At 54.5% G+C, this 128,213-nt stretch overlaps 1 protein-coding gene and 1 long non-coding RNA gene across 2 annotated transcripts; both read left to right on the forward strand.

Annotated features, from left to right (window-relative positions):
* Nucleotides 1-31,997: 31,997 nt before the first annotated feature.
* On the forward strand, nucleotides 31,998-110,559 carry PARD6G (par-6 family cell polarity regulator gamma). Its single transcript, XM_082700005.1, has 3 exons — nucleotides 31,998-32,273; nucleotides 53,180-53,402; nucleotides 108,145-110,559. Exons 1-3 carry the CDS (start codon nucleotides 32,202-32,204, stop codon nucleotides 108,939-108,941), a joined length of 1,092 nt encoding a protein of 363 aa, XP_082556131.1. The 5' UTR covers nucleotides 31,998-32,201; the 3' UTR covers nucleotides 108,942-110,559.
* On the forward strand, nucleotides 81,821-82,629 carry LOC309848435. The gene is made up of 2 exons (XR_014303044.1): nucleotides 81,821-82,052; nucleotides 82,097-82,629. It is a non-coding gene; the product is annotated as an uncharacterized lncRNA (long non-coding RNA).
* Nucleotides 110,560-128,213: the final 17,654 nt, after the last annotated feature.

Raw genomic sequence — 128,213 nt, forward strand, 5'->3', positions numbered from 1 at the left:
ATGAAAAAGTGCTCCACATCACTAGCCATCAGGGAAATTCAAGTAAAAACCACAATGAGGTGCCACCACATTCTAACACCAGTTAGAATGGCAAAAATTAACAAGACAGGAAACAACAAATGTTGGCAAGAATGTGGAGAAAGGGGAACCCTCTTACACTCCTGGTGGGAGTGTCAGCTGGTACAGCCACCTTGGAAAACAGTTTGGAGGTATCTAAGACATTAAAAATAGAGCTACCCTACAACCAACCAATTGCACTACTGGGTATTTACCTGAAACATACAGATGTAGTGAAAAGAAGGGACATGTGCACCCCAGTGTTCATAGCAGCGATGTCCACAATAGCCAAACTGTGGAAGGAGTCGAGATGCCCTTCAACAGATGAACGGATAAAGAATATATGGTCCATGGGGCGCCTGGGTGGCTCAGTGGGTTAAGCTGCTGCCTTCAGCTCAGGTCATGATCTCAGGGTCCTGGGATTGAGTCCCGCATCAGGCTCTCTGCTCAGCAGGGAGCTTGCTTCCCCCTCTCTCTCTGCCTGCCTCTCTGCCTACTTGTGATCTCTGTCTGTCAAATAAATAAAATCTTTAAAAAAAAAAAAAAAAGAATATATGGTCCATATATACGATGGAATATCACCCAGCCATCAGAAAGGATGAATACCCACCATTTGCATCAACATGGGTAGAACTGGAGGGGATTAAGTCACAGAACTGGAGTGAAGTAAGTCAACCAGAGAAAGACAACTATCATACAGTTTTACTCATACGAGTAACGTAAGGAATAACATGGAGGACCATAGGGGAAGGGAGGGAAAACTGAGTGGGAAGAAAACAGAGAGGGAGACAAACCATGAGAGACTCTGGATTCTGGAAACCAAACTGAGGCTTACAGAAGGGAGGGGAATGGGGTACCACAGTGATGGGTATTAAGAAGGGCACGTGTTGTGATGAGCTCTGGGTGTTATACACAACTAATGAACCATTGAACACTACATTGAAATCTAATGTACTACATGTGGCTAAATAAATGTGCTTTCTACGTGAAAAACAACAATGGGAACAGAAGTTCAGATTTGTAAGATGTAATGTTCGGATTATAAGATGAAACGTTTTCAAGATCTGTTTCACAGCAGTGTAAACACACTTAACACTGCCAACTTTATACTGAAAATGGTAAAAATGGCAAAATCAATGTTCAATTCTTTATAATTTTTTAAAAGTACATTCTGTACGATTCCATTTTTATATTTTACTCATTTATTTCGGAGAGAGAGTGTGGGGCATGAGACTGGTGGGAGAGGCAGGAGGGGGAAGAACTACACTGAACACAGACCCTGCACTGGGCTCGATCCCACATCCTGAGCCAAAATCAAGACTCCGTGGCTTAACTGAGCCACCATCCACCTCCACAGGCACTAGCATTGTTTACTCCGCTGCTATCTCCACCACCGCTGTGTTGAACTCTGTTGAAAATACATCTATGAGGGGCACGTGGGTGGCTCAGTGGGTTAAAGCCTCTGCCTTCAGCTCAGGTCATGGTCCCAGAGTCCTGGGATCAAGCCCCATATCGGGCTCTCTGCTCAGCAGGAAGCCTACTTCTCCCCACCCCCCCCAACTGCCTCTCTACCTACTAGTGATCTGTCTGTCAAATAAATTAATTAATCTTTTAAAAAAATACATCTATGAAAAACTGTGCCAGAGCTTCCAGGGGTGAGTCGGAGTATAAGCACTGCCAGGTGACAGGAGCACCTGTGGCCTAGGAAGGGTGCTGCTCACCATTCTCCCAGACAGGGGTGTCTGTCACCCTTCTCTCCAGGGGAACTGCAGGAGACCCCCTGTCCTCAGGCACCTGAGGTCCACCTGACCCAGGAATTCACCTTCTCTAGCAGAGGACAGATGGGACTTCCTTCTCTGGCTAAGAATATGAACCTTGGGGGCGCCTGGGTGGCTCAGTGGGTTAAAGCCTCTGCCTTCAGCTTGGGTCATGATCTCAGGGCCCTGGGATCGAGCCCTACATCGGGATCTCTGCTCAGCAGGGAGCCTGCTTCCTCCTCTCTCTCTGCCTGCCTCTCTGCCTACTTGTGATCTCTCTCTGTCAAATAAATAAAAATATTAAAAAAAAAAAAAGAATATGAACCTTGATCCTGCGAAAGGAGAGCTCTGCTGGGACTCCTGGCCTAGTAAGGAAGCTGTGCCCACTGTGTATGTGACAGAGCCAGAGCAGCTGGGCATGGAGGGAATGAATGCCTTAAGTCAGCCTTGTGTGCGGCAGTGTGGGAGCAGCAGCCCCTGCTTCCTGGGTAGCAGTGATGTGTGCAAAAGGAGGGAGGCAGGGGCACCTGGGTGGCTCAGTGGGTTGAGGCCTCTGCCTTCGGCTCAGGTCGTGATCTCAGGGGCCTGGGATTGAGCCCCGAGTCCGGCTCTCTGCTCGCCGGGGAGCCTGCTTCCCCCTCTCTCTCTGCCTGCCTCTCTGCCTGCTTGTGATCTCTCTCTGTCAAATAAATAAATAAATAAAATATTTAAAAAAAAAAAAGGAGGGAGGCAAGGGTGGAGGCTTCTAAGCCACACCAGTCTCACCCTTGGTCCTGAAACCAGCAAGAAGAGAACGCTGAAGACAGAGACTCCAGGGGGATTCCCATCCAGGGAAAGGGGGTCCGCTGGAGGGCACTGAAGCTGCCAGCCCCGCCAACCACAGGCCATTGGCACAGGATCACCTCTGGCACTTCTTTAGCATGTTGTCCGTGTTCATGTGTGGATAGTGATTGACCCACTGGTGCACTTCCAGAGTCAGACTGGAAAACTTCCAGTGCCTGCTCATGGGTCAGAGGACCCCACGCCCAGAGAAGCAGAGGATGTCCCTCTTTCTCCAGAGCTGGAGAAGGCCGCCACCACCCTGGGGCAGGACCTGGTCCAGGCATATGTTCTTCCTGAAACCCCCACGTTCAGTGGGCATTGCTGCACCTGAGAAAGACCTCCTCAGCCCCAGAGTCAGGAGCTGTAAGGGGCTGTCTCCCATTCTGGCCCAGGATCATGACTAGAAACAATCCTGTCTTTGAGATGACGGGTCTTCTTCAGGAGCCAGAGAGAGGACTGGCCCCTCCCCCTTCCCAAATCCAGGACGCCCAGGACCCTGCGAGAGCTCTTCATTCAAAGAGGAGTCATGGAGAGCATGTGTGTCTTGTCAGCCCAGCAAGTGAAAGAACCAAACCCCAGTTCTCAGTTTCTAACAGAAGCAGAATTTCAATGTACTGCTTGGGGGCAGCCACCTCCCCTCTTACATGGCCTTGGGGGACCCCAGGGGAAGTCTTCCTTGCTCTCCTGCCCTCAGAGTGAGGAGATGACCCCGTGTTCCAGGGTTCCACCCTGTCCCACTGCTGAGGAAGAGCCACACATAGGGACCTGGTGTCAGGAACGTGGTCTCTCAGGGGCCTGACAGCTGCGTGGAAGGGCTGAATGGCTTTGGGAGGAGGGGTGCTCACTGGCAACACTGTGCACCATCCCCCGCAGCACTCTGCAATCCAGACTCTGTGCCCACAACAGGTCAATCACCAGCATCCCATATGTTCCTGCCACGGGAGTGATTGATCATTCGGGATCACTGCATTGCACAGAGGCAGAGAGTGAGGCCCAGAGAGGGGAGGCAAATGACTCCAGTCAGAGGACTGCTCAGCAGAGGGGCTGGAAGGCCAGCCCTCCCGAGCCACCGTTAGCCCAGCCAGGGATTCCCTGAGCCCAGGGCGAGCTCTCCCCTGCCTGCCCAGCCACACACTGGCCCCTGAGCTGGATGATGGGCTGTTCTTGGCTCTGAGGGTGTTGCTGACCAACTAGGAGAGGGAGTCCAACTGGCAGGACAGGCTGTAGCTATAGGACAGAGTGACAGTCTGAGCTAGCACAAGCCACACTCTGGTTTCCCTCCCAGAGCCTGCCTGGGAGCTGGAGTATGGGTGCCCTAGGGGCCAGCACACAACAGGGTCTGTGCAGACCAGGGAGCCATGGCCCCCAGGGAGAGTCCATTCTGCCCTCTCCCTGCTCCTGTGCCACATAACCTCTCCTCACTGTGGGACTCCAGGACCTAAAATCAGGCCCCATAGGGCTGGCGCGGCGCCAGCTTGTAATGAGTTTCAAGCCTCCTGGAGCAGCAGATTTCCTGGGGCTGGAGGGAGGTCTGGCTGCAGATGAGGACTGGGCTGGGGGAAATGCGGCCTCATGGAAGGTGAAGGAGGGGGCAGGGGCCGAGTCCTGGGGCCACAGCTCATGTCTAAAAAGAGCTGAAATCCATGCGTGTCCACAGGGCCCTCATTACGGTAACAACACCCTCACACTTGGGCATCCTGGTGGTGACCCCCTCCTGCCTGCCCTCCTTCCCACCACTCTGACTCTAGCCAGGGCTGAATCCAGGGACAGGCTAGAGCTCTGTCCCAGGACACAGCCGGGAAGACAAGCAGAAGGAGGAGAGGAGAACTGAAAGGAGCGGACTGATCTCCCTGCCCTGACTTGGCCTCCACTGAAGTCGCCAAGTCCTCTGGCTCAACCCCGCATTCAGCTGGACCCTGTAATGGAGTCTGAATTCCAGACCAGCTGGGTGGGGGGAATTCAGTGACTTTTGCATCCCCAGATGTCCAACCCATCTGGCCTTGCACCCTAAGCCTTGCTTCCCAGGATAGGCACGGTTCTGGTGCTCAGCAGACTTCAGGGCCACAAAGCACCTGACAGTGATGAGGGAACATGGGGGACCAGTCGGGGACAGCGCCATGGTGGGTCCGCATCCACCACAAGGCTGGGTCAGGGGACAGGTGCTGTGTGCAGGTCTACTGGGCACACCCGGCCCTCTCGGAATGGAGGTCTGTGTGCCTGGTGCACCTTTCCTCCACCTCCACATACCCCTGGAGGATCGGCCAGGTTCAAGCATTTCCATGTCCAACCCTCAGGGACAGTTGGGAACCTGGGCTCAAGAGAGGCAGCGACTGGCCCAGGACAAAAATTGGGTACAGAGTCCAAGGAGCAGAGCTTCCCTCCAGGTCTAGGCAATTCCTGACCCTCCCATGAGGTTTGCTTGGAGGGTGAGAGCTCCTCAGATCCTTGGGGAGAGCTACCCACCCCATCCCATGCGGGGACATGACCTCCGGCATCCCCAGACAGCTAGAGACATATGCGCACACACACACACATGCACACACACCCGACTCTGCCCAGCTAGGGGTCAGAGGGGGAGACACCCTGGGACAATGGTGGGTAACAAGGGGGAAAGAAGAAAGAAGTTGGAGACAGCTGGGCCATGGGGTCAGGGGCATCAGGACTCCTGGCAAGGACCGAGATCCAAAGCATGGGGAGGGGAGACAGGACAGGCTGATGGCCAAGGGGTCCCGAAGGGGCCCAGGGGCTTTGCCAGAGCACTGGGTGGGGACAGGGTCTGGGGCCTGGTGTCCATCACCACCCTGGACTACTGGAAGTAGGAAGAGGTACCCCGCAGTGTGGACAGGGCTACAACACCGAGGCCTCCCCTTCCTCTTCTACCAGTGGGGCCATAGAGACAGGGTGTCCCTAGTCTCCCTCAGGCTTGTAGAAGAGCCTGTTGGCCTTGAATCTCTGTCCCTGACCCACTGTGCTCCCAGTCGTGGGAAAATGCTTTGGACTCCCTCAAGGTCCTTCTGAGCAGAAGACAGCCTGAGGACTCGGGGGCTGACCTTGTGGGCTTGCAGAATGTGGCAGAGCACTGGACCCCTGGTCTGGGGACCCAGGGCAGGACCCTCCTTGTTGCAGCCTCAGGGTCCCCACTGGGAAGAGGTTCCAGAGTCAGAGCTCTGCTCAGGGTGAGAAGGCTTTACTTAGCAAGGAACCAAGCACCAGCCCAGGAGAGGGAAACAGGGACAAGGCAGACTTCAGAGGTTTCTCCCCTCAGCCCTGGAGCCCACAGATGCTGCTCCTGGGAGACACCCATGAACAGAGACAGACACAGGCACAGAGACAAAGACAGAGACATACACTGAACCCAGGAGAGAGGGAACCAGGAGAAGTCCCAGACTTTCCTCCAACGGCTGGGAAATGGCAGCCAAACATTGTGTCCCCTTCTCAGTCCCACGCGCCATCCACCCTGGGAGGACGGATTCGGGAATGCCCGGGGTCCCCTGTGGCGGCTGGCCAGCACATGGGTGCAGACGAGGCCCTTGGACCTCAACCTAATGGGAGCCCCGGGAAGTCTGTGTCACCAAGGTCAGAAGCCATGCACTGCAACCTTGCCACGGGGGATGGGACACAGGCAGGAGGATGGTGGCTTTGCCTGGATCCCAGAGCAGATCCAGGCCCCTCTGGGCCGTGTTCCATGCCCCCGCCCAGCCCCTGGCTCACCCGTGCCCGGCCAAGTGTGTGCACCAGCCTCCTGGGAGAGCGGGCATGGAACGTATGCAGGGGTCCTACCCCTGTTGGCATCCCGAGAAGGAGAAGCCAGGACACCCCCAGTGTGCAGACGGGGAGACTGGGGAGGCCCTGAGAGCCACAGGGTGTGTGCGGGCACACAGTCCGGGGCAGGAGCAGGAGCCCGGTCTGAACCCAGCTCTGGCCCTCCCAGCAGGGACATCAGCTGCACCCAGGCCTCCCAGGGGCTGTGGGGAGGCTGTGTGGGGGTCACTGGATGGACAGGGCACAGGGTGGAGGGGGAGCCTTGAGCAGCTGGGGGAGGGGCGCCCTCAGGGAGCTCTGGTGGGAGCAGGAAGTCCGCTAAGGAGCCCCCAGGCAGTGGTGACCTCACTTCCCTGACGACAGAGCCCAACGGACTTGGAACCCACGTATCCAGGCACCCACATTCCAGAGAAAACACCCCAGCCCAGCTCATTTCTGGGCAGATCCTGAAGGAAGCGACATGTTCTGCTGCTGCCTACCGAAGCCCAGAGGATGCAGGCAGAGGAGAGCTGGCCCGCCAAACACGTCCCCCCACTGGGCAGGTCGTGTCAGGCTTCCCCGACGACTCTGGCCCTTTGGCAAAAAGAATCAAAAGGTGACACCGGGAGGCTCAGAGTCAGACAGCCCCACACCTTCTGAGCGACCCGTGTAGGCCTACGTCTCCTCCCCGTGTGTGTGTGTGTGTGTGTGTGTGTGTGTGTGTGTGTGTGTACAGAGAGCTCATCGGGGATAGAGATGCCCCGAGCAGGAGCAGGCTGATGAAGGGTCAGATGCCTGGTGGGCAGGTCATGTTCACACCCCAGGTGAAGGCTGGCTAGGTGGGACGGAGTGTGGGGGCTGCACCCTTCTGCCCAGGGTTGATCCTGAGACCCTTCAGGGACGGGTCACTGACCCAGGTGCGTGGAATCTGGGAGAAGCAGGGGCACTGGGCAGGAGCACGGTGGGTACGGCCGGGCAGGGCTCTGACGCCTCTTGCACACTCCCCGTCTCTGCCTTGGCAGGCCACGGATGGACTAGGAAGGAGGCGGGAAGACACGCAGCCCTCCCCGACCCCGGAGTCCCCGGTCCTGGGAAGGCCCTCGCTACCTCCCAGACCACTGCCCGCGGTACTCCACTGCACTGCGGTCCTGGACACGGAGCCCACGGAGGCCAAGTCCGAGGGTGAGAAGGCTGGGGTGGGGTGCCTGTGGCTGTGCGGGGAGGGGTCGGTGCTGGGCCCCACAGGGAGAAGCCCCCACAGGCTGGTGTGGGGCCAGGAGCCACGACTTGGCTCGGAGCACCCAGGGGGTGGACTGCAGTCGGGGAGACGTCCCAGGGAGGGTTCCTTCGTGGCTGCGGCTTCTCCGGGAGGCCCCGGGCTGGGCTCTGTCTCTGCAAAGCCACAGGGAGAGGCAGGCCCGCGGGTGACCTTCTCTCCTCTCCCAGCTTCTCCAGCGGAGGAGCTAGACCCACTCCCAACTTCAGCAACTCCGGAGGGACACATGGTGTCTGGAGTCACTTCGGCGGGAGACCTGGAGCCCACAGGTGTCCGGGCGCCTGCCCACGGAGATGCTGATGCTGTCCGGGGAGAGCTGGCTCCTGCTCCTGCCCCCACCCCTGCTCCTACCACTCCCCCTGCCCCTGCCCCTGCCAGAGCGACTCCCACTTCCCCTGCCCCTGCCTGTGCTCCTGTTCTGGGCCTTGACCCAGATCCTCCCTTGGTCCCTCCCCTTCCCCTCCCCTTCCTCCTCCCTGGGCCCCTGTTCCTGCCCCAGACCCAGCTCCAGCCCTTGACCTCGCCCAGGCCATCACCCCTGCCCTTGCCCCAGCTCCTGCCCCTGCCCCTTCCCCAGCCCCTATCCCTTGTCCTTTCCCTGCCAGGCCCACTGCCCAGGCACCTGCCCCTGCACGGGCCCCAGACCCAGGTCCTAACCCTGTTCCTGCCCTTTTCCTTGCCCCTTCCTGTGCCCCTGCCTGGAAGGCCTCCGCTTTCCCTGCCAGTGCCCCTGTTCCTGCCCCAGACCCAGCTCCTGCCCTTGACCCTGCACCGGCCGTCTCCCCTGCACTTGCCCCAGCTCCTGCTCCTGCCCCTTCCCCTGCTCCTATCCCTTGTCCTTTCCCTGACATGGCCACTGCCCCTGCACCTGCCCCTGCACCTGCCACAGACCCAGGTCCTACCCATGCACCTGCCCATATACCTGCCCCAGACCCAAGTCCTAACCCTATTCTTGCCCCTGCCCCTGACCCTGACACTGACCCTGTCCCTGACCCTGCCCCTGCCAGGAAGGCCTCCACTTTCCCTGCCTGTGCCCCTGTTCCTGCCCCAGACCCACGCCCTGTCCCTACGTCTTCCCCTTCAACTGCCGCCATCCCTTCCCCTGGCCCTGCCAGGACCACTGCCCCTTCCCCTGGCCCTGCCTAGGCCCCTGTTCCCGCCCCAGACCCAGTCCCTCTCATTTGCTCCTGCTCCTTTCCCTGACCTTGCCTGGGCTCCTGTTCCTGCCTCTGACCCAGCTCCTGCTCTGGATCCTGCACTGGCCACTACTGCTGACCCTGTCCCCGCCGCCTTCCCAACCCCTGCCCCAACACCTTCTCCTGCGGGACTCCCAGACCCGCATCCAGAGCCCACAACTCTGCGGGGAGATCTCCCCAGAAAAATACCGTCAGTTCCATCCCCTGACCCCGACATTCCCCCAGAATGTTTCATCCCCTCCCCTTGTGTCCTTCCTCTCCTGTATGGAGTCAGCGTTCTCGTCGCCGTCCATCTCCTCTATGCCGTGTATTATTTATTTTAAATAAAAGTTCTTGTTTTCCCTTGAACACGTCATGAGCATGAAGTAGATTCCCAACGCTGTGCCACCACGCCCCAGAACATCGTTGCAGGATACGTCCTTTCCCAAACGAGACCCTGAGCCCAAGCCCTCTGCCCATTTTTCCCCCAGCCTGGACCCTGGCAAGCCCTAAGCTGTTCCTGCACGTGTTCTGGAAGTTTCTGGAAGTGGAATCCCTCAATAGGTGCCTTTGTGTCTGCACCTATTTTCAAATGGCCCTTGTTTGGGGTTGGGTTGGGTTTGGTTTGGTTTGGTTTTTGTTTCTTCTGTTTGACATAGAATTTCCCTTCTTGGTTGTTGAGACGCCCAATGGATTACAGAGGAGATGTCATGCTAGGGACCCCTTTAGGAGTTCTGGGCACAATCTCGGGGCCAAAGCCCCTGTTCCTGCTGGACACCACAGTCGGTCCCCAGACAGGACACGGCTGTTTCCTCCTGTAGCCCACACAGAAACCAGGGAAATGCAGAAAGCTGGAAGACACACCGCGGAGCGCAAAAGCATCGCTCACAACCCTAGGCCAGAGAAAGGTCTCCCATGGGTCTACTCCAATCCATGCTCCAAGTCACTGGGTCCCACAGGGACAGAGACTAGACACGTGCAAGTTCAAGGGGAAGGAGAGGCACACAGGCACTATGTGTCAGGAGATGCAGGAGCTCCCGGGGAAGGACTCGGGCAAAGGAAACCCTGGGGAGGCAGTGCTGGTCACCCTCAGACTGGCAGGTGTCTGGTCTGGGGACCAGCAGCCCTGGGGAGAACGTGAGGAAGCCGAGGTCCAATGCAGGGCCCCTGGAGAGAAGGCGGACAGGCACCCCTGTCTGAGACAACCGTGAGCGGCACCCATCCCAGGCCACAGGTGCACCTGTCACCTAGCAGGGCTCAGCCTGGGACTCACCCCCAGAAACTCTGGCTCGGTTGGGCCACGGATGTGTTTTCAGTAGGATTGGGCACAGCAGTGGTGAGACAGCAGGGAATGGAACAGTGTTCATGCCCAAGGAGTTGGAGGGGATCCTCATCCCAGTCCTCATGACACAATGTCCTGGGGCTCCTTTCTCAGTGTTGTCTGAGGCACAGGATCGAGGCAGCCCCTCTGAGACCCCACTCCTGCCACCCCGCTCCTGGGGACATTCATAATAGTTTAAGGAGGACGTAGAGAGGATCCAGGATGACAGAGGGCCAAGTAGAAGGAAGGTCAGCACTGGGAGGACAGATGGACCAGCCTCGAGCCACCATTCAGGGCCTAATCTTAACCCGAACCAGAACCCTAATACTAAGCCGAATCTGAACCGGAACCCTAACCCATAACCCTAACACCGAACCTCACCACGAACCCAAACCCTACCCTCAAATCCTAAACCTGAACCCAAACCAGAACCCGAACCCTAATCCTAACCCTAACCCTAACCCTGACCCTGACCCGGACCGTGACTGAAGCCTGACCCTAACCCTAACCATACGCTGATGCTGACCCTGACCCTAACCCAGACACACACGCTGACCCTAACCCTGACCCTGACCCGATCCCTGACCCCGACTCTAAACCTAACCCTGACCTTGACGGTGAGCCTGACCCAAACCCTGACCGTAACACCGACAACGCCGACCCTAAACCTAACCCTGATTTTAAGCCAAACCCTAACCCCTACCCTAACCCAAACCCTGAACCTAACCCTGTCTCACCCTACGCAAACCCCAACCTTACCACTAACACTAACCATAACCCCAAACCCTAACCCTGACCCTGAACCTAAACGGGAACCGGAACTGAACTGTGACTCGGACTGAACACCTAACCCTGGCCCTGACCAGAACTCGGACCCTGACCCTGACCCAGTCCCTAAACCTAACCAGGAGCGTAACCATAACTCTGGTCCTAACCCTGAACCTGACCCTAACCCTGACCCTAACCCTAAAACGTACCATAACCCTGCCCTGACCCTGACCCTAACACTAACCCGGACCCTGACCCTGACCCTAACCCTGACCGTAACATTGACCAGGACCCTGACCCTAACCCTAACCCTGACCCTAACACGGACCCTGACCCTAAACCTAACCCTGATTCTAAGCCGAACCCTAACCCCAACCCTAACCCTAACCCTGACCCTAACCCTGTCTAACCCTACCCTAACCCCAACCCTAACACTAACCCTAACCCGAACCCCAAACCCTAAGCCTGACCCGGAACCAGACCCTAACCCTGATCATGACCCTAAACGGGAACCTGAACTGAATCCTGACCCTGGCCCTCAGGCTAACGCTGGCCGTGACATAAACCCTGACCCTGACCAAGTCCCTAAACCTAACACTGACCCTAACCCTGGCCCTGGCCCTGACCCTAACCCTAACCCTGACCCTAAACCTGTCTAACCCTATCCTAACCACAACCCTAACCCTAACCCTGACCATAACACAAAACCCTAACCCTGACCATACCCTGACCCTGAACCTAACCCTAACCCTACCCTAAATTGGCACCTAAACTGAACCCTGACTTTGACCCTAAACCTAACCCTGGTCCTGACCTGAACCCTGACCCGGACCTTGACGCAATCACTAAACCTAACCCTGACGCTAACCCTAACCCTGGCCCTGACCCTGACCCTGACCCTGACCCTAACCCTAAAACTTACCCTAACCCTGACCCTGAGCCTGACCCTGACCCTGACCCTAACCCTAACCTTAACCCTAACCCAAACCCCTAACTCAAACCCTAACCTTCCCCGTCCTTCTTCCCACCCACCGACTCAAGCCAGGGCTCTATCCAAGGACAGGCTGGACCTCTGTCCCAGGGAACAACCAGGAAGACCCAGCAGAGGGAGAGAGAAGTGGAAGGGGCCCACTGATCTCCCTGTCCTGACTTGGCCTCCACTGACGTCTCCAAGTCCTCTGGCTCAAGCCCGCATTGAGCAGGACCCTGGGAGGGATCCTGAATTCCAGGCCAGCTGGGTGGGGGGTGCTCGATGACATTTGCATCCCCAGATGTCCAACCCGCCTGGCCTTGCACCCTGAGCCTTGCTTCCCAGGATAGGCACGGTTCCGGTGCTCAGCAGACTTCAGGGCCACAAAGCACCTGACAGTGATGAGGGAACATGGGGGACCAGTCGGGGACAGCGCCATGGTGGGTCCGCATCCACCACAAGGCTGGGTCAGGGGACAGGTGCTGTGTGCAGGTCTCCCGGGCACACCCGGCCCTCTCGGAATGGAGGTCTGTGTGCCTGGTGCACCTTTCCTCCACCTCCACCTACCCCTGGAGGAACAGCCAGGTTCAAGCATTTCCATGTCCAACCCTCAGGGACAGTTGGGAACCTGGGCTCAAGAGAGGCAGCGACTGGCCCAGGACAAAAATTGGGTACAGAGTCCAAGGAGCAGAGCTTCCCTCCAGGTCTAGGCAATTCCTGACCCTCCCATGAGGTTTGCTTGGAGGGTGAGAGCTCCTCAGATCCTTGGGGAGAGCTACCCACCCCATCCCATGCGGGGACATGACCTCCGGCATCCCCAGACAGCTAGAGACATATGCGCACACACACACACATGCACACACACCCGACTCTGCCCAGCTAGGGGTCAGAGGGGGAGACACCCTGGGACAATGGTGGGTAACAAGGGGAAAAGAAGAAAGAAGTTGGAGACAGCTGGGCCATGGGGTCAGGGGCATCAGGACTCCTGGCAAGGACCGAGATCCAAAGCATGGGGAGGGGAGACAGGACAGGCTGATGGCCAAGGGGTCCCGAAGGGGCCCAGGGGCTTTGCCAGAGCACTGGGTGGGGACAGGGTCTGGGGCCTGGTGTCCATCACCACCCTGGACTACTGGAAGTAGGAAGAGGTACCCCGCAGTGTGGACAGGGCTACAACACCGAGGCCTCCCCTTCCTCTTCTACCAGTGGGGCCATAGAGACAGGGTGTCCCTAGTCTCCCTCAGGCTTGTAGAAGAGCCTGTTGGCCTTGAATCTCTGTCCCTGACCCACTGTGCTCCCAGTCGTGGGAAAATGCTTTGGACTCCCTCAAGGTCCTTCTGAGCAGAAGACAGCCTGGGGACTCGGGGGCTGACCTTGTGGGCTTGCAGAATGTGGCAGAGCACTGGACCCCTGGTCTGGGGACCCAGGGCAGGACCCTCCTTGTTGCAGCCTCAGGGTCCCCACTGGGAAGAGGTTCCAGAGTCAGAGCTCTGCTCAGGGTGAGAAGGCTTTACTTAGCAAGGAACCGAGCACCAGCCCAGGAGAGGGAAACAGGGACAAGGCAGACTTCAGAGGTTTCTCCCCTCAGCCCTGGAGCCCACAGATGCTGCTCCTGGGAGACACCCATGAACAGAGACAGACACAGGCACAGAGACAAAGACAGAGACATACACTGAACCCAGGAGAGAGGGAACCAGGAGAAGTCCCAGACTTTCCTCCAACGGCTGGGAAATGGCAGCCAAACATTGTGTCCCCTTCTCAGTCCCACGCGCCATCCACCCTGGGAGGACGGATTCGGGAATGCCCGGGGTCCCCTGTGGCGGCTGGCCAGCACATGGGTGCAGACGAGGCCCTTGGACCTCAACCTAATGGGAGCCCCGGGAAGTCTGTGTCACCAAGGTCAGAAGCCATGCACTGCAACCTTGCCACGGGGGATGGGACACAGGCAGGAGGATGGTGGCTTTGCCTGGATCCCAGAGCAGATCCAGGCCCCTCTGGGCCGTGTTCCATGCCCCCGCCCAGCCCCTGGCTCACCCGTGCCCGGCCAAGTGTGTGCACCAGCCTCCTGGGAGAGCGGGCATGGAACGTATGCAGGGGTCCTACCCCTGTTGGCATCCCGAGAAGGAGAAGCCGGACACCCCCAGTGTGCAGACGGGGAGACTGGGGAGGCCCTGAGAGCCACAGGGTGTGTGCGGGCACACAGTCCGGGGCAGGAGCAGGAGCCCGGTCTGAACCCAGCTCTGGCCCTCCCAGCAGGGACATCAGCTGCACCCAGGCCTCCCAGGGGCTGTGGGGAGGCTGTGTGGGGGTCACTGGATGGACAGGGCACGGGGTGGAGGGGGAGCCTTGAGCAGCTGGGGGAGGGGCGCCCTCAGGGAGCTCTGGCGGGAGCAGGAAGTCCGGTAAGGAGCCCCCAGGCAATGGTGACCTCACTTCCCTGACGACAGAGCCCAACGGACTTGGAACCCACGTATCCAGGCACCCACATTCCAGAGAAAACACCCCGGCCCAGCTCATTTCTGGGCAGATCCTGAAGGAAGCGACATGTTCTGCTGCTGCCTACCGAAGCCCAGAGGATGCAGGCAGAGGAGAGCTGGCCCGCCAAACACGTCCCCCCACTGGGCAGGTCGTGTCAGGCTTCCCCGACGACTCTGGCCCTTTGGCAAAAAGAATCAAAAGGTGACACCGGGAGGCTCAGAGTCAGACAGCCCCACACCTTCTGACCGACCCGTGTAGGCCTAGGTCTCCTCCCCATGTGTGTGTGTGTGTGTGTGTGTGTGTGTGTGTGTGTGTGTGTGTGTACAGAGAGCTCATCGGGGATAGAGATGCCCCGAGCAGGAGCAGGCTGATGAAGGGTCAGATGCCTGGTGGGCAGGTCATGTTCACACCCCAGGTGAAGGCTGGCTAGGTGGGACGGAGTGTGGGGGCTGCACCCTTCTGCCCAGGGTTGATCCTGAGACCCTTCAGGGACGGGTCACTGACCCAGGTGCGTGGAATCTGGGAGAAGCAGGGGCACTGGGCAGGAGCACGGTGGGTACGGCCGGGCAGGGCTCTGACGCCTCTTGCACACTCCCCGTCTCTGCCTTGGCAGGCCACGGATGGACTAGGAAGGAGGCGGGAAGACACGCAGCCCTCCCCGACCCCGGAGTCCCCGGTCCTGGGAAGGCCCTCGCTACCTCCCAGACCACTGCCCGTGGTACTCCACTGCACTGCGGTCCTGGACACGGAGCCCACGGAGGCCAAGTCCGAGGGTGAGAAGGCTGGGGTGGGGTGCCTGTGGCTGTGCGGGGAGGGGTCGGTGCTGGGCCCCACAGGGAGAAGCCCCCACAGGCTGGTGTGGGGCCAGGAGCCACGACTTGGCTCGGAGCACCCAGGGGGTGGACTGCAGTCGGGGAGACGTCCCAGGGAGGGTTCCTTCGTGGCTGCGGCTTCTCCGGGAGGCCCCGGGCTGGGCTCTGTCTCTGCAAAGCCACAGGGAGAGGCAGGCCCGCGGGTGACCTTCTCTCCTCTCCCAGCTTCTCCAGCGGAGGAGCTAGACCCACTCCCAACTTCAGCAACTCCGGAGGGACACATGGTGTCTGGAGTCACTTCGGCGGGAGACCTGGAGCCCACAGGTGTCCGGGCGCCTGCCCACGGAGATGCTGATGCTGTCCGGGGAGAGCTGGCTCCTGCTCCTGCCCCCACCCCTGCTCCTACCACTCCCCCTGCCCCTGCCCCTGCCAGAGCGACTCCCACTTCCCCTGCCCCTGCCTGTGCTCCTGTTCTGGGCCTTGACCCAGATCCTCCCTTGGTCCCTCCCCTTCCCCTCCCCTTCCTCCTCCCTGGGCCCCTGTTCCTGCCCCAGACCCAGCTCCAGCCCTTGACCTCGCCCAGGCCATCACCCCTGCCCTTGCCCCAGCTCCTGCCCCTGCCCCTTCCCCAGCCCCTATCCCTTGTCCTTTCCCTGCCAGGCCCACTGCCCAGGCACCTGCCCCTGCACGGGCCCCAGACCCAGGTCCTAACCCTGTTCCTGCCCTTTTCCTTGCTCCTTCCTGTGCCCCTGCCTGGAAGGCCTCCGCTTTCCCTGCCAGTGCCCCTGTTCCTGCCCCAGACCCAGCTCCTGCCCTTGACCCTGCACCGGCCGTCTCCCCTGCACTTGCCCCAGCTCCTGCTCCTGCCCCTTCCCCTGCTCCTATCCCTTGTCCTTTCCCTGACATGGCCACTGCCCCTGCACCTGCCCCTGCACCTGCCACAGACCCAGGTCCTACCCATGCACCTGCCCATATACCTGCCCCAGACCCAAGTCCTAACCCTATTCTTGCCCCTGCCCCTGACCCTGACACTGACCCTGTCCCTGACCCTGCCCCTGCCAGGAAGGCCTCCACTTTCCCTGCCTGTGCCCCTGTTCCTGCCCCAGACCCACGCCCTGTCCCTACGTCTTCCCCTTCAACTGCCGCCATCCCTTCCCCTGGCCCTGCCAGGACCACTGCCCCTTCCCCTGGCCCTGCCTAGGCCCCTGTTCCCGCCCCAGACCCAGTCCCTCTCATTTGCTCCTGCTCCTTTCCCTGACCTTGCCTGGGCTCCTGTTCCTGCCTCTGACCCAGCTCCTGCTCTGGATCCTGCACTGGCCACTACTGCTGACCCTGTCCCCGCCGCCTTCCCAACCCCTGCCCCAACACCTTCTCCTGCGGGACTCCCAGACCCGCACCCAGAGCCCACAACTCTGCGGGGAGATCTCCCCAGAAAAATACCGTCAGTTCCATCCCCTGACCCCGACATTCCCCCAGAATGTTTCATCCCCTCCCCTTGTGTCCTTCCTCTCCTGTATGGAGTCAGCGTTCTCGTCGCCGTCCATCTCCTCTATGCTGTGTATTATTTATTTTAAATAAAAGTTCTTGTTTTCCCTTGAACACGTCATGAGCATGAAGAGCATTCCCAACGCTGTGCCACCACGCCCCAGAACATCGTTGCAGGCTATCTCCTTCCCCAATGGAGGAGACCCTGAGCCCAAGCCCTCCTGCCCATTGTGCCCCCAGCCTGGCCCCTTGCAAGCCCTAAGCTGTTCCTGCACGTGTTCTGGAGGTTTCTGGAAGTGGAATCCCTCAATAGGTGACTTTGTGTCTGCACCTATTTTCAAGGGCACTCGTTTTGTTTTTTTCTCTGTGTGACATAGAATTTCCCTTGTTGGTTGTTGAGACGCCCAGTGGATTACAGAGGAGATGTCATGCTAGGGACCCCTTGATGAATTCTGGGCACAATCTCGGGGCCAACGCCCCTGCTCCTGCTGGGACACCACAGTCGGTCCCCAGACAGGACACGGCTGTTTCCTCCTGTGGCCCACACAGAAACCAGGGAAATGCAGAAAGCTGGATGACACACCGCGGAGCGCAAAAGCATCGCTCACCACCCTAGGCCAGCATGCTCCGATCCATGCTCCAAGTCACTGGGTCCCGCAGGGACAGAGACTAGACACGTGCAAGTTCAAGCGGGAGGAGAGGCACACAGGGAGTATGTGTCAGGAGATGCAGGAGCTCCCGGGGAAGGACTCAGGCAAAGGAAACCCTGGGGAGGCAGTGCTGGTCACCCTCAGACTGGCAGGTGTCTGGTCTGGGGACCAGCAGCCCTGGGGAGAACGTGAGGAAGCAGAGGTCCGATGCAGGGCCCCTGGAGAGAAGGCGGACAGGCACCCCTGTCTGAGACAACCGTGAGCGGCACCCATCCCAGGCCACAGGTGCACCTGTCACCTAGCAGGGCTCTGCCTGGGACTCATCCCCAGAAACTCTGGCTCGGTTGGCCACGGATGTGTTTTCAGTAGGATTGGGCACAGCAGTGGTGAGACAGCAGGGAATGGAACAGTGTTCATGCCCAAGGAGTTGGAGGGGATCCTCATCCCAGTCCTCATGACACAATGTCCTGGGGCTCCTTTCTCAGTGTTGTCTGAGGCACAGGATCGCGGCAGGCCCTCCTGAACCCCACTCCTGCCACCCTGCTCCTGGGGACATTCATAATAGTTTAAGGAGGACGTAGAGAAGATCCAGGATGACAGAGGGCCAAGGACAAGGAAGGTCAGCACTGGGAGGACAGATGGACCAGCCTCGAGCCACCATCCAGAGCCTGAGCTGTGGTTCCCTCAAGTCTCACCCAAAATACCGGCTCCTGATGTGTGACCAGCTTCCGTGGATTCACTCCCTCCCTCCCTACTCATTTATTCGCTCTGTCACTCATTCCCCCAAATTCCCTGCCATCAACCCTTCCCTCCCTCAGCCCATCCCCCTCCCTCCCTGCCCCCGTCTGCCTCCCCCTCCCCTCTCCTCCTCCTCCTTCCCTGTCTCGCCCTCCTCCCCCTGCATCCTCCCTCCCACCCTTCCCCCTCCCCCCTCCCTCTCTCTTAGCCTCACTCCCATCTTCCCTCATTCAGCGGAGGACCTGGGGTCCCTGCTCTGTCCTGAGCACTGGGGCTTCATCAGTGCGCCCCCCTCACCCATGGGGTCACCTCCACTGTGGGAGGGGACAGGGGCAGTCCTCAGGGCTCACAGCGGTGATGAGCACCAGGAATCTGCTCCTGAAAACGAGGCCCATTTCACAAAGAAAAGAATGGAAATACACATGCTTAGCATTTCCTCAAGAATAATCTGGTCCTGAGAAATGATGAAAAGTCAATATATCCCAGACTTCATGCAGTGTGAGTTCTACTGGCTCATACACACTGATTCCTAGAAGCAACAAGGAGTAACTCATTCATTATTGACTGGGGGTTTGTGACACAACTTTTCTGCCCAAATGACAGCATTTCAGCCCACATCTCCAGGGCCTCTGAGTTTTCCCAAGAGTCTCTGTGATCCTCTGACTCTTCCTTTGACCTCCGGGGAAGCTCCGTCCTGTCATCTTCCTTGTCTCCTGCCTCTTCTGGGACCCTTCCATGTCCTCCCCCACCCCCCGCCAGGGCCTCCCCTGCCAAGACTCCCAATGCCCTGTGGCCAGATGCCTGAATCCCGTGCTGGGTGCCATGAGCCTGGTGCTTTGCACAAGGCCTGTGTGCTCCCTCTGGGTCACTTGGCATTTCCCTTGCAGTGCCCTGCATCTTTCTGCACTGGGTCTCCTCAGACAAGTCTGTGAGGCCAGCCTGTGCCCGTGCCTCTGACGTGGAAGCTCGAATCTGGAAGGTCCAGACGACCTGCTCCCAGTCCCAGCCTGTGGAGCCCAGGACAACAATGGTCCCCAAGCAGAGGAGAACTTGGGTCCAGGGACCCTGAGGGAGGACAGTGAGCACGGTGAGGGCCTGGTGCTCGAGCCAGCTGGGAGACCATGTTCCACCCGCACCGGCTCTGTCCCCTGGGCTGGAGGTCATCGGGGTATCTACCCTCCCAGGCTGCAGGTCAGCAGTGACCGGCAAGGGAGGAGGCACCACTGGAGCAGGAGAGAGCCCTCCGCAGAGAGCAGGGGTCAGGGGCTCTCCCAGCAGCAGGTGCACTGGGGTGGGCTGAGGGGGCATCAGGGGACAGCAGTGTCTGCAGCTGGGGTCTCCACACAGACCCCCTCCTCAGGCTCGGCACAAGCTTGTCTGGATGGCCTTTGTGCCCCATACGCCAAGTCTGGCCCAGGACCTCCCCCTCAAGCTCCCACTCCCAATCCTTTGTACTCAGCTCAAGTGACAAGAAAGGGCCAATAGTTTAGGTGGTGTTGGGTGCACAGAGACATGTGTTTTTCTGGCCCGTGTTCTAACGCTGCTGGCATTTGAAAGATCTCAGGGCTTTGATTCAAACACGGTAGGATGCTGGGGACCCCAGACACCTTTCGGGAAACCTGCCTCATGCCTTGAAGTCCCCCCAGCTCTGCTCAGAATCCCTCAGACCACAGTCCCACAGTCTTGGGTCCGCAGATGGCCCAGATGATGCGCCTCCTAAAAGCGATCCAGGTGGGGCAGCAGGACACGCTGCAGACTCCAGCAACTCCACCTCCCAGGAAGTGCGGGTACCGCTGGATGAGACATCCCAAAACAGCCAGGTCAGGGTTCCAGGAAGACACCACAGGCTCAGGAGGCACTGAAATTGAGGCAGGGACAGTCAGAGCTTCCAGGCCCTTCTTCCCTAAAGTTCCTCATCACTCAGCCTTTCTTCCAGTGATTCTATTTGCCCCAGCTGGTATCCATGGCCCTAGGCAGCAGAGACTCACATATGCCTTTAAATGCTTTGGTTATTGGATGCCCTCCAGTAGCCACCTGACTACCGGGAGAGTTGGTGGCAAGCAAGAAGTCACAGAGGACTCCAAGGGTCTGGACTTGGTGTTTCCCTCCCCCGAAATGGGGACACCTGTGGGAGGAGCGGGGTGGCCAGCTGGTGGGGGGTGCAGGCACCTGACATGGACAGATGGGGTAGGTGAGGCCCGAGACCACCCACATCTGGACTGAACAGGTCTTCAAAGCTCAGATTGGTTGGGATCACCTTCAGGCTGAGGAGGAAGAAGAGAGGAGCAGAGGGAACTGAGGAGGCTCGGCATAGACAGGAAAGGGCTGTCTATGTCCCCCCAGCCTTTGGGGGAAAGTGGGTCAGCTCCAGGCTCATGGGACAGACCTTGAGGCCACTGTGCTATGTGAAATAAGCCAGTCCCTAAAGGATGATACTGGAGAAAGCCACTTGTGAGGGACGGAGAACACTGATTCACAGAGGTGGAAGGACCTGCTGGGTGCTGGGGTTGGGAGCGGGGAATGGAGGGTTAGGGTCTCACGGGTAGAGGCTCCGTTTGGGGTGATGACAGAGTTGTGGCCACGGATGGAGGTGGCAGGTGCAGAAGAGTGGACGTACTTACTGCCACTGAACCGCCCCTGAAACACGCTTAATGGTATCAGTTGTATGTCTGTTTTGCCACAACAGGAGAGAAGTAAGTCAGGAGGTTGGGCCTGTTGCAAGTCCCAGGAGGGCCTGGAACAGGGATCCTGTATCTTAGTTCTTGTTCTCAAGCTCTGCCCCGTGTTGGTGACTGAGCTCCCGGCAGGCACCCAGTGAATGCTTGCTAAGACACAATGCAGGCAGATGAGGGCATGAGTATAAACCCACTAGTAGGAACTGAGGAATTCCAACAGGATGCACATCCAGACAGAGCCACTGCCCACATTTCATAAACACAAGCACAGAAATAGCCATTTAAAGCCAAGGCAGCCACCGCATATAACCCAGAGGGCTCCATGCTCCTGGAGGCCAAGCTAGTGGCCCCAGTCAAGGCGTCTGGTGGTAAAGGGACTGGAGGTCTGACAGGTGGCTCGACACACCCCTGACCCTGAAAACCCATGGCTGCGGTGAGGTGCAGGGACAGAGGGAAGACCTGGCCAGGGCCCATTCTGGCTTCAGGGCTGCTGCAGGGCTGCTTCCAGCCCCATCAGCCAGTGTCTGTTTAGTTCCAGGAAGAACACCTTTCCCCTCAATTGTTCTTTTTCAAGATGGTTGCTCAGCATTGACACAGAAAAACATCTGGCATAAAACTAGAGCCGTTCACAGCTACAAATGACCCAGAAGTTATCAAAATGTAGTTACCACAAAAAGAAGCACTTCCCCAGGCGTCCTCCTATGTGCAGGTATGGCTGGGGGCCCTGCATGTCTGGGCTTCAGTGTCCCTTGAGGGGACAGAAGTAGGAACCTGCTCTGATGGCTCTGTTCAAGATAGCACCCCCTAATGGATATGGGGGCAGCCCCTCATGCATTCCAGGTGTCCTGATGATCCTTGGGCACGGCCATGAATCTCAGCATCTTTATGAAGGGGAGGGGGAAGCCCAGCAGCCACAGGTCCCACAGGTCCTCATGGGACAGCCCATCATGAGTTCCAGGTATCCAGATGTTCTTGGGCATGGCCCAAATCTCAGCTTCCTCATGACCCAGGGCCAGCCCAACAACCATGGGTCTCACAGGTCCTGTCACAGCACCAGCAGATTGGGCCTGCCATGCCCCTAGACCCCAACCCTAACCCTAGGTTGGGCCTTAAGGATTCTGTCCCCAGAAGTCTGGCACCCAAGCCCTACAGATGGGGGACACCTGAGCCATACGACAGGACTCTGTCTGCCACCCAGAAGGCAACCATGCCATTTGGAACTTCAGAAAGGATTCAGAGCAGGAGAAATCTGCATTCTCACCTGAGGTCACCCCCACTTTCAGAAGCCCCCTGGACACAAACACAGATCCTTTCAATGACCCTATCTTATGCCCTAAGGCCAGACTCCTAGGAAGCTAACCACAGCACCTTAAAATCTGGCCTGCCATACCCCTAGACCCTAACAGTAACCCTAGTTTGGGTTCTGTAATGTCCATCCCCAAGGATCTGGCTCCAAAGCCCCAGATATCAGGGATACCAGAGGACTCAGCCTGACATCCAGAAGCAAACCATGTCATTTGGAACACTGGGAAGGATTCAGAGCACAGGAAATCTGCATGCCCACCTGAACCACCCCCCCCCCATGCATTCTTTGGGCCCCTGGACACAGACCAGGAACCTGACCCATGCCCTCAACTCAGCCCCCTGGGGAGCTTATCTCAGGGCCTTGAGGTCAGGTCTATCATGCTCCTAGGCCCTAACCCTAACCCTAGGTTGGGTTCTGAGGGATCCATCCCCAAGTGCCTGGCTCCAAAACCTCAGGGATTTGGGACCCCTGAGAAACACCAGACGACTTACTGGAATGAGAAAGAAATGGTATCATTTGGAACTCCAGAAAGGATTTAAAGCAGGAGAAATATGAATGAAAACAGGAGCCAATCCTAGCGAACCCACACTTTCAGTGACACCCTGAACACATTACTCTGAATGTATATGGACTAAATATTCCAATCATAAGACACACGGTATCAGATTGGATAAAAATAAAACTACAAGGCCCAATGACATGCTGTCTTCAGGAGACTCATTTTAGATTCAACATCACCTCTAGATTGAAAGTGAGGGTGTAGAAAACCATGTATCATGTTAATGGGCATCAAAAGAAAGCTGGGGTAGCAATCCTTATATCAAACAAGTCAGATTTTAAACCTAAGACTGTAATAAGAAATGAAGAGGGGCACTATATCATAATAAAAGTGTCTATCCAACAAGAAGATCTATCAATTGTAAAAATTTATGTCCCTAACTTGGGATCAGTCAATTATATAAACCATTTAATAACAAAACTGATAAAACAATAACAACCTATGAATAATAACAACACTGATAATAAAACAATAATAATAGGGGACTTTAACTCTCCATCACAGCAACGGACAGATCATCTAAGCAGAAGGCCAATAAGGAAACAAGGGCTTGAAATGACTCACTGGGCCCAATGGACTTCGCAGATACATTCACAGCATTTCACTCTAAAGCAACAGAATACTCATTCTTCCTAGTGCACATGGAACATTCTCCAGAATAGATCATACACTGGGTCTCAACCATTACCAACAGTTCGGGATTATTCTGTACATATTCTCCAACCATAATGTTTTAAAATTTGAACTCAATCACAAGAGATAATTTGGAAGGAAGCCAAATACATGGAGGTTAAAGAGTATCCTACTAAAGAATGAATGGGTCAACCAGGATTTTAAAGAATTTTTTAAAATTCATGAAAAAATGAGAATGAAAACACAACACTTCAGAACCTTTGGGATGCAACAAAGATGTTCCTAAGAGGTAAGTACATAGCAATATAGCAAGAAACAAGAAAGGTCTCAAATACACAACCTAATCCTATACCTAAAGGAGCTAGAGAAAAACAGAAAATAAAGCACAAGCCCAAGAGAAGAGAAATAATAAAGAGTAAAGCAGAAACCAATAAAATAGAAACTAAAAGAACAGTAGAACAGATCAATGAAACCAGGAGTTGGTTTTCTGAAAGAATTAATAAGCTCTATAAACCCTTAGCCAAACTTATCAAATAGAAAAGAGAAAGGACCCAAATAAATAAAATCATAAATGAAAGAGGAGAGATCACAACCAACAATGAAGAAATACAAAACATTGTAAGAACATATCATGAGCAACTATACACCAGAAAATTTGACAGTCTGGAAGAAAGGGATACATTCCTAGAGACATATAAACTACCCAAACTTAACCAGAAAGAAATAGAAAACCTGAACAGACCCATAACCAGCAAAGAAATTGAGGGAGTAATCAAGAATCTCCCAGTAAACAAGAGTCTAGGACCAGATGGCTTCCCAGGGGAATTTTACCCAACAGTTAAAGAAGAATTAATACCTATTCTTCTGTAGCTGTTTCAAAAATAAAAGTGGAAGGACACTAAACAAAACATCCAAACTCTTTCTATGCTGCCAGCATTACCTTGATCCCAAAACCAAAGACTCCACCAAAAAGGAGAATTACAGACCAATATCCCTGTTGAACACGGATGCAAAAATTCTTACCCAGATACTAACTAATAGGATCCAACAATACATTAAAAGGAATATTCGCCACATTGTGCTGCAAGAGTGGTTCAACATCTGCAAATCAATCAATGTGACACATCATATTAATAAAAGACAAGAACCGCATGGTCCTCTCAATTGAGGCAGAAAAAGCACTTGAATAATACAGCATCCTTTCTTTTTTTTTTTTTTAAAGATTTTATTTATTTATTTGACAGAGAGAGAGAGAGAGAGATCACAAGTAGGCAGAGAGGCAGGCGGGGGCAGGGGGAAGCAGACTCCCCACTCAGCAGAGAGCCCGATGCAGGGCTCGATCCTAGGACCCTGAGATCATGACCTGAGCCGAAGGCAGAGGCTTAACCCACTGAGCCACCCAGGCGACCCTACACCATCCTTTCTTAATTAAAACTTTCCACAGTGTAGGGATAGAGGACACATACCTCAATATCAAAAAAACCATATATGAAAAGCCCACAGTGAATAACATTCTCAGTGGGGGAAAACAGAGAGCTTTTCCCCTAAGGTCAGGAACACTACAGGGACATCCACTATTGCCACTGCTGTTCAACATAGTACTAGAAGTCTTAGCCTCAGCAATCAGACAACAAAAAGAAATAAAAGGATTCAAAATTGGCAAAGAAGTCAAACTACCACTCTTCACAGATGACATGATACTCTATATGGAAAACCCAAAAGACTCCACCCAAAAATTGCTATAACTTATACAGGAATTCAGCAATGTGGCAGGATATAAAATCAATACACAGAAATCAGTTGCATTTTTATTTACTAGCAATAAGACAGAAGAAAGAGAAATTAAGGAATTGGTCCCATTTACAATTATACCCCCAACCATAAGATCCCAAGGAATAAACTAACCAAAGAGGTAAAGGATCTGTACCCTGAAAACTATAGAACACTTATGAAAGAAATTGAGGAAGGAACAAAGAAATGGAAAAATGTTCCATGCTCATGGACTGGAAGAATAAATATTGATAAAATGTCTATACTACCCAGAGCATTCTACATATTCAATGCAATCCCTATCAAAATACCATCAACATTTTTCACAGAGATGGAACAAATAATCCTAAAATTGTATGTAACCAGAAAAGACCCTAAATTGCCACAGGAATGCTGAGAAAGAAAACCAAAGTTGGCGGCATCACAATTCTGGACTTCAAGCTCTATTACAAAGCTGTGATCATCAAGAGAAATCAGAGAAAGACAATATCATATGATCTCACTGATATGAGGAATTTAGAAACAAAACAGGATCATAGGGGAAGAGAAGGAAAAATAAAACAAAATAAAATCAGAGAGGAGAGAAATCGTAAGAGACTGTTAACTCTAGGAAACAAGCTGAGGGTTGCTAGAGGGGAGGGGGATGGGGGAATGGGGTAACTGAAGGGCAGGCATTAAGGAGGGCATGTGATGTAACAAGCTCTGGGTGTTATACATAACTGATGAATACGCATTCATCTACCTCTGAAACTCATAATATACATTATGTTAATTAATTGAATTTAGATAAAACACAATTTAAATATTTAAAAAAACAAGCCAGCTCACATATTCCTCCCCCACTCCCAACACAAATCTAAACCTGAACTTTGCCTTAATCGTCGCCCTCAAACCGTGGCCCTCTGGGGAGGTTGCCACACTGCTGGCAGATAGGACATTCCAAGCTTCTGGGCTAACCCTAACATTAGTCATGGCTCTGGCACTAACCAGGCCCTAAGCCTAGGTCAGAAAAACAGAGGACTGAGGACACCAACCCAACACCAGAAGACTCAGCCAGCAATGCATAAAGAAGTCCTGTCATTGGAAGACTGGAATGGAGGTGGCACACGAGTGTCCTGAATGAAAACCCAAGCCAGCCAACCCGTCCACCCACGGTACCTTCACACAACCCCTAACCGTACCCTATTCCCTAACCACTAACCCTAACCCTAACCCCTGACCCTGACCCTAACTCCTAGCCCTGACCCTGCTGCCCCAGCCCACGACTGTCAGCCTTCCTCTCAGGCCCAGCCGTGCCTTCTCTGGCCCTCTGTCCTCCCTGCACCCCCGTCTACCACGTCAGGTCAACGTTAGGTCAAGGCAAACTGTGTCCTCACACAGCCCCACCTTCCCACCTCCCGTCTCACCCACCTCTGGTCTTGCTGGGCCCAAAGCCCCAGGGGAGACCCCCGACCAAAGACTATAACTGGCTCCCAGCTTTTCAGCCCTCCGGGGTCCCCCCAACACACCCCGACAGTGGAGATGGAGATGCAGCTGGGATGTGAGCTACGCCGTCTGCTCATCTCACCTTCGCTGAGAAGGAAGGAACTCGACCCATGAAACATACTGTGCATTTACGCTCTCTAAAAAAAGAACCAAAAACATTTTCTTGGGAACTTTTATCCCAAAGTGTCTTCTCTAAGGCCAAAGTTCAGTAATGAACTTTCAGCACATTTTCCTTTTACGCGAGTCCTTACATAAGTCAGCTTGTGCATGAAATGAGGTGTGCAGCTGGCCATTTCTCTGAAGTTCGGGCCGCCGGGGGCAGAGCACACCTGACGTTCAGCATTGTTCATTTCGCACCAGGTTGAGTTTTCCCGCCGTTATCTCAGACCCAAGGACAGTGAACAAAGGCAAGATGAATCTACACACTTTGAAGCCTCTGCAGCAATCTTAAACCAGGTTCCCACGGAAGTGAGCTGCAGGTTAGAGACCTGAGTGACGAATATGGGGGGAAGATAGCAAGTATCCAAAAGAAGGTGTCACGGTGTCTGTGACCTTCCCCACCTGCTGAGAGCCAGCCACGCCCGACAGAAGGGAGCCACACCTGGGCCTCCCCCTCTGTCTGGGCGGCACGCAGTTGTCGCAGCGGCTGCACGGAGCCAAGGCTGGAGGGAGCCAAGGCTGGAGGGAGCAGCTGGCCATGGAGGCCACCTATGGGACCAACTCCCAGTCCGCAGCTGAGGTTTGACAATACTTGTAATTATTTGTGTATTTACTGTGACCGGAAATGTGCTCAGTGTTTTGACTACATTCTCTCCTATTTTATCTTTTGAAACCACTTTATGAAGGTATAACTGACATTAAAGAAAACCTGTAGATAGTTAATGTATGCACTGATGAGGTTGGAGGTGGGTTCTACCTGTGGAACCGTCAGCACAGTCTATCCCATTAACACACCCATCACCTCCAGAAGCGCCCTCCTGCCCTGTTCATCTTCACCGGCACCGTCACCTTCATCATTGTGTGCGTGGTAGAACTCTCAACACAAGAGTCATCCTGTTAGAAAACTTTAGCTTTGCAGCCCAGCATCATTACCTGGAGACGCCCTGTGGTACGGATCTCTCAGGACTTACTCATCTAGCCCTTGCAGGCTTGGCCGGCTGGCTCCTCTCCATTTCTGCGGGACCTGGGGTGGAGGAGGGGCTGCTTCTCCCTGTCCTCACAGCCGGGACGTAGCCGAGGGCTGTGTCCTCCTGGTCTGCGCAGAGTTACACGCCGGTTGGGAGCTGCTCTTCTCCTGCCCCTGTTCCCTCAATCACACACCCGACCTCAGCCTGCCACGTAGGACCGCCCGTGGGTTGCAGAAACCTCTGTCCACTCTCTTCTCCCTCGTTCCAGTGCCCCTCCTTACCTTCCCGCTGAAGAAAGAGTCGGGCGGCAGGAGTAACGACACGCCTGCAGGTCCCTCTGGCTGCAAGGGGGCTGCTCAGAGTGCTGACTGCTCCACACATTCAAGCCTCCTAACAACCTTGGGTGGGCAAGTACCACTATTATACAGCCTTCACTTCACAAATGAGGACACTGAGGCAGAGCGGGAGGCAAGCGTCCAGCTGCACACACGATGAGTGGTCGGAGCCGCAAACAACCCAGGTATTCTTAACCCATGCGTCACCTACAAGGAAGGTTCTGGTTCCAGCCACCCCCCCCCCCCAGGAAACGCAGCCACATCCCACCTCAGGTCCTAGGAGACCCTGCTGGATCCTTACCATAATTCCACTCAAGGCTTTAAGTCCTCTACACAGCTGAGTTACTCCAACCTAAGACAGCAGGTCTGCGAAACACCGCGAACAGACTGGGAGAGCCCGCGGGAAGGAAGAGGAAGGAGCCGCTGCCTAGCACAACAGGGGGAGAACTCGGGAAGGGAGGAGATGTGTGGCTGGGTCGGGAGAGCTTGCGGACCCTCGCCTGCCCCTTCTGCGCTCAAGCACAGACTCTCACCTAGTCCAAAGCAGCACCAGGACTCTCCTCAACCAACGTCTGCCAAAGGAAAGGAACGGAATGGCTGGTGTGTTTGAATCACCGAGGCTGAGCTGTCAGAGGCAGACACCTGCACCCTCTGCTCTTTTCCCCAGCAGGTGTGTGCTCCGGGAGCCATTCTGGACACTTGTAGACGTTATCTGCCCTTTCTCTCCACAGAGGAGGGAACTGAGAATCCCAGACCTCAAGTCCCCCGACGAGGATCACGCCCAGTCTACAGTCAGAAGTTCGGAATGTCAGCGTCCTAGGGGGTCACCACTGCCGATGAAGCCATGGCTGAATGTCCTGGTCAAGAGCCAGACAGGACCCTTTGGCAAAGCTGGGAACCTGCAGTGAGCTGCCTCATTAGTAGGTTAGTCACTGCAGAGATGCATACTCAGGACAGGCACTGCAGAGTGCAAAAGGCTATGGGAACGGCAACCCCCCCACCCTGAGACTCCACCCCAAGAGGTGCCCCCGGCTCACCTATGGACAGGTCTCCTTCAGCCTCGGGCTGGGCTACTCTGACCAGGAGCTGCCTCTGGAGTGGACACCAGGCCACACACTGCGTGTGTCTGGACCTCCTGGGACACAGCTGCACAACATGCTGACAGCCCAAGGGGAGGTGTCTGTAGCAGGGTGGGGGGTGCTTCTGGGGATGCGGACGGGGCTTGGAGGAGTGCGAGGCTGTGTCTTCACCAGCCTCGGCCGTGCATCAGCTCCACCGCTCAGGGACGGGCACAGAGCCGCCGCTGCCTCGTTGGTAATTGCTCTGCTTCGTCTCTTTCTAACCCAAACACCACAGCCTACACCACCCGTGAGACCGACGCCAAACCTGCTATAGCATGAAAGTATTAAAGGCAGCGGCCACTTGACAAGTTCTTCAGACCCCGCTGCACAGCTGAGGGGGGAGGGGTGGGGGTGCCTGCAGACCTGGCCTGGCCACTTGGCTTTGTCTACACCCAACCCAAAGAATCACCTTCAGGTTCAACCTGGAGACTCGGGCTCCTTCCACATGCATGTCCTCCTGCTGATCATCCCAGTCAAGTTTGTAGAAGACTACAAAGTAGGGGCACCCACAGACCATGGTGGGGAGGGTGCTTTTTCAGGTGCAGATGCCGCTTCAGTGGGTCTGAGTGGGGTATTAGTAACAAGCGCTGGGCCTTGGCCTGCACTGGGCCCCAGGCATGAGGGCAATGGTCTCACTTCCACCAAGGACAGAATTTTGTAGCTTCCCACCCTCCCTTCTCCCCATCTCCAAGCCCTGAGCTGGCCAGTGGTGCCCTAACCTGCCCCATTAACTACCATGCTGTTCACCTCCATCAGCCCCTTGTCCCTGCTTCTTAATAAACCCTGGGGGCTCTCCCACTACATGACTGTTCTCAGCGACGGGCAACAGCCACAGACCTCCGTGTGGTTTAGGGGACTTCTCTTTGAAAGAAAGTCAGCACCTCTGTGCACAGTGTGTATCTCTCTGACATTTAAAAAAAAATTCTACTTGAGGGGCACCTGGGTGGCTCAGTGGATTAAAGCCACTGCCTTCAGCTCAGGTCATGATCTCAGGGTCCTGGGATGGAGCCCTGCATCGGGCTCCCTACTCAGCCGGGAGGGGAGCCTGCTTCCTCCTCTCTCTCTCTGCCTGCCTCTCTGCCTGCTTGTGATCTCTATCTGTCAAATAAAGAAATAAAATCTTTAAAAGAAATTCTCCTTAAAATTTATTAAAATTTGCATTGATAATAAACCACTATACCACGTCTTTTGGAGCTTTCAGACCAGAGGACATCCTAAACCTTTGGTCTGGAATGGCTTTTTTACTGACTTTCTGTGGAAATGTCTTGGCATTTCCGCCTTAATTTGGAATTTGGTCTATATGTCTGGCCCTCTGGCCAGACTGGTGTTCCTCCTATGGGCAGGGCTGTAACTGTGTGTCTCTGTGGTTGTAGTCCCGGGCAGGTATGTAACAGGATATTTAATGAAATGAAGTAAAAATCAGATTCAGAGTGTCATGGTTTGGCAATCTGTCATGTTAATGTCATGTTAAAGGCTGTGTGTGCTCCATGGCATAGCAATTCCATTTTTTGGCGTCAGTGCTAATGAAATAATTAGAAATAAGTGAATTCAAGAAACACAATATTTTATAAAAGCCAAACATCAGAAATATCTTGTTTATCCAAAATGGAATGATTAAAAGTCCATACATGCAGCTCTTAAAAACCGTATTTCTTGAGAACACTCAATGAATATGTTCCTTAAATAACAAGAGATGAAAACAGCAGGTCACAGAACTGGTTAAAGAGCATGATCACAATTTTGTAAAATATATGAATATATACACAGAAAACGGAACAGAGAGATATATACCGAAAGTTTAACAGAATTGATTGCTGACTAGTATGATTATAGGTGACTAACGTTTGTCTTTCAATCTTGGTATTCTCCAGATCTCTTACAATGAATGTGTAACAACTTTACGATTATATAACGTACTTACAGTAAACTTTGTAATACTTTTAGGTACCTAATGGTCCTGTCTTCTTAGCTTCATCCCAAATTCCTGAAGGAGTTTCAGAACCCTCTAGGAAAGAGGTTCTCCGTGACGTTGCTGACAACCGACCCCATCTTTCTCCGGAGACACTCTTTCCAGCGGCCTTGCGGAAGGCTTCCCTGGGCATCAGCTCGGCCTAGAGGTGCTTCCGACGGGCTCCGCATCCTACCTGTGCGGAAGCGCGCCCGAGCCGTTCGCCTCTCCGCAGAACCTTCGTCGGGGACCATCTACCGTCCGGCGGCGGGCACGGAGGGTGGCCCGAAGGAGTCCGTCAAGCCTACACTGGCTCCCGCATCATCCAAGAAAACAGCAACGATCCGCCCAAGTCAGCCTCCGGCCCCGGCCGCTCCGGGCAGGTGAACAAAATCAGGGCGGAGGCGAGCAGGAGAGAGAAGTTTTCAACACCCGGGGGGGAGTGAGACGCCCGGGGTTGGTCCAGGCTGCTTTCCCCTGCTCGGGACCGCGCAGACCGGAGCGCGTACCCCACGGGGCCTCAGCCGCTTCGGGGGCGGGGCGCGGGGCGGGACCAGGGTCCTCCGGACTCGGGAGGCGGGTCCTCGGGGAATGGGGCGGGGATGGGGGGGCGGGTCCTTGAGGCGCGGGGCAGGACCGGGTCCCTGAGACTCGTGGGGCGGGTCCTTAGGGCTCGGGGCGGAGATTGGGGGGGGCCGGGCCCTCGGGGGCGGGTCCTCGGGGCGCGTGGCGGGACGTGGGTTCTTAGGACTCGTGGAGCAGGTCCTCGGGGGCGGGTCCTCTAGGCGCGGGAGGGACAGGGTCCCTTGGAGCTTTGGGGGCGGGTCCTGGGGGGCGTGGAATGGGGGGGGTTGGGCGGCCGGTCCTTGGGACGCGGGGCGGGACCTGGGTCCTTGGGGCTCGTGGGGCGGGTCCTCGGGGCGCGGGGCGGAGACTGGGGGCGGGTCCTCGGGGCGGCGCGCGCGGCGTCCCCAGCTCCTCCCGCGCGCGGCCCCTGGAGTCCCGAGGCGCGCGGCCAGCCCAGCTCGGGCCGCCGCACTCGGAGCGGCGGGGCGGCCGAGCGAGCGCGGCTTCTGGCTGGGTCGGGGCCTGGGCCGGGGCCCGGGCCGGGGCGGGGGGCGCCGCCCCCAGCGTCCTCCTGCAGCCCCCGGAGCGAGGAGCCGGGGCGAAGGCGAGGCTGCGCGGGGCCGGAACCATGAACCGGAGTTTCCACAAGTCTCAGACCCTGCGCTTCTACGACTGCAGCGCGGTGGAAGTCAAGAGCAAGGTGAGCCGGCGCCGGCGCTCTGCACCCCCGCGAATGAATGGGCGCCCCGCGGGGGGCGGCTGGGAGCTGCAGGGGGTACGCGGGCTGGCGGCAACTTTGGAGCGCGGGCGCCGCGGCGGGATGCGCTGGGGTCCCGCCGCCCTTCCCGTCCCCGCACGGACACAAAGCCCGGCGGCACGATGGGTGCCGCTGGAGCCCGGCGCTGGGAGGGCCGCGCGGGCTCCGGACCCCCGCGGGAGCGGCTCTTTTGTTCCACGGGCGGGAGACGACCCGGCGCGCCGCACGGTGGAGGGGCGGCGTTTCCGGGGCGACCCGCGGGCTGCTCCGAGCGGGGCCGTTGGGGATCCTGGGGGGCCCGGGCCGGGGGGAGGGCCGGGCCGCGCCTCCTCCTTCGCCGCGGAGGAGCCTCGGAACCCGCGAGGGGTGAGCGGCAGCCGGCTGGGACCCCCAGCCCCGCCGGCGCGCCCCAGGCCCAGGCTCTCCCGGCGCGCCCGGCCGGCGGCCCCTCCCGCTGCCCGCGCCCCGGCCCGAGCGTGCCCCAACTTGCGGTGTCTGTGCGCGTTCGGCTAATTGGCTGATAGGATCTGGCGCTTCTGCCCTTTGCGGGGGCGGCTTCTTAGAGGCTGACGCTTTTGTCTGCGAGGGTCTTGGTTGTAGTTGTTCAGGGTCCCGGAGGAGGGGGCTCCTCGGGCCGTTCGCTGCTGCTGCCTGGGAGTCGGCCCTCTCGCCCTTTCTCTGTGCCTCCCGCCTCCTGAAGACGAGGCGGAGCAGCCTGAGGGCTTGGAGGGGGCTGGGCCGGAGGGTGGGCTCAGAGCCCCCACTCCGTGCGGGGCGATTGTGCCTAAGGAGCTGAGTCGAGCTACCCCCTGCGCAGGCCTACTCTGCGGGTCAAGGGCCGTAGGGTTCCTTTGGTAAGGGGTTTACAGGGCCTCCGAGGACCGGGGCCGGTTTCTCCGCAATGAACCAGTGAGTTGGATTTCATTCCCATCTTGGGGAGAAGGTCTTTCTATGAACTCCTCCTCACAGCCTTCTCCCTACGCTAATTCTGTGACCCTTGCCCAGGACTCATCCCCTCTGCAGCCCGAGAGTGCCCCCGCCCTCCCGCATCGCATGTGTCGGCTGTGAGTTTGGGGAGGAAAGAACCACAGGCATGAGTGGGAGCTCCAGACAATTGTTGGTGTCTTCAGCTGGGCTGGGCACGTGGCTGATCAGAGTTCCTTGACGGCTCTCATAGGCACTGAGCACATGTGGTGGGTCTTTTTAACTTGTTGAAATCATCATGACGTCACAGGCAGTTGTAGGAAACAATGTAGAGTGTCCCAGGAGGGTCTGTTTTTATACTGGGGACGTGGTCACACGCCTTGTTGGGTGTGCATTCCTGCCATTTCCAGCAAGCACAGTGGACACACAGAGCACTTACAGCAAGGGGCCCTCCTGCTGCCCCTCCAGTGGCCCTTTGATTCTAAGTGTAGATTGGCTGACATTAAGCACTTTTCCTGAGTCACACAAGCCACATTCCTAGTACTCCAAAGCCACATGCACCTTGCGGCTGTCTGATGACAACAAGCTCCAGACCATCTGTCTAGAAGGGTCCCTCTGGAGGCTGGGCCCGCAGCAGGGCTTATGCCCCATTCTGGGCTGGTGGCCTCCCATGCAGGCTGCTGGGAGAGGGAGGGGAAGAGCCTTTGCGTCCCCTCCAGGAGGGCAGTGGGGGGCTGTGGATGTCCTGGCTGGCCCGTGGGCTGCCCCAGACTACCCTACCCCTCTAGCTCCCCAGTGAAGAAGGGTGCTTGGGCTCAGGTTCAGATGTATTGACTGTTCCCCTGGAGGTGAGGGCAGAGCTGGAGTTTTGGTTGAACTTTGGGGCACCCCTAGGAGAGCCACACCACCCTGGGTGGGCCCTGCTGAGCTGGCTGGTTCAACACACACAGACACACACCATTTTGGGTGCTGGGACTTGCCTTGTTTGTTCCGAGAGTCCACTTGGCTCTTCCCTCCGTACACAGCCTCCCACTGGCCCCCTTAAAAATTAATATTTGCTACCATGAACCCATTTCTGCCAGGAGCCTTTACTGCAGCTGCTGTTGTCAAAATACAGGAAGCAAAACTTGATGACAATGAGGTCTCTGTTCATGTTCAGTGAAGCACCAGAACACCGGGGTTTTCAGGTGGCGAAAATGGTGCTGGGGGCTGAGTGCAGCCAGGTCTGCCGCCTCCTACTCTTTGGAGCCTTCAGGAAAGTTATTTGACCCTTCAGAGCCTCTGTTATTCTATCTGTAAAATGGGCACTGTTCCTGTTCCTCTCACCTCCCAGGACAGAATGAAGTGATGACTACAAGAGCGTGTGGAAGGCCGCAGGCTGCCCACAGGCGGAACGGTCCGTCCCCACAGTTCAGGGTTCTGTGGCGTTTCAGAATATTGGGTGTGAAACTCACCTCTCCTGCTCCCAGAATTTCTGGCCATGTGCCACAGCCACTTAACTTCCAAAGCCTCAGGGACATCGTCTTTACCCGGTGGTTCTCCCCCATCACACAGGCCCTTACGTTCCCCAAACATTTCTGCTTTAATACTTGTGAGTCATCTACTCCTCCCCAAACCGGCGGAATGCACTCTGCCTTCTCAGTTCTGGCACCGGGGCTGCCATTTGCTTGACTTTTGCCTCTCCTCCCATTAGAACTGCCGTGGGGAAGGAGGGGCTGTGCATAGGTCTCGGGGAGCATGCCTCAGGCCCAGGGGAGCAAGTCTTGGCCCCTTGTAGGGTTAGCAGGAGGACTAGTGCTAGGGGAGGCGTCTACGAGGGGCGGAGTCAACACAGGTCTCCAGCTCTGTGAATGAGCACGCTACCCCCTGTCCGCAGGGTGTCCCCTCCGAGCCTCTGCCTTCTGGCTGGGCCTCACTCACGTTCCCTTAACCTGGTGGTCTGTTGGCCCTGGTTATGTGGCTTTCCCCCACCTGAAATGCTCTCTGAGAATCCGCCCTGGGCGCCGACCCTCTCCTACCCAGCCCGTCAGAGGCTGTCACTGGGCCGAGCTCACGCCGTCCTCCAGCCCCTGCTCATCTCGTGGCCCTTCCCAGCACTGGCACAGGGTGACTGCTCAGGGCAGAGACCGAGGACCATGTGTGCAGCCCAGGTGTGCCATGTCCATTGTGTCTGGGGACAAGGTACTACTGAGGGTTTTAGACTAGTGTGCTGCTTTGTTGAAATCATGTTGGAGGCTCTTCTGTACTCTTAAGAAACACTGTCATTGCTGAAAATTTAGAAACCACATCAGGCACAAAACGGGGTAATTCTCCCATCCGAAACTGAGCCTCTCTTGAGTGTGGCAGCCTGCCCTCTGGACCCTCTAGGTGCACCCTTTTGTCTTCTGTAGAATCAGAGTCCTATTCTACAGGCATGTGACGGTCTAGCCTGAGTCCCCCTTCAAGTGTTTTGTCATGTCGTTAGTGTTGCTAAAGAACGTATTTTTTAAAATTACTACCTGTGTTCTATCTTGTGTGTAAACCATAATTAATTTAACCAGTATCCTATTGGGTTCATCTCCAGTGTTTTCTATAATAAGCAATGCTGTGAAAAACATCTCTGTACTTACACGTCTACACAAACACACACAGAGTGGAGGTTTGTTACGTACAGGATGCGAAGAGCTCGCCTTTCGGGACGGATCCCAGAAGCGCACTGTCTGTGCTGGCGGAGCTCACGCTCTGAAGACTTGGACTACATGTTGCTGAATTTTCCTGCAGAAGGGCTCTTGCACAAGTTTACCTACCGTCTCCTGTCTGTCCGTCCTCCTGTCTCCTGTCTGTCCGTCCTCTCTCTGCCCTCCTGCCCTCTAGCCCTGGGTGTTTTCTTATTCTTTCCCAGTCAGGTAAGTGGAACCCTGTCCCGTGGTTTTACTTCGATCCTCAAGTTATCAATGAATTGAAGATTTTTGTATTTGTGGACCACTCATCTGTTTCTGGCTGCCTCTCTCTTCCCTGCAGTGTTACTGTTCTTACTTTTTATGGAGTTATGGGACCTGCTTGACAACAGGTTTTCCAAGCAGTGATTTATGCCTGCGTGTTTCCCCGGGTCCTCAGACCCTGTGTCTGGCTGAGGCTCTCTGCTGCTGGGTGCTGCAGGGACACGTCTCTCCATCTGGTGGGCTGGGGCCTGGGCCAGGCCCTCCCCACGGGGTGGTTGAGCACTTTCCTCCCGTGGGCCGTTGAGAACCGCCTCACGAGGCTTGACTCACCTGTGCGTGTCAGCTACACCCTTTTAAGATTCTGGTTTGTACGTGTGCATATCTGTTCAAACAGGTTGGGTGACTTGAGGGTGGCTGCTGCTGGAGGAGACTCTCACCAGGGACCCCAGAAGCAGTTGGCAGGCTGGTGGATGCCAGTGGGGTTGATGTGGACCCCTGGCCTGGGAGCAGCAGAAAGCCCGATGAACTCTCCCGGGACAACTAGCCAGGAGTTCAAGCTCGTTCCTGGGACTCATGGCACTGAGCTAGAGTTCTCCCACCTTGAGGAAAGGGGGGTCAAGATTGGAAGGTGGAACCATTCACAGCATCAGAGGCTCTCACGTTTGTGAACCATGTCTAGAATCAGCCTGACCCTTTCCCAGTAAAGGGGCTTCCCACACTTTTAGAGACAAGCAGGGAGCTTAGCATAGCAGCCACAGAAGCCGCCATGACCCCAGTGGTGAAAGGGAGCATCGGGGTGGTGTCCGACCTGTCCAGCTGGCTGTGGACATGCTGACTGGCCCACCCCTTCCTCTGGACACATTTCTACTCTTCTGTGAACCTGGGGACCAATGGCAGGGACCGTGACCTTTTTTAGCCCCAACACACAGCCTGCAGCCTTCCTCTGAGGCTGCCCCGGTCATGCTGGGGGGATACAGATGGTCCGGGCTGAATGCTGCCTCTGTCTACAGGTTGTGCTCAGAAATATTTAGGATTATTTAACCGTTCTTCCCAGTGTATAAGCGTGTACACCTGCAGACGCTGCTCTAATACATTGCACTTGCAAATTTCAGTCATTAACCTCCGTCACGGCCCTGCAAGATGGGTTCTCTTACCATCACAGTTATACAAGAGGAGCACTGAGGTCCAGGGAGCTCTGTGAAGCCGCCCGAGGTCAGAGAGCCTGAGCAGTCTGGCTCCAGAGTGTGTGCTCTTGGCCATGAACTCTCAGTGGCCGCTGGGGAAGGAGGGATCCTGGTTCCTCCTCCAAGGACAGGTCCCGAGGTGCAGGTCCCGAGGTGCAGGTGCCGGTGTTGGTGCTGGTGCCGGTGTTGGTGCAGGTGTCCTTAGCTTGCCCCAAGTACAGTGAGACAGACCCCTCGGCTGCCTGCAGCTAGCGCTGCTAAAGGCAGCTCCTGTGTGTTGTGGGGGAAAGTTCTAGTCTTACGTCACCACAGCGGGTTCTGTGGCTTGGTCTCAAGGGACATCCTCTATTCGGTAGGTGTCCTTAAAAGTCGGATTCTGCCTTGGGCTCCGCCGTTCCTTTATTCACTTATGAAGCAACCATTCTGCCGGGTGTAGGGCTTGTGCTGGGGGATGAAGATAGGTAAGATAGGTAGAGACGTAGGGTCCAGTGGTTTGCTCTGGCAAGTGAGAAGACTGGTGTCCATAGTGTCCATAGTGTCCATAGTGTCACCAAACCCTGCTTCACATTTCCTGGAGCCCAGAGGTTTCCCCTGCCTCCCAGCCGGCCTGCTCGCCCAGCAAGGGCCCTCATGATGTCAGCCTCCAGGAACCGTTCCTGTCTGTTTCCCAGCATCAGCAATGTTGAAGTTGGCCATGATTCCTCTGAGATAAGTCAGAGCACCTTCTCCCCTCATTGCCTGCACTTTTCTAGTCTGGGGGCTCTCCGCTGTGCTAGACTGGGAAGTCAGCTCAGAACACTAGCTGCATTTCTCAATAGCATGGTTCAAGGAAACCCTTGGCACCTACAGTGTGAAGAGCGGTGTTTTGCATACAGGAGGTACCCAGTAAATGCTGGCTGAGTCAAATTCAGGTAAGGAACAACTCCATTTTCCCAGGAGCTACTAGGTCAGAAGCTATTAGGGTGCTTTAGAAAAGAACTACTTTTTGAGGAAGGTGAGCAAAGCTTGACTCACCGATGGGATTATTTCCAGGGCACCTCTGAGAGGGGTCAGCGGCCTTGTTCATTCCCTGTGAGTGCCGCGGGGGACAGAGCAGACAGGAGCAGGGGAAGGATGAGCCGAACAAAACAAGAGAAACTTTGGAAGTCAGAAGGAAATGGACTGAAAAGTCCATGTTGCTCTTTCTGCCGTGCGGTGTGTGCCGACTTCCTCGGTGTTTGATTACAGGCCTCAAGCACGGCGCGGGGGGGGGCCCAGCCCACCACCCCTCTCTCTCTCTTCCCCAGGCTGCGTTCCTCACTGGGGCTCCGGGCAGGAGCTCGCCAGCAGGCTCCCCTCCTCACCCCCAGCCAGAGTGTCGGCTCTGTATTTTGCAGGGAGTGTGTTGCATTTCACTTGGGGGAAGGAAAAAAAGTTTTGTTGCTTACAGAGTTTGAAAACCACCCCGGGCCACAAGCAGGGCCCAGCTGTTAAATCCCTGGTTTGTCTCCTCCCGAGTCAAGCTTCTTCCAACCCGCCCGGTCCTACCCTCGCCCGGCTCAAGGCCGAGAGAGCGGCTGTTCCAGGAGGCTGTTGCGGACCTCGTTCACGTGGTGGCCTCTCTCCCGTGGGACAGGAGCACACCCTCATCACGGGCAGCTTGACGAGCTGGTGCGTGTCTGTCTGCACACCAGGTGAAGAGGTCATGGACGGAGCACTCCCAGACCCAGGAAGGTTCCTCACGTCCTGTGTGGTCAGCATCCACCCCTGGTGTAGCCACTGTCAGGGTCTCTGTCACTGAAGGGGATGGTGCTGGTTCTCGGACGTGATGTCACGGGTTAGCCTCGTGTCCACAAGGGACACTGACCTGTGTAGATGGCGCCCCAGGCTGCGTGCGTGTCCCTGGGTGGCCGGCTCCGGTTTGGTTTAACCCCCACCCAGTGAGGCTGTTCTCGGCTCTAGCCCCAGACTCCACGGGGTTTAGTTGAAGTGGCTGTAGGAGGTCTGACCATTTGGGAATTCTGAAAGCCTTGAACCACAACTTATTAAGGGTTTATTGATTAACACAATAAATCAGAAGAGCTTCTTTGTCTTGTAGAATTTAAGGCCCCACCGCTGGTGTGTCAGGGGCTCTTACCCTCCGCCCCGTGGCTCTGTGGTTCCACTGCTGTCTTCCTTGGATTTCCTTTAGTCCACACCAGCTTCTGCGGGCCCCTCTGGCCGGCCTGGCGTCCTGGGAGAAGCTGAGACTCCAGATGAGCACAGGTGGGCCTGGGGGCTGCTCGACGGGTCGCAGGGCAACTGGTGCGAAGGCTCTCCCTTGAGAAAGGGAGATCTCGCCCCCGCGAGAATGTCTGAGCTTCATGGCCGGAGCGAAGGCCTCATAGGCCGCCTGCAGCTTGCGGGTGTGGACCTGTGCGGGCCAGCGTCAGACCGCCCGTGCCCTGGGACGTCTGCCGCCTCGCACACCCCCCCCCCCCCGCCCCGGGCTCGCTCACACACCCGCAGGTGCTACCGTCACCTCGCAGCCCCCACCCAGGGCCGTCCCACGGAGAGCCGGAGAGCCGCGAGTCTGTTCTCCGTTTTCTCCCATCAGCCCGCTTGCCTGAAGGCAGCTCAGGCGCCGGCCCGCCTACAAGGCAGAGCTCTCTTGGCACCTTTGCTTCTGAGACAGGGCAGGGACAGACAAGAGGCCTCTTTCTGGGGACACGTGCTTCGCGGAAGGACCCCGAGGGCCCTGGGTAGGGGTTGCGGGAGGGAGACTTGTGAGGGCCATGCTGGAGGGCTTCGGAGACGATCGTCATGTCTGTATCCTGTTTTCCATGGCATGGGGGCCCGAGCTACCGGCTCCCCACCCACGGGTCCTGACCTCACTTCCCTCCCTGGTCTGTGATGATAATGGGGTGTTGCTGTGGGACAAAACAAACTTCTGTGTCTGTGTGATGGTCCCTCACGTAAAGGAGGAGGTGGCGCCCCGCCTCTGGGTTCTGGTCCCCTTGGGCCCATGGGCCGCTGTACACATGCAGGGTTAGGGGCACAGAGCCTGGGCTCCTCGGAACATGCTTCCGTGGACTAGAAGGTGACGGAGGGTCTCTGCAGGTCTGGGAGACCCTCCTGCAGGAAATGGCGTGTTGAGGACCGTCCAGTCCTCAGGAGATGAGCTGCCCCAGGATCCCTTCTCCCCACGAGCTTGGCGTCTCCGGCCCTGCCTCTCCACCACACAGGCTGGGAGCAGTCTCCCCGGGGCGTGGCCCCATGGCTTGTCGGTCAGTGATGCCTCTCCTCAGCCCAGGCAGCAGAGGACTAGTCACAGCACGGCCTGGAGAGTGGCCCAGGGCTGTGCCACCGTGGATGCCCCACACTTGGCCTTGATTGTGTTTCTGGGAGGCACGTAGTCTCTGGGCTCCCTCCCAGCCCTGGGAGCCTCCACTAGCCCGGTGGGAGCAGCTGCCACTCAGTCACCACCCGGAGGAGAGTCCAGGCAGTGTGACCTGTGTTGAGCTACAGTGAGGTCTCGCGGTTACGGTCCCCTTTCCTGGAGCACCGGCTGTGTGCAGCTTTCTGCCAGCATTTGCACGGGCTGGGGAGAAGAGGACCCCCGGGACTCGCCCAGCCTGTCAGGTCACCTGACCAAGGGCCCGCCTTTAAGTGGCAAAACCAGGTCTTAAACCCTCAGTTGCTTCCGATGTCTTTCATGTCATTCCCTGACTCCACCTCTGGAAAACAGACACCACCTGCCTGCCCGGCCGCACTCGGAAGTCATCTCCTCTACCCTGCACCCCCGGCCCCGCACCTCCTGGACACTGGCTGAGGGCTGTGCGACTCCCTCAGCGTCCAGCACGTACCTGTGAGAACCCCTCTCCCAGGCGGCCCTGTGGGTTCCGACTTGTGCTGCGGAGACGGCAGGGACGGGGTGAACCTGACCAGCTCTCCCACGTCCTCCTCTTTGGGGCTGTGAGCAGAGTATCATGACAACTCCCCTGCTCCCTGGCACACCTGGACATGTCCCTCAGCAGATGCCCCTTGAGTGGTATGACTACGGGTGCACAGCGAAAGGGCTGCCTTACTGTGTTGGCAAGTTTTGGTCTTTGAGAAGGACTGAGACCACAGCCCTGTGAACGCCCATGTGTGATGCGTGTCTCCAGGCACTCTGGTGAGCAGCGGCCCCTCTGCTTGGGACCGCACTCGCTCAGCATGCACATATATTTGAGTCTCACAAAAACCCTATGAAAAATGTGTTTTTGTCCCTTTTTTTTTTGAAGGAGGAAATATGCTCAGAGAAGTTTAAATTATCCAGAGGCACAGAGCCAGAAAGGGACAGCTGGGAATTTGCCCCTGCAGGGCCTAGTGCCTCCTGACTCTGCTCTCCCATCTCTGTGGGTGAGACATCACTGGTCCAGACCGCATCCCACCTCAGCCCATCCCCGTCCCTGGAAACGGCCCCGTTTTGTAACTCTTGAGGTCATACTAGGATGTCACCTCGCTTCCTTAAGGGGCTTCCACTGGAGTGGATTTCCGCGTCCAATAAGTCCCATGGAGGCAGGGACAGGTGAGAAACCTGGCCTTCACCTCCTGCGTGCCTCCAGCCTGCCAGCTCCACCTCTCAAAGCTGCCAGGTCTCCTGCACCGTGACCCTCAGCTCCGGAGCAGCCAGACCCGCCCTCACGGTTCACACCTGCCGGCAGCCCTTCTTCAGCCTGGTGGGCTCAGGCACCGCTTCCTACCTGGGGAGTCTGCTCCCAGTGGGGTGTCCCGGGGCTTGGCTTCCGCCGTGGAGTCCTCAGCTTACCGCTGGAGCTCGGTAGCTCTTTTCTGTATTCTCTCTGGCATCAGCCCCAGTTCTTCTGTTCACTCCTCTTGTGACTGTGGTCAGGGACCAAATCCTTCCAGGTCTCAGTCTCCTGGCCTTTAAAATGGGACCAGCGACACTCCTGGACGGCGGTTAGGGTTAAAGAGAGCTTGCACAGAAGGCATGGCACTGACCACGCCTGCTCGACCATACTGGAAGTCCCTGCCGGACAGAAACCATGGACCCTGTCCCTAGATCTCTGTGTCTTCCACTCACAGCCCTGCCCCACATCTCTGTTACGCAGGGCTGGGTCCATAGACACAGATCATGTGTGTGAGCAGAGGAGCACACGTGTGACCTGTAGCACACACACGTGCTCACTGAGGTGACCCAGGGGCATTGGGTTCTCCGTCCCCAGCGCCCTCACAGGGATATTCCCCTGAGCCGTCCTGTGGCTGCCGGCAGGCCATCATCCCTGCAGGTTGGGGTAGGTGGATGGGGCCCAGGAAGGGGCCAGGCTCTGCTGTCGGCTACACCCCATCTGACTCACAGGTCTGTGGCCTGATTTTAAACTGTTCCAACACATCAGCTCAGGAAGTCATCCCACGGCAGGTCCCACGCTCCAACAAATGCCACATGAGAATAACAGCCTTTGCTTCCGGATCATTTTGTGAATGGAAGTCTTCCACCATTTTCTCTGGGGCAGACGCACGCACTCCTGCTCTTTGGCCCTGTCCCCAGCGGCCTGCTACGGCTGCATCACTGTACAGACAGGCGTCTGAGATCTGTGGCGTCTGGGGCTGCCTGTGCTCCTTCCATCTGTGCTGCGGCCAAGCCGCTCCGTGCCTCTCTTCACCTGGGTGTTTCTTTTCCTTAGACACACAGTTCGAATCAGGGCCTGCGTCCTATAGTTTCCTTGTGTGCATTTCTCAGTTTGTAACTACAAATCCACATGTGTGATCACTGCCCAGCACTGGGCTCTCAAACAGCTGTCAGCCCCATGAAGGCCCTCGGCCCTGGCACCAGGTACCACGCACACCTGGCATTCAGTAAGGGTTTGTTCAAGGCACCAACCCTAAACAGCAGCCCCTAGCAGTGACTGGCGAGATGCCCCTGGGATGGGTACAGCCCTGCTTTCCAGACTGATGTGTGCCTGAGTCACTGGGAGTCTAGTGACTCCCTTCTTAAGCCTGGGGCCTGAGGTCACGCATCTGCAGCCGTTCCCAGGTGGCAGTGATGCTGCTGGCTCAGGCACACACGTTGGGGAGGTCCAGCCCCAGAGAGCCTGGCTTCACTGGCGACAGGTGGGCCCGGAGTGCTTGGCTCCCTGGGCTCTCTTGGCTTATGCAGGAGTCACAGCTCTGGGCTGGGCCTTGTGGCTTTGCTCCATGCTGCGCCCTAAGGATCACACTAAATTGAGCAGGGCTGGAACTCAGGACCCTGGGATCCTGACCTGAGCTGAAGGCAGAGGCTTCACCGACTAAGCCACCCAGGCGCCCCTCTAAGACAGCATTTCTGTTGGCTTAATTACATTTCATCCTGGGAAGGTGCTTCCTCTGGTGAAAATTTAACATTTTTGACAACTAAATATTTTGGTGAATGTTTTCCCTGAACATCTTTCTGATGGCTTCCCCCTTTGCTCTCACCTGAGGGGCCTGGAGGCGGGGCCTCCGGGGTGTGGTGGGGGCGGGGCCTCACTGGTCACCGTGGGGAGTCTCGGTTGGTGGGGGGGGGGTGCGGTGCTGGCCTAGGACACCGGGTCCCTAACGCTGGGCCGGGAGGTGCCCCGCAGAGAGAGCTCGGGGGCGCCGCAGGGGGAACGGGGTGGATAACCAGGGAGGCAGGGGTGCGTCAGCTTAAGTCTGCGCTTGTCGTGCGCCAGAGGACAAAGTGTCTTTTACCCAAGACGGCACGTCCCTCCGGGAAACGACCCTAGGGACCCTGGGGCTTCGGCCTCGGGCCCTGGTCAGCGGGAGCCGGGTCCGAATGAGGCTCAGTGTCCAGGACCCTCCCGGACCCCTCAAGGTGACAGCAGTTTCAGGGTAACTGAGGCGTCTAGACCTGGAGGGCATTTTTTAGGTAAAGCAAGTCCTCGTTGGTCAGTGCCGCGATCAGGAGCGGAGCGGGTGTGCGGGAGCCTACCCGCGCGCTGCTTCCTACAGCCTCTCAGCGGCCGGTCCTGCGGCCTGCGGGGACCGCCCGTCCCCAAGCCCGGCCGCAGCGGTGCGGCCGCCCCCTCCCCGGGCTGTGTGCGGGAGACTCCGCGGTGACCCGCCGGAGCTGCGGGGAGACAGCAGGGGTGACCCGCGGGGGCGGCGGGGAGAGACCCGCCGGCTGCCTTCCCTGGGCGCGTGGCACCGACCGACGCCGGCGCTCCGGCAGGTACCACGCGCCCCGGCTCCCTGCGGCGGGTCCTCCCGCCCGCGCGGTTTCGGGGCCTCTTCTGGGCTGGGCTCCCCCGCCGCCCAGAGCCGCCCCGCGCGCACGGACCCGCCGGCGACGCAGGAGCCTCGCGGGACCCTGGTTACTCCGCAGGTGGGTCTGGGGCCGCCGGACTGCGGGACCTGGGGGCGGCGCGGCACGACCACAGACCCGGTTCTTTGCCTGGCGTGAGGCCCAGTGCAGGAGCGCGTCTGCGACGCGGACACCAGCCGCTTCCGCGCGCGCCTTCGGGCGAGCCCCGGGTCTCCAGCACCGGCGCGGACCGCGGCGCCGTGGGAAGTGGGGTCACAGGCTGCTTCCCGCACGGACGGCCCACATGGTTGGGGACCCTTCCGGGTCGCCTGTCCCCCGCCTGCGTGCAGATAGTCGTCGGGACACCGCCTCCTTGGGTCTGAAAGTGACCACAGCGCTTCGCAGTGACACCCGGCGTGGGGTAGGGGCGCGTGATGCTGCGGTTCGGCCTCCGATCTAACCCGCAGACCTGGGCATGGGACCCGGCTTATGACTTCATGCTCCCTCTCCTCCTGTGCTCCTGTTTTGATTTAATTAAAACTCTAGAATTTTATTTTAAAACCAGTTAATAGAGGTTTAATTCCTCAACTGAGTGAAGACTTGCGTGCAGGAGCAATACTGGTCTAGAACAACCAGGCCTGCTCTGGGGCTGGTACCCCAGGCAGGAGCGGTGCTAGTTTGCTGCTTTCACTCGAGGGTAATTACAGATCGGTGGCTGCATCGGGTTTGGGAGGCATCTTAGAAGTGACTCGGTTACTAAACAAACTTCAGCTGGTAAGGAATCTACCTTAATGCCTGGCTCCCGTGGCCTTGCGGGGTGAGTCTGACGACACCCCGTCACGTGCCTGTGGGCCCAGTGACTTACCCTTCCTCACTCAGGGGCCTCTGACAGCTGGGGATGCCTCCTCCACAAGACCACAAGCATCCAGAGAAGGAATGTTTTCAGATAAGTGAAAAAAAGCACAGAGAGGGCCAGTGTAGAGCGTGTATTACTGTGTGTTTAGAAAAAGACTGTGGATAGAGTTCACATACAATGCCTTCACATGGCTTTGAAGGGCACAGACAGCTGAAATCACTGGTTCCTGTAGGGAGGGGGCTGGGTGGCTGGGAGACTTTTTACTGAAAACCTTTTGAATTTTGAGCTATGTGGTTCTATCCCTATTCAAACCATAAAGAAAAACATACCAAGCAGTGTGGTTCCAATTCTTTCTTAAAGCATGCATGTTGGAGGTATGCAAGTACACATCCTCACACACGGCTCAGGTCTCGGTCAGATGTCCCTACAAGGGCTCTCACGAGCCGGCCCGGGCGCTGGACCAGCCCCAGAGCGGGTGAGCTCCAGGCTCCAGCTGACACCCCAAGCCTCATACCAGATGCTAGACCCCGATTCTCCTCTTTTTTTTTTGGTCTTGCATGAATCTTGCTGGTTTCCCCATGGTGACTGTGTTCACAGGCATGTATGGCCAACTTCTGTGCTATTTCAGAGCAAAGACTACCTTGCTTAAAATGCATAAGAAGGAAGAATGCTTTTTAAAAAAAAAAAAAGCCAGTTTTTTAAGGAAATGACGAAAGAGAGTAGACCTTGAGAACTAAAGAACTTGCCCTTCGATTCCCGTTTCTGTGAAAACCACCTGAAGAGGGAGACGAGCCGGGGGCAATCGAGTCGGACGCTGTGGCAAAGAGAGACCATGAACCCGCAATCGCACCCCCAGGATTTGAGCTGCCTGACTCCGCGAAGGGATAAGACCTCTCTCCCAGGCGGCTGGAGATTAAAAATGGTGTATGCGCCTCCCCACGAAACTGTCAGAAGCACAAATGTGTGTGAGGCTTCAGTCTTCAAGTGAAGGAAACAGAGATGAGTCAGCCCTCCCTGTCCTCTCTGAGCATGCAGGGACCTCGCGCGGGGTTCAAGCCCCTAAACGCTGCCCGGAGCTGGAAAGACAGCCGTGGAGACGGCCTCAGTGAGAAGATGGTGCTCAGCTTGGCTTTCCTCTTCCCTATGACTTCAGCCCTTGCAGCAGGGATGACAATGAGCCCGAGCTGCCTCTCAGTCATCAAAAAATGTGCCATTTTACAGTTTTAAGGAAAACAGCACCTGAGCGAGTTTAAGAGGAAACCTGGGGACCATGTTTTCCATCGTAGGAAGAATGACTTTTCGGTCAGCTTGGAGTGGTAGCCGCTTAGTGCTGCAGATGTGAACTGAATCAGAGTCAGGAAATGGGGTCTTTTTTCCAGCCTGGAATCCAGGTGCTCCGTGACCTTGGGCAGATGTCTCACCCTCTCTGAGGCCCTCAGTATGGAAGTTGGAGGGGCCCTTCCAGTGGGGAAGCTTAAAATTTAATTGTGCACATGAAGACAGGCAAGGCCAACATGTGCTCCGCCATGTTCTACAGAAAACAGATATTTTTGTAACATACAGAAAGTGTACAGAGATCTCATTAGCTATCAAGAAAAAGAAAATTTTACATTTTTAGTATTTTTAACCTGGAAAATAAGAAATAATCCTGGTAGCGCTCCTGGAGTCCCGTGACACTGAACGATGAGAACAGACTGGAACTGTCTCTTGTGACTCCAGAAGTACCATCTGAACGGAGTTTTAGTTTCTGAAGAGAAGAGGGACTGAGGGCCCTTTGCAGTTTGGAGCAAGGGAGGAGATGGGTGTGAGGGAAGGCAAGTTCTACCCTGCTCCGAATGCCCGCCTTCTGTCCTTACCAGTTCAACACCGCGGGACCCATCCAGACTGGAAAATCCTGCCCTACCAGCTTGGACTGTGTCTCACATCCTGTTTCTGTTCTGCAAACCCAGCAGTGATGGGGAGGGGGCTTCTCTGAGTTCTTAAGTCTTTATTTTCTAAACTGGTGTAGGCTGACAACACCTGCCTGGTCACTTGGTTCCTTAGGGCTTCCTGTGTGCCAAGAGCAAAAGCAGGGTCCGCACTGGACCCGTCTGACGTCACTCTCTGGGCGTTCTGTGTTTCTGAATACAGCTTCCGATCAGCCTTCCATTGGCTATTTTAAAAAATCATTCTTTGAGGTGAAACTTAAAAAAAAAAAAAGGCTCTATAAGCTATAAGTCACGTGAAATAAAATTCACAACTTCAAAGTATAAATTTAGAAGTTTTCAGTATATTGACAGAGTTGTGCAGTCATTACCGCTATCTAATTTGGGAACATTTTCCTCACCCCAAAAATAACCCTCCTACCCATTAGCAGCCATTCTCAATCCCGTCTCTCCCCAGCCCTGGGCAACCAGGGGTCAGTTTGCTCTCTGACTCTGCCTATCCGGTACCTTGCACGTAAACAGGCTCATACGTGAAAAAACCTGTATCTGGTCTTTTGTGTCTGGCATCTTTCACTTAGCATGTTTTCAGGGTTCATCTTTATTGTAGGACATGTCGGTACTGCATTTTGGGGGACAGTGTAAGGCCAGGATCCACTCAGGAGAGCCTGGCACTGTCCAGGGAAAGCCTGCGGCCCCATACCAAATGTTACTGCTTCAGACCCTAGTCTTGCTGCAGGGTCAGCGTGCCTGGTGTAGACCAATAGAGGCTCCCAGCAGGTAGGAAAGCTGACTGCCTCTGGAGTTGTCTTTTAATCAGAAGAAACAAGGTACAAGCAAGCAAAAATACACTCGGACTCCCATTTATGTCCACCTCTGTAGTTCCATTCAGCGGTGCTGCTTGTTTTTACCGTGGATTCAAGTTCACAGGTAGTGTGCTGCTATTGCAGCCTGAAACATAGCTTTAGTATTCTTACAAGACAAGTCTGCTGGTGGCAAATTCTCTATTTTTGTGTGTTTCAGACTATCTCATTTCTCCCTCATTTGTGAAGGACGGTGTTGCTGGGTACAGAGTTCTCACTTGACATTCTCTCCCCCAACCCCCGACGTGACATCCCACAGCAGTTTAGCCTCCATGATTTCAGACAGGACGTCATTCATACACTTGCGGACCCTTTCTATGTAATGAATTGTTTTCCTGCTTTTAAGATTCTCTCTCGGACTTTGGATTTTGACAGTTTGCCTATGGTACGTCCAGGTGTGATCACATTGAGTTTATCTTAATTATAGATTGGACTTTTCGGTATGTAGATTAAATCAGATTTGGGAAGTTATGGACTTTGTTTCTTCAAATATTCCTTCTGCCTTTTTCACTCTAGGTAACCATCCAAAGTAAAGACTTAAAAAATCTTTCACTGAATGAAAACTGTTTAACACTCCACGAGGCAAGTGTGGCGTTGGCTCTTTCGCTCCTTCTTGCCATGAATGTCCACACTGGGAAGCCTTTCCTGGGCAGTGAGTTGATGCGACTGAGGGCTCTGAAGGCACACCAGTCCCCAGCTCTTGGACTCTTACCAGGTCGTGTCTTCCTTGGGATGCATGGTAGCCGGCCACAGATCTCTGAGACTCTGTTCGTTTTTCTCTTTCTGCTCTGTAGACAGTACAGTCTCAAACGACCCATCCTCACATTTGCCAATTCTTTCTTCAGCTGCGTCTAACAGTCTGTTGAGTCCCTCTAGGGAATGTCTTCACTTCAGTTATTATATTCTTCAATTCCAGAATTTCCATCCGGTTCTCTTTTTTTTAATGATTTTCATCTCTTTGTTTATAACGTGTTCCTTGCTTTCATGGTTTCTGTGAGCTATGTAGACGTGGTTTCCTTCAGTTATTTGAACATAATTATAATAACTGATCTCAGACCTCTGTCTTGTGAGCACAGCCTCTGGGACCCTAAATGACTGTTTGATGCTCACTTTCCTCTGCATGGAGGCCGTTTTTTTCTGTCTCTTTATAGATCACATAAATTTGTTGAAAACTCAACATTTTAAATAATATGATGTGGAAATCAAACCCTTTCCTCTGAAGGATTTGTGTTTTTTGCTGCTTTTTATTTAATGACTTCCCTAGAGTAATTCTGTAAAGTATATTATTGTCATGTGTGACCACTGTTAGGATCCTGGTCAGCTGGTAATTGAACCAAGATTTCCTGGAAGGATTTGAACTAGAGGCTGTGTTCTGAGGCTCTTGGGGCACACCTTTAAAACTCCAGCTGCTTACAATTCGCCTTAAAAGCCTTCACTCCTGACTCCCAGAACCCCAAGATCGGAGAGATTAGAGCCTTCTCGGGGCTTTCCTGATCACACTGACAGCCCTGCCTATGTGAGTGGCTGTCCGTATCGTAGGGATGAATCAGAGCTTGTCACAGCCTCCTGCAGAAATCTCATTCCCTCCATTTCTTTTACTGTAGTAAGACACACATCACATAAGATTTGCCACCCAATCATTTTATGCATGCAGTTCAGTGTCCCTAAGTACATTCACGATGCCGCGCAGCTGTCTCTACCATCTCCAGAACTCCTTTGTCCTATGAAACCCAAAGTCTGCCAATGAAGCAGTGACTTTCCAGTTCTTTGCGCCCACCACCTGCTTTCTGTCTCCGGGATCTGACGGGTCCAGTGACCTCATCCGCGAGGATCACACGGCCTAGAGTGCTCCAGGCTCGTCTGTGCAGTAGCAGGGCCAGAACAGCCCTCCTGTTTGAGGCTCAGTAACACGTGTTAACCCGCTGTGTGGGCGCATGCTGCATCACACTTAGCAGTTCCATGCATTCTGAGCATTCTCCCTTTTTACAGGTTTTTATACTCCGTGGATCGTGTCCTTTTTTTGTTTGTTTTCTTAAGACTTGATGAGAGAGCGAGCAAGTTGCAGGGAGGAGCAGAGGGAGAGGGACAAGCAGACTCCATGCTGAGAGCAGAGCCCAATGTGGGCATGACCTCAGGACCCTGAGATCATGACCTGAGCTAGAACCAAGAGTCGCACGCTTCACTGACTGAGCCCCCTCTGTGGACAATGTCTTTTGATGCAGGAAAGGCAGATTTCCCTAAGTACAATGTCTGTTTCTTCTTTTGCTACCTGTGCCTTTGGTGTCATATCCAAGAAACCATTGCCAGACCCAGTGTCCTAAAGCTTTTGCCCTAAGTTTTCATCTAACCATTTATAGTTTTAGGTCCTACATTTAGGTCATTTATCCATTTTGAAAGACTTCTGGTAATGGTGTTGCCCAAGAATCCCAACTTCATTGTGATAAAAGCATCTTATTTAAAAAACTAAAGGCATGGAGTACAAATCTTATATTTTTACTTGCCATTTATATCAGATCACACAGGTTTCCTCTAGACGTAATAATTAGCAGGTAGGATTCATTGTTATGTAATTCTTGGTGTCCTTACCAGAAATGGAGAAGGTGAATTGTGCCAAGGGTTTGGATAAGAAATCATACAAGCCAGTTTTTTCTAGTGCTTTGCTTCTAACAGCATTCAAAGTTGTCCTCATTAAATTGTCAGCTAATAGATTATCAAAAGTAACTTTAATGATAGAGCACTCTGTGATTATTTATCTTTGGCACACGACCTGGTGAGAGTCCGAGGGCTGGGGTCTGGCGTACCTTCGGAGCCCTCAGTGCCATCTCCTGGCACAGATGGTCAGTTTTATGTTATGTGTATTTTGCCACAATAAAAATGTAGGGGAAATGCTAATATCCCATTTCATACCTCTTTTTGTTAAACTTGGAGGTTCGTTCCACATGTGAAGCATGTTTGCCATTCTGCGGGACCAACAAAGCCTCGTTATCAAATGGGTCAGAGTAGCTTTATCTGCAGTTTCATTTTACTTCAGCACAGTAGGAAGTATTTTGAAGGAAACTACTAGAAGTGAGAAGCAGCTTAGCTGTGTCTAGACCACATGGGCTTGTCCAACGTGCTGACTCTCCCTGCTCACGCTGGGATGTGGCCTGGGCCCCACAGGGGTGACAGGAGGAGAGGCAGCCCGAGTAGCTCAGAGCACGTGCGTGGCATCCGGTCTGGGGACGAGGCGCAAACGTCGCAGGTGCTCACTGCTCTCATCAGACGGGAGCCAACTCCCTTGACGTGTTTACTGAACGGGGGCGCATAGGGTTTCGGGCCGCTCTGCAAGTTAACTGGCGTCGGGCCCGAGGTGGCACGGGGGGGCAGCTGCTGTTCAGACACACGTTCGTGATGGGACGGCATAACCCAAGCTGAGAAGGACCCCCCGGAGCGCATGCCGTAGGCTCGGCCCTGGGTGTCCTGATGAGTCTCGTGGCCGCCGGCTGCTGTCCCCGTGTGCAGAGGCCAGCCCGTGCAGCGTGCGGGGACAAATACGAAATCACACCTGTCTTTAAAGAACGCGGGGTGGGACTTTCAGGTTTGCTGGGCTATGCACCCCGTGGCAGCAAGGGGGGAGCCCTGCCGCACCCGCTTCGCCCCGCGTGTGGGAGGCAGACCAGAGGAGCCGTGCTTCCTCACGGATGGTGACCACTCCCAGACCGACGTTTTCCGATGTCCCGCTGTTGTGTGCCTGGAAGTGTTTTATTCCTGGGGCAGTGCAGGGTGGATGAGGACCTTGTTTCCTTTGGTTTTTTGCTTTTGCTTTGATTCTCAGAGATCTGTGGGTGGGGAGATTGGGAGACGGACTCCCCTAAAATCGTGGGTTCCGTGTGTGTAGTCCCCAGCCTGACAGCACCCGCTTCTCCCGAGAACTTGTTAAAAATGCAGGTCTTGTGCTGGCCTCCAGGTCAGCACAGTCGTGACCTCGGGGGGCCTCCAGATGGTTCTGATGCCCACCCAGTTTGAGAGCCACACAGACCCATGCGGTGGGAGCGATTTGCCCTGATGGCTTGACATAATGTCTAGATGACGTAACGACTCGTTCAGTCTAAACTTCATTGGCCGTTTTGTTTATGTGTATTTTGGAATCACTGTAATGAGTTTTCAGTTACGTTGGAGAGCACTCGTCTGTCCTGCCTGATGAATAAAGGCCTCTGTGGCCAAGTGAGGGACAGCAACCCACCCTAATCCGGAAAACCATGGGCCCGACTGGCGGTGTCCTCAGAGGCCAACACGGTGCATCTGTGGGAGGTGACCTGCGGTCCTCTCCCCCGAGAGCTGCGTGGGCACCTGAGCCAAGGCCAGGGACAGTCAGGTGTTCCCCAGAGCACACGGCGAATACCAGCGTTTCTGGGGACAGACCTGCTCTGTCCTTCTGGCCAGTGCCAGGCCCCCCTCCCGAGACTTCTGAACCCTTTTACCACCTTCCTCCCTCCCTTCACCTTGGCTTCCAGCCTAACCCTTTTGAGGCACAGTCATTTGGTCCTTTAGAAATGCAAACCCTATCCAGTCCGTTCCTAGCCTAAAGTCCTTGCAGGACTACCCGCTGCCCTCAGGCGAATGCAGAGCTTCCAGGGGGCTCTTGCTTCCCTCCTGCCCCTGAGGGTCTGACCCTGCCTCAGGGCTGTCCGGACCCTACCCTGGGCCTGCAGGGCAGCCGTGGGTGGAGGCCCTCACCGAGGCTCCTGTCATTTCAGCCACCGTCCTGTGATTAGTTTTGACGTTGCTCTTCCCGTCAAGACGGAGCCCCAGCGCCCATCCTCCCCACAGCGCTGGTGGAGCTGCTCCCCACACTCTTTTCTTTGCGCAAGCTCCGTGAGGACAGGGATACTGTCCACACGCTTGTCTTCCAGGGAACGAGCCTTATTTCGGGCACCCTTCCCCACCACTCATTTACTCCCTGTCTCTCGCGCTGTAGTTTGGGGCTGAGTTCCGGAGGTTCTCCTTGGACCGCCACAAGCCGGGGAAGTTTGAAGACTTCTACAAGCTGGTTGTGCACACACACCACATCTCCAACACGGACGTGACCATCGGCTACGCGGACGTGCACGGGGACCTGCTGCCCATCAACAACGACGACAACTTCTGCAAGGCCGTGTCCAGTGCAAACCCTCTGCTCCGGGTCTTCATCCAGAAACGAGGTACGGGGCGGGGGTGCTGCCTACAGCACCTACACCTACACCTACACTGGTGCAGCACCCACTGTCGTCTGTCAGGACAGAACCACATGCTTCTCATGTCTAGCCCCTGGGCAGATGAAAGAAAGTGATGTTTGTTTGGTCAATGTTAATTTGTTACACAATTCAAAGATTTTTTTTTTAAGATTTTATTTATTTATTTGACAAAGATCACAAGTAGGCAGAGGCAGACAGAGAGAGGAAGGGAAGCAAGCTCCCCGCTGAGCAGAGAGCCTGATGCGGGACTCAATCCCAGGACCCTGAGATCATGACCTGAGTCGAAGGCAGAGGCTTTAACCCACTGAGCCACCCAGGTGCCCCTTGTTAGACAATTTTAAATGCATTTTCCGTCTTCACTAGTGTTGACTTCTGACGTCCAAATACTGAGGAAGGAATAATATTGACACTGTCATATTTAACTGGAAGCAAGGAGTTCACTAACAAGCAGGCTTTAGCCGTAGCGGGAGAGTGAAGCTGTGGCTGCCGGTGTGTTCTCCACCGTCTTCTCAGAGTGGGAAAATGATGCAAGCTGTAAATTGTAACTTTGGTTAACTTTTCGGGCTCAGGACCTAGCTTTGCTGTAACAGTATCATTTTATGGGAAAACAGCTGCTCCTGTAGGTTTCTGGTTGGGAGGGAGGAGCCCCTCCAAGCGAGTCCCTGAGCCACTCCCAGCTGCATTTTAGATGTTTGTTTCCATCTCAAACCTGGGAGAAACTTCCCATTTCCCAGTGAAATACTGAGGAGAACCCCTGCAGGTGAGGCTCGACATTTGGAAAACGGTGCTTCCTGGGCGACTTGGTCATGACCGGACCTTCTGTGCCCCCAGCGAGCACCTCGGGAACCCCACTGGACCCCGCTGGCCGCCTGCACAGGGCAGAGCACCTCGGGGACCCTTGCAGGGGGACAATAGCAGCTCGCAGTGGGGACGGGGGGCTGGGCACACCCTGTAGCCGTCACAGGGTTGGGGGCAGGAGGAGGCTGGGACCCTGGGCCGTGTGTGGGGCCAGGAGCCCGGCTCTGAAGGCAGGCAGGGCCCCCGCGGCGCGGACGGCCGTCAGGACGTAGGTGCCGTCAAGCGGCCACACATCCAGGTGCCCGAGCGTGCTGGCCGGCAGCCCGTGCTCCGTGAGGACTCGCTGGGGCCGACTGGTTTGTGGGCTGGAAGGGAGCACACAGAGGGGGAACCACAGGAGATCTGCCGACCTCCCTTTCCTACGGGCCCTCTGGCATGAGATCACACAGCTTTGCCTCTGCCGTCTTGCTGAGCTGAGTGTCCCGCTGATGGTTCCCAGAAGCCCTCACAACTGTCACTTCCTCACGATGACGTCAGCTCCGTCCCAACCCCCAGCGTGCTGGGCCCCCAGCTCAGCCGCCGCCTCCGGGGTCCTCCTGCTCTCATCCCCTTCCCTGGGACCACACCTGCCCCCCCCCCCCCGCCTGGCAGCCTGTGCCGCCCGTGTCGCCCCGCAGCTCCCCCATGCCACCTTCTGCCAGCCATCCGAGCTGCTCTGCCTCATTCCCGCACCTCCCCCAGCTTCCCTGTGTGGAGGGTGGCTTCGGTCAGCTGTTCTCTGAAGGCCACACTCCACACCCCACGGCTCCGCCCTGGCCGCCCCAGGTCAGGGTGGGTATGCGAGCTGCAGATCTGCACACGGCCCTGCAGATCTGCACACGGCCCTGCAGATCTGCACACGGCCCCGTCAGCCACCACACAGGCTGCCCTCCAGCGCGCGCGGGCCTGGGGACTGAGGCCCCGCCGAGAGCACCCTTTTGGGCTGAGGGCTGGTGGCGCCCGGCGCCCCGCGCTACTGATTCACTGAGGCTGAGATGACGCGGGAAGCCCCTGGGCTTGTGTGTTTGCAGCTGGGCACGCGTCCGCTTCCCGAGGGAAGCTCCGATTTCTTTGAGGCCCTCCATCCTGTCTTAATTGTTTACTGTTCCTTCTCCACTGTCCTCGGACAAATAGCCCAAAGTTTAACCCCGCTGGCTTCAGGTTTCTGAGCCCCTGGGTTTGCAGTGTGAGCACGTTCCCTGCAAGCCTGACTTCCTCTGTCGGGTGACAGCAAGGAGCATGGGGGACCTCAGTTCAGACCCTTGTCACCGGCTCTGTGACCAACTGGTCCTCAATGTTGTTTCTGGTCTGTAAACTGGACAGCTGTGCCCACCTCACATAGCTGTCAGACTTGAGTAGGAACGTGCCCCTAACATTCACTCAGCCCAGCCTCGTGGTCCCATCTGTGGGGACACTAGGGCTCCATTCTTACCATCCTCAGTGGACGGTCACTGTGAGCACTGTGTCTCAGTGGGAGAGGCAGGAAGCTTGGGTTTTTGTGAACGGCAGGAAGCAGGAGCCATCTTCATGCCCTGCGTGTTCAGGATGGACTTGATGACCGGGGGAGTGTCCATCCGTGGGCAGGGCCTTGCTGAGGCTACCCTGCGAGGAGACATCCAAGTCCCCTGTCCTTTCCCTGCAGCACGGGTTCCAAGATGTCCGTCACATATGCTGTTCTCCTGGCTGGGCTGTGGCCACACACTCTGTCCGTCACATCCTGACCTTATGAACCTGGATGCGTCCTGTAAGAAAAAGCTCATTACTGTCCCGCGTGAAAAGTCCTCAGTTTTCCAACAGCTGTTGAAGTGAACCCACAGTTCGGTTTGGGAAAACTGCTTTGCCACTTACTAATCTCTTCCCCCAAACCTACACAGATGTCACAGTAAAACTCCAGACCCGTGTCCCTTCACCAAAGCCCCAGGGTGTGGGACTCACCTTCCCACACCAGAACTTGTGGGGGGCTGTTCACGGCAGCCATGAGTGGACAGCCTGGATGTGCCATGGGACAGGACAGAGGGGCCGAAGGGTCACGGACACAGCACACAGGCACCTTGGAGAGAACGGGAGGCGAGAGCAGCCGGGCGTCCAGGCTGCTGTCCTGGGGCTCTCCCACCCTCCTCCCGGTGAGGTCGCCCACATTCAGTACTCAGGGCACCCGTGGGGCCGTTCGCAGACGTGCAGAGCAGGGAACAGTCAGCGGCCGATGCGGCTGACGTCGGAAGGGCTCCGCTCCACCTTCCTGCATCTGCTCTCAGGCGGGAAAACATCCTTCCCGTGGTCCACGCAGTGTCCTCTTTGTCACTTTCTTCTGCGTTTTCTCTTCTTTAATTGTGGCAAGATCCATATGACGTAAAATTTGCCATCGACCCGTTCAGGGACTTTAAAACATTCCCAGTGATGTACAACCAACGCCGCCCTCTGTCTCCATGATGATTTTCATCTTGTAGGACTGAGTCAGTCTGTCTTATAACGAACTCCCCAAGCTGCCCTCCCTCAACCCCCAGCACCCGCCACCCTGCTTTGTGTCTGTACCGTTGTGACCCTCCGAGAACCTCGTAGAAGTGGAATCCCACAGCATTTGTCTCTGTAACTGGCTCATGTCGCTGAACACAGTGTCCTCAAGATTCATCCACATTGTGTCATGTTGCACAATTTCCTTCCTTTGTGAGGTTGGCTACCGTTCTTCCGTGTGGACAGAGCACATTTCGTTCGTCAGTCATCCATCAGCAAACATGGGGGTTTCCTCAGTGTTTTGGCTTTGTGAATAATGCAGCTATGAATGTGAGACAACATCTCTTTGAGACCCTCCTTTCAATCCTCCTGGGAACACACCCTGTACTACGTATGCTGCTGCTTCATGTGGTAGCTCTAGTTCTGATATTTTGAGGAACTGCCCTACGGTTCTCCACAGGGGCTGCCCCAACTTGCATTCCCACCAGCAGTGCACAGGGGTCCAGTTTATCCACATCCTCTCCAATACCTCTTGTTTTTAGGATTTTCTTTTTATCTTTTTTCTCCCCCCCCCCCCCAATGCTGGGCTTGAACTCACAACCCCCAGATCAAGACCTGAGCTGAGATCAAGAGTGAGCCACCTAACTGACTGAGCCACCCAGGTGCCCCTCCGATTTCTCAAGAGCAGCCATCCCAATGGGTATGAGGTGGGATCTCGTACTTTTGACTCCTAAGTCCCCATTATTTAGGGGTGTTGAGTATATTTTCAGTGCCTAATGGCCACTTGTCCATCTTCTTTGGAGAGATGTCTGTTCAGGTCCTTTGCCCATTTTTGCACCAGATTCTCTTTGGTTGGCGAGCCTCAGGCGTTGTTCATATTCTGGATGATCATCCCTTATCAGATGTATAATTGGCAAGTATTTTCTCTCATTCTGTGGGCTGCCTCTTTCCCCTGTGGGATTATGTCTTTTGATGTACGACATTTGTAATTTTGTACGAAGTCTAATTTGTCAATTTTTTCTTTCAGTAACTGTGCCTTTGCTGTCAAATCCAAGAAATCACTGCCAAATCCAACGTTCTAAGGCATTTGTCCTAAGTATTCTTCCAAGGCTTTTATAGTTTTAGGTCTTACATTTAGGTTTTTAGCTTTTATAACTGGCCACGTGTTAGCCTTCCCTGAGACCTTCCTCCATGCACAGCTTCCCAGGACTGTCTCCTGTCCTTCCCTTGCGCCCGTCCGACTCCCAGGAGCAGCTCTTGTAGGTGAGGCTCAGTGGGCACCCGACAGCCACTGCTTTGTCTGTCTGGCCACGTCTTGGTTTCTCTCTCACTTTGCTGCATGGTTTTGCTGGATAGAGGGTTCTCTGCTGACCGGTTTTTCTTCTCACAGCTTTGACCGTATTGGTACACCTTCGCTGAAACCAAAGTTTCTGATGAAAGGTCTGCAGATAATCTTACTGGGCGTCCTCTCTTAGATGTGGGGACTGTCTTGTCTCTCGCTGCTTTCACGGCTCTCTCTTTGTCTTGAAAGTCTAGGTGTAAAGTATCTCCAAGTGGGTCTCTCTGACTTCATCTGACTTGGAATTTGCTGACCATCTGGAATTTTATATACATGTCTTTCTGACAGTTAGGAAGGCTTTCTGCAGCCATTATTTCTTCAAATACTCTCTCTGCCCTTTTCTCCTCCTTCGATTCCCACAGTGTGTACACTGGTCCTCTTGATGGTGTCCCATGGGTCCCTTGGGCTCTGTTTGTTTTTTTTTTTTTTTTCATGGACTTTCCATTCCACAGTGTTAATCATTTCCACTGTCCCCAAAGATGTCCTGTCTTCGAGTTCACTGATATTTCTTCTGTCTGCTCAAATCTGTTTTGCGTCCCTCTAGTGAGCTTTTCATCTCAGTTACTATACAGCTCCAGACCTTTTTTTTTATGTTCATTCAGCCAGCATATGGTACATCATTAGTTTTTGATGTAGTTTCGTTAATTTCCTATAACACCCAGACTTGTTTGGGTTTCTTTTCTGATTTTTCAACTTCTTTATTTATATTTCCATTTTGTTCATACTTTTTCTTTAATGATTTTACCTACATCTTCCTTTAGTTCTTTGAACATCTTGAAGACGGTTGTTTTAAAGCCTGTCTAGTAGATCTGACTCAGGTCTTTTTCAGGGACCGATTCTGTTGACTTCTCCTTTTCCTTTCAGTGGGCCAGACTCTCCTGTTGCCTTGTGTGTCCTGTGATTTTTTGGCTGACTGACCACTGGACGTTCAAGTCTCATGATGTGGTGACTCTGGAAATCAAGATTCTCCCCCTTCCCCAGGGTTTGCTATTTTGCTCTCGAAGTTCTCGGGATTGTCGGCGGCGGGCTGTCTCTGTGCCGAGAACCAGCCTGAGGTGTAAGCTGCTGTCTCCTCGGGTCTCGTCTGAGCCTTTCCGTGGGCATGCACAGTCCCTCTTAATTCCCACCTGTGCAGCTGTTTCTGAATGTCCTAATGTGTGGCTCCCAAAAGGGGGCCAAGGGGGCCCTTGCCCTTTCAATGCCCTTGGCGTCACTAGAGCTGGAGCTGGAGGGGTGACAGCGATGGCCGCCAGGCTCGGTGTCGGCACCTGTGTGATGGGAAGCCACCGTCCGTGTCAGAGCGTAGACTCTGCTACTGGGAGGACAGGTCCTTGCCCACCTGGCGTCTGCAGGCTGTTCCAGAAATACGTGCACAGCTGCCCACGGTGTGGCAGGGTGGCTGCAACTGTGCTGAGAGCTCGGAGAGACCCACACTGATGACTTCCCCTGGACAGTTGCAGGCCTTCGGCAGACCTCACAGTCCCCAAAGAGTCCCATCAGACAGTCTGCCCCTGGGGTCGTTGCCTGGGTGGGGAGAGATTCCTGGTGCTCCCTGCTCTGCCCTCTTCCCAGCATCCTCCTGTACTTTTCTTATGATGTCCCTGTTGAAAATGACCCCAGGCATAGTGCAGGAGTGCTGTTGAGTCTTCCTCAGTGCAAGAGGGATAGCGTGTTCTCTATGTAGAAAGTGCTCTTGGCTGTGAGCTCAACATTGTGAGTTGGTGACATACAATGAATTTGTGTCTTTAAACAGACACACACATAGCACAAGGATTTGTGTTGCTCAGTGGATAAAGACATGATCAAGAGGCTCACAGGAACCTGCCCCTATATTTTCCCAGGAGTCATGGTTCCATGTTCCAGAGACTTTATAGAACATGACTACCGTGAATAATGAGAATCAACTCTATACGAGAAGTCCAGAACGGACGCTCCACAGAGACAGACACAGATTCGCGGTGCTGGCAGAAGGGGTATTGGGAAGGTTAGGGTTTCTTTACTGGACACTGGAAATATTCTGGAATTCAGCAGTGATGTTGACTGCTGGGCTTGTAAATATACTCAGGACCATTGAATTTTACTCTTTAAGTGGGTAGATAAATGGTACGTAAATTAAGCTTCAATAAATATATCTCAGTATCTCTGTTTGAAAAGTATGAGATTCAAACCAGACTCTCCTGGGTCTGAGCTTGGACCCTGGGTGATGTCTTTAGCCTTTGTTTCCGAAATTCAGCCATTTTCAATAGGTGTGAATACTTGCACTTTGTGATTAATTTCTGTGGCATCAAAACTCAACACAGTGCTCAGGACCCTCCAGCTGGCTCCTGAGGGGCATGTGTTTTGGGCCCATTGGTAAACTTAATAGGAACGTGACCAACCCTGGGCAAGGTCAGCCAGACCTGCCACGGTTGCCCGTAGAAATCTTGTTCGTTGTAGCCGATGTCTGAATGTGACTTGCAGTGATTGTCATTTTGAAGGAGTGGTACAGGTTGTTATTTAACACATTAAATAAGTAAGAAAGCACATATAGTGTTGTATCACCTATTTGCTGTCGGATTTTTATCATCTTCAAAATAACTTATTTCCTTTGTAAATACATGTGTTTTACTTACTGCTTTTAAGAACGTGATTCTGAGAAGCAGTTTCCCAGCACTGTCAGATTCCTGAGGGCCCATGGAGCGCTCAGGGTTAAGAACCCAGTTGTGCATAGTCTGCCCTTGGGAGCTCAAATGACAGGCCAGGAATGACTCAGACTTTGCCCCCCTGGGACTGAGTTGGGGACATCTTCCTTAGGGTGTGTGATGGCGTTTCTACCCTGCCTGCTAACCCTGCCTGTGGCCTTCACGTGCACAGGCTTCTCTCTCCCAGTATTTACCAGACATCTGCAGTCCTCTCTGTGGGGCTGGACTCCTGCTAGAAACTAGGGCTTCTCCCCATGGGTATATAACAGATGTCCTTACGACTTTCACTTGAACGCTTTGCCCATTAAATCGGTTACAGAATCAGGAGGGCACAGTGGGAGAATCTGAGCTCAGGTTTGGGTAGCACACTCAATGTTGAGGAGCCGCTTTCTCTGTCCCTGTGTGCTCCTCTGGCCCTCCCTGAGGGCGCAGGAACATTTTGGAAAGCTGGCCCAAACCAGAGAACACGGACAAGACCCGCAGAGATCCTCAGAGTATCTCTATTTTTAGCAGAACAAACAGGAAGTGCAAACACTAACTTTTTACCACTTTCCATCACATAAACCCCCAACACCAGCATTCCTAGCACTCTCATTATTTGAGAGATGGGCCTTTTGCCTCCCAGGCCCCAGCCCAGATCTAGAGCTGGAAGCCTTGTTGGATTTGGGGGCTCCTTTGTGCCGCAGGTGACTAGCTTCTGCAGACGCCACGGGAGGCTTGTGCAGACTCAATCGTGCCACAAGATTTTCAGCATGATTGGAGTGTTCTGAAATATCTACTTTTAAAGTACACGTAAACACTGCACATTTCCATGTGTCTGGTAACTGTTTCTGGCCTTCTGGCCTTCTCCTCGGTGCCTGGAATGAGGAAGACATGCACGTCTCATCTGTCAGAAGTTGCACGCATGGGGGTGGCGGGAGGTACTTGCTCATGATTTCACTTAAGTGAGTTGCCAGAGAAAGTACCTACAGGATGTTCTTCAAAGTAAGATGTATTTAATCATTGCGCATTCGGTTATACGCACTGGCAGAATCTTAAAGTGTTGGGCATAGGAGTCCTGTTTGGGATTGCTTCTCTCCACTTCTTCGTGAAGTAGTAGGAGGCACGTGTGGCTTCTCGGCCTCGGCTCACGGCTCAGCAGGAGGCACTCAGTGTCTCCCACTTTTTCCGATGCTGTAGTTCTCTTTCCGCAGACACTGCCCAGGGTTTGAGGCTGTACGTGGTGAGGGCAAGTGTGGTTTTGCTGAGTTAACCTCATCATGTCCTTGTGCTCCTAGGAAGGGACTGACACGCTCCCACTGTGGAAGCTTTCTCGTGAGACACATTTGCTTCTTTAATTGCCACTGATTTCTCCAAGTTTGCATATTTGGAGAATTTCCTTTTTTTTTTTTCTTTTCTTTTTTTTTTTTTTTTTTTTTAACTAAAAGAGGGCACACACTCTCCCACTGCTCCACCGTGGGAACATGCAGAAAACAAAATGCCTGGAGCCCGCATTCACCCCCGGAGTGGGAGGGGGTGGGGGAGAGAATGTGCTGATGTAGCTCATTAAAAAGAAAACAAAGCCAGAGCCACCCACCATCCAGAAGAATCCAGGGCTGGTCCTGGCAAGGCTAACCGTCCATGCAGGGAGTCAGAGAGCATGCGGTCGTCAGCGTCCCCAGACGCGGCCGGTGGGGAGCACCTGGGCCCTGGGCCCGCCTCTCCCCCAGCTGAGCCTTGGGAGAGAGGCGAACGCCCTGTCCCAGAGAACCTTGTACGTGAATGGTGAGAGGGAACCGGATTCCGCTCTCTTGTTTGTTGTCTGGTCCTGTTTACTTTTACACAGTCAAGCCCATGGTGTGCTTGTGATTTGGACTCATGCGTTTAAAACTCTAAGATATCATAAGCGTACCCTCTCATTAAACTCTTTGTAAGCCTTTTTGTTTTTAAAAAGACTTTTCTGCTTATAACACACTTGTAAAAGATATGTCAGACAAGGTGGAAACAAACACCACCGGCACCCCCAAGGAACCTGCAGTATGTTCTGGGGAGCCCCTTCCAGACTGCTACATCTAGCTAAACCAGCGGGTTTGTCTCATAAATCAGCTCGTAATACACAAATGCTTTTAAAGTAATTTCAATGTTTAAATACTATTTTAAGGTAGTGTTGTATTTTTTACTTTTTTGTGGGTGTGTATAGATACACACTAGCCTTTTAACAGGAGATATCAGCTATATAAATAAAACATAACCAGTCCCTTATTTTATATTTAAACTGTTCCAACTTTCTATTCTTAGAAACTGTGTTGTGCATTTTTACTTTGTGCTGAATTCTCTCTGTGGGTAAATTAGGGGAAATGTCTCGCCAGGTTAAAGGCGTGCATACTCTGAACAAAGGTACCTCGTGCCTGTGGTCTTCTTGTTAGCAGGGCGTTCGATGGACATTTGAATGGAATCTTTTCATACACATCTTTAAAAACTGTCCTTTTGTGGCATGAAAACTCGTGAGCTTTGACTCTACCCTCTTGAAGGCTACAGTGAAGGCCAGTGAGGGTCTGGCCAAAAGTGTGGGCTGTGGGCTGCTCTCCCATTAGGACAGCACCCAGGTGGGGACCCTGCAAGTCTGGGACCTCAGCTGGGACCTCATGGGGCAGTTATCCTACTCCACACACCTGGTGTGCCCCTCTCAGCCTGGCCTTGCTGGGTGGGAGTGGCAGACCCCTGGGCCTGGCGCTGAAAGTGGAGAGCGTGGTAGGTGCTCGGGCCCCACCATGCCTGCTAGAGCCTCCGTGCCCGAGTGGGGTCTGGCCAAGGGAGACTGTCTCCCTGGTTCTGATCTGTCATATCCCAGGGCTGGTCAGAGGATGACCAACATGTTTATATCTCAGCCAGTTCTCAAAGAGGGCGAGCTCACAGATGGCCCACGTGAGGCGGGAACGGCCAACCATGGAGGCACAGCATGGGGCTTTCTTTGCAGGGTTAGGCTGACAGGCCTGAGCCGAGTGACTGGCTGCCTATGTTAGCAGGATTTCTCTTTGAAACAGATCTTTTTAAACAAAAAGCAGCAAACTCCTCAATTAATAGAGCAGGACTGTTTCTGTTTCCAGGGTGGCACAAGGTTCTGTGCCATCGTCTAGGGTTAGAAGAAAGGGGTTCTTCGGCACTTTGGATGGCCTCCCGCTAAGCTGCACACCCTGACCCAGCCCTGTCTGGGTGCCTTTTTGGAAGTTGTCAAAGCTAGGAACTTAAGCACTTCCCATGGGAGGTGCCCCCGACCACAAAGGCCCACACTCCGGTCTCCCCAACCTGGATTCACCAGATCTCAGGCTTCCCTCTAGCCCCGTGGCAAGCAAACTGGAGACTCTTCCCAGTGGCTGAGGGCAGGTGTGTCCTGGAGCCTATGGGCCGTGTAACAGAGCCCAAGAAAAAGGCCTGGCCCCGTGGCAGCCTGCAGGTTGTGTTGGGTGATGGAGAGCCGAGGGAAGAGTCAGCAGGGCCTCTGTGGGGCCGGACCCAGGTGTTGCTCTCGGGGGTGGTTTACAGGAAATCTGCCTAGCTTCCTTCTCCGAAGCTTGGGGATAACCACACGCACCTGCTTGTCTTGGACCACACACACTCTGGGAGACAGAGGTGTTCTGAGAAGTGTCTCCCACATTAGGACCTAAGTTCACTTGGAACCTGCTTGTCTGGAATGGATAGAATCGAAACCTGATGGACTGTGTTAGGAAACGTAGCCAAAGGCTGACCGAATGAACTGCCAACTCCCTCGAGGCTTTGTGAGCAAGGGGTTAAGTCTGAGCTTTCTCGTCCGTGTTCGGGGGTTGGCTACCGAGGGATAACCTGGCCTCTAGTCCCTCCTGAAAGTGAGGTCCTTGCTACTCCCCTTTGACCATGACAATGGTACCGGGGGAAGTCAGCCAGCCCCAAGTTTTCAGCATGACTTATAGAGCCTTCCACTGAAGACTCACTTCCCGAACGTCACTCACAGCATCCCAGAACGACCAGCCCTTTCCAGCTAGCCAGTGTATGGACAGGCTCACCTCACTTATGGGCTTCTGCAACCCCACGTCCTGTCCAGGGACACATGGACCACTCAGGGGAGCGTGCTGCGCAAGCCGGAACAGAAGGGCCAGGGGCTACGCGAGGAGGTGGTGACAGGCCAGGCATCAGTGGGCAGACCGAAAAGTCTTTGTGCAGCCCCGGGAGAAGCACGAGGCTGGGGCTTGGTCCAGAAGTGCCGGGCTCAGTGAGCAATGGAAGAGAGGGTGGGAGGGCCCCAGGGGCTGACGTGCCCCCAGAGAACCTGGTGATAGTTTCCTCACCTGCACACACACTAAGGAGCTGGGGAGCCCCTGGCAGAGGGCACCGTCGGCCACGAGGCCCTGCCCAGGACAGGCGGGCAGGCGTGGAGGACACACAGGGAGAGCACCCAAAGTGACGGACAAATTCTGTGACCAGCGGCACGTCCCACGGGGACTCGGTGCCCGGATTACCGTGAGCTGAGACGTGTTCCAGCGTGTTTACGAAGTGGCTGCCCCGAGCGTCTTGCATAAGCGAGCGGATGCTGGTGTCCGTGTTAACTTGTCTTCTCTTCAGCACTCTGCATTTTGCACTGGAAGCATCTTTGCTGGAAAAAGGCACCAGGGTACTGAACACAGTGAAGCTCTTCTTCGTAGCCAAAGGCCAGCCCGGTGGGTCTGCCCCCAGATTGTGGTCTGATGCTCACAGCCCTGTACAAGTCATTTTGAACCCAATCAAATGCCATCCATTGGGACAAAACCTTCTTGGGAAGGAGTGAAGTTGCTGAAGGAAGTCGCTGTTGTCCCAGGAGGGCCCCCAAAGAAGGGACCAGACCGGGACGTGGTCCACCCAGAGGTGCGCACAGACGCTCTGGGGACCGGCAGCCCCCACTCGGGGTCGCGGTGTCTTTTTCCAGGGTTTTCTCATCGCAGGGGGCAGGTGTGGGAGGCCAGGAGCCGGTGGAAATCCAGGTGGGCTTGTCAAAGCCACACTCCCACTGAGATGTGGCCTCGGCAAGGTTCGCACGGGAGAAGAGGGAGTAGTCTCCCATCGGCAGTTAAACAGGGAAGGTTGTGTTTTTAAAAATGGTTTCCAAAGCCCGGAATGAAACGACAGGGGACCCGCCGTCTAGGCCCTTGGACTCCCAGCTTGGAGCGGGCTGCCTGCTTCATTCCTTTCTTACTTTCCTCTCTTTGTTACTCTTTCTGAACGCTGGCCTGTTTCCCTGCTTCCCGCACCGGCAAGTGGCCTCAGCCCTTCTGTGTCCACAGCCCCGCTGGACGGACCGTCAAGCAACAACTTACCTGCCCTGGCTGCGAGGCCAGAGATAAAAATTTCCACTGTGAACTTTTCTCTCCCAGAAGCGTAAGCAAGACTTGGATTTCCTCCTGCACAGTGGTCTGTCTTCCTGTTTTTGCCCGGTATCTCTATTTTCCAGCTCGTCCTGTGGGAAGGTGACTCAGCATGGAGGCCAGCAGCCCCAGGGCACCGCCGGCACCCCAGTCTCACTCCGGGCCCCGAGCCGTTTCATGGCAGCTGACCCTTGCAGAAAGAGCTGGGGCGAGGCTGGTGGTGGGACTGGGGAGCGCCGGAGCAGAAGAGCCCCTCCGGCTGCCCAGCCCGTCCCCTGCCAGGCCACGCTAACCCTAACCCTAACCCTCGTTAGACCAGGAAGGGCTGATACCACAGCACATGCTGACCGATGACAAAGGCTAATCTTTTATTCTGGAAAAACATACATAAAATAAAATTGGCCATTTTAACCACGTGTAAGTGGGCAGTGCAGTGGAGTCCAGGGTGTTCCCACTGCTGTGGTCACCGCCCGCCCCCTGAGCTCCCCAGCCCCCGCTGAAACTACACCCGTCAGAGCCTCATGTGTTGGCCAAGTTCAGCTCACACTCTGCCAGGGTACGTTCCTGTAACACGTCCACGGATGTCTGATGTCTGTCTGTCATCTGGTCAGAAATTTCAGGTCACAGGCCGAGAAAGGATACTTTTACCAAAGCAGCTTGTCACGTGCTGCTGGGCCACCACATCCTGCAGAGGCCCAGGGCCTTCCCAGGCCAGTGTCTGGGGCCCACCCTCCTCACGCGTGGGTGTCAGGCACAGACACGCCAGGACCGGAGGCCGGCAGGGACAGCCGTGTTTCTTGGACTCTCAATGGCATGTTGTGAGTCTCAAGTTCCCCCAGGAGGCAGCACCTCCCGGACTCCCTGGACATACGGGGCATCGCAGGTCACTCAAAAGGGTTGGTCATCCTATCCCCGTCGGCTACCTGCTCGCGACCCCAATGGCACTGGGCTTTCTCTGCCTCCTCCAACAACACGCTGCCCGCTGCCCGCGTGCTTCCCTCCGGACATGTGTCCTTCCGCCTCCCAGACGCGGGGGCAGGGACCTCGAGGCGGCCAGCTCCCTCCCTGCTCCTAACAAGCCCAGAGGCTGTGCTGACAGACATCAGTGCAGGCAAACGGTGCGGTTTGGGACCAGAGACCGTCCTTGCCTCCATCCTGCCTCCTGCCCAGCCTCCTGCCGTCCATCCAGCCTCCTGCGCTGGCATTGCTGACTGCCGTTTGTCCAAGCAGCTTGGGTCTGCTCTCCCCTTGGTCCTGACCCACTCCGGGCTCCAGGTAGGTCCTCTCTGTGGGCCTCGGCCCACCCCTGTGTGACCTCAGCGGAGAGGTCAGCTTCTTCGGCCACCGGGAAAGCATGTGTTAATGCCCCTTGCCGGCAGGAGCACCTGGCCTGGGACAAGGCGCGTCATGCTGTCTGTGCTTAGAGGGCCATCTCCCCTGGGACCCGAACCCCTCCTAGGACCCCCCGTCTTCCCCCAGCGATTGCACAGAGGGGCTCGGTCCCAGAAAATGCACTTTCAGGTTCTGAGTCAGCAGCAAAAGCGGACAGCTTTGACCACCTTTAGGGTTTGGGCTTTGGGTGCTGGTTTCTCAGCATGAGGAGGGGACCCCGCCTGGAGCAAGGGGTCCAGTGTAAACTGTGCCTCCGGCGAACGACTCTTCCGGTGACTTAGCAAGCACTCACAGAGCACTCACAGGGCTTCAACATTTCTGTGGGCCCCGGGGCGGGTGGTCCAGCCCCTGACCTCCGGGTGAAGACACACAGCCCCATTATGCTGCGGGTCCTACAGAGCCGATTCCGCAGGAAGAGTTCTTGAGGGGACGAGGCTCCTGCAGATGCCCAGGTGCTTCTGGCGTTAGAGTAAGTCCTCTCTACCCTCTGTTGCTGCAGACCCAACCGGATGTCCCCGTGCTGCCAGGCCTGCGTGGGGCCTGGTAAGTACTCCCAGGACGGCGGGACAGGGCCTGCAGAATGCCACGTGGTTCACGGGTATCGGGGGTCTCTGATCGGCGGCACAGTATGCACACCCGGGCCCTGGTTCCCGCACGCGGATGGCGTTTTTGGTGGGTGGGCTGCAGGGGACAGTGAGCATCCCAGAGTTGTGCCGCTGTCACAGAAGCATCGGGCTGTCCTGGTCCATAGACCCTACAGCACCCTGTCCCCCTGCCCGCTGCCCCCCAAGCCCAGGAAGGCAGGGATGGACTGTCCCTTTCACAGAGGACAAACCTGAGCCCCAGGGAGCCACCAGGGTCAGGGTCCAGCCTGTGCCCAAGTCTGCCGCCAACGTCTTTGTGCTGGCGCGTCCACCCACAGCCCGAGTTGTGGGTGAAGCCGAGGGATGGCCTGTGGGTCAGAGTTCCCTCTCGCCCGAGGCGGAAACATCAGGAAGTGGCCAGGGCAGCACACTCCTTCAGACGGTGACATCTGGATGGCCAGCGGACACACAGGGTGGTTCCGGCCTGCAGAGCTCTGCCCACCGTGGGTGACCTACCCGGGACCCAAGGAGTGTCCCGGCCCCAGTGGCTGCTCCTGTGCTGGGACAGTGTCTCGGAAATGCCAGGAAGATGACGAGTTCTGTGCTTAAAATCCAGGGTCTTCAAGACGTAGTAAGTGGAAGACAGTGGATATGGAGGAGCATGTGTGCCCCATTCCCGTCTGGGGTAGAACGAGAGGGCGAGAGTCTGCATCCGCATTTGCTCATTTTTCCATAAAGAGACTCTAGACACAAAACCTACATGAAACAGCGCAAACCACAACCTTGGGTGGAGAGGGAGAGTGGCTCTGGGTCTGGGGTTTCCTTTCGGGTGACGGAATGTTCTGGAATTCGGCAGTAGTGGTGCTGGTCACACAGCTAGGCGAAGGCACCGGGAGCTGTCGATTTGCCCACGGGGAGCATTCTGGGAGATACACCGCGCCGCGAGTGATGTCAGTCCAGCCGTTGGAAACATCTCCGGAAGCAGCAGAGCGTCTGGCTCGGAGCCAGGGGCAGTCCTTTAACTCCAGCTGGGTTCTTGGTGCTTTGTCCCCCCAGAAGGAGACAGAGGTGAGAGGGGACCCCCGGGAAGCCGCGTCTCTGCAGGAAAGGGTGCGGGCAGGGGCTGTACCCTGAGCACAGTGAGGACGGGGTGCCGAGCGGGGGTGCTGGGGTCCTGCTCGTATTTGCGTGCGGGGGCGTGGGGGAGGACGCCAGGGACTGTCTGGGAGGAACAGAGGCGTTGGCGCAGGGGCTGTATTGAGGAGGGCTGGGCCTTGGTGGGGGCTTTGCCCACTGGCCTCCCTGGGGTTCCTGTCATCTTCTTCGAGCGGAAGGAGGTTGGTCGGCCGGCGCGCCAGCCAAGCCTGGGCCGTGGGACCCCGGCCACGAGAAGCACAGAGGAGGTCCGCCCTAAGTACAGGCTTCCCTGCCAGTGGCTATTCTGGGCCCTTTGGATTATAGCTCTTGTCTCTGGTAACTGCCACCGTGTCCTGTAAATACAGCAGCCAGGCCCAGAGGGAGGACGCGGGGACAGCCCCACTCCTCCATGGACATGGTGACCCTGTGAGGCTTTTGGTGGCATCTCAGAGAAGGTGAAGGGGGAGCGCTTGGCGCAGCGCAGCAGAGCACCTGACACGGATCCCCGCCCCCCTCCCCCGCTCCACGATCTGCGGGGGCGCAACGGCACGCAGCCCTGACTCCCGGGACTGCCCCGCCAGGCCTGGACGGGTGTCCGATAAGCAGGCTCTCAGCCCTGGCGGTCCCAGCATGGACGCCATTCTCCTCCTGAGCCGGGCTCGGAGAGGCTGTAGGAAGCCTGTCCCGCCCTCTCACCGGAGACGGGTTTCTTCTTTCCTTTCGGTTTTCCCAGCTCCTTTCTCCGCCACCACAAACCAGATTTCAGCGTGAGGGGTGGAAAACAGGGTGCTCCTTCTTGGAGAGGGGCAGGGGCCAGACGGGAGCCACTTCAGCCCCCAGCAGGGTTTGGTGGTCCTGGGGGGCCAGACCGTGCTCTCGGTCCCTATCCCCACTGACCACAGGCCAGCGGCCCTTTACCTGCCCTGGTTGGAACGGAGCTCCGGAGGGTGGTGTCCCAGCCGGGCTGGGGGTCACATGTCCAGCTCTGTGTCCTGGTGCCCCCAAGTTGTGCCAGTCCAGCCGGGGCCCAGAGGCCGTGGGAGCCCGCACACCCACTTCTCTGTGGTTGCTGAGTCTGGGTCGGGTGTAGGATCAGACAGTGCTCTGTGAGACAGCAGCCCTCTGCAGGGGGAGGGACAGACGGAGTCCAGGATCCCCGCTTCGGGTTCTGGTACCTTTTGTGAGGTCTCTTGTCTGAGGTCAGCTGCCAGAACGCGAGTTTTTCTGAGTCTCGCTCCCTGGGAACGCCTGTCCTCCACCTCCTGGCCCAGCCATGGTCCTCGGAGGCAAAGGGGAGCCCCAGCCTCTCAGCCCGGAGCCACACAACCCTGGGTGGCTCTCGTTTCTCCCGTACCTTAGCGTCCTCACCCATCAGACCTCGCAGGACAGCGCACCGGGGGGCGTCATGAGGGACGGCCACGCTCCTTCCTCTCCCCGTGGCCTCTCGGGCAGGTGGGGCAGGGCTGTGGGTGCAGGAGGAGGGGTGCAGGCACCCCAGGACCTCCCTGAGTGCGAGCGAGCCACACCCCTGCCACAGCTGGTCCCCGGGCCTGCATGTGCACGTGTGTGCGTGCACATGTGCCCTGTTGGGACCCAGGGTCTCTGGTTGTGTCTGGAGTGACTGCATCAGGATGGCCCGACGTTCAGGTAACTAGCTGTACGTTCAGCAAGATAGGAAAGACAAAGTTCGTTTACTTTAATTAATATTTGTTTTTAAATCACTCCTTCCTAACTTCTGACTTCCCAAATCCTAACTTCCTGTTGAAAATTAAAACACCTTCTGGGACTGTCCCTGGCCCCGTGAGTAGAAACTCCATGCGTTTGCCCCTGTGGGCCCGAGGTACCTCGTTACTCACCCAGCGAAGCGGACCAGCTCCCACTAGACCTCCCCTAGCCCGGGTCATTGCCGGAAGCCGTCGGCTGCACAGCCGAAGCAGGCAGGACCTTCCAGCCGGGTGATTTTCTAGTGACAGTTCGGAAGCAGCTGTTTCCTTGGGTCCGAGCAGCCCCTGAGAGGGAGTGAGCTGGCCTGGTGTAGGCTCCCGTGCAGCCTCATCCAATTCTGAGTGTCTGCAGGGTGCCCACAGCCCCAGAACCAGGTGCCAATGGCGACAGGAAGTCCCCAGAGCAAGCCCAGCCAGGACATCCGGGTTCAGCCTCTCGGCCGAGCCTCTGTCTTCACAGCGCCGGCGGACGGCTCGTCGCTGAGATCCTGCTCGTGCCTCTGGCTGCCGCCCAGAGAACTAGACCGTGGTTCTGACCCACGGGAGCCCGGCCACCGGGAGGTGGGGTCTCGCCTGCTGAGTGGAGCTGCTCCCTGCGGGCCTGAGGAGGGGCACAGGCTCTTGGGGCTTGCCGGGGCACCATGTCACCGAGTGATGGTCGCCAAGGCAGCTCGTCTCTTGTTCTCTGCACCTCGTTCTGGTCTCTTGCTGTAGCTCCTGGGTTTCTGCCGTGTGCAAAATGGGGATCATCGTGCTCCTCCTGGCTTGTCTGATAGACGTGCCCTTGTGTTACCACAATATTGGCAGATGACTGAGAAGCAAGATCCAGTGTTCGAACATCCCCCAAGCAGTGCCAACAGGGGTCCGTCCTGCTGCTCACCTGTCTCCTGGGGACAGAAACTAACGGCAGGATTTGGGATCTCCTCCGCAAACCCTATTGTCTTCCCCATTGCCCCCGAGACCCACACAGGCTGGGATGGAAGAGTCTGAAGGAAGCAGAGCTCCTATTCTGCCCCTTCATCACAGGGGATGTCTGCTGAGGTGGCAGAGACGCCCCCGTGCTGCCGTCCGGGCTGGCAGCCCCGTCCCTGTTCCCACGAGACCCTCATTCCGGGGACGGGAGGCGTGTGTGGAAATGGAGACACAAGCGTGCCCCGGGCGGCACATAGCCTGCGCTGGGTCCCGTGGTGTGACTCAGTAGCAGTGACTGTTGTCCACTTGGGAAGGACCAGAGATGACCACTCGGGGAGCGTCAGCATCACTGGCAATCTCGTATGGCCAGGAGGCGCCCTGCCCAGGCCGCAGCGGGGGAGGACGCCCTGTTAGGCCAGTGGGGCCTGCGGTCCCCAGAGCAGGAAGGGACTGTCTCATCTCTCAGTACAGGTTGTTGAATAAAGACGCTACTGAGGTGTAACTTATGTATCACAGAACTTACCGCTTTCAAAGGTGCAAGTCAGTGGCTTTCAGGATGTTCACACAGCGGGGCGACCTCGAGCAGGTCAGCAGGACACCTCTTCTCACCCCAAAACAGGCTCTGCAGCTGTTCTGTCGTCCTGCCAGCCCCGAGAGCCCCAGCCCGCGCTCTGTCTGCAGGTTGGCCTGTCCTGGGCGGAGCACGTTACTGGAGTCTTGCACCCTGTGGGCTTTTGTGACGGTGGCTTCCCCTCCCCACCGTGTTCCTCCGGGGGAGCCGCGTGGCCCTGCATGTCCGTGCCACGGTCCTTCTGTGGCGGGTACGTTCCGTTCCGTACGTTCCGTTGTGTGGATGGGCCAGTCTGTTTGTCCATTCCTTAGCTGATGGACACGTGGGGGGTCCCACCTTCCAGCTGCCGTGAACATTTGCGAACAAGCGTCTGCGGACGTGTGGGTTCCGTTCATTCCGGCTGCTCTCAGACGGGTAGACCCGCACTCTCCACGTGGCCCAGAAGCCCAGCTTGAGGGTTAGGGTCACTTTCCCGTCCCGTGCTGCTTCGGTCCTTTCTCAGCTACCCGCCTGCTAGAAACCACCGTGGGGCATCCTTGTTCTGTTCTGAGCTGGAGTGGGGAGCACTGTGGGCTCATCTGGCTGCACACCTAGCGTTTCTTCCTTATTCAGGGACTCAATGCCCTGGGGGCAGTCTCTTGATTTCATCTTGTTTGAGAAATAAAATGACCAAGGAAGACAGAGCTACAGGCACTAATGTTTACCCAAAACATGACCATAAAAGCAGGAGTTAAAGCTCTGAGTGTTGACGCCCCTGGGGTTAGAGCTTGAGTCCGAGTCTGCACCTGTGGTGCTGTCCTCTGTGTGCTCAGCTCAGACCAGGATGTGTGAGCGGATTTCCTGACTTGGAGAACTTTAACTTTATTCCATAGCTTTATTTACAGGAGTTTGATTTGGGGTGTGGGGGGGTATTTTCTTTTCTTTTTTACTTAAAAGTTATGTAAGGAGTCATCGAGGCTGGTTTTGATACAGAAAGCTCACTGTGACTGGTTTGCTAAATTCGGCTTCTGCGGCCTGGGCACCAGCGGGAGCTAAGCCAAAGGAATGTCTGCGGAAGAGCGCGGATTCCTGTGTGTGATTCACAGCACGGGGACGGGGCACAGGATCTCGGGGTTTGTGTGTGAGTGGGGCTTCCCTGGGGTCGCTGTCCCATGCCCGCAGCCCCATGAGAATTGTCCAAAGGATGCTGGCTCTTGTTCGCCTTAGTTTTTATGGGAACCTTTGGGGACCCATGGCTTTGCCCCACGCTCATTCACATCTGGTTTCCCGGAAAGTCCTCAGCGCCACATCTTACCGACTGCCTGTCCTGCCAACAAACCCATGTGTATATTATGTCCAAGTGTGGATCCGGAACCCATAGCTCCTCTGCCTCTGGCCCCTGGCCCTTTCCTCCAGGGCAAGCGGGAATGGGAAGCAGGGCTGCTATTTCTCGGAGCTGCTCTGCACGGGCTCCGAGGGGCCCAGGTGTTGCGGGAGGGACGCAGCCATGCAGGGTCAAGGCCAGCGTCACGGTGTGGATACAGAAGGACCTCCCACCCCAGTTTCCCTCCTAGCGTGGGTGAGGATGGGGGAGGCACACAGGGGTGTGTGAGAGCTCCGGGCTGCATGTGGGCCTCCCCCCTGCAGCGTGCACACGGCCTGCTTAGATGGCAGGTCCCCCTCCCTGGACAGCTTCACAGACGGGCACACCCAGCACAACCCCAGTGCTCCCCCAGGGCTTGCTTTGCGCATTTGTTCCACCCGGGGTGGGGGAGACCAGACAGGAAGGAAGGCCAAGGGCAGAAGGCAGCTCCCAATAGAGGCCACACCAGAACAAGGAGAACGGCCCAAGCTCCTGCCCTGTCCTGCTGTGGGCCTGGGCCCTGGTCCGACCCCAGTGAGAACACCAGGGTGAGAGAAGGGAGCCTCTCCGGGATACTCAGCAGGTGCTCTGGGACCCCCGTCAGAAGCAGGGTGGCTGGGGGTCCGTGCTCACAGAGGCTCCAGGCTCCGGGCTGTCCTGAAGGCGGCCTCCTGCCCAGGTGTGCATGTCCCACTGTGTGTCATGGGACTCCCACACGCCAGCCAGGGCAGAGGCCAGCCACGCCCACACCTGTCCCTGGCCGAAGCCGGCCCATGCTTCGTGGACCGCGTGCAGGCCGGCCCATTTCTGGCCGAGCTCACACGTATCCTGTGGTGGCAACGCTGTCGCAGGTTCCACCATCATGGGGACGTCCTGACTTGGGGGAGGACTGTCAGGACAGGCTGCCTGCTTCCCACCTCCCACCCCACAACTTGGTATCTCCAGCGCCCGCGGTAGCCTGTCCGATCTTCTGGCCCTGGCCCGGCGTGTGGCCTGTAGTTCCTGCCCAGCCTGAGACGGGCCTCCGCGCGCCAGCCGCCAGAGGCGGTGCTGGGTGTGCAGGGGGAGGAGGGAGCATCTCCAGGTGTGGTTCAGGTCGGACACTGTGGAATTTAGGGAAAGGGGGTGTGCTCACATGCTCTTTGGGAGCAGAGAGAGGTAGTGGAGACCTTCCGCGGCGGCCTGTGGGCTCCCTGGGGCTCACAGCAGCATTTCACCCAGTTCCCTGGGGCCCTGGCAGGCCGTCCTCCTCGGGTACATGCAGGACATAGCCAGGGTGAGGACTTGAGCCCGTGACACCCCAAAGCTGAAGCCCACACCAAGTCCCGAAGGGGCTGCCCCTGCAGGACCCAGAGTGCCCGCCTGCATGGGGCCCTCAGAGTGGCCCAGCCCCACGTGGGTGCTGTGGGCCCACGCCATCCCCACAGGGCCCTGGTGCACATAGCAGCACCTCCCCTGGGCTCAGGCCAGCCTCTGGGCAGCTGTGTCTGCGGGGGCCGCACTCTAGCCCCAGGAGTGTGTGTGTGTCAGGCACTGCCCCCTGAGTACTCCTGACTCCTGAGGAGGCACAGTTCTGTGCCTTGTGGTCTGTTGGTTGGCACCCCTCACTGTGACAACCACAGGTGTCCCCTCATCACATTTCCCCTGGATGTCATTCTGCGTGCCGTGGGGAGGCTAGGGCTAGGCTGGCTGCCGAGGGGCTTGCTTCCCCGGGAGAGGCCCGGCCCCAGGTCTCAGGCACATGCCGCTGTGCTGGGGGACAGGCCAGAGCTAAAACTAGCCCGGTCTTGCTCTTACAGAGACCAAGAGTCCCCACCACACAGCACCCGTCAGTGCAGCACGGCGGAGGCAGGAGGCTGCAGAAATGAGGTGGAACCTCGGCCGCAGGCTCTGCTGCACGTGAGCCTCACAGGGCCGCTGGAGGAGGACAGGGACATCGTGTGCTGGGGAGGCTGGCCCACTCCGTGTCCCAAGGGCCCAGCGTCTGTGTCTCTGGAGAGCGCCCGGCCAGGCCTGGGTGGCCCTGGAACAGACGGCGGTGTGGCACAGGGGTTCCTCCCACTCTCTGGACCCCTGGGGAGCCCATGTGAGGCCAGAGCCCTGTTCCCCGGGTAGAGAGCTGAGCAGGGCCCAGGCGGCCTGCTGCCCCCTGTACCTCCCTGCAGGTCCGCCCCACACCCCACCAGGGGCTCCCTGCACAGGAGCAGGAGACCAGTGGGCCAGCTGGGACCATACCTCCCAAAGCCCAGATTGTGGGACCACCACCCTGGGCCTTCGGGTCCCTTACGCATGGGCTCTGCACTCTCCCTTCTCAAGCATGACATCTGTCCCTGCCGAAGTCACAGCAGGCACTGTGCTCAGACATCGGCCCCCATCCACAGGGAGACAGCCAGCCCGGCCCTGACCTGGTTTGTCCCAGGGTTGTTAGGTGGGGGCCAGGAAACCTGCCTCCACTCTGACCGTGGGAGCATCTGCGTCAGAGCCGCATTCCTAACCCTAACTCGCCGTGTGTAACATTGTTTCAGAATCTGTGTTGTCCCAGCCTGGGCTCTAACCGGGTAGCACCTGGGCTTGGCAGGCTCCCAAAGGCATACACCCTGTGGTAGCAAGACCACTGGACTTCCGCCACTGAACACGCAGGGCGATCCTGCGTTGGTGTTTGGCCCTGGACTTGTTTACCCAGTGGGAAAGCGTGGCCTTGAGGGGGAAGCAGAGGCCGCCCTTTGGGGCCGCAGCCGCGTTGAACCCCAAGCCCCTGGGGCGCCCTGCGCTCCTCTCCAGCCACCCCACAACCAACCCAGGCTCGGCTCCCTGCTGCTGGCTGGCTTCCCCCTAGATCTAAGCCCTGCTGGGAGCTGTGGCCAGCACAGCCACTGAGGAGACCAGAGCCATACCCGTCTCTGTGGACAGTGGAGGGGAAGCACAGGGCCTGTGGCCCTTGGCAGGGGGTGTTGGGGCTACGACTAACAGCAGGACACAGCCCTGGCGAGGAGAGGAATCCCCCTGCGCTGGGCGACCAGGCCGGGGCGTGTTGCTGCAGCTTGAGGCCTGTGCCTGAATGATGTCATCCCGCCCCAGCCCAGCTGTGGTCTCGGCTGCTTCCCTGAGACACACCTGAGTGCTCCCAGCTCCCAGGGATTACCGTGTCAACACATTCCCCTCCACTTAACAAACGTGGCCCTAGTCCTCCTGCAGGCCTCCCTTTCAGAGGCCCGTGGGCTGGACGCCTCGAGGTTTGGCGAGAAATTCTCCCACATGGGCTTGAGGCAGGAACAGCCAGTTCCAAGTGGGGCTCTGTAATCAGCCGCTGTGGCTTCTGCAAAAATGTAGGCAATTGGGTGGTTGCCTCTTTCCCTTGACTCTGCATGTTCTTACTGAACAGTCGGCCCAGACTGGACTCTTCCTTTGGCTTCTGGGTCTACCACACCTTCCCAGGGGGAGGGCAAGCAATGTGAACCTTGAAGGCTCTTTGGGGACCAGGAAGCATTGGGGCCGAGGACAGGGAGGGAAGAGAAGACACTGCCCTGTTCGCGGCACTGGCAGGCCTGGCTCAGGGAAAGACGCTGAAGGAAAACATGGTGAACGGCCAGAAGGCCCCGGAACCGGTGCCCCTCACCCCCATTGTCTCAGATCCATGTCCCTCTGAGCAGCACAGAGAAGCCAGTCCCCAGCACCTTCCCGCAGACACCTCTCTCCAAGGCCAACTTCTGTTTTCTGCCATGAGCTCCCTGTAAATAAAGACCCTTGGGTTTTCCAGAAGGGCGTGACCAGAGAGCCCCACTCCCGGAGCAGCGCTGGCTGGGGCCTGTGTGTCCCTGCCGTGGGAAAGGCCCCAGGGCCGCCTGTAGGGCCAGTGGGGAATCCGTGTGTGGCCTTACCAGTATCCCGGGAACCCAAGGCTCTGGAGTCTTCCTGCCTAAATGCAGCCCCAGAGAGGGGTGGGGCCCCCAGACCACGGAGCTTGCAGACAGGCTCTACCACCCTGACTCCGGGGCAGGCCCGGGGGCTCTGCAAGGTTGGGGTTTGTACCCACATGAGCATTAACGTGGAGGAGATCACCTGTGCTCAGCCCAGGCTCCCCAGCGGGGACGTCCTAGGGGACTGCAGCAGGACAGGACACCTTAACGCTGTCTGCCCACCTTGCTCAGCCCCCTGGCTCCACTCACAAGTGTGTGCCCTGTGGTTTCTTACTGCGAGTCTCAGTGCTATCTGGTCAGATCCCACACACAGAAAAATCACCATTGACCCTCAGTGGCGAAACGTGCTGTGGCCTTGGACGGTGACTTACCCTGTGCCGGCTTCCTGGGCTCCTGGGGCCCGGGGCAGGGCCGCGTGCTTAGATCATGGTTCGCCTACGGCCTGTATCTGACACCTGTCAACACTTGCTCCGCCCTGGGGAGCTGCTCTGGGGCCTGGCTCCCCCAGTGAGTGGGATCCGCCTACCCAAGAGAAGTGGCAGCCTGGGCCTCGGGCCTGTGCTTTGAGTCCTTCCTGCCAGTCTCCTCCCGTTTCCTCCCGCCCAGGCCCCTGGAACCGGCCCTCTTTAGGCCGCAGCCCAGACCAGCCACGACGTGTGCTCCGAGGCTTTGCCGCCTTGTGCTCTCAGTGTCGATGGGAGCAGCAAATACACTTTATAAGGAGGATAACTGCTTCTGGAAAATTCTCCCATTTTCTGCATTCAGACTTAACATATCGGGTGTGTCCATGAGTGTCTTCTCTGTTTGTGGGATTTTTCCAGGTGGAGATGTTAGGAAAAACTTGATGTATTTAGGCACACACTTCACTTTTTTATTATTATTGATTAAATCATCAGCCATTGGTGATTATACTCAATCTCCAGGCCTGCTGCCCTCACTGGGTGGGGGTTGGGAGACGGTCCAACCTGCTGGGCACATGGTTGGCTTCCCTGGCAACCAATCCCCACCTTTACGATACCTGAAGGCTTTCTTACCTTTCTTTTTTCATTTTAATGTTTTTTACATTTTTTAAATTGAGCTGATTAACATATAATGTATTGTTAGTTTCAAGGGTAGGAGTCCCTGATTCCCAGGGCTCATTACAACACAAACCCGCCCCCTCCGTCCCACCGGTTCCCCACACCCTCCCCTCAACAACCCTCAGGTTGTTTCCTAAGACTGAGAGTCCCTATGGTTCATCTCCTCCTCTGGTTTCCTCGATGATGCTTTTCCTCTTTTCCCATATGATCGTCCGCTCTGATATCCGCTTCTCCTGTCCCTTTGGCCTTTCCCTCCTGCTTCCCGTACTTCTCTCTGTTAGATTCTTTCCAGGTGAACTGTGAGTTCCAACACTTGTAAGACGTGTCCCTTGGGCCCCCACGTCCCTCTGCCCTCCCCCAACCTTCTGTCTTCGTCACGCCATGTGGCCCCTCTGTGTCCTCCAGCTTCTAGGCCATTCCTTCCCACAGACCCTCAGGGTAAAACAACAACAACCTGTCCTTCCGAACACCTCCTCCAGGAAGCCTTTTGGGATATGCTGTCCTCTTATCAGAACAACATCACAGCAGGCTGCTGGTGCGGCTGGGCTGTGGGGACACTGGAATCAGATACATGGACTGTGGAGCCTTCAGGGAAACAGGCTGGAGAGCAGCGTACCATGTGCGGGCTCAGAGCTCAGCTTCACCCCCTTCTAGGTAAACATGGATGCTCAGGGGAGAGCGGTTTTAGGGTCAAATGGAGAAACAGAGGCACATCCCTTCTAAGTGAGGTTGAAACTGCTACGGAGTTAAGAGGGGTCTGTCCCAGGCAGACAGCAGAATAAGGGAGCCAGCTGTGGCCATGGGCATGGGCCGGGACGGCACTGCACCCCAGCTCCACACAGTGAAGACCTAAGCCCAGTGGGAGGGACTGTAGGAGGCAGTTAAGGCAAACTGTGGTTGGGGGCAGTCCTGGTCCCTCACGGGATGAGGGGGAGCGCCATCTCCCTGACCAGAGCCCCTCCTCTGCACGAGCGTCTCGGGCAATCTCCAGAACAGACCAGCAGGTGTGTCAGCGGACCCAGGGCACAGATGCCCTCCCCGTGGGTGGGGCGATTTTTCTCTCTCTGTGAGCTGGAGTGACCCTCTCTTCCCTTCAGACGTCAGAGCTCCTGCTTCTCGGGCCTTCGGTCTTGGACTGAATCTCCCCACCCTCCACCCTAGGTCTCCGGCTCCCCTGCGGTCAAGGCTGGAGCCAGTTCCCAAGTGAAGCTCCACTTCCCCATGAGAACCCATTCCTGGGGTCTGTTTTTCTGGGATCACGGACTCTTGACACACAGGCTCCCTGCACCAGACAGTCTGGGGAACCAGGCACCGGACTGTGGCAGGGGCTGGGTGACAGTGTGACGGGGCAGGATGACGTCCCCTTTGTGTACATGACCCCTGACCCATTCTGAGAGCACATGGTTGAGCTCTCCCTCCGCAGGTTGGTGGTTTGTTTTCATGAGCAAACAGCTGAGCGGAAGGTAAGGGATCTTCAGCAAGGTCTTCTCTCCAGCACAGGCGCAGGTCTGACCCGGTGCTGGTGGCCTCAGTCGAAGGAGGCGGTCATTGGCTCCAAGGGCAAGGAGGACCCTGGAGAAAAGCTTGGGAAGCTCTTGTTTGGGCCCAACTTTCAGGAAGGGGTGTTCTTGGCCAGTGTGGCCCGTGGAGGCCTCAGGAGAGTCCCCCAGGAGTGGCTGCCTGGCCCCCCGAGTCTGCCCTTTGTCTGTGGCCCTCAGGGATGCCGGGTTTGAGGGACTGGCCCTAGCACAAGGCCAGGCAGCCCCGCAGGCATGAGGACAGCCCTGGCACTGAACTGCCTTCAGGCACGGTGTGTGCAGCCTCTTTGTGTCCCCTGCTCAGGGTCCCGGGAGATGTGGGCCAGGGCTCAGGAAGGGAAGATAACGCGCCCTCGGTTCCCAGGGCTGGGCTGTGGGCCGGCGATTCTCCCTGTACCCTGAAGCCATGAAATGGAATCAGACCCAGCGATGCACTCGTCACCCACTCCATGGCCGCATTAGTAACCAGGACCCTGAAATCGCCAGAGGGTGTCGGGGGCTGCCCAGAACTAAGGAAACAGGGGCTTCAGCATCTCTCAGGGGCTTTGAAAGTCCAGAAACCCCCCCCCCCAAAATGTAGACGTGGCAAGTTATTTCAGAGCTGACTTAACTTTTACTTTGAGATGCTTTCCAGAATGATCTGTTGTTTGAGGAAACTTTTAGCAGGGAAAAAAAAGTTGCTTCGTGCTTTCCCTCCCCACTTTTTTTTAAATTTCATTTGTTTATTTGAGAGAGAGCATGAGCAGGGAGGGAGGGCCAGGGGTCAGGGTCCGGCTGAGCAGGGAGCTTGATGTGGGACTCGACCCGAGGACCCCAGGATCATGACTTGAGCTGAAGGCAGACGCTTCACTGAGCTCCCCAGGCACCCCACTTTCTCTCCCTTTTGCTCTGGGCATCTGCCAGAGCCAGGCCACCTTTTTCCAGGCAGGTCCAGTGAGTCTGGTCTGCGTCTTCTGCTCTCCTCCATGATAGAATTCTCCAGCGTCTCAGAGCAATGCATTTCCTGGCACACATCACATTCCTGTGAACTTGGGGAACCTGGTAGCTGAGCTCAATGGTACTTAATTCCTTAAATGAGGACTGAGCACACCACATAGCTGGTTGGTTCATTTCTACATCGTGCCGGTTCCAGACAGCTACTCTAACAGCCTGGTGTCCGGGGTTGGACCTCTGCTCCAGGGCAGACGGAAAGAGCTTGTAAGACCAGACCCCAAGCACAGGGCTTTATCTGTGTTTCTGTTCGTCTGAACTAGTGCCCTGGCTGCCTTGCTTAGAAGTGACCTGGGAAGGGACGCCTGGGTGGCTCAGTTGGTTAAGCGGCTGCCTTTGGCTCAGGTCATGATCCCAGCGTCCTGGGATCAAGTCCCACATCGGGCTCCTTGCCCGGTGAGGAGCCTGCTTCTCCCTCTGCCTTTGCTGCCACTCTGTCTGCCTGTGCTTGTGCGCTCTCTCTCTCTCTCTAACAAATAAATAAAATATTAAAAAAAAAAAAGAAGAAGAAGAAGAAGAAGAAGTAGTGACCTGGGGAGCAAAGAGGGACATGACTTTGGATTAAGTGATGACTTCCTAAATAGGACACCAAAAATGACCCAAAAATAGGTAAAATTGATTTCATCAGAATTTGAAACTTTTGCATCAGAAGATACTACCAAGAAAATGAAAACAACCAGCAGAGTGGAGGAAGATATTTCCGAGTCACATATCAGAGTCTTCTATCTAGACACATAGCAAACACTCACATGAGTATAAAAAGGCAGTCCAAGTGGAAATGGGCGAGAGGTCTGGATCGACATTTCTCCAGAGAAGACATATGGATGGTCCACAAACCCAAGGAAAGGGGAAAGGCCGGTGAAGGCCGAGGAGGAGAAATGCCAAGATGGTGCAGCCCCTGGAGAGAAGAGTCTGGACTTTCAGACATGACACACGGAGCTTCCATCTGACCGCTGACTCCGTCCTGGGGAAACACCTGAGAAAAGCGAACACACAGCCCCACCCCGACGTCCACGCAGCGTTCTTCACCATGACCACGAAGTGGGAACAACCCAGCCCGTGGTGCCACGGGGTGAAACGTGGCCCGTCCACGCGGCAAGCGCGGTCACTACAGCGTAGATGAGTCGTGGGGACATGGCACCAAGAGGTCAGACGCGAGAGCCCCGAGTGGTGTGAATATTCAGTTGGCAAAGCTGTCGAGACAGGAAGTGGTGTTTGCTCAGGGATGGAGAGAGGAGGGTGTGTAACACGTGGGTGTCTTTTGGGGATGGTGGGGGTGATTATTGTGACGGTCCCACAACGTTGCTAATGCATTAAAGACCGGAGCTCCTGGGGGACTCAGTTGTCAAGCGTCTGCCTTCAGCTCGGGTCATGACCGTGGGGTCCTGGGGTCAGGGGCTGTGATGGGTTCTGCACTCAGGGGGAGCCAGCTTGAGATTGTCTCTCCCCCTGCCCCTCCCTGGCCTGCGCACGTGTCCTCTCTCTCTAAAAATGAATTTATTTATAATATATGTGTTTGTATGTATACACACACACCAAAAACCATTGAACCATACAGTTTAAAATCATGTGAATGGTGAATTTTACGTTGCATGAATTTTATCTCAGTAAGTCTTGAAGGCAGATGCAGGAGGGTGCATGTGGGCCGGGACCCGCGTCCCAGAGGACTCCGCGTGCTGTGCTGACCTCCCCCCTGGCTAGGGCGGGGAGGGGGCCTGCACGTCCTCTGCCACAGAGGTCTTCCGGGGAGCTGGAGACACACTTTCCAGCAGGGGAACTGGGAGGAGGGGGCGGGGGAGCAGGGGGGCGGCGGGGGGGGGGCGGCGTGATCTTCCCGGGGAACCCAACGTGAAGGGATAGAGCAAAATGCTGATGGTGGTAACCTTGGGGTGCAGCTTTTAGATATTTTCATTTGTTTTTGTAGTAAATATGGATCCACAGTAAGTGGGGATCCTTTGAGTTAACTTTTTTAATAGAGGGAAATAATAGAGGATCAGAACCCAAACAAGATGCTTCTTAAATGCTCTCCGCTTCCTTCCCTGTGTGTCCTTGCCTCGGGCTGGGGGGGGCGCATTCCAGAAAGAGCACCCTGAGCATTTGATTGCAGGAACAGGACCCTAATGTAAGTCAGGAATTTCGTGCCCTGAAATGAAGTGTTCTTTAGAAGTTACAGAAAACACTCTCTAGGTGAAAACTGGTATTGTGTGGGTTTTGTTTTCTTTTGTCAAAAGGAAAGCTTGTCCCCAGGCCCCAGCCATGAGGAGAGTTTATCTTGAAAGACTGTGTTTGAAAGTGAGTGGGAAGGAAGGCTCCAGGACCGGGATCTCAGCGGTGGGTTCACCCTTTGTGACAACCGGGGCAGAGCTGCCTCCCCTCCGTCCAGCTTGGGGGCGATCTCAGTGGTGGGTTCACCCTTAGTGACAACCGGGGCAGAGCTGCCTCCCCTCTGTCCAGCTTGGGGGTGATCTCAGCGGTGGGTTCACCCTTAGTGACAACCGGGGCAGAGCTGCCTCCCCTCTGTCCAGCTTGGGGGTGATCTCAGCGGTGGGTTCACCCTTAGTGACAACCGGGGCAGAGCTGCCTCCCCTCCGTCCAGCATGGGGACGATCTCAGTGGTGGGTTCACCCTTAGTGACAACCGGGGCAGAGCTGCCTCCCCTCTGTCCAGCTTGGGGACGATCTCAGTGGTGGGTTCACCCTTTGTGACAACCGGGGCAGAGCTGCCTCCCCTCTGTCCAGCTTGGGGGTGATCTCAGTGGTGGGTTCACCCTTTGTGACAACCGGGGGAGCTGCCTCCCCTCTGTCCAGCTTGGGGGTGATCTCAGTGGTGGGTTCACCCTTTGTGACAACCGGGGCAGAGCTGCCTCCCCTCTGTCCAGCTTGGGGACGATCTCAGTGGTGGGTTCACCCTTTGTGACAACCGGGGCAGAGCTGCCTCCCCTCTGTCCAGCTTGGGGACGATCTCAGTGGTGGGTTCACCCTTTGTGACAACCGGGGGAGCTGCCTCCCCTCTGTCCAGCTTGGGGGTGATCTCAGTGGTGGGTTCACCCTTAGTGACAACCGGGGCAGAGCTGCCTCCCCTCTGTCCAGCTTGGGGGTGATCTCAGTGGTGGGTTCACCCTTTGTGACAACCGGGGGAGCTGCCTCCCCTCTGTCCAGCTTGGGGGCGATCTCAGTGGTGGGTTCACCCTTTGTGACAACCGGGGGAGCTGCCTCCCCTCCGTCCAGCTTGGGAGTCCCCGGAGCACACCTGCATCCCAGCCTGGGGTCAGGTGCCCTTTGCTGTTTGGGCAGACAGGTGTGTCTCAGCCCAGCTGCCGGGCCGTTCCCTGCTGAGTCCCGCCTGGCACCCTGCGTTCCACCCGCTGGGCACATGGCAGACCCCGGGCCCCCGTCCACTGCGACATCACAGCTGCTAGTAGTAAAGAACTAAAGGTTGTGATGATACCGTGCACCCAGAAGGGGGGCCTCAGAGAAGCTCGTGAGCGCTCACTTGCTCCTGGCCAGCCCCTGGGGAGGAGGCACACTGCCTGAGGCCGCTGGCCTTCTCACTGCCCAGGCTGGGGCAGAGTCAGCAGCCCTGCCCGGCCAGTGCCGCCCCCTCCCGGGCTGACTGGGCCCCTCTGCAGGCCAGGGGGAGCACTCGGGACCACACCCCGCTCACCGGCCGGAGCTTCCTTGTCCACCCAGAACCAGCCTCTGGGTGGGATGTGCTGCCAGGACCAGCGAGAGTCTGTCTGGAAGGTGCTGGGGAGGCAGGACCCAGAGGAAGGCCGGGAGAGGGAGGAGGAGTAAAAGAGCATCTGGAAACAGAGACCAGTTCGGAAGCTCGCAGGGGGTGGTCCCAACCAGCTCTGGTCATCTGAGAAGTAGAAGCCCCAAGAGGCAAGTCCAGGGAGCCTGTCCAGGGACGCACCCCACCCACCCTGGGGACACAGGCGCTCACGGCCAAGGCACCCCGCCTCCAGGGAGCTCTGCGGGTGTCCGCGGGCCCCGGCCTCTGGGCTCTGTCCTTCAGGGTCTGTGACACCCGCAGGCCCGCCCTGGACTCAGAGTAGACCCGCCTCCCCTCACCCCACAGGCGGGCCTTGGTGACCCAGAGCCACCTGTTCCCTCCCAGATGGGGGTGGTGAGCTGACGGACTTTCACGCCTGCTGAGCGGCCCTCTGGGGCCCTGTGGCTGTGCCGCCGAGGGCAGCAGGTGTCCCGGGCTGAGAGCCCTCCATGTCCAGCCTGTGGCGCACACCCTAAAGCCTTGTGTTTGCCTTCAGCAATGGCCTCCATCACTCTGGACAGGGTCCTGGGACCACAGCGACAAGGACCCCGGTGGGCCTGCATCACAGGACCTGAGGGAGAGGTAGGCTAAGGGGTGTGCAGGGAGAAGTAGACTGCCCTGTGAGCGCCAGGCCCCCAGCTCCCGGCTGCCACCACCGCACATCTCCTCCACTTTGAGTCGTTTTGTGAAAATGAGTCTGGCTCCGAGCGCAGGGCCAGCCCTGACGAAGACCAGCACCGGGCCGGGACAGGTGCCAGAGCACACGGGCCACTGGGGGCAACGTGGCACCCGGCCCCTTCCGGCAGCCCGGGCTGGGGGCTGGGAGAGGACACAGCTGGCAGGAGGGCCCTGTGCCCCGGAGCTGGGGGGGCGAGGGACTGACCCCAGGAGCAGGGCGGTCCCCTGGAGCACAGGGTAAGCTGGGGGGACCGGAGCCCAAGTTGGGCCCAGAGCCTCAAGGGGAAGTCTGGAGAAGGAGCCCTGCTGGGAGTCGTGGGTTCCTCTGTAACGTGGGCCACGTTTGTTTGGCAACTTAGGTAGCAGACGTTAACAATGTTGACGTTTCCGGTACCTTCAAGCATGAAGCCTTGTTCTCACTTGTTTCTTGATCCAGTGGCGCAGTTCTCCGGAGTGTTTTTTCTGTGTCTGCATGTTTGTTTCATTATGGAAAGGGGAGCTCTTTGGTCTTAGCTACCCTTGGGCAAGCGGGGACCGGAAGAGCTGTTTCCACACAGCTGTGCGATGGCTGGTTAAAGTCACCCCGTGCGTGTGCGTCTGTCCCCACCCAGAGCGAGAATCCCTCGTCCTGTCCCCGCCTCCCCCCGCCTCCTCTCTCTCCTTCATCCCGTTGGCCTCCCTGTCCTCTCCCCTCCTTCACTGTTTATTTCTAGAAGCTTTCACATGCGAACGGCATGTTTTATCATTCTAGGCTCACAGATTTATTGATGGGGATTCAACAAGCGATTACTCTGTTTTGTAAAGTTCAAACTTTGACTTTCCAGTGAGGTCCTGCTGTCGCTGATTATGAGATAAATTCTTAATTAAGCGTGCCCAAAGGGGCTGTATGACGGATAGCTGGAGAGGTGGGTCTCCAGGTTCTGTGGTGGCTGAAGGGTGTATTGAGGGCCGAGGGCCCCCCGGCAGACAGCTGCCCCTGCCCTCGGGGGACGAGCTCAAGGCAACTCCTTCCTGGGCCCCAAGGTAGCTGCTTCGTGGGTGAAGGGAGCAAGGTGCTTTCCGTGGGCACCCCCCAGCCGTCCCGTGTGTGCCCGTGTGTGCAGAGTCCGCCGTGCTGGGCAGAGGGAAACACGGAGTGGCGGGAGCAGCTGGGAACTCTTCAGGGGCCCAGGGACTGAGCCACCTGGGAGGGAAGGCCACCAGGATGCACTGGTGGGGAGGGGCTGGGCGCAGGGTAGTGACGGGACAAGATTCAGGGGCTCCCTCGAGGGACCGGAACCGGAAAAAGTGTATGGTGACTTCTGGGCCCTCCCAGAGTCTCTGTCTGTCTGTCCCCTGCCCTCCCACATCCTGGAGGACCACTGTGCGTTACGGAAGGAGGAAGAAAGGCCGTTGGGTTGGCCTGTCTCCAGAAGCACTGAAGTGTATTCGTCTCGCGGTGCTGCCGGGCCCTCGGCTGTTCCCCGTCCGCTCCTGGCACGTGGGAGCTCTGGTCCCTCCCCAGGGCACGGGCTGCTCACTGCTGCTGCTGGCTGCGGGTCTGAGGCGGAGGCTCCTCCTGTCCTGGGCACGGTGGCCACAGAGGGGCAGGTGCTGCTGTGAGTGACCATCCTCGGGCCTCTGGAGCGCCCTACAGCCCCCAGACAAGTCCCTGAGGTCCTGAGAGCCCGCACCCGGCCTGCTGCTTCCGGCTCCTGTGTGGGGAGCTCGCCGGCATGGGCGGGTGTGCAGGGTGACACATGGGAGCTGCGGAGACCTTCCCGAGGTTCCTCCCGCCGCTCTAGGGTGTGTGGCCGTTGGTGCCGCATTAGTTACACTAGGGGGATAGTTTGTTGTGTGTTCGTACCGTTTCGTGATCTTAGCCTTTTATGTTTTCAGGTATTTTAGAATTCTGTAGACTTAACTTTTTCAGTGCAGTTTTAATTTTATAGAAAAAATTGAGCAGAAATCACAGCAGGCCCAGTTTACCCCCGTCCTGCGCACACGCTGCTGCTCTCCTGCGACATCTCGCGTCCGTGTGTGACCTCCTTGAGTCGATGAGCCCACACTGATGCATCAGCATTAACTAAAGTTCGTCGTTCACACCGGGGCTCACTGGGTGCTGCGCGTGCGTGCGGGCTTTCCCGAGTGCACGGGGCCACGCGTGCCCCGTAACTCTGCGGACGGCCCTGGAGACCGTCCGTGCTCGGCCCGCGCAGCCCCCCTTCCCCTCCAGCTCCCGGCCACCACGGGTCCCCACGGACTCCATGGCTCCGTCTTCCCCACAGCGTCTTAGAGCTGGAGGCCTGGAGGACGTCGCCTCGTCAGACCGGTCCCTGCACTTACGCTACGCGTGCAAGCTTTCGGTGGCTGGCACTCGTTTCTGCTCGGTGCCGAGCGACACCCCGTCGTCTGGGTGGAGCCCCGTGCGTGACCCCCGCCTTCCGAGGGACATGTGGGGTGCTTCCGGGGTCTGGCAATTAGGAACAAAGTGGCTGTAAACATCCCTCTGCAGGTTTCTGTGTGGACGTGGGTTTTCAGTTATTTGGGTAAAACCAGGAAACGGGCTTGCTGGACCGTACGGCGACAGTCTGTCTAGCCTCACCAGAAACCGTGAGCAGTCTCCACCGAAAACTGTCTCCCTTCCTCGGCCTCTCTGTTCGCCGTCTCATGGCTCTAGGTGACTGCGCGTACCGGGACATCCCTGCCACACGTTTCCCAGCACACGTGTCCCTTGTCCCCTGGGAGGGTGCACCCCTACCACAGCGCTGCTTCAGGATACATCTCAGTTGAATGGAAAGGACCCCCCCTCCACCCTGCCGGTCCAGGGGGTGCCTCCTCTCACAGGTGCCCCGGACAGGGTCCTAAGCCGACCTGCATCCTCCTTGCGAGGTCCCCAGGGTCTGCAGAAAAAGGGATCCCCACACTCTGCTGCTGCCTCTCCACCCCCTGTGACCAGGGAGGGGGCGGGGGGCACTGACTCAAACAGCATTTTTGCAATAGTCTTTCTGTAATAGCAAGGAGAGAGCGAGTCTGCTTGTCGGCCAGTGATTCTCAGGCGGGCGTCTGACTTCATCTCCTGCATGCAGCAGGGAGCTCCTTCCCCGCGGCCAGTGGCTCGCCCAGTGGCTCCAGGTTGTATCCTGGCCGTGGTGTCGGCATGTGTCTGTGGCCATGCTGGGCTTCCTTGGCCACGGCTGCTGGGCTCACCTGCCTGGTGTGCCTCCCAGGAGTCGGGCCCTGGCAGGAGCGAGTGCGTGCCTCTCGGCTTGCCTCATTTGCACTTATCCCTCAAAAGCTGTGACATCAGGGCTCTTGTCCACCTGCGGGGCTCAGTGGGTTAAGCCTCTGCCTTCGGCTCAGGTCATGATCTCAGGGTCCTGGGATCGAGTCCCGCATCGGGCTCTCTGCTCAGCAGGAAGCCTGCTTCCCCCTCTCTCTCTGCCTGCCTCTCTGCCTACTTGTGATCTCTGTCTGACAAATAAATTTTTAAAAATAATAAAATCTTAAAAAAAAAAGCAGTGACCTCAGACATTTTCAAACTAAAGATGATTTCTGAGACGCCTCTTCTCCCAGAGGAGTCCCCATGTGTTCCACGTGAGTTGAAGCAGCTCCTGGCTCTGAGCTTGTCTCCTCGCCTGCGAGGGGGGCTGGGAAGTGGCGAAAACCTGACTCTTGCAAGGTTTTTGGTGCCATCCTCACGACAGAACCTGTCGAGCCAGCCCTGGGCAGCGGGAGAGAGACAGGCAGGAGGGAAAGCCAGCACCTGCGCCCGTCTTCCCGCTCGGGCCTGCTCGGGAAATCAGGGCCAACGTCTCTTTCTCCTTCTGCCGAAGATCTCTGGAAATAGAAGTAGACAAAAGAGTGTAGTTTTGGTGGAAACGTGGATTACAATGGGGGGGTGGACATTTACCTGAATCTGTGGACGCCCTCCGTCGTCGCTTTGTGGAAACCGGACGAGATACTGCTTGACAGAAAGAAGCTGTGGCACTTCTGCTCTTGGAAGAGGAGTTTCAGGGACGGGGTATTCTTTGTAACGAACTCTGTTCTTAAGATACTGGGAATTCTTGACCAATGAAGTGCAGATGCGATGGTCTTTGTGTGAAAAGGGGACGTCTGCACGGAGCTGGACGCCTCCTGACCGCGGCTCGTTGGAAAGCGGACAGACAGTCTGTCCCTTGGTGCTGAGAAAGGGGCCCAGGAGAAGCTGCAACCGGCCCACCCCTCGATCCCGTGCTCTGTCCCTCCCTCTTCTCCAGAGGCCGCCTGCATGTTTGCACCGTTGGACCCTCACTCTCTGACCAACGCCCAGAGGCTCATCAGCTCTCGGTTTTAACCATGGTTTGCCTACCGTGGAGGCACTCCTGACCGCATCAGCTCCCTTGTTACTCCGAATCAGCCAGTGAACTGAGAGCCGCAGCCACCCGAGGGCTGAGGGCTGCATCCCAGACCCTGTGGGCAGACTTGCACGAGGCCCAGGCTCAGTGGGAAACACTGCATCGGCCCATTTACAAAGCAGGTCCTTGAAAATGCTTTGACCAGCCTCATCCTGGGCCACACGCCGGTTCTCCTCACCTCTGGATCCAGGTCGCAGATGAGCCGCATCCTGAGAAAGAAGGTGGGAGCCCCTGAGCCCCAGGAGCCTTGTGGCGGCTGACCGACTGCCTGAGCGGCCTCAGACGCAGGCAGCTGCAAAGCACCTTTCTGGGCCTGTCTGCCAGGGTGCTTCTGGAAGACCGAGTCGAGCAGATCTCCCTCTCCCATGTGCGTCGCCTCACCGGTCCCCGTCCGTTGGGGACCTGAATGGAACAGGAAGGCGGAGGAAGGGCACACTCCCTTTCCGCGTGCCCTGGGACATCAGTGCCCCGGTTCTTGGGTTTTGGGGCTTGGTCCGCTGTTGGCTCTGCCCGGTCCGCAGCGCACCAGCGCAACTTGTGCGTGACCCGGTGCTTGGTAAACCTGTGTATCTGTGACCTCTCCGCGACGCACTGGGGGCCCTGCCCCCGACACGTGCTTAGGGAGAGATACCTCCCTTCCAGAGGGGGGCTCACGCTGGGTGAGGTGTGCAGGTGGCCACCACCCATCATGGGGGCCGCTCTCGGGGTGCTGTCCCACCGCAAGGAGCATTCCCAGGTCTCTGGACCCGTGCTCGCTGCTCACACATGTTTCCCGGGCAACGGGGCACTCCTGGAAGGGGAACCATAGCAGAGAACCCACAACATGGTAAGGGCCGCTGCTGGATCTGGGTCTTGCCAGCGTGATCAAGGTCAGAGGTAAGGAGGCCACCATGTGTCAGGAAAGAACCCCCGTCCGCCACTCTGCATATGTGACCAGGAGGATCAGTCTGGCTGGAGCGAGCGCAGCCTCTGGCTGAGAGTTTTCAAGCCTGGTGCCCGCGTCCCAGACCTGTGCTTGTGCACAGCCCTGCTCCCCGAAGGTCACTGAGGACAGAGACGCGTTTTGTAAATGGGCAGGTGCCTGGGGGGCTGCAAGAAGCAGACACAGGCGGAAACGGGCAGGAGTCTTCCCCAGGCCTGGGCAACCTCCACTGAGGACATTTAACAGAATGTTTGGTTTTTAATTACTAAGCTGGCCCTGAGCCGTTGTGTTTTCTCGTCCAGCAGCTAATGACATCTCGTGATCAAGGGGTGGGGACCAGGTCCCGCCTGGAACAGGGGGGCTCTAATTAATCGCTTACTGTAGGAACCCCCTGGTCTTCAGACTGGAACGGAGGAGCAAGTATGTGTAAGTGCGCGTGTAATTGGATAATTAATACCAACGCTCAGTTTGAACATTCACCTGGTGGGGCCGGAGGACGTCACCATTGAAAACAGGTTAAAACACTGCAGTGTACAAGACGCTGTTCAAGGAAAAGTGTCAAAACCAAAATTGTGCCTAAAGAAGGATTAGAAACTCAGAAACTGCCAACTTCATGCTGATTAATAGTATTCTGAACAAAAAACTATGTGTATTATGTGGAAGTACAAGTTGGGTTTTGTGAAAGTAACTTTCTGACTGGCGGTCAGGTGAATATGAGAAATGGTTGGTATTTCTGTGCAGGAAGTGCTAGAAAGAGCAGCTCTCACCGACGGGCAAGTCTCCCGCTGATGGACAACGCCACATGGCTCCAGACCGTGGACACGCTAGTGACTGCCCGTGCTGGGACCGCACGGTGCCCTCGGCCTTCCTGCCCATCTCAATAAAACCCAACGCCAGAACTTCCCACCGAGATGAGGAGTCGTCCGGGGGCCCCCCAGGCTGAGGGGTGGGTCCGTTCAGCAGCATCTGCCACACTCAGGTCCCCCAGACGGCGCTGTCTCAACGGCAGAAGGAAGTAGGGTTTCCCACACTCGGGGCAGGGACCGCCGGGCGCATGTCACTTGAGTGGGGGAGTGCGGCGGGTGGCAGAAGGACAGGAGTTAGTGACCAGGGCCAACTGAGCAGATGGCCTCGGGGAGCCGGGCAGGGCCTTGTGGGAGCGCTGTCAGCAGGCCTGTCTTCATTTCAGAGCAGAAACACACCAGAAGACTCGGGATTTGTTTACAAGTCCAGATGGTGACAGGGTGGTGGCTTTGTCACTCAGGAAGTAAGTGGGAATAAATGGTCACGTTTTCTGGCAGCTTCCTAGAGGGTTAGCAGTTCAACACCACTTTTTAAAAAGCACTTATTAAAATGTGAAGTTGGCTGGCGTTACACTTCGTATTGTTGTCAGGTGCATAAACAGCTCCCACCCAGTCGTCTGTTAGCATCCAAGAAGGCCCAGGGCTTCCCACTCAGGCACAAGGCTAGTGAAGAACAATATGGACCCAAAAGTATCCAAATATGGAAGTTCCATAAGCTGAATAGCCCTTGAGACGAGGAAACATCATGGAGGGGTTGCCGCTGGACGTTTGACAGGACGAGAGAACACGTGTCAGCAGTCTCGGACGCCATGCGGCAGGGAGTTGGGGTGGCTCCGTGAGCACGTAAGGCAGATGGGGAGGAGAAGCCCCGGTGGAGCTGGAAGACTCGCCTTGCAGGGTTAGTGCTGGAGCAGCAGAGATGGTGCGCCCCGGTGGACCAGGAGCACAGATGGAAGCACAGCAGAGCAGCAGGGGCCCAGGACTCAGGGGAAGCACCAGGGGCCCAGGACTCAGGGGAGGAACCAGGGGCCCAGGACTCAGGGGAAGCACCAGGGGCCCAGGACTCAGGGGAGGGACCAGGGGCCCAGAACTCAGGGGAGGAACCAGGGGCCCAGGACTCAGGGGAAGCACCAGGGGCCCAGGACTCAGGGAAGGACCAGGGGCCCAGGACTCAGGGGAAGCACCAGGGGCCCAGGACTCAGGGGAGGAACCAGGGGCCCAGGACTCAGGGGAAGCACCAGGGGCCCAGGACTCAGGGGAGGGACCAGGGGCCCAGAACTCAGGGGAGGAACCAGGGGCCCAGGACTCAGGGGAAGCACCAGGGGCCCAGGACTCAGGGAAGGACCAGGGGCCCAGGACTCAGGGGAAGCACCAGGGGCCCAGGACTCAGGGAAGGACCAGGGGCCCAGGACTCAGGGGAGGACCAGGGGCCCAGGACTCAGGGGAGGAACCAGGGGCCCAGGACTCAGGGAAGGACCAGGGGCCCAGGACTCAGGGGAGGACCAGGGGCCCAGGACTCAGGGGAGGGACCAGGGGCCCAGGACTCAGGGAAGGACCAGGGGCCCAGGACTCAGGGGAAGGACCAGGGGCCCAGGACTCAGGGGAAGCACCAGGGGCCCAGGACTCAGGGGAAGGACCAGGGGCCCAGGACTCAGGGGAGGGACCAGGGGCCCAGGACTCAGGGGAAGGACCAGGGGCCCAGAACTCAGGGGAGGGACCAGGGGCCCAGGACTCAGGGGAGGGACCAGGGGCCCAGGACTCAGGGGAAGGACCAGGGGCCCAGGACTCAGGGGAAGGACCAGGGGCCCAGGACTCAGGGGAAGCACCAGGGGCCCAGGACTCAGGGGAGGGACCAGGGGCCCAGGACTCAGGGAAGGACCAGGGGCCCAGGACTCAGGGGAAGGACCAGGGGCCCAGGACTCAGGGGAAGCACCAGGGGCCCAGGACTCAGGGGAAGGACCAGGGGCCCAGGACTCAGGGGAGGGACCAGGGGCCCAGGACTCAGGGGAAGGACCAGGGGCCCAGAACTCAGGGGAGGGACCAGGGGCCCAGGACTCAGGGGAAGCACCAGGGGCCCAGGACTCAGGGGAAGCAACAGGGGTCCAGGACTCAGGGGAAGGACCAGGGGCCCAGAACTCAGGGGAAGGACCAGGGGCCACTGGAGAAGGACCAGGGGCCAACGACCCAATGGAAAAGGACCATGGACCCAGTGGAGAAGGACCACGGACCCAGTGGAGAAGGAGCAGGGGCCATGGACCCAGTGAAGACAGAACAGTGGAGAAGGATGAGGGGCCATGCACCACTGGAGAAGGACCAGGGGCCGTGGACCCAGTGGAGAAGGACCAAGGACCCCATGGAGAAGGACCAGGGACCAAGGGCCAAGGACCCGGTGGAGAACGGCCACAGGATGACTGCGCCCCCAAGAGACTGTAACAGGAAGACCAAGCTCTTAATTTCACTGATTTTTTTCTGTTGTTTCCCTTTCACAGAATCACTTCCTGGCTGTATTATTTCCTTCTTTCTGTCTCTCCTGGGCTTGCTCTGCTCTCTGGGCCTGCGAGGCGAGATGATCGCACCTGGGACAGTGCCCCCCGCAAGGGTGTCCCACACACTGTCTAGTGCTGTTTCATTCTCACGCTGGTCAGTGGGGGTCTTTCCCTTGGAGGTCATGTAGAAGAGTGTTATTTTCCACGTGTCTGGAGAGTCTCCTGTGGTCTCTCCGTATGGATCTCGCGTTTGAGCTCAGGAATCCGAAACGCAGTCAGAAAACAGCACAATTTCGGTTTGCAGGCGTGTGTTGCTGTGCGCCAGGGTGGGAGCGGGTCTGTCCTGGCATGTGTCCTGCAGGCACTTAGGAGGAGCCCCACTCCTTGGCTGCTCTGGAAATGCCTGCCCCGTCGGCCAGTGGCCCTGTGGGGGTCACACCGTGTGGCTGGTCTGCTGTGGACACGGGACGTCAGCCGCACATGAGGGTGGCGGTGTCCCCCCGACTCCCCTTCTGGCGCTGGCGCGTTTGCTTGGTCCTTAACTGGGTTGTGCGGCTCTGCGGTGCACGCGTCCAGCCCGTCCCGGGGGGTTGCCATTCGGGGGTGGGCCGCCCTCTGCACGACTCCTCTCTCCGACATCAGCGCAGCTTCCCCTGCCTGCTCGTGCCAAACGGCCGTGTGGTCTCACCTCTGCACTGTTACTCTTGTGACCAGGGGGGCCTCGTGACCACCGGCCAGAAGGGGGCTCCCATGGGTCCAGGGAACTTTCCCATCACGGCCTTCACTGACCCCACAGGGGTCCTCCCGCAGCCTCTGCTGTGGAGCGTGGCTGTGGCTGTTTCTCCGCTGCATCTGGATGGCAGGGGTACGCGGGGTCGGAAAGTCTCCCTTTCCAGCTGCCCTTTCCTGGCCTCTGAGAGCAGGCTCGTGTGGGTTCTCGTCTGCAGCGACTGGTACCCACGCCCAGAAGCCGGGGCTTGGGCTCTGCAGGGCTCCCTGGGCGCCCCCGGCCTGCCGTCCAGTCCCTGGGCGTCTTCTCACACAGGAGTCCCATGTGCAGCCCAGGGTTTCGGTGGAACTCAGCAGCAGGGGTGGGGAGATACAGCTCCTCTTCTGGGGGCAGAGGTCCACGCTGGCTTTTCTGCTGTCAGGAGGCCTTGTCTGCCTAAGTGGGGAGCCCTGTTTGCCCCCCTCTGTACCCCGACTCCCATGCTGGCGCTGGACGCACAGGCGAGGGGTCTGCGAGCCTCAGTCTGGTCAGACACACACCACACCCAGAGTGTCCACACGCCATGGGCCCAGCCCTGGTGACAGACCCTGAGCAGGCCACATGGGGGGGATGTGCCCGTCCGTGGGAGTCGGGTCAGCAGGGGCCCAAAGACAAGCAGCTTTGAGGGAGTGGGGGCTGCTACAGCTCTCACTCTGCCCGTGTTTGTGCTTAAACCCTCCACACACACCCACGCAGAGCTGTCGGGTGTCCTGGTCAGAGCTGGCCGGTCCTCCCTGCAGCTGGGGCCGGCCAGCATCCCAGCGAGGGCTTGGCCTCCAGTGCCGGGGTCCTGGGCAGCACCGGGGTCCTGGGCAGCACCAGGCCCTGCTCCCAGCTCCCCAGCAGCTGGGGCCCCCACAGGAAGGGACGCGGGCCAGTGAGCCTGGGCAGCACGCAGCCCCCCAGAAGTGTTTCTGGAGCCCCCCCACCGGCAAGATGCTCTGATCCGTTGTCCATGGAGATGCAGTCCGAGCCCCCGTCCATGGGAGCTGCTGTGTCCGGTGTGTGGTCGCCAGGAGCTGCCGTGAGGGTGAGCTGAGGCCCGCACTGGGGCTCAGGTCTTAGTCTGGGAGAGCACACCCTGTCCCAGGCCCGGAGCCACACCCCAGCAGCAGCTTCGGGGCCCCTGTGCTCCCAGCTGCATGTCCACCCCTACATCCCCCCAACCCCGCCCGCCGCTGCCCTGGGAGCCGTGGCTGGGCTCTTCTCAGGCGCTTATGGGGGGCAGGGGGGCAGGAGGCTGGGGGGGATCAGGTGCGTGGGGTCCCGCCGGCCTCACTAGTTCCACCGCTTCCTCAGGGCAAGCAGTTCCCTGAGCATCTGCTGATGGCGTCCGGTTCAGACAGGCCCGGTGACAGTGGGCACACACGCTGCCCGTGAGAGCAGCCGAGACCCTGCTGCACGACGACAGAGTCCAGGGCAGTGTGTGCAGCGGGACCGCTCTATCAGACACCAACCGCACAGACGGCACAGGTGCGCCCCTGCGATGGGACGGCACAGGTGCGCCCCTGCGATGGGACGGCACAGGTGCGCCCCTGCGATGGGACGGCACAGGTGCGCCCCTGCGATGGGGACCCCGGCCGTCGGCCCCGTCGCGGCGGACAGCACCACAGATCCGGCCTTCGCTAATATGACTGCAAACTCTCCTTTTCTCGGAAATCCTGGCTCTTGGCATATCAGTGTGGGTAAGAAATGACAGTAACTCGAGTGACTGACGGACTTGGCCATCCAGCTGGTGCCTGCCATGGCCTGGCGGAGGGCTGTCCCTGCTCAGAGGGCCCGAGCCTGTCCCTGCCCAGGTCCTGTGCCTGCAGCTCCGTGAGGGGTGCCGTGCCTGCCGACCACTGGGGTCCAGCTTGGAAGAACTGTCCCAAGCCGTCCGCCAGTGTCCGTGGCCCCCGGAAGATGTCACAGGGTGCGTGCGGGCACTCAGCAGAGCCACCGTGCGGACCGTGTGGACCGTGTGGGCCTGTGGGCAGGCAGCCGAGCATGAGGGGGCCTGCCGTCCTCTCTGGAGCACCTGGCAAGGGGTGTGGTGGGCTCCTGTAAATTACGAGAAGAACTGCCCATGAAGAGAAGCGGTTTGACAGGCACGTACAGGCACTCTGCTGTCAGCTCCCACGGCTGATGCTGCCCCTTCCTCGGTTTCTCTGACCCGGCTTTTCCACTCAGGTTCCTGGGCTGATTTCCTTCTGATCGGTCCGTATTCTGTTTCGCAGCCACGCGCAGGAGGAAGGGCCCAGGTTGACGTGCGGACTGTTGCGTGGGTGCCGGTGAGAGTCCTCACCACCACGGCGGGGAGGGGGCACCCAGCAGGGGAAGCAGCGGCCTTCTGCCAGGGGAGGGGTGCGGAGACATTAGGGAAGCAGTGGCGCCCGCCCCCAGCCTGAGCGGCCGGACTGTCGGATGCCGCAGAGCCCCGGGGATCAGGGTGCCCAGCGCGGACACAGCTGTGTGGACAACAGCTGGGAAGAGAGACCACTTCCCTCTGGTCCCAGAAACACTTGCCTTGTGGAGCCCCACGTCAGAAACAGAGAGGCCTGGTGTGTGTGTCCACGTGTGTGTAAGAGAGAAAGAAAAAGCAAATGAACCAAGCTGTCTGACAGGAGGAAACACTTCCTTCAGGGTTTCCGAATGCCACCTGCCTGCTTCTTTCCTGTTCTTTCAACTTCTAGAGCCTTTCCTGGCGGGTGAGCCCCTTACTGCATCTCCCTGGCTGAGGAACCACCCCTCGGCCTTCGCCGTGGCTGCCACGACCTCCTTAGGGTAAAGCACGACCCTACTCGGGCCAACCCAGCAGGTGCATGCGGCCAGGTGGCCCCGGGGGGCCTGACCGCACACGCAGCCCCTGGGGCCGTGGGAAGGGGTGAGGCAGAGCACCCGGGCGGGCAGGAATCTGCCTCCACCTCCACGCAGGCCTGCAGGACTGTCAAGAGGAACAGACTTTTCCTACTAGTGCTGCTCCCTCTGCCCCCCCACCTCGTCCTGTCCGTCAGTCCCCGAAGTGAGGAAGGGCAGGTCACGGGCTCTGCCGACTGCGGACTCCATCTGCAGTCCCCCGAGCTGCTGGCTGGCCAACGCCTCCGTCCTTGGGTGCTTGTTTCTGACACCCCAGAAAGAGGACGGAGTCTCTGATTCACAGGTGAAAGACAGGACGGACATAGAATGTTTTCAGGAACTCAACTGGGTGAGTTCAGGGAGTCCTCGGGGCCAGCCTCCTGCCCCCGCGGAAGCTCCTGGTGCCAGAAGCCCTGCTGGGGTCAACGCCGTCCTCTGCGGGAGCAGTGGGAACCCGGAGGCTTGAGTGGAGTCCGTTCAGAGCGTCCCTGCACCCCAGAGGCCCCCCCACCGCGCCCCAGACGCTCCTGGACGTGCTCCTGCAGCCAGGGCTGGGGGACGCCTCACGCTCAGACAGCCGCAGGGCTCCCCGTTCCCGGCACACGTGGCTCACAGCACAGACAGAGCCCTTCCCTGGTCGTGTGCAACCAGTGATAAAAACCCATACTGCGTAAGAGCAAAGGGAGTTGTGGCCACTGGCTGCCCCCCTGTAAGCCCACCCAGGGAACTCCAGGGGCCCAGGCTGGAAGGCAGTGACATGTACCGCTGTCATGCAGGAGAATTTTGTGGATTTTATTCAGGTTTTCTTGTTGTGGTAAAATGCCCAGAAAATTTACCATCTTCACCGTCTTTTGGTGCAGGAGGGAGTGGACTCCTGATTGTGCCACTGTCGTCACCACACCCCTGCTCTTTTCCTCTGGAAAAACTAAAACTCCGTCCCCATGAAGCCCTAAGCCGCCTGCCCCAGCACCCCCTCCTGGCTGTCTGTGTGACTTGGACTCTCCTCGAAGGGCTTCATCCACGCGGTACCTGCCGTCTCTGTCTTTCTGTGATGGGCTCGTTTCCCAGAGCACAGGGTCCTCCAGGCTCAGCCGCGGTGTAACAGGTGTCAGAATGGCCGTCCTTGTACAGGCTGAGGGCTTGTCCCTCTCCTGGCTGCAGCACAGGTCGGGGTGCTTCCACTCTTTGGCTATTGTGAACAATGACACAAGGAACATTTCCCTAATTATTAGTGATGTTGTGTGCTTTGTGGCCATTGGTGTGTCCTGTTTGGAGAAGTGTATTTCCCAACCCTTTGCCTTTTGTTGTTCTTGCCGTAGCCACGGCTGTGTCTTTCCGAGTCTGGAGTGCTCACCGTGACACATGGAACTGCCACAGCTGTGCTTTTCATTGAGCAACAGTCGACATACGTTTTATTAGTTCAGTTATACAGCTGGTGCACCATATGTGCATACTAGGTATACAGGAGTTCTTTGATATTTGTACAGATTACAAACTTTGCTTATTCCTGAATTGGGGCCCTGTGACTGAGTTTCAGGAGTTTTCTGTATTCTGGATATAGATCCTGGTCACACGTGCGATCTGCAAACATGACCTCCCATTCCGCAGGCCACCTTTTTTTACTCTGTTAATCGCACTTTTGAAGCACAGAATTTTAAAAATTTTTGTGGAGTTCAGTTTGTCTTCTTACTCTTGTTACCTGTGCCTTTGGTGTCGCATTCAGGAAACCACCGCCAAATCCAGTGTCCTGAAGCTTTTCTGTGCATTTTCTCTTGAGTTTCAGAGTTCCAGGTCCTACATTTAGGTTGAGAGTTTCGATCCATTTTGAGCGAAGTTTCGTGTGTGGCATCAAGTGGGCGTCCAACTTCACTTTTTGCCTGGGGATACCCAGTTTTCCTGGCGCTGTTAATTGAGAAGGTGCTCCTCTCCCCGCTGACCACAGCTGTGAGGGCTTCCCTGTGGGCTCTCCGTCCCCTTCCACTGGCCAGTCTGGCTCTACCCCGAGGGTCTGCTGTGTTGATTAACAGAGATTCGTGGTTAGTTCTAAAACCAGGAAGTGTAAGTCCTCCAGTGTTTCTCTTCATCTAGGGAATTATTTTGCCTGTTTTGAGTTTTCTCGAGATTCAGTATGAATTTTAGGGTGGGTTTTACTGTTTCTACAAAAAAAAAAAAAAGTCATTGGATTTTGAAGAGGTTCCCCTGAATCTGCAGGCAATTAGGGTAGTCCTGATGCAGAGCCATGTAGGTCTCCAATCTCGGGCCATAGGATGTTTCCACTTATTTATGTCTTAATTTCTTTCAGCTCTGCTCTGTAGCTCTCCTGGCACAGTCTTCACCTCCTTGCTTGAGTTCATTCCTGAGTCTTCTGTTCTTTTTGGTGATATCTTAAATGGAATTATTTTTGTGATTTCTTTTTCAGATCATTCTGCTCCTAGTGTGTCGGCTTTGTACCCTGCTGCTCTGCAGAATTCATTTATTGGATCTAACACCTTTTTTATGGGGTCTTTAGCATTTTCTACATGTAAGATCATATCACCTACAAACAGAAATGATGATTTGACTTCTTCCTTTCCAGTTTCAATGTGTTTTATTTCTTTTCCTTGCCTAATGGCTCTGGCTAGGAATTCCAGTACTGTGTTGAGTAGATGTCATAAAAGGAAGAGTCTGTGTCCTCTTTCTGCTCCTAGAGGAGAAGCTTTTTTTCACCATCGCATATTGTGTTTGCTACATATGTTTCATACGTAGATGTAGATTTTTCATGTGGAGATAGTTTCCTTCTACTCCTATTTTGTTGAGTGTTTTTATAATGAAAGGGTGTTGTATTTTGTCAAATGCTTTTTCTGCATCAATTGAGATGGTCGTGTTTTTCCCTTCATACTGTTGGTGTGGTGTGTCACCTTGATTTTCACATTTAGAACCATCCTTGCTTTCCGGGGGGCATCCCACTAGCTCACATCCTTTTAATATACAGCTAAACGCCAAGTATTTTGTTGAGTATTTGTGCATCAGTGATCAAAGGAATATTGGTCTGTGGCGTTTTCTCCCTTGTGGGATCTTTGTCTGGCTTTGGGATCCGGGTAATGCTGGCCTTAGAATTAATTAGAAAGTGCTCTCTCTTCCTTGAATTTTTGGAAAAGTCTGGGAAGGATTGGTATTATTTCTTCTTTAAATGTTTGGTTAAATTCACAGTGAAGCCCTCAGTCCAGGGTTGTTCTTTGTTAAGAGACTACTGATCACGGACTCAATCTCCTCACTAGTCACGGAGCTATCCAGTTTTTCACTTCTTCGTGAATAGGTGGTGGTAGGTTTTGTGCTTCTAGAAATTTGTCCCTTCATCTAGATTATCCAATTTATTGGCATGCAGCTATACATAGTGCTTTCTTAAAATCCATTTTATTTGTGTAGAAATGGTAGTGATGTCCCCACTTTTATTTTTGATATTAATTTGCGTCTTCTCTTTTTCTTAGTTCATTTAGTTAAAGGTTTGTCAATACCGTTGATCTTTTTTGAAGAACCAACTTTTTGTGTCACTGATTTTTCTCTACTGCTTTTCTGTTCTGTTCTTCATATATCTCTGGCCTAATCTTCACTATCCCCTTCCTTCTGGGAGCTTTTACTTTAGTTTGTTCTTGTTTTTCTAGTTCCTTAAGTTGTAAAGTTGGGTTGTTGATTTGATCTTTCTTGGTTTTAATGCAAGCACGTATCACCATAAATTTCCCTCTTAGGACTGCTTTTGCTCCATTCCCTAAGTTTTGGTATGTTGTGATTTTGTTTTCATTCATCTTTCAGTATTTTCTGATTTCCCTGTGACTTCTTCTTTGATCCACTCATGACAAAGTTGTGTTCGGTTCTCACATTTTAGAGAATTTTCCAGTTCTGCTCATGCTCCTTATCTCTACCTCATCATGTTGTGGACCGAGAAGATACTTTACATATAAGATATCTAGCTGTTAACATCTGCTGAGGCTTAATTTGTGGCCTAACATTCGGTCTATTTTGGAGCATGTCCCACGTGCCCTTGAGAAGATCCCGCGTGCTCGTCTTGCTGGGTGCGCTGTTCTGTATGTCTCCACTAAATCTACTTGGCTTTACTGTGTGAAGCCCTCCTTCTGCCGACTTCTCTTGTCTGGTCTTTCTCCCCATTCCTGGGAGAGGAGTACTGAAGTCCCAGCTGTTACTGTAGAACGATTTCTGCCTCCAGTTCTGACAGGTTCTCCTTCGTTATTTTAATGGTCTGTCACTAGGTGTGTCAATGTTTGTAACTGTTCGATCTTGCTCTGTTGAACGCTTTGTTAATCTATAATTCCTTTGTTTCTTGTCTCACGTGAGGGTTTTGTTTGGAGTCTGTTTTGTCTGGCATTAGTAGAGCCGGGCCAGCTGTCCCTTGCATGAGCCTCTTTCCATCTGTCACTTTCTACCTGCCGGTGTCATTGGGTCAGAGGTGAGCCTCTGGTTGATAGCATATTGTTGGCTCCTGTGTTTTTACTCATTCTGCCAATCTGTTCTTTGATTTGAGAGTAAAATTCATTTACATATAAAGTAACTGCTGATAAGAAGGGACTGACTTCTGTCCCTGTGCCCTTTGGTCTCTATATGCCCTGCAGCTTTTTTGTCCCTGAGTGACTGCATTTCTCTCTTCTTTCCCGTTAAATCTTCTGCAGTGTTAAGTCCCTTCCTAATCTCCTTCCTCTCTGTTCTGTAACTGTTTTCTTGGTGGTTACCAAGGGGATTCCATCTCACTTCCCATGGAAATAACATTTGAATATTAATTTATAACAGCAGAACTTCAGTAACAAAAGAAAACAGTTCTACCCCTTCTCTTTGAGTTGTTGGTGTCACAGAATTACATCTTTATACATTGTGTGACCAAGAACATAAACTGATAATTCTGGTAAATGCGTGAGTCTTTTACATTATGTAGAAGACAAGATTTGAAGTCACAAACCAAAGTCACAGTAATGCCAGCTTTGAGACGATGTTTCTCCTTAAATGTGTTAGACTCGAAGTCATGGAGAAGGAAGGAGAGCAGACTAGATTCCTGCATATTAGTTTTGTTCCTTGCACTTTTATTGACTTCATTTATTCTAATAGTTTTTTGGTGGGGTCTTTTGGGTTTTCTGTATATATGATCTTGTTATCTGCAAACTGTGACCGTTTTACGTCTTGCTTCACTACTTGGATGTCCCTTACTTCATCTTCTCGTCCGAATGCTCCATCTGGGGCTTCCAGTACCGTGTTGAATGAAACTGGTAAGTGGACATCCTTGACTTGTCTCCTACCTTACAGGGAAAGTGAAAATGTGCCGTGAGCTGTGGGTTGTCATATCTAACCTTCATTAGCTTAAGGTATATCCCCTCTCCGCCCACTTGGTTGAGTTTTTATCATAAGCAGAAGTTGAATTTTGTCAGATGCTCTTTTTGCATCCATTAAGGTGATCATATGGCTTTTATCCTTCATGTTGTTAATGCGGTCATCACATGGATTGATTTGCAGATACTGAACCTTCCATGCATCCCTGAAACAAAACTTGATCCTTTTCATGTATTGTTGAATTTGGTTTGCTAATATTTTGTTGAAGATTTTCACATCTATGTTCGTCAGAGACATCTATCTCTAATTTTTTTTGTTTGTAGTGTCTTTGATTTTGGTATTAGGGTAATGCTGGCCTCAAGAATGAATTTTGAAGTTTTCCTTCCTTTTCCGTTTTTTGGAAGAGATTGCAAAGGACAGGTATTCACTCTTCTTTAAATGCTTAGTAGAATTCACCTGTGCCATCTGGTCCTGGACTTACCTGTTTGTCAGGAGTTTGGTCATAAATTCAATTTCATTACTAGTAATCCGTCTGTTCAGATTTTCCATTTCTTCCTGATTCAGTCTTAGAAGATTACATGTTTCTAGGAATTTATCCATTTCTTCTAGGTTTTCCAATTTGTTGAAATATAATTTTTCATAACAATCTCTTATAATCTTCTGGATTTCTGTGATGTCAGTTTTAAATTCTCTCATTTATGATTTTATGTATTTGAGTCTCTTTTTTTCTTGATGAGTTTGACTAAAGGTTTGTCAATTTTGTTTATCTTATCAAAGAACCAGATCATAGTTTATTGATCTTTTCTATTGTCTTTTTGGTGTCTAATTCATTTATTTTCAGTCTAATCTTTATTACTTCCTTCCTTATACTAACTTTGGGCTTTTTTTTTTTTTAAGATTTTATTTATTTATTTGACAGAGAGAGATTACAAGTAGGCAGAGAGAGAGAGGAGGAAGCAGGCTCCCTGCTGAGCAGAGAGCCCAATGGGGGACTCCATCCCAGGACCCTGAGATCATGACCTGAGCCGAAGGCAGCGGCTTAACCCACTGAGCCACCCAGGCGCCCCTGGGCTTTTTTTTTAATAGTTCTTTTCGTTTTGGGTGGGGGTTTGTTTTGTTTTGTTTTGTTTTGTTTTTTGGTGTACATTTAGATTATTTGAGACTTTTCTTGTTTCTTGAGGTAGGGACTTCCCACATAGAACTGCGGGAATAGGGGCGCCTGGGTGGCTCAGTGGGTTAAAGCCTCTGCAAAGTTTCTGCAGAAATATCCCTTGTATATAGCCAGTAGTTTTTCTCTTGCTACTATTAAGATTCTCTCTTCAACACTGTCATTTTAATTATCACATGTCCTGGTGTGCACCTCCTTGGGCCCATCTTGTCTGGGGCTCCCTGTGCTTTCTAGGCCTAGATCTCTTTCCTTCCTGATTAGGGAAGTGTTTAGTACTATTTCTTCAGATAGGTTTTCCGTCCCTTTCTCTAGCTCCTCTCCCTCTAAGACCCTATACTGTGAATTTTAACGTTGTTGCAGAGGTCCCTTAACCAGTCTTATCTTTGTTTGTTTGTTTATTTAAAATTATTTTTATTAACATATAATGTATTATTTGTCCCAAGGGTACAGGTCCATGAACCATCAGGCTTACACATTTCACAGCACTCACCATAGTACATACACTCCCTAATGTCCATCACCCAGCCACCCTATCCCAACCCTCTCCAGCAACCCTGTTTGTTTTGTGAGATTAAGAATCTTTTATGGTTTATCTCCCTCACGATCCCATATTGTTTAATTTTTTCTTCCCTACCCTCCATGACCCTTCCTGATATGAGGAATCTGAGAGGCCCCGCCGGCCTCTCAGATTCCTCATATCAGAGAGATCATATGACAGTTGTCTTTCTCTGACTTATTTCGCTCAGCATAATACCTTCTAATTCCATCCACGTTGTTGAAAATGGCAAGATTTCATTTCTTTTGATGGCTGCATAGTATTCCATTGTGTATATGGATCACATATTTTTTTTATTTTTATTATTTTTAATTTTTTAAATTTTTTTTATCTTTTATTTTTTATTTTTTACTTATCTTTGACCAGTTTCATCTTCCAGTTCTTTTTTCTTGTTGTTTTTCAGCATGGGTACTTTCCATGTCTGTCTTCCAGACCAGTGAACCATTCTGCATCCTCTAATCTCATTCATTTTCTGTGATATCATTTTCATTATACTTTTCATATTCATTATATGATGTAATTTTCTATCTCATTATTGAAGTTCTCAGAGCTTATCCACTCTTCTTTAAAGTCTAGTGAGTATCTTTATGACAATTACTTTGAATTCTTTATCAAGCAGGTTCTTTATCGCCATTTCTTTAGGTCTTTTTCTTTTTTTTTTAAGATTTTTTTTATTTATTTGACAGAAATCACAAGCAGGCGGAGAGGCAGGCAGAGAGAGAGAGAGAGAGAGAGAGGAGGAAGCAGGCTCTCCGCTGAGCAGAGAGCCTGATGCGGGGCTCGATCCCAGAACTCTGGGATCGTGACCTGAGCCAAAGGCAGAGGCTTTAACCCACTGAGCCACCCAGACGCCCCTCTTTAGGTCTTTTTCTAAGGCTTTGTCTGATTCTGTGCTTATTTCTATGTGTTAGGGTCCACCAGCTACATCTTCTGGTCTTGAAAGTAGTAGCCTCACATAAAATGCATCCTTTAGGGCCACAGTCCCCTCTGGTCACCAGAACCATGTGCTTCAAGGCTATCCCCCGTATGGCCTGCGTACCCCCTCCTGTTTCGATGGGGCCCTGACTGCTGGGAGTCTGCTGGTAGGTGGAGCTGAACCCCCTCCTTGGGGCAAGAGTCCCTCTGGAGGGCTGTCAGTTCCAGCTGGTGACTCCCCCTGGGGTGTAGCAGGTGGGGGCTGCTTGGTGGGGCAGGGGGGCCTGCCAGGGCAGAGGAGACAGAGCCAGCAGGTTAGACGGAGAGTGCTAGAAGTGGTGCCTGGCAAGCCATGTGGAAGGAGGCAAGCACAGTAGGGCCCGTCAGCCCGTCCGTTCCCAGAGTAAGCTCCCGCAGATCCCCGCCCCTCCGGTACATGCCCTAAAACTCATCCATAAAGCTCCTTCATGTGTGCTCCATGCACTTTTCAAACTGCTGTCTCTGCGCTGGTGCCGAGTGACCTAGGGCACTAACCCTTTCAGGGCAGTGGCTCGGCATCCTCTAGCTCTTGCTCTCCTGGAATGAGGCCCCACTTGTTTTCAAAGCTCCCAGGGTTAAGCCTCGCTGGTTTTCAAAGCTGGGCATTATGGGGGCTTCCTTCCTAGAGCAGGTCCCTAGTGCCAGGGGTGCCCCTGGGGCTTGATGCCCTCCGTCCTCAGAGACGAACCCTTCCGCCATGCTCTTCCTCACATTGGTGGGTCACGTGCCAGGAATCGGTTTCCTGGTCTGCCCTTCTTGGTGTGTCTTCTTCCTTCCGTCCTTGGCTATGGAAGAGCCCTTCTGCCAGCCTCCAGTGGTTCTCAGGGTGAGTCGCTGTCTGTGTGGTGGATGCTCTGGTGTGTCCCTGGGAGGAGGTGAGCTCAGGGTCCTCCTACTCTACCATCTTACCCCATTGTCCCAGGGCATTTGTGTTAGAATCTGTCTAGTAGATCTGACTCAGGTCTTTTTCAGGGACCGATTCTGTTGACTTCTCCTTTTCCTTTCAGTGGGCCAGACTCTCCTGTTGCCTTGTGTGTCCTGTGATTTTTTGGCTGACTGACCACTGGACGTTCAAGTCTCATGATGTGGTGACTCTGGAAATCAGATTCTCCCCCTTCCCCAGGGTTTGCTGTTTTGCTCTCGAAGTTCTCTGGATTGTCGGCGACGGGGCTGTCTCTGTGCCGAGAACCAGCCTGAGGTGTAAGCTGCTGTCTCCTCGGGTCTCGTCTGAGCCTTTCCGTGGGCATGCACAGTCCCTCTTAATTCCTACCTGTGCAGCTGTTTCTGAATGTCCTAATGTGTGGCTCCCAAAAGGGGGCCAAGGGGGCCCTTGCCCTTTCAATGCCCTTGGCGTCGCTGGAGCTGGGGCTGGAGGGGTGACAGTGATGGCCGCCAGGCTCGGTGTCGGCACCTGTGTGATGGGAAGCCACCGTCCGTGTCAGAGCGTAGACCCTGCTACTGGGAGGACAGGTCCTTGCCCACCTGGCGTCTGCAGGCTGTTCCAGAAATATGTGCACAGCTGCCTGCAGCGTGGCTGGGTGGCTGCGACCATGCTGAGAGCTCGGAGAGACCCACACTGACAACTTCCCCTGCCTTCGGCAGATCCCACAGTCCCCAAAGAGTCCCATCAGACAGTCTGCCCCCGGGGTCATTGCCTGGGTGGGGAGAGATTCCTGGTGCTCCCTGCTCTGCCCTCTTCCCAGGATCCAATCAGGCACCTTTAAACTTTCCATCTATTGTCAGTTCTCCTGACTGAAGTTTCTTATTTCTGCTTCTAAGCCTTTCGGTCATTTTGTTGGTTTCCTGTGGGTGGTTTTGGAGAGTTCCAGAGAGCTAACTGTAGGGCGGCGATGGGACTTGAACCCTTGGGGCCAGCTCAGCAGATGCCAGGATTATTTGTGGACTCCGTGAAACAACTCAAAACATGACCCCAGCGTAACATCCTGGAGGTTGAGGCTTCCCCAAAAAGTGAGGTTTGGTGACACAAACTGGCACCCCGTAGGCAGGGGGTGAGCGCCGCAGGGAGTTAGCGGACAGACGGGACCGGATTGTGGCGCGCTCCGCTCAGCGCTCCGCGGGGCCACAAGGCCGGTGCGGGAGCCCCCGTCGGGTCCGCGGCGGAGGCCGGCCCTGCCGGGCACAGGCGGCCCCTGCGCGCAGGCGTCGCGGTGGCCCTGGGGGCTTCCCCACCCCTGTGGCCCCGTCCTGACCGCCCCGTCCGCCGTTGCAGAGGAGGCCGAGCACGGCAGCTTCGGGGCCGGCTCGCTGTCCCGCCGGAGGAAGGCGCTGGCGCTGCGTGAGGACGGCCCCCGCCGGCGCGCGCACCTGCACATCGGCCTGCCGCACGACTTCCGCCCCGTGTCGTCCATCATCGACGTGGACATCCTGCCCGAGACGCACCGCCGCGTGAGGCTGTACCGGCACGGCTGCCAGAAGCCGCTGGGCTTCTACATCCGCGACGGCACGAGCGTGCGCGTCGCCCCGCAGGGGCTGGAGAAGGTGCCGGGCATCTTCATCTCGCGCATGGTGCCGGGCGGCCTGGCCGAGAGCACGGGGCTGCTGGCCGTGGACGACGAGGTCCTGGAGGTGAACGGCATCGAGGTGGCCGGGAAGACGCTGGACCAGGTCACGGACATGATGATCGCCAACAGCCACAACCTCATCGTCACGGTCAAGCCGGCCAACCAGCGCAACAACGTGGTGCGCGGCAGCCGCGCGTCGGGCAGCTCGGGCCGCTCGTCGGACAGCGCGGCCAGCCGCCACAGCCTGCCCGCCGCCCCCGCGCTGCTGCCCCTGCAGCCGGACGATGCCGACAGCGACGACGAGCCCGACGTGGTGCTCGAGGGCGTCCTGGAGCCGCCGCGGCCGGCGCCCCGGCCCCCGGTCAACGGCGCGGGCCCGGCGTCCGCGCGGGACGGCCCCGCGCACCGGCTGCTCAGCTCCCTGCGCGCCGACCCGCGCCACAGCCTGGCGCTGCCGCTGCCCCCGGGCGCCGTGGAGGAGCATGGCCCGGCCGTGACGCTGTAGGCCCCGGACGGGCTCGGGGCGCGCGCGGCCGCTGTGCTCCAGGGGCGGGATCCGGACCCGCAGCCGGCGCAGCCCAAACCCCTGCGGAGAACCGAAAAGGGCTGTTTTCCTTCCGTTTCTCCGCAGACCACGGGAGGCCAGAGGCGGGGCCCGGCTCCCCTGGCCGCGCGCAGGAGGGATTTCAGCGGAAGGTGTCGAGCGACTTTCATAAATGAAGCTTTAAAATGACCTTTTTTAAAGAAGAGTAAATCCGCGGTTTCCGTGTGACTGTGCAGACACAGCCCGGAGGTCAGCCCTGGGGGCCCGGAGCAGGCCGGTGCGTGTGGGTGGTCGCAGGCGGCCGGTGTCCAGCCTCGGGCCGCGCCAGCGCCGCAGGACGAAAACGCTCGTGTGGCCTTTCCCTGCACCCCGACGGAGCCCGAGGCCGTTGTGAGGTGTTGGCCGTGGGCAGGACGGACGCGCCCCCACGTGCTTCCAGGGGCCCGGGAAGCTCGCGGTCATCTGGATGTACAGTCTCTGTTGTCTCTGTTTTTAAATAACAAGCCGCTTGGAACCTGATTTTTACGCAGATTAAATTCATTGTCACTTCGCTTTGATCTTCAGCAATATTTATAAATTTAGTCATTGTAAAGGTTTCCTCATTTGATCCAGTTTTATACGAACTCGGTTTGTTCGAGTCCAATGTCCAGGAAGAAACAGGACACCTTCACTTGGAGAACCGGGCTCGGGCCCAAGAAAGCTTTCCTACAAATAACGTGTTTTTCTAGGAGCCTCGGGGTGGAGACGCAGCGGCTCCTCCTGTGGTCCGGCACCACCTGCTGCTCAGTGGCAACTGTCCTGCCTCGGGAGGCTCAGGCCACCAAGTGGAAAACACAATCTCACCATCTTCATTTTTGCTGAATCCATTAAGTGTAAAAGCCAATTATTTTTCTTTTGGAAACTATTTATTGGGCAGAAATACTTTTTATTGAGTAATTTTGGTCTGCCATGCCTAGATTTGATTTTGCTATTTGTGCGCTTTTGTTCCTAAACACAGGAAAGACCAAAGGTGCTCTCTCTTTGTGGTCTGGGGCAAGAGCTCAGATACACCCAGATTGATGGGCGCCAGTGAACGTGGGAGCGTCTTTTCTGGCACCCAAGCAGTCAGAAGTGTTTTTGTGGTTTTGGTTGTTTTGTTCTTTTGGTTTTGGTTTTTTTTTTTGTTTTGTTTTTTGTTTTTTTACTACAGTAAGTATTATAGAACCAAAAACCTAATGCTACTTACTATCACAATGAAATGTTCTTTTACTAAGTTATTGCTGGTTATTGAATATCTTGTTGAGTACTGGGATCTGTTACCAAGAAGGAAATTACGTTTCTTACCATGTTTGAGCTAAGCAAATGTGAATAATTTTTTAAAGAAAGAAAAAAAAAGAAGCCTCCTCTGAGACTTGTATTCTGTTGTTCATAATTTTAGGAGTTCTGAATTTCTTGGAACAGCTGCTTGAGTGTATTTTTGTACCCATATCTTCACTTCTGCCTTTTTCTTCTTAAATAAAAAAAAAAAAAAACTATGATGTATTACACATTAAAGTTTTCTTGGTTTTATATATCAAAGAATAAAAACTTTTTCATTACATTTAATATTTTTCACTTGTGTTCTAAGTACTGGAGAGATTATTAGTGTTAGTGATGAGGAGATACTTGCCCCTCAGAATGGAATTCCTCTAATATTTACCAAGTGCCTGTCATGTGCCCTATTTTTTTTTTCCACTTAATCCTCACATGTGCTCCATGAGCCAAGCAGCATTACAAATGAGAACATGAGCTCAAACTCAAACAGGTAGTAGGTCATTCCAAAGAACTAAATTATAATTGTATTTGATGGGAGATGGATGTGTCTTAGGTCTAGGAACTTCTTAAGTCCTTTTGAAAACTGTTTCTAAATATTTATTATCAGCTCTTCCTAAACACACCCAGGCTTGCAAAATGGCCATTCAAGCTTTTTCGCTCTGACATCAGTAAACATACAGCGCATAGCATCATGATGTACTCATTCAATCGTCCAATGCTATGGTGAGAGCAGCAAGCACCAGGAATTCCAGGAAGAAATGTGCTTTCTACAGGCATTCATCAGTTTAACCCTTTCAGTGCCTTCTCTAGTTTACAGTTGGGGAACCTCCAAAAGCTGGCCCGTCCCCCCGCACATTCCAAGGAGATGGAGCTGCCGGTGCGGGGGGGAGTGGACGCAGGGCTTGCCTGTGTGTGAGGCGCACACCCCTGGGTGCACGGGGGGAGTGCAGGTCTCCCTGACCCAGCAGTCCACAAGGCCAACCCTGGGGCGTATGGTGCTGTCCAGAGGAGCCCACCTGGCAGCAGGTGATGAAGCTGTCCAGGAATCAGAAGTTAGGTGGCATCTTGCAGAATGACACAAAGTGATCACGCGGGGGGTGGGGGGTTCATGGCAAGCTGCAAAGGTACCTGGAAAGTACTGATTGTTTCAAAATCCAGCTGAGCTGAAGTCTGAGACAAGTCTTCCAAAATGAGGCCGTTACGTTATTTTCATGTCCCATCAAATGTTTTTTGAAAGCTCTGATCCACCTCCGGGATCCTTATTTCCAAGATGACCAAGAAAAGGAGGCATCGCTGTCATGCTCGAAAGGGCCAGGGCTGCACATGGTCCCCCTGCGGCACCAGCTGCACCCGAGGACGCGGGAGGAAGTTGGCCGCCGTCGGCAGCATTTCTGGGACGAGCAGGTACCCCCAGCCCCGTGAGCCTGCTTTGCTGTGGGAGCCTGCACCACAGTGAGGTGGTCAGCCCTGCCCCTCAAAGCACTGAAGGACCCGACACCCTGCTCCAAATTTCCACCTGCAGATGCTACCGCAGCGCCTCCACCAAAGCCCACGCAAGGAGCGAGGTCCTCAGGGACTGAAGGAAAAGTGTTCTCTGGAAGCAGGTGAAATGGAGATTGGACTTCAAAAAATATGTAAATGAATGAAATCTCTGATGCAAGTATGAACCAAACAAGCACTAGGCTTTGCTCCAGTGTGTTCTATGCTGGCATGGAGACCATTATGTGACACCAGGTGACCTGCATGTGTCCTTCCCACTGTGCAGAAACATTTCCTCTTCCCACCATGCTCTACCCTCCATCTTGCCCCAATGTCTGATTCCCAGGTGTCCTAAGGATGCCTCATTCCAGAAGACGCCCGAAGCCGACTTACAAGTTCTTTTTCCCTTTTTCCGTCTCCTCTCTCCTTGCCTTGTTTTCTTCCCCTTTATCTTCACAAAAAGAGGACTTCCGGGGACTGAGAACTGTTCATTACTGAGCCAATTTCCCAAAGAGTAGAATAAAGTCTAATTATGTTAATAAAAAGCAAACAAATGATTCAACATTGGTCTCTCCAGCCCAGGAAATGACTGCCACCTTCTAAATGCCTTTCCCCAGGGAGATTTGAAAGTGAACACATTATTTCTTGACCCAAACCCTCTTAGCCTCCAGCAATCATCCAGGGCAGTAAGGGACCCCTCAATCCGGTCACTCACTCCTATGTGGCTGAGACAAACACAGGGCTTTCTGACTCAAAGTTCATATCCCTGCACTGCACAGAACTGACAGGGTACCCTAGAAAAAGTCTACCCGACACCCGATTTCTCCAGGGCCTCCAGGTGTTCGGCGGGAGCCTGGGGACACCATGAGAAATCAGAGCCACGTACAGAGCTGACATCAAGCATCTTCATGTACCAAAACAGAATCTCCACCCTCAGAGCCTGTTTATGGCCCCTCGTCTTCCCGGATACCCGTCCCAGCTACCCACAGAGTGCTCCAGAAACACAACTCACAGACACACAGTTCCTGAGGAGGGACAGCTGTGTGGACATCCACATGGGTCGACACGGAAACAGTGTTAGGCAGTGTGACGTACAGAGCACAAAATATGGGCCGGAACCAGCTGTCTGGGAATGGGGCCGCAGACTTTTCCTTTCTGACTCTTGGAGGTTTTCAGAAAAATGCAAGCAATCCATTCTGAAGTCAGAAAAAGTGCAGAATCTCTCACTTAACAGGAAAAGTAAAGTAAGTGAAGCAGATGAGAATCGTCGATAAATCCTAGGACTGCGGTATGCTTGGAGGACCATGAGTGCTCTCCTTTGAAAGGCTCCTGGGAGACAGTGGGATTGTGTGGGGATTTTTTAAACCTTTTCCTCTGATTATAAATAAGTATACACACACACACACACACACACACACACACACTCACACACACATACATACATGTATATATATATATATATATATATACATGTATATGTATATATTCTCATTCTGGAAAATCTGAAAAATAGCACGGACATGAAGAAGAAAACCACCCACAGTGATCCCAGCAGACAAAATCACGCTGACGTTTGAAGGTGCTTCCTTGGATAACTCAAGAGACGCTAGATAAACGAGAGACCCCCCCAGCATGTTGCATTTGACTTTTTCCTGAAGCAATAAAAATTGTTCGAAGGCAGTATTTTTAATAGCTGCAAAATAGGAACTAAACCTAAGTTAAGTTGGCCATTTTCCTGATAGATAGTACGTTACTGACAGAGCTTAAATCACAAAAAGTATGTAAGCTTAATACATAAATTTTAGGTTGGGTTTCTGATTATTTCCTTAGGGCAGGTGGCTAGAAATGAAATCACAGAGTCAAAAGTTATGAACAGGGATGCCTGGGAGCCTCAGTCTGCTGGGTAACTGCCTTCAGCTCAGGTCATGATCTCGATCCTGAGAACAAGCCCCACATAGGGCTCCCTGCTTTGGGGACCCTGCTTCTCCCTTACTCTCCGTCTCTCCCCCATTTGTGCACTTTCTCTCTTTCTCTTTCCCTCTCTCAAATAAATAAACTTTTTTTTTAAGTGGGGGGGGGGGGTATGAACACTTTTGAAGTTAAAAAAAAAAACCTCACAGAAAAATTACAGCAAAATAGCTGAAGAGTAAAGTGCCAGACCCCTGTAAACCCTCCTAGAGAACTTAGAAGGTGGCTTCTGTCTTCATGCTCTCTCTCTGCCATGCTCCAGGGTGCCAGCGTCTCTAGAGGGGAGCTCTTACACAGCGCTGACACCCTAGTTCTTCCATCTAGTGTCCCAGTTCTTGTGGCTGCCACCCTGGGACATCCCCATGAATGACTGGCTCTAGCGGCCAGGGAGCTTGCATTCCTGGGTCTCATGGAGCATAACAGAGACAGTCCTTGGTAGGCTACCATGCGCAGGGCCCTGCAGGCAACAGACTGGCACACACCCTGAGTCTCTCTGTAGAAGAGGCCTATCTGCTTGTCCTGGAGCTTCAGCCTTAGGGCAAACTTCAGGCTTGCCACACGTCTAGAAGCTACAGAGGTGCCCTCAAGGAACATGGGCCAGGAGACCTCCAGATCACCTGTTCTGGTGGCCAGCAGGGCTTATGTGTGTGGCCCCCACAGGACTGTACAGATTTGTATATTTTTAAAGCTGTTGCCTGAGTATCTGGCTTCCAGTCAACCTGGATCTAGGTGCTGACTGAGATCTCGCCCACTGGGACACTGAAGAGCCTTGGCACACCCTCAGCAACTTGGAGCCATGAAAATAGGCTGCATGGATAATCACAAGGTACTAGACACAACAAAGAACTAGGGCAAGTTTGAATGATAATGTTCATCTCCCACAGAAGGCCACTCCTCAGAACTGAGACAGATGGCTGTTTCATCTAATACATAGAAACACGCGGAGAGAATCAAGGAAAATGAGGAAACAGAGGAATATATCCCCCCAAAAGGACAAGATAACACCTCAGAAAATAACCTTAATGAAATTGAGACAGGTAGTTAACCTGATGAAGAAGTCGAAGTAATGCTCACAAAGATGCTCAGCAAACTTGAGAGAAGTGTGATGAACACAGTGAGAATGTCAACAAAGAGAGAGAAAATATTAAAAAGTACCAAACAGAAGTCACAGGCTAAAGAATAAAGTAACTGAACATAAAAATACATTGTCTGGGTTCAGTAGTAGGCTAGATGAAGCAGAAGAAAGGATCAATGAACTCAAGCACAGGGCAGTAGAGCTCACCCTATCAGAGCAACAAAAAGAAAAAAAAAATGAAAAAAGTGAAGACATCTTAAGGGACTTAAAGGATAACATCAATGGAATAACAGTCACATAATAGAGCTCCCAGAAGGAGGAGAGAGAGATTATGGGGCAGAAAATCATTTGAAGAAATAGTGGCTGAAAACTCTCCTAAACTGGGGAAGAAAACACATCCAGGCCCAGAGCCTAGAGAGCCCCAGTAAGACAGACACAAAGAGACCAACACCGAGAGACTGAGACTCATTACGATTAAAATGTCAAAAGTTATTTTTATTTATTATTTTTTTTAAGATTTTATTTATTTATTTGTCAGAGAGAGAGCGAGAGCAAGCACAGGCAGACAGAGTGGAAGGCAGAGTCAGAGGGAGAAGCAGGCTCCCTGCGGAGCAAGGAGCCCGATGTGGGACTCGATCCCAGGACGCTGGGATCATGACCTGAGCCGAAGGCAGCTGCTTAACCCACTGAGCCACCCAGGCGTCCCTAAAATGTCAAAAGTTAAAGACAGAATCGTTAAAGCAACAAGAGAAAACTTCTTATATACAAGGGAACCTCCCCAAGACTATCCGCAGATTTGTAGTAAAAACTCTGCAGGTCAAGGGGGGTGACACAACATATTGAAAATACTGAAAGAAAAAACTCCCGACCAAGATCACTCTCCCAACAAATCATCATTCAGAATTGAAGATGAGACAAAGAGTCTTCCAGACAGCAAAACAACTAAAGGAGTTCATCACCACTAAACCATCCCTACATGAAATGTTAAAGGGTTTTCTTTAAGCTTAAAAGAAAGGGTGCTCATTAATAACAAGAAAATATATGAAAGTATAAAACTGACTGTAAAGGTAAATATATAGTAATAGTAGTTAATCACTTATAGCTGGTATGAAGGTTAGAAGACGAAAGTAGTGGGATGCCTGTGTGGCTCAGTTAGTTAAGCATCTGCCTTTGGCTCAAGTCATGATCCCGGGGTCCTGGGATCAAGCCCCCCATCAGGGAGCCAGCTTTTCCCTCTCCCACCTCCCTCTCATGCTCTCTCTCACGCTCTCTCTCTCTCTCTCTCTCAAATAAATAAAATCTTTTCAAAGAAGACAAAAGTAATAAAAATTACTATAACTACAGTAATTAATATACAAGATAAAAAGATGTAAAATGTGATATCAAAAACAAAACGTGAAAAAGATTCATGATCATCTTAATGGAATGAAGTTAAGAAAATTAAGTTTTTAAAGATTCTAAAAGGGACGCCTGGGTGGCTCAGTTGGTTAAGCAGCTGCCTTCGGCTCAGGTCATGATCCCAGCGTCCTGGGATCGAGTCCCACATCGGGCTCTTGCTCGGCGGGGAGCCTGCTTCTCCCTCTGCCTCTGCCTGCCATTCTGTCTGCCTGTGCTCACTCTCTCCCTCTCTCTCTCTGATAAATAAATTAAATCTTTTAAAAAAAATAAAATAAAATAAAGTTTCTAAAAAACATAAAATTTGGTAGGGACTAAATATGTACAGCTTTAGAACATGTGTAAACAAATTATTTTCAACTTAAATTGTTATAAATATAGGTGATAATTGTTATAAATATATGTAAGCTTCATGGTAACCACAAAGCAAAGACCTGTAATAGATAAAGAAAAGAGAAAGAGAAAGGAATCTAAACATACCACTGCAGAAAAAAATCATCAAACCACAAAGAGAGAAAGAGAAGAAGAAACAGAGAACAACAAAACAGCCAGAAAACAATTAAAATGGCTGTAATTACATACCTATAGATAAATACTTTCACTGTAAAGGGACTAAATTCTCCAAAAGATATAGAGTGGCTGAATTCAAAAAAATTTCACTTGACAGAAATGTGGGTTCAAGTGCAGCACAAGTCATGCACAAGAATGTTTATAGCAACCATTGCTAATGGTCCAAAACCAAAAGCACAAAATGCTCATCAACAGTAGAATGGACAAATAAATATATTTTACACATCTATGTATCTATATTTTATCTATATTTATATGTCAATGTATAAGAACAATATATTCTTATGATGGGAATTTTTACAGGAGTGAAAACGAACCACAGCTATCTACTGCAACCCAGATGAATCTCCAACCATAATGTTGACCAAAAAGAGCTAAACACAAGGAAACATATTCCATCTACACGAGGGTCAGCAGCACTCACTGATGGTGTTGGGAGGCAGAACAGTACAACCACCGAGGAGCAGGGTGGGGAGAGCGTCTGGGAGGCAGCATGAGGACTTCTGGGGACTCATGTTCTCTTTCCTGTTCTTGGTGTATTTGTTTTGTAAAGAACCCACTGCACTGTGCATTTGTGATTTGTGTACTTTTCTGTATTTGAGTTCAACTTCAATAAACAGATTAAAGGTGATTTTAATGGTTAAAAAAACCAAGATCTATTCATAGGCGACCTATAAGAGACTCACATCAGATGAAAGGACACACACAGACTGAAGATGAAGGGATGGAGGAATGCAAACGGAAACAAACGAAAGCTCGGGTAGCTCTGCCTCTATCAGAAAAAATAGACTTTACAGGTGGCCTGGGTGGCTCAGTCAGTTAAGCATCTGCCTTTGTCTCCGGTCATGAACCAGGGGTCCTGGGATCCAGCCCTATGTCCGGCTCCCTGTTCAGCAAGAAGTCTGTTTCCCCCTCTCCCCTTGCCCCGTCCCCTCCCGCTGGTGCTCTCTCAAATAAATAAGTAAAAAAAATAAATATTTTTAAAAAATAAAAAGTGGACTTTAAAGCACACTAATAAGAGACAAAGAAGAGCGCTACATAATGATAAAGGGGTCAATCTAACAAAAGATTATGTTTGTAAATATTTATGTACCCAACATAAAGGCTCCTAAATATATAACACAAATATTAACAGACTTAAAGAGAGAAATAGACAGTAATGCAAGAATAGTGGAGATATTTAATACCTACCTTTAATCAATGAATAGATCATCCAGACAGAAAATCAAATACAGAAACATCAGTCTTAGATGAAACATGAGACCAGAAGGATTTAACAGATCTATATGAAACATTCCATCTGAAAGCAGCAAAATACACATTCTTCACATATCTTTTCTGACCACAGTGGTACAAAACTGGCAATCAATCACAAAATGAAACCAGAAAATTCACAAATGCTACTGAATAACCTAACAGTCAATGAAGAAATCAACAACTTGAGACAAATGAAAATGGAAATACAACATATCAAAATTTATAGGATGCAGCAAAAGCAGTTCTAAGAAAGAGGTTCATAGCAAGATATGCCTGCCTCAAGAAACAAGAAACATCTCAGACAACCTAACTTTACACCTCAAGGAACTAGAAAGAGAACAAGCGTCGGAAGACTTCGTAGAAGGAGACAAAGTACAAAGATCAGGGCAGAGACCAACGAAATAGACTAACAAGACAAGAGAAAAGATCAATGAAACTGAGAACTGGATATTTGAAAAGATAAATTTGACAAACCTTTAGCTAGACTCCCCCAAGGAAAAGAGAGAGCTCAAGTAAATGAAATCAGAAATAGGAAAAGTTAAGATGGCCAAGGATTGAGGGGACCTAAGCTTGTCTTTTCCCTCAAACATAGCTAGATAGTTATCAAATCGTTCTGAACACCCGAGAAACCAATCTCAAAGAATAAAAGCTGCAAGTCTACCAGTAGAAAAGCAACCACATTTTGGAAGGTAGCGGTGCGGAGAGTTGAGCTGGGGGAGATGTAGCTGTGGATACAGAATCAGGGAGGGGCCTGCTTATGGAGGCTACAGTGAAGTGTTATAAGCAGCAACGCACAGAATCAGAACGTTTAGATGTCTACTACAGTGGGGCACAAACCTGGCTTAAAGGCACTCAACTGGCGAAGTGGGGCAGAATCCCAGGTATGACAGCACGGCCTCAGGATCCCCAGGGTTGCAAGAACGGGTGATGCCTAAGTGCCACACTGTCCCCAGGCACAGGTGCAGGGAAGCCACTGAGAGCAATGGATCTAGGAGGGGCTTTCTCTTCTGTTTTGCCATAAAGTGTGAACCACTGCACAGGCATGTGACCACTTTCCAGAGACTCCCCAGCAAATGGCAAAAGTACAGCAAGACACACCCCACCCCAGGAGGAACAGCAGGGGTCCTCACCAGGAGAGTCCCTAAAATTTGCATTTTTGAAATTCGTGTGCCTGAGATAAAAAAGTTCAGATAAGGCAGGGTGAATGCAGGGTTCTCATGGAAACCAGGGACACAGAGTGATTGGCTGCTCTTCTGTGAGGGCTCACTGAAGAGTGGAGGGGGTGCATTTTCAGCTCCAAGGCTAGAGGACAGGTACAGCCATATTCATCCCACCTACCCATGCTGAAAGGCTTCAGTAAGCAAAACACTGCCACCTAGTAGAATCTGGAGCCATGTACACCAAGGCCTGGTTCTCTGTGTCCTGGAGGCACATTTCTACTAGGGCAAGTCCACCTGAGAATCAGCTCAGCCAGCTCCAACCCCAGAAGACCAGCACGAACAACTAGCTCGCACCAAGTTTGCTGATCATAGAGCGCTGCAAAGCTTCAGCTCTAGAGGAAATAGGATCTAGCTTCCCTTTATCCTTTTTTTTCCTTTTTTTTTTTCTTATTCAATTTCTTTTCTTATTTTTATTAATCTTATTTAATTTGTATATATAGTTTATTTTTTATTTTCATTTTATTCTTTTATTTGGGGACCAATATTCTTTTTATAAAGATTTTACTTATTTTAGAGAGAGAGAGAATGCAAGCGAGGGGAGGAGCAGAGGAAATAGAATTTCAAGCAGACTCCATGCTGCACATGGAGTCTGATACAGGGCTCAGTCCCACAACCCTGAGATCATGACCTGAGCCAAAATCAAGAGTTGGATGTTTAACCTACTGAGCCACCCAGGTGCCCCTGCGATCTAGATTCTTTTAACAAGGAGACCAAAATACACCCAGGATCCAGGTTTTTGTTTTGTTTTGTTTTGTGGTTTGTGGGGTTTTTTTCCTTCTTCTTTTCTCTTCTGGACAAAATGACATGACAGAGAAATTCACCCCAAAAGCAAAGCAGGAAGTAGAACTCAGTAGGAATCCCAGACAAACAAAAACTAAAGGAGATTTCCCACCAAACCAGCCCTGTAAAAAATTTTAAGGAGAACTCTGAGTGGAGAAAAGAAAGACAAGAGCAACAAAGACTACAAAGGACCAGACAGCATCATCAGAAACACCAATTCTACAGGTAACACAATGGCACTAAATTCATATCTTTCAACAATCACTCTGAATATAAATGGACTAAATACTCCAATCAAAAGACATAGGGTAGGGGCGCCTGGGTGGCTCAGTGGGTTAAGCCGCTGCCTTCGGCTCAGGTCATGATCTCAGGGTCCTGGGATCGAGTCCCGCATCGGGCTCTCTGCTCAGCAGGGAGACTGCTTCCCTCTCTCTCTCTCTGCCTGCCTCTCCACCTACTTGTGATTTCTCTCTTTCAAATAAATAAATAAAATCTTTAAAAAAAAAAGACATAGGGTATCAGAATGGATAAAAAAACAAGATCCGTCTATATGCTGCCTATAAGAGACTCATTTTAGACCTAAAAACACCTGAAGATTTGAAAGTGAGTGGATGGAGAGCCATCTGCCATGCTAATGCACATCCAAAGAAAGACATACCTATATCCAGCAAACTAGATTTTATTATTTACTGTTAATATTTTTGCATTTATTTATTTATTGAGAGAGAGAGAGAGAGAGACAGCACATGAAGGGGAAGGAGCAGAAGGGGAACAGAGAGAGAGAACCCCAAATGGGCTCCACATCAAGCACAGAGCAGGGTACAGGGCTCAGTCCCATGACGCTGAGACCACAACCTGAGCCAAAATCAGCAGTTGGGAGCTTAAGCAACTAAGCCCCCAGGTGCCCCAAGCAAACTAGACTTTAAAACAGACTATAACAAGGGATGAAGGAGGGCATTATATCATCATTATGGGGTCTGTTTACCAAGAAGACCTAACAATTGTAAATATACATGCCCCCAACTGGGACCACCCAAATATATAAATCAACTAATTTTAAACAAAGAAACTCATTGATAATAATAAAATAATAGGGAACTTTAACACTCCACATACAGCAATGGACAGATCATCTAAGCATAAAATCAACAAGGAAACAATGACTTTGAATGACACACTGGACCAGATTGACTTAACAAATATGTTAACAACATTAACATTACCAACAACAACATTCCATTCTAAAGCAGCAGAATATGCACTCTTTTCAAGTGCACAGGGGACACTTTCCAGAATAGATCACATACTGGGTCACAAATCAGCCATCAACAAAGTACAAAAATACTGAGATCATAACATGAATATTTTCAGACCACAACATTATGAAACTTGAAGTCAACCACAAGAAAAAATTTGCAAAGAACACAAATACATGGAGGTTAAAGAACATCTACTAAAGAATAAAGGGGTCAACCACAAAATTAAAAAAATAATAAAAATTTAAAAATACATAGAAACAAATGAAAATGAAAATATGTTTGTCTAAACCTTCGGGATACAGCAAAGGCAGTCCTAAGAGGGAAGTATATAGCAATATAGGCCTACCTCAAGAAGCAATAAAAGTCTCACACAACCTAACCTAACACCTAAAGGAACTAGAAGAGGAGCAGCAAAGAAAGCCTAAAGCCAGCAGAAGCTGGGAAATAATAAAGATTAGAGCAGAAATAAATGATATAAAAACAACAACGATATAAACCAGAAGAACGGATTAATGAAACGAAGAGCTGGTTCTTTCAAAGAATTAATAAAGTTGTTAAGTTTTATTCATCCAGAGTTATCAAAAAGAAAACAGAAAGGACCCAGATAGATTAAATCATGAATGAAAGAGGAGATATTATTACCAACGCTACAGAAATACAATTATAAGGAAATATTATGAAAAACTACATGCTAACAAACTGGGCAATCTGGAAGAAATGGACAAATTCCTAGAAACCTATAAAATGCCAAATTCGAAACTGGAAGAAACAGAAAAATTTGATCATACCGGTAGCCAGCAAAGAAATCCAATGAGTAATCAAAAATCTCCCAACAAACAAAAACCCAGGGCCAGTTGGATTCCCAGGGGAATACTACCAGCCATTTAAAGAAGAGTTAATACCTATTCTCAAACCATTCCAAAAAAATAGAAATAGAAGGAATACTTGTAAACTCATTCTATGAAGCCAGCATCACCTTGATTCCTAAACCAGACAAAGACCCCACTAAAGGGGAGAATTACAGGCCAATAACCCTGATGATTATCAGGGTGATTATCAAAAATTCTCAATAAAACACTAGCAAATCAAATCCAACAGGACATTAAAAGAATCATTCACCATGATCAAGTGGGATTTATTCCTGGGCTGCAAGGGAGTTTCAATATTCATAAATCAATCAATATGGTATACCACATGGATAAAAGAAAGGATAAAAACCATATAATCCTGTCAATAGATGCAGAAAAAGCATTTGACAAAATACAGCGTCCTCTCATGATAAAAATCCTCAACAAAGTACTAATAGAAGAAACATACCTCATTATAATAAAGGCCATATATGAAAATCCCAGAGTTAATACCATCCACAGTGGAGAAAAACTGAGAGCCTTTCCCCTATGGTCGGGAACAAGACAAAAATGTCCACTTTCACCATTACCATTTAATACAGTACTGGGAGTCTTAGCCTCAGCAATCAGACAACAGACAGAAGTAAAAGGCATCCAAATCAGCAAGGAAGAAGTCAAGCTTACACTGTTTGCAAATGACACGATACTCTGTAGAAAACCTGAAAGACTCCACAAAACAAAACAAAACAAAACAAAAAATCACTAGAACTAAAGCATGAATTCAACAAAGTTGCAGGATATAAAATCAATGTGCACAGAGATATGCTGCATTTCTATGCACCAATAATGAAGCAGCAGAAAAGCAGAAGGGAAACCAAGGAGTTGATCCCATTTGCAATTTCACCCAAAACAGTAAGATACCTAGAACTAAGCCTAACCAAGGAAGTTTACCTGTCCTCTGAAAACTATAAAATTCTTATGGAAGCAACTGAAGAGGACACAAAGAAATGGAAAAACATTCCATGCTCAGGGACTAGAAAAGCAAATATTGCTAAAATGTCTATGCTGCCCAGAGCAACCTACACGTTTAATGCAATCCTTGTCAAAGTACCACCAGCACTTTTCGCAGAGCTACAACAAGCAATCCTAAAATTTGTGTGGAATCAGAAAAGACCCTGAATTGCCAAAGCAATTCTGAAAAAGAAAAGCAAAGCTGGAAGCATCACAGTTCTGGACTTCAAGCTGTATTACAAAGCTGTGACGACCAAGACAGCATGGTACTGGCACAAAAACAGACACACAGATCAGTGGAACAGAATACAAAACCCAGAAATGGACCCACAAATATATGACCAACTAATCTTCAACAAAGCAGGAAAGAATGTCCAATGGAAAACAGACCAGCTCTTCAACAAGTGGCATTGGGAAAACTGGACAGCGACATACAGAAGAATGAAGCTGGACCGCTTTCTTACACCACACACAGAAATAAAATCGAAACGCATGGAAGACCTAAATGTGAGACAGAAATCCATCAGAATCCTACGGGAGAACACAGGCAACAACCTCCTTGATATTGGCCACGGCAGCTTCTTACTAGACATGTCTCCCAAGGCAAGCGAATCAAAACCAAAAATGAACTCTTAGGATTTCATCAAGATCAAAAGCTTCTGCACAAAGAAACTGTCAACAAAACTAAAAGGCAGCCTATGGGGTAGGAGAAGATATTTACAAATGATGTATCTGATAAAGGGTTAGTATCCAAAATCTATAAAGAATTTATCAAACTCAACACCCAAAAAACAAATAACCCTGTTAAAAATAACCAAACCAAAACAATAACAACAACAACAAAAACCCCGGCAGAAAACAGGAGCAGACATTTTCCCAAAGAAGACATACAGGGGGCCAACGGACACATGAAAGATGCTAAAAGTCAGTCATCACTAGGGAAATACAAACCACAACCACGATGAGATCCCTGCTCACACCTGCCGGGCTGGCTACAGTGAACAACACAAGAAACAACAGGTGCTGGCGAGGAAGCGGAGAGAGGGGGACCCTCTGACACTGCTGGTGGGAGTGCAAGCTGGGGCAGCCCCTGTGGAGAACAGTGCGGAGGTTCCTCAAGAAGTTAGAGCTACCCTGGACCCCGCGACTGCGCTCCTGGGTACTTCCCCGAAGGATACAAAGTGCGATTTGAAAGGGCACCTGTACCCCAGTGCTTACAGCAGCAGTGCCCATGAGAGCCAACCTGTGGACTGAGCCCAGACCTGCGTGGACCGATGACCGATGACCGCTGGAGAAGAGGCGGTGTCCCCACCACGGGATACTGCGCCGCCGTCAGAAACGAAATCTCGCCATCTGCAGCGACGCGGATGGAGCTGGAGGTGCTGGGCCGTAGGACACGGGTCAGGGAAAGACAAATTTCCGATGGCTTCACGCGCAGTGGAAATTAAGAGACGAAACAGATGAACCTGGGGGAAGGAACAAAGAGAGGCAAACCCTAGACAGACTCCAGGACAGACAGAAACCGAGGGTGGCTGGGGAGGAGGAGGCCGGGGGCGGGCATGAGGGAGGCGCTTGTGGCGAGCACCGGGGTTCGTACGGAGCGACGGACCGTGAATTCTCCTCCTGGAACCACGAGGGCACCGGAGTGTCAACGAACACTGGAAACCGAGAAAGCGCAGACGCGCGAACCGGGGCGGCGAGCACTGGAGCGGCTCGGGGGACCCCGGCGCGGCGTCCGCGGACAGGCCCGTCCCGCTGCCCCGCGGCCCCGCGGCCCGGGAGCCCGTCGACCCCGTGCTTCCGCGGGGGGTCTGTGGGGTCTGTGCTCGAAGGGCCCCGGACGGCTGTCACTAGCCACGCTGGTGTCCCCACAACGTGCCAGGCTGCGCCTTCGCCGACCCGAGCGCGGTCCGGGGCGCGTCGGAGGGGCGGGGGGCGCAGGGACCTTGACGCGGACTTCGGGCCCCAGGGGAGCAGCGCAGACGGGACCCGGCCCTTCCCGCGGACGCAGAACCTGTGCGGCCTTCGGGGCGCAAGCCCAGCCGGCCCTCGCGTCACCACCTCGCAGGACCGCAGGGTCGCGGGACGGAGGCGCCCTGGGGCTCGGTGCCCCCGCGGAGACGCGCGTCCGCGGACACGGCCGGCCCCGCCTCCGCGCCCCGGCTCAGCCCCGCGCCCTCCGGGCCGGCCGGACCGTGCGCAACGCAGACGCCCGCCCGGGTGGACGTGGGGACCGGCCTCCGCGCTCACAGGGGCAACCGCTGGGGGTGCGCGGGCTTCCACGGCGCGGGCGGGACCCCGAGTGCCGCGTCCGCGACCGCAGCCCTGCCGCGCCGCCTTCCCTCTGCCGGGCCGCGGGCGCACGAGGACCCCGTCTTCCTCCGCGGGGTCGCCGGGCTTTGAAGCCGCAGGCCCGAGCCCGGGTTAGGGTCCGCTCCCGGCGCCGCCGCGGTTCTCCTCGGGGAGGGCGTCGTCGTTTCGGTGGGTGGAGGCCAGACTCCGATTTCGGGGCAGGGCGGTGGCCCCCGCGCTCACCGCGCAGCCTGCGGGTCCCGGTCGCCCCCGCACCGTCTGAGCGAGTGAGCGGAGACCCGCCCGCCTCGTGACCAGCCGCTGCCCTGCCGGGCGACAGGCCGGCCGCTCCCGGCTGCGTGCGGCTCCCGCCACGGCCCCGCAGGAAAGCCCCGGAGCCCTGCGCGCCCGCCGGCTCGTTCGTGCGGACAAAGCGGCGCCGCCTGCCCTGGACGGACGAGGCCCCGCTGGGCGCGCACGGGCCGCACTGGCGGCAACACCGAGCACCGCACCGACTTCTCGCGGCGGCTCTCAGGAGTCGTCCTGGGCGTTTCCCTGCGCCGCGGTGCCCCCGGCCCGGTGGTGCGTCCTCCCTCCGCCCCGGCGGCGATGCAGGCGCGCGCGGAGCCGTGTCTGTCGCCCCGGCTGTCGCCCGCCCGCGCTGCCGGCGCTCCCGAGGCGGCCGCGGGAAGGACACGGGGGTGGCTGTGCCGTCCACACGGCCCGCGCCGGGCACTCGTTCAGGCCGCCCGCACGCAGCCCGGCACGCCGCGGAGGCTGGTGATCCGCGCTTGGAAATGAGCGCGTGACGGGGGCGCCTGGGGGGCTCCGTGGGGTGAAGCTCTGCCCTCCGCCCGGGTCGTGGTCCCGGGGTCCTGGGATCGAGCCCCGCATCGGGCTCTCTGCTCGCCGCTTCCCTTCCTCTCTCCCTGCCCCATCTCGGCCTACTTGTGATCTCTGTCCAATAAATCATAAATAAACCCTTTCAAAAGAGCTCGTGATGGAGAGCACCCCAGCCCCTGCTCCCCCGTCCCCCCGAGGTCGCACACATGGCAGTAACGAGGAACGAGAAAGGAGCGAACCAAGTGGTCACTTCTGTGAAGCAACTTCTGCTCTTGGAATTATCAAGCTAGTAACCGACGCCCTTTCTCTCCGGTCATCACAAGCTTTTCAGCAATTCAGTAACCAAACGCACAGCTTCAGTTAACCCTGAAGTCGTTTATTTCAGACCACAGCTCTAGACGGTCTGGAAGCTCTTCGGATAGAGGCGACGAGAGTGCGGCTGGGCAGACGGTGGACACGGCCCCACCTCCCGCGCTGCTGGATTTAAACACGAAGACGTGGCCGTGTATTTGAATTACAGGCTATATGGAATCCAAGCTGTCTTCGTATTCACGCTCCAACTGAATTTTCAAGGTGAGGAAAAACCTGTTTGCTCTATTTACTTTCGTCCAGTCTCAGGCTAGGAGCACCTGGCCAGAAACCACGGTTAGAATGTACATCTCTAGGAGCCTCCAAGTGGGTGGGTTGAGTCTCTGCAAGTTTTTCATTCCAGCATTAATGACTGATTCTCACATATTTTGGAAGCCCACGTCATGCAGTAATGAAGACCTCGTTCAGCCAAACTTACATAGTCAGAGTGACTTCTTCTGGCCGCATCCTTGCAGATACCGGACCTGCAGCAGCTGCTGGTCTTGTAAATGGAAGGGTACCTTCCCCTGACCCGAGTGAATGAAGCAGACACGGAGAAGCCGGGCGCCCAATGTCCGGAAAGAGCCTGTGGGAAACCCACACGGAGTGTGTTCAGCAGCCGAAGCCCTTCGTCTTGTTTTACTGGGCTTCAAGCCACCCTCGGCTTCTTTCTTAGCATCTTGCTCCGCCCAGACATGTCATCTAAGTCAACATAAGCCTTGCGAGGCAGACACATGTATACAGCATAGACCCAGGGACATTTGGTCCAAATTTGCTTTAGGAAGAAGAGATGCGATATTATGCCTATAGTGAAATATTTACAAAATACTGTAACATTGCTGATAATCTCAGAGGATGCCCACAAAGTTTTAATGAGAAAACACCATTGGAGGAATAGAACATTATCACATTAAGGGTAGCAGCATAATTTTTTAAATAAATATTAAATTTTAGTTATTTTTTAAAAGACTTTCTCTTTCTCTCTTTCAAGGAAGAGAGTGGAGGTGGGAGGGAGGAGCAGAGGCTCAGACACCGAGCTGAGCCCAGAGCCCAACTCTGGGCTTGACCTCACAACCTGAGCTCATGACCCATCCGAAACCAGGAGTCAGACACTTCGTCACCTGAGCTGCCCAGGTCCCCCCTAAATATTAAATCTTGAAGGAAGGAAAATTAACCATTCTGACCCTCTTCCTGTACACTGTTACCGTCATAGGCGGACAGACCTGGTCAGTGAGGGGGTGCAGAGAGGAGCAGGGAGAGAAATCTCCTTGATTTTTATGATTTTTCCAAGATGTTCATGCTAATCCAAGTGGTTTGATTTATGCAACACAACCCGACAACCTGGACTGAGGCAGACTCAATGTCAGAGAGCAAGACGACTGTTACGGGGCCGTCTGGCTGGCTTGAGGGGAGAGCATGTGACTCTTGATCTTGGCGTCCTGAGTTTAAGCTCCACGTTGGGCACAGAGCCTGCTTTAAAAAAAGCAAAGCCACAAACATGGTTATGGAGAATATGCCATGTTCCCAACTCTTTGCATCTGCCTGTCTAGTCTATTATATTTTGTATATAATATATAATTCTTTTAATACTTTAT

This window comes from Mustela nivalis (genome assembly GCF_964662115.1).
Source record: "Mustela nivalis genome assembly, chromosome: 14".
NCBI lineage: Eukaryota > Metazoa > Chordata > Mammalia > Carnivora > Mustelidae > Mustela > Mustela nivalis.

Bases quoted from the DNA above. Each gene is read 5' to 3' on its own strand.
- PARD6G (XM_082700005.1), top strand. From the start codon at position 32,202: ATGAACCGGAGTTTCCACAAGTCTCAGACCCTGCGCTTCTACGACTGC. The intron at 32,274-53,179 runs GTGAGCCGGCGC...CTCGCGCTGTAG, and splicing joins CGGTGGAAGTCAAGAGCAAG to TTTGGGGCTGAGTTCCGGAG. The intron at 53,403-108,144 runs GTACGGGGCGGG...CCGCCGTTGCAG, and splicing joins GGTCTTCATCCAGAAACGAG to AGGAGGCCGAGCACGGCAGC.